The 144,179-nt window shown below is 44.7% G+C and overlaps 2 protein-coding genes across 4 annotated transcripts; one reads left to right on the top strand and one right to left on the bottom strand.

The window, feature by feature from the left end:
* Window positions 1-52,741: 52,741 nt before the first annotated feature.
* SYS1 (SYS1 golgi trafficking protein) lies at window positions 52,742-64,269 on the bottom strand. 2 transcript variants are annotated; one of them, XM_044292250.1, is made up of 4 exons: window positions 64,132-64,269; window positions 57,866-57,914; window positions 57,453-57,589; window positions 52,742-53,512 (listed from the first exon to the last, which is right to left on the bottom strand). In XM_044292250.1, exon 4 carries the CDS (start codon window positions 53,461-53,463, stop codon window positions 52,987-52,989), a length of 477 nt encoding a protein of 158 aa, XP_044148185.1. In that variant the 5' UTR covers window positions 53,464-53,512; window positions 57,453-57,589; window positions 57,866-57,914; window positions 64,132-64,269; the 3' UTR covers window positions 52,742-52,986. The 2 variants fall into 2 exon arrangements, with proteins under 2 accessions (XP_044148185.1, XP_044148184.1); XM_044292249.1 differs by lacking the exon at window positions 57,453-57,589.
* A 297-nt stretch (window positions 64,270-64,566) lies between these two features.
* On the top strand, window positions 64,567-140,321 carry AFTPH (aftiphilin). 2 transcript variants are annotated; one of them, XM_044292247.1, is made up of 10 exons: window positions 64,567-64,772; window positions 94,860-96,577; window positions 101,520-101,668; window positions 105,760-105,895; window positions 107,187-107,243; window positions 109,087-109,209; window positions 112,855-112,915; window positions 117,847-117,930; window positions 128,970-129,093; window positions 137,531-140,321. In XM_044292247.1, exons 2-10 carry the CDS (start codon window positions 94,895-94,897, stop codon window positions 137,673-137,675), a joined length of 2,562 nt encoding a protein of 853 aa, XP_044148182.1. In that variant the 5' UTR covers window positions 64,567-64,772; window positions 94,860-94,894; the 3' UTR covers window positions 137,676-140,321. The 2 variants fall into 2 exon arrangements, with proteins under 2 accessions (XP_044148182.1, XP_044148183.1); XM_044292248.1 differs by lacking the exon at window positions 117,847-117,930 and having other exon boundaries at window positions 64,569-64,772.
* Window positions 140,322-144,179: the final 3,858 nt, after the last annotated feature.

The following is a 144,179-nucleotide window of genomic DNA, read 5'->3' as shown; positions in this document are numbered from 1 at the left end:
AATCAAGGTTGAAACCGGATTCATGCTTGAGACGGTTTTGGCGGTTTATAATGTCGCGGAAGGTGTACAGGAAACAAGAAAACACAAAATGAATATACGACTGACTGGATCCAAAACTAAGGAACAAAAAGGGAGAGCCCTGCATCAGACCTGGCTCTCTCCCTTACTGCTCAGCCTATGCGAAAATCCCAATGGTAGATGATCGCATATCCTCGTACCTTGACTGTATAACACCTGAACACCCTATAATAGTGAGGGGACACGACCACCGGCTCCCTACACTAGATACGGAGGGAGTCAGGGTCACCTGGGATCCAGCAAACAGAAAAACACAAATGAATAAACAAAACTTATCTTGTAGAAGACTCAGAAGTAGGATCAGCATGCACACACTCCAGGAAGTAATATAAACCGCAAACTGATGCACTATGGGGAGGGATTTAAAGGGATGCAATCAGTGCAACTACATGACAGCTGAGAGAGGCTAACGAGATGAGAAAATGAAAGCAAAACAAAGGAACCTCAAGGAGGAGGTTCTGAAAGGCATCTTTCAGAGCTTCTCAGATGTCTGGTGGTGACAACACCCCACAAATGACCCCATTTTGGAAAGAAGACACCCCAAGGTATTCGCTGAGGGGCATATTGAGTCCATGAAAGATTGAACTTTTTGTCACAAGTTAGCGGAAAAGGGAAACTTTGTGAGAACTCGCCATGCCCCTCACGGAATACCTTGGGGTGTCTTCTTTCCAAAATGGTGTCACATGTGGGGTATTTATACTGCCCTGGCATTTTAGGGGCCCTAAAGCGCGAGAAGAAGTCTGGAATCCAAATGCCTAAAAATGCCCTCCTAAAAGGTACTCATTGGAATTTGGGCCCCTTTGCGCACCTAGGCTGCAAAAGAGTGTCACACATGTGGTATCGCCGTACTTAGGAGAAGTAGGGCAATGTGGTTTGGGGTGTATTTTCAAATATACCCATGCTGGGTGAGAGAAATATCTCTGCAAGTTGACAACTTTGTATAAAAAAATGTAAAAAGTTGTCTTTTACAGAGATATTTCTCTCACCCAGCATGGGTATATGTAAAAATACACCACAAAACACATTGCCCTTTTTCTGAGTACGGCGATACCATATGTGTGACACTTTTTTGCAGCCAAGGTGCGCAAAGGGGCACAAATTCCAATGAGTACTTTTAGGATTTCACAGGGCATTTTTACGCATTTGGATTCGAAACTACTTCTCATGCTTTAGGGCCCCTAAAGTGCCAGGGCAGTATAAATACCCCACAAGTGACCCCATTTTAGAAAGAAGACACCCCAAGGTATTCCGTGAGGGGTATGGTGAGTTCATGTAAAATTTTATTTTTTGTCACAAGTTAGTGGAATATGAGACTTTGTAAGAAAAAATTAATAAAAAATTCCGCTAACTTGTGCCAAAAAATAAAAACTTCCATGAACTCACTATGCGAATACCTTATGGCAGTGTTTCCCAACCAGTGTGCCTCCAGCTGTTGCAAAACTACAACTCCCAGCATGCCCGCACAGCCAAAGGCTGTCCAGGAGTGCTGGGAGTTGTAGTTTTGCAACAGCTGGAGGCACACTGGTTGGGAAACACTGCCTTAGGGTGTCTACTTTCCGAAATAGGGTCATTTGTGGGGTGTTTCTACTGTCTGGGCATTGTACCTCAGGAAACATGACAGGTGCTCAGGAAGTCAAAGTGCGTAAATTAATTTTTTTGCACCATAGTTTGTAAAAGCTATAACTTTTACCCAAACCAATAAATATACACTTATTGCATTTTTTTTTTTATCAAAGACATGTAAAACACTACATTTAGAGAAAAATGTATATAGAAATGTAGTTTTATTTGAAAAATTTTACAACAGAAAGTGAAAAATATCATTTTTTGCAAAAATTTCGGTCATTTTTGATTAATATAAAAAAATCTAAAAATGTCAGCAGCAATGAAATACCACCAAATGAAAGCTCTATTAGTGAGAAGAAAAGGAGGTGAAATCCTTTTAGATTTAAACAGATATGTAGAAAAATCGTGCGGCTTTCACCAAGAATGTGAAGTAGTATTTATTTATTCCACGGATAAAAATATGACAGGCATTGGGCGGACCAAACACTTGTGGCGACTACCTTTTCGCGCTGCAGCGCTTCCTCGGGCCATTCTTGCGTCACCTCTTATGCGCCGAGTCAACTAGGCGGGATTAACGAATACCGCCGTGGGTGAGTCAGATATCTATAATCCATGCAAATTACAAAACAAGATATATTACAAAAAATAAATAAACAAAAGCATAGCAATTACAATGTTTACAAGAACGCGCTCATATCATTTTATCATTCAGGCCTAAAGGGCCCATTGCTCCTGAGCATATAATCCAGCTAGCTGGATAAGCGGTGTCGATCACCTCCTTGTGGGGGATTTTGGACAATTTCAATACCTGCAAAGCTCAATGCCTTGCTATCTCCATTATGAATTGACCTTACATGTTCTATGAGTCTAGGGCACCCCTTTCCTGTCACTATGGAATTGACATGTTCTCTAAACCTGTCACACAAGCATCTAATAGTTTTACCTATGTAAAAGTGGCCACAATTACATTGTATGAGACTACAAACTTACTTTTACATGTGATTAGAGAATATACTATGCTGTGACCCTCCAAAAGTCAACACATCCCATTGGGGGTTAAACCTGCAGTAGGAGCAATACCCACATCTACGATTCCCTTTTGGGGTCCAATTCCCTAATCATATGCTAATTTTTGTCTCAGTGAAACGACTCCTCACTAGCCTGTCTCTCAGAGTATGGCTTCTGAAAGCTATCAATGGTTTGGTGCCCTTGATCCCCCTAAGATTTTTACCATCTGCCTCCAGTATACTCCAGTTATATGATTTGACCACAATTTTGAAAAAAACACACTGATACAGTTATCAGTTAATTTGATGATAACACAATATAGTCAATGAATGTAAATTGGAGATATTGATATGAATCCACATATAGATATGCCTATAAATACACCGGTAGTTAAAGCACATGAGAGGACCATATAAGGATTTCAAAATTCAGATTTCAAGACTGAACGTATATAGTAGACTAGTGAACAGGCAGAGATGAAAGATCATGAAATCTCTCCCTGTGTAATATCATCACATACTGATTAAGGCCTGTGGATAGCACTTAATTATGCCCGGTACATAGAAACTCTGAATACATGTATTTAAGCCGGTAACCATAGATTGAAAAAAAATAAAAATGGCTCAAGATATGTCAGAGCTCAAAATATTTATAAGAATAAAGCCCAATACATGTATGTAATGTAATAAAGCCACCTAGCCCCTCCACCTCCGGTTAGTAAGGTATACAGATAGACATTGCCCGAGGTGCGGGAAGATACCAAGATGATCATAAACAAAGGAAAATCAATAGTGGTCCCAATGCTCTCTCTAATTAGGCAGAGAGAGGCCAAACAAGTTATAAGAGCTTCCAAAGCACAGGCAGAAGAGAAATTAGCTCAGTCAGGGAAAAATGGCGATAAGGCATTCTTCAGATACATAAATGAAAAAAGGAAACTAAAACAAGGAATTACAAAATTAAAAACTAAAGAAGGAAGGTATATGGAAGAAGATAAAGAACTAGCTGACTGCCTCAATAAAAACTTCTGTTCAGTTTTTAGAAAGGAAAATGAAGGAAAAGGACCTCAGTTAGGAAAGAAGACTAATTAATCTTTTGATGCATGTGTCTTTACAGAGGAAGAGGTTCTAAGTCAGCTGTCTAAAATTATTACAAATAAGTCACAGGGGCCTGATGGGATACACCCAAAGCTAATAAAAGAGCTTAGCGGTGAACTAGGTAACAGGAGTCGTCCCAGAAGATTGGAAATTAGCAAATGTTGTGCCCATTCACAAGAAAGGTAGTAGGGAGGAAATCGGGCAACTATAGGCCAGTAAGCCTGACATCAATAGTGGGGAAATTAATGGAAACCATACTTAAGGAGAGGATTGTGGAACATCTAAAATCCCATGGATTGAAAGATGAAAAACAGTATGGGTTTACTTCAGGGAGATCATGTCAAACTAATCTTATTGATTTTTTTGATTGGGTGACTAAAACAATAGATGGCGGAGGTGCAGTAGACATCGCTTATCTAGACTTTAGTAAGGCTTTTGATACTGTCCCACATAGAAGGCTTATCAATAAATTGCAGTCTTTGGGCTTGGATTCCCAATTGTTGAATGGATTAGGCAGTGGCTGAGGGACAGACAACAGAGGGTTGTAGTCAATGGAGTATATTCAGACCATGGTCTTGTTACCAGTGGGGTACCTCAGGGATATGTTCTGGGACCCATATTGTTTAATATCTTTATCAGCGAAATTGCAGAAGGCCTCAATGGTAAGGTGTGTCTTTTTGCTGATGACACAAAGATTTGTAACAGGGTTGATGTTCCTGGAGGGATACACCAAATGGAAAAGGATTTAGGAAAACTAGAGGAATGGTCAAAAATCTGGCAACTAAAATTTTATGTTGATAAGTGCAAGATAATGCACCTGGGGCGTAAAAACCCAAGAGCAGAATATAAAATCTGTGATACAGTCCTAACCTCAGTATCTGAGGAAAGGGATTTAGGGGTCATTATTTCAGAAGACTTAAAGGTAGGCAGACAATGTCATCGAGCAGCAGGAAATGCTAGCAGAATGCTTGGGTGTATAGGGAGAGGCATTACCAGTAGAAAGAGGGAGGTGCTCATGCCGCTCTACAGAGCACTAGTGAGACCTCATTTGGAGTATTGTGCGAAGTACTAGAGACCATATCTCCAGGAGGATATTGATACTTTAGTAGCTCCTCTCTGAACTCTCTACAAACTAGTACATGGATTGCAGGATAAAACTTACCAGGAAAGATTAAAGGACCTTAACATGAATAGCTTGGAAGAAAGACGAGACAGAGGGGATAGAAACTTTTAAATACATAAAGGGAATCAACAAGGTAAAAGAGGAGAGAATATGTAAAAGAAGAAAAACTGCTACAAGAGGACATAGTTTTAAATTAGAGGGGCAAAGGTTTACAAGTAAAATCAGGAAGTATTACTTTACTGAGAGAGTAGTGGATGCATGGAATAGCCTTCCTGCAGAAGTGGTAGCTGCAAACACAGTGAAGGAGTTTAAGCATGCATGGGATAGGCATAAGGCCATCCTTCATATAAGATAGGGCCAGGGGCTATTCATAGTATCCAGTATATTGGGCAGACTAGATGGGCCAAATGGTTCTTATCTGCCGACACATTCTACAGGGAGTGCAGAATTATTAGGCAAGTTGTATTTTTGAGGATTAATTTTATTATTGAACAACAACCATGTTCTCAATGAACCCAAAAAATTTATTAATATCAAAGCTGAATATTTTTGGAAGTAGTTTTTAGTTTGTTTTTAGTTTTAGCTATTTTAGGGGGATATCTGTGTGTGCAGGTGACTATTACTGTACCTAATTATTAGGCAACTTAACAAAAAACAAATATATACCCATTTCAATTATTTATTTTTACCAGTGAAACCAATATAACATCTCAACATTCACAAATATACATTTCTGACATTCAAAAACAAAACAAAAACAAATCAGTGACCAATATAGCCACCTTTCTTTGCACGGACACTCAAAAGTCTGCCATCCATGGATTCTGTCAGTGTTTTGATCTGTTCACCATCAACATTGCGTGCAGCAGCAACCACAGCCTCCCAGACACTGTTCAGAGAGGTGTACTGTTTTCCCTCCTTGTAAATCTCACATTTGATGATGGACCACAGGTTCTCAATGGGGTTCAGATCAGGTGAACAAGGAGGCCATGTCATTAGATTTTCTTCTTTTATACCCTTTCTTGCCAGCCACGTTGTGGAGTACTTGGACACGTGTGATGGAGCATTGTCCTGCATGAAAATCATGTTTTTCTTACCTTGCAGACTTCTTCCTGTACCACTGCTTGAAGAAGGTGTCTTCCAGAAACTGGCAGTAGGACTGGGAGTTGAGCTTGACTCCATCCTCAACCCAAAAAGGCCCCACAAGCTCATCTTTGATGATACCAGCCCAAACCAGTACTCCACCTCCACCTTGCTGGCGTCTGAGTCGGACTGGAGCTCTCTGCCCTTTACCAATCCAGCCATCTGGCCCATCAAGACTCACTCTCATTTCATCAGTCCATAAAACCTTAGAAAAATCAGTCTTGAGATATTTCTTGGCCCAGTCTTGACGTTTCAGCTTGTGTGTCTTGTTCAGTGGTGGTCGTCTTTCAGCCTTTCTTACCTTGGCCATGTCTCTGAGTATTGCACACCTTACACTCCAGTGATGTTGCAGCTCTGAAATATGGCCAAACTGGTGGCAAGTGGCATCTTGGCAGCTGCACGCTTGACTTTTCTCAGTTCATGGGCAGTTATTTTGCGCCTTGGTTTTTCCACACGCTTCTTGCGACCCTGTTGACTATTTTGAATGAAACGCTTGATTGTTCGATGATCACGCTTCAGAAGCTTTGCAATTTTAAGAGTGCTGCATCCCTCTGCAAGATATCTCACTATTTTTGACTTTTCTGAGCCTGTCAAGTCCTTCTTTTGACCCATTTTGCCAAAGGAAAGGAAGTTGCCTAATAATTATGCACACCTGATATAGGGTGTTGATGTCATTAGACCACACCCCTTCTCATTACAGAGATGCACATCACCTAATATGCTTAATTGGTAGTAGGCTTTCGAGCCTATACAGCTTGGAGTAAGACCACATGCATAAAGAGGATGATGTGGTCAAAATACTCATTTGCCTAATAATTCTGCACGTAGTGTATGTTTCTCACGTGAATAATGACTGATAAATTGCCATGGCGATCACGATGTGTTCCGTCTCGATGTAGATGCTCGAGTGAATTGATAACTGTATCAGTGTGTTTTTTTTGTTAATTGTTGTCAAATCACACGTAGATAGCACCAATAAGGTCTCAGATCTTTACAATCAGATGTACTACCTTTTTTTATAGCAGTTTTGTGTGGACCAATTTATATCTATCACGTTTTTCTTTGCCCCATCTTTCCCCTGATGAACCAAGGATTGGGGAAACGCGTTGGGATTTTGTAGGGCAATTAAAGGGTTAGACGTGGCAGGCACGTGACCACAGGCCACCCACCTGTGGATTGAGGTATTAGTTAGGGATAGAGTAGGGTATACTCTCCCCAACGTTATTGAACCTGCCATTCCCCCTATATGTTTTTGTATGTCATTGGTGGTGGTTTGGTCTATGTTTTTCTAATATGTTGTATAGCGATATGAAGTGATTTTCTATTCATAGTAAATAAAAGTTAAGTTTTAATTCCTAGCCTTCTGCAAGACATTTGAAGTATACTGATACATGGAGAAGGCTTTATTCCTTGTCTCCTCTTTCCAAAATCCAAATCCAAAGGATAACCTTCTCAGCCTAATAAATTGGACATATGGCACAGACCTTTTAACGCTGTGGGGATGGTAACTGGAGTAGTGGAGAAGCGAGTTGGTGGCGGTGGGCTTACGATAGCCCCCCGTCACCAACCTGTGCCCCCTCTCCATCACCAATACATCTAGAAACTCCACCCTGAGGCCTCCAAACTGATGAGTGAATCTCATGTTCATCTTGTTACCTGTATTCAGATAGTCTACAAAGTCCGTGAACTGATGTTCAGAACCGGACCAAAAAATAAACACATCATCTACAAATCTCAGGTACAGTCGAATACAGGAAACAAAAGGATTATCGACAGAGTAAATTAACTTGTCCTCAAACCTAGCCAAAAACATATTTGCAAAAGTACATGCGACTGGTGTACCCATGGTTATACCAAACTTTTGCCTGTACCACCAGTTTCCGAATCTGAAGGCATTGTTTTTCAGGACCACGTCCAGGGCTTCCTTTATAAAGTCCCTAAATACTTCACTTTTTTTCAGTGCACATAAGCACCTCATTTATTGCCTCAATGCCTTCATCTTGGGAAATTCTGGTGTAAAGGCTTTCTACATCCAGTGATACCAGATGGAATCCCTCCTGCCACTTGAAGGATCTCAGCGCCAGGAGTAGATCCCCCGCATCCTTAAGATAAGAAGGTATATATTTTAGGACAGGCCTGAGCAGCCAGTCAACATATTTGGATAGTGGTTCAGTCACTGACCCAACCCCCGAGAGAATAGGTCTCCCAGGAAGGTGGGTCAGGGACTTGTGGATCTTCGGTAAGAAATACCACGAGGGCCTGAAAGGAAACAATGGCAACAACTTTTCTGCTTTGCTTTTGGACAACATATTACACTCTACGTATTTATGCAGCTTCTCAAGCAAGACTGAATTCTCGCAGTAGGATCACTTATCAAAACCTCGTAAACAGAACTGTCACCCAATTGCCTCTCTGCCTCCATTACATAATAATCTCTGGTCATCAAGACCACATTCCCCCCTTGTCTGCCAGTTTCACTATTATATCATCACGGTATTGTAGCCATTTTAAAGCCTTTTCTTCCCCTCTATCGATGTTCTTATGTATTTTTGGATACATTTGGGCCTTTATTCCCTCCAGCATTTTATTGTAAAAAATGTCAATGCTACTCCCGGTGGGCAAGGGGGGACAATAAGTGGACCCGACCCCTTCCACAAACTCAGTTGTGGGTACAATTGGAGGAGCTTTTGATAACTCAAAGCCTGTCATCAATTCCAAACATGATGCTTCTGTCTCATTAAACCCTGCTGATGTACTAAAACCCAAGGGGCCTATGCTATCTGGAACTTCACACTCTTTTCTTTCCCTTCTATCTGCATTTGTTTCTGGTATATTATTAAAGAGTCTATTAAGGCCTCATGCACACGACCGTTGTTGGGTTCCGTTCCGCAAAATTGGGTTCCGTTGTTCCGTGATCTGTTTCCGTTTTTGTTTCCGTGCGTCTTCCTTTATTTTTAGAGGATCACCAGACATGAAGGAAAGTAAAAAAAAGTCTAAGTCAAGTTTGCCATGCAAATGATAGAAAAAAAAACTGACACGGACGCGCGGACGAGAATGACAATCTTGTGTGCCTCCGCGTTTTTTCACGGTCTTATTGACTTAAATAGGTCCGCGAACCGTTTTCCGTGAAAAAAATAGGACAGGTTATATTTTTGGGACGGACTGAAACCAAGGATCACGGACGCGGATGACAAACGGTGCATTAGACGAGTTTTCAACGGACCCATTGAAAATCATGAAAAACGGAACAACAGACACGGAATGAAACAACGGTCATGTGCATGAGGCCTAAGATTGAGTTTTTTGACTACTTTGAACAGATCTACCTCAAAGGTAACTGGGTCGAACTGTTCCACCAGGCTGTAGTTTAGTCCCTTCTCAAGGACTTTTACACAATCCGGTGGCAGTTCGTGCCCAGTTAGATTCACTAAAATAACATGTTCCCCCTGCTCCTCATCTTCCTCTACTATCGTCTCCAAGAAACCTGCTTTCTTTTGTAGCTTTGTTTTGTACTTATTTTCTTTTTTTCCTCTACACCTTCTGATGTTTCTCCTAAAGGGGCTTTTTGACCACTCAAAGCAGTCTCTGCTGCGGTCCAGCTAGTAGAGGGATCATCCAAGATTCTAAAGTCCGAATCCGTAGTCCAATAGTCACTCCGCGTCTTCGCTTCTTTGTTTTTTACTGTTCTGGTCGAACACATAGTCTTGTTTATCTCTCAAAAATTTGTCTTTCTTTTTCTCTTTTATATCTGCCTGAGTGACTATTAATTTCTTATCTGTCCTTTTATTGAAGGCCTGTAACTGGTTCTCTGAGAGTCTTGTTTGTAACTCCACCTTAGCCCGGGACAATTCCTCTTTAGTTTTTTCATATTTTTTCTCATTCCTTTTCAATACTGTTTCAAGAATCCGGGTAGAGAACTCTAAGTGCAGTGAATGCCATTCCGCTGTAAATTCGGCACCTTCTATATCTTCTTAAATCCTTAACCCCCTCGGGACACGGTTGCTTTCTTTATATGATCTTAAGGAGCTGACCGTCCAAAATAAACGGACCTCTTTTTCCGCCAGCTGTATAACTTTTGTGGTTAGGGAATTGGACCCCAAAAGGGAATCGTAGATGTGGGCATTGCTCCTACTGCAGGTTTAACCCCCAATGGGATGTGTTAACCTTTGGAGGGTTACAGCATAGAGTCAATTCTCTAATCACATGTAAAAGTAAGTTTGTAGTCCATCTCATACAATGTAATTGCGGCCGCTTTTACATAGGTAAAACTATTAGATGCTTGTGTGACAGGTATAGGGAACATGTCAATTCCATAGTGACAGGAAAGGGGTGCCCTAGACTCATAGAACATGTAAGGTCAATTCATAATGGAGATAGCAAGGCATTGAGCTTTGCAGGTATTGAAATTGTCCAAAATCCCCCACAAGAAGGTGATCGACACTGCTTATTATGGAGAAAAGAAGCTAGCTGGATTATACGGTCAGGAGCAATGGGCCCTTTAGGCATGAATGATAAAAACAATATGAGCGTGTTCTTGTAAACAATGTAATTGTTATGCTTTTGGTTTTTATTTATTTTTGGTTATATTGCTTGTTTTGTAATTTGCATGGATTATAGATATCCGACTCACCTACGTCGGTATTCGTTAATCCCGCCTAGTTGACCCGGCGCATAAGAGGTGACGCACGAGCGTCATCGTGTTAGTGACCTGAGGAAGCTCTGCGGCGCGAAATGGCCGTCGCCACAAGTGTTTGCCTGCAGTGTGTGGTCCGCCCAATATCTGTCATATTTTTATCCGTGGAATAAAGAAATACTACTTCACCTTCTTGGTGAGTGCCGCCTGATTTTTCTACATATCTGTTTATATCTAAAAAAAAATAAGACTGTCTAAAACAGCATTTTTAGACTAAAAACAGGCGCAGACTCTAGAGTAAATGTGCCCCTTCATGTTAAAATCCAACAAGCCCGATCCTTCTTTACAGCAACATCTGCCATCGAATGGCCCCCTACACATAATATCATCAGCCAGTTTCTTCTAATGTGTGTGGGTTTGATAATTTTGTATTTTGCAAACATGTTGAATAGATTCAGAACGTAACAGGTCTGTGGACTTTTAATTGTCAATGTTATCTCCTGTAAACCTAGGACACGTCACGATGATCGATGAAAGGAAGGGACAGAAGCAATGAAATTGAGAGCTGTACCTCTTCACTTTTGTTCGTTTTGGTCCATACAAAGTCTGTGGTTTACAGGGGTGGACTGAGAACTTAAAGTGGCCCCATTTTGTAGGCAGGTCCAAATTAACAGAAGGGTCAACACAAGTAGGCAGAGTCAACAATACCATAGTGCAAAATACTATCCTAGCAGAACCAAATAACACAGTGTAGCACAATATACTGCCCCAAAAGCTGGCACTCTGTGGTGTCCATCAATGGCTACCATCTTCTGTCCTCCTCCTCCAGTTGTCTATGGAGCAGGGGGCTTAGCAGGTGAGGTGCGGACCACAGCAGTTGAATTCAGGAGGGCATGTGCGGTCGCTGGCTGGGTACATGAGTACAGCGTTAATTTCCCCTGAGATCTCATTATGTACCTGGTCAGCATTGGCCCACTGCGAAATTTCCCTGTAGGGTCTATGGCCAATCCACCCCTGGTGGTCTGTACACTAGTAACCTTCTCTTTCCCATAAGAGCCAAAAAGGCAGGAAAAGCTGAAGGAGCACATGCATTAAGCTAGCACTTCTGACCTTTTGTTCCAGAGTTTGGGACCTCCTCACCATGGGTTTGGTTAGAGACAACAACATGAAGTACTACATACAGGATGGAAACAAACCAGAGGGATTGGTTTTCATCGTGAAAATGGGCCAGGAGAGTCTAAATTGAAGAAATATTCGGCAACTACATGAGCAGATCTGTTAAAAACCACAGTAATGCTGGAAAACCCATTAAAGGCTTCAAAACTAAAAGAACACCTGTCAGCAGGACCAATCCTGTTAAATCAGGTATACTGCTTGCTAGGGTTGATCTTGATATTTAACTTGTGAAATTTGTTTGCGTTGTTCCTGAGAAAAATACCATTGAGAGCTTCAGTGGTCATAAATGGTAATGTGAGATGCACCAAGGAACTGCTTTTCACAAGACATGTACCATTTCAACCTGCAGGATCAACCCTACCAAGCAGTATGCTTTTTTTTTTTTTAAAAGGTTGATTTTGCTGACAGCTGCTCTTTAATTGTTTGTTGGCACATTTTTCATCATGGGTCTGTTTGTGCTGCTCAGAAGCTATAAACAAAAACAGTCGTCTTGTCCTTTAATTACAGTAATCTTCTATTCTCTGCTTCTCACTTTTACAATCTACCCAAATGCTGGTGCCAGGATTATCCATTGTTTTTGTGATTCAGTGTCTTCTCATGCTCTTCAATTAATCCTAGGATAATCTTCTACTCTTCTGCAAATCCACCCAATACTTTGCTAGTACAAAACATTCTTCCCCAGTTTCTAATTATAAACATGGATGTATTCTTTGCCTGTTGTGGGGGAACCTCTTCTCAAATATAAGGTGTGTGTCTGATTTTACTACCTACAGTCGTGGCCAAAAGTTTTGAGAATTACATAAATATTGGAAATTGGAAAAGTTGCTGCTTAAGTTTTTATAATAGCAAATTGCATATACTCCAGAATGTTATGAAGAGTGATCAGATGAATTGCATAGTCCTTCTTTGCCATGAAAATTAACTTAATCCCCAAAAAACCTTTCCACTTCATTTCATTGCTGTCATTAAAGGACCTGCTGAGATCATTTCAGTAATCGTCTTGTTAACTCAGGTGAGAATGTTGACGAGCACAAGGCTGGAGATCATTATGTCAGGCTGATTGGGTTAAAATGCCAGACTTGACCTGTTAAAAGGAGGGTGATGCTTGAAATCATTGTTCTTCCATTGTTAACCATGGTGACCTGCAAAGAAACGCGTGCAGCCATCATTGCGTTGCATAAAAATGGCTTCACAGGAAAGGATATTGTGGCTACTAAGATTGCACCTCAATCAACAATTTATAGGATCATCAAGAACTTCAAGGAAAGAGGTTCAATTCTTGTTAACCGCCTCCGGACCGCCTAACGCAGGATTGCGTTCCGGAGGCGGTCGATTAATTTCTCCTTCACGATTCGGCGCGTCATCTCGCGAGACGCAAGATTGCGCGCATAGCCGGCCCGCGCATGCGCATTGCGGGCCGGCAAAAGTTAAAGGAGGAGTTCGTCACCAGCCTGCCAGCCAATGATCATCACTGGCAGGCTGGTGATTTTCAAAAAATCGAATCACAAGCCAGTTAACACATTATATTTATAAATATAATGTGTTAAATGGCTTCTGTGCTCCGCTGCTGGTCCTTTTCATCGGTTGGTCCCAGCAGAGGAGCACAGATCACTGTAAGTACACAAGACACAACACATTCATTTAGCCCCAGATCACCCCCCATCACTCCAATTAACCCCTTGATCACCCCTGTCAATCACTGGTGAAAGGGAAAAAAGTGTAAACTGTCACCTTTTTTTTTACCAGTATTGACGGTTAGGTTTTAGGATAGTTTAGGCTCCTTTGGTAGGTAGTTAGCATCGGTTAGCACCCAGCCCACCGCACTGCAGTCACTGATTCGCTGATTAGCGTATCGCTAATCAGCATTGGTACTTTTATAGTATCTGTAAGTGATCAGAACTGATCACAGTCAGATCTATAATAGTATTAGTGTCACCTTAGTTCGCCCTCCACCCAAAACGCAGTGTTTGCCCGATCAGGCCTGATCGGTCGCCCAAACGTGCGTTCACCCACGCCTGCCCCGCCACAATGACCAAAATATTTTTTTTTTAATCACTGCACAAACACTTTACAAGCGCTGCGGCGATAAAAAAAAAAATCAGTCGGCTTCCGGTACTTCGCTAGCCTCCCATTTGTAAGACAGGCTTGCTTTTTTTCTTGGGTAGTCTCAGGGAATACCCCCTAAATTTAGTTGACCAAATAGCAAGTAAGGGGTATTCTTCTGAAGAGGCCTACAGACTTCTGACCCAGTCGGATGAGGAATGGGAACCCTCATCTGATGAATCCAGCGGGTCAGAATACGAACCTGTAGAAATCAGTGGCAGTCTGACAAAAGTTCGGACGATGAGGTTGAGATCCCTGATAGCACCAGGCGTACCCGGCCCCGTGTTGCTAGACTACAGGTTGTGCAGGATCTGCTTCAAGGGCAGCAGAGTGGGGCTGGCGCTGTCGGATTATGTGGTGTGGCATACACCAGCAGCGCAGCCTATCCTGGACCTAGTACCAGCACTGCCGTAGAACATGGTGAAGTGGCGAGCACCAGAAGGGCAGTTGTAGCTGGTACGGTGGCACATGCATTAGTTCCCCCGTCGCAGCCACCGCACAGACAGGCCTGTAAAGCCCCTAGAGTCCCTGAGGTGCTGGCAAACCCTGATTGGCAGCCCCCAACTTCAGCCGCACCAGTAGTTCCCCCTTTCACCGCCCAGTCTGGAGTTCGGGTTGAGACAGCTCAGATCGGATCGACACTGTTTTTTTTTTTTTAGCTGTTCTTGACTGCGGAGCTCTTGGACTTAGTCGTGGCAAAAACAAATCGGTATGCCACTCAATTTATAGCTGCCAACCCGGGAAGATTTTATGCCCAGTCTTTCCAGTGGAAACCCGTCCAAGTTTCCGAATTTAAAACTTTTCTGGGCCTTCTCAACATGGGCCTGACAAAAAAGCATGAATTGCGGTCATATTGGTCCATGAACCCAATTCATCACATGCCCATGTTCTCTGCTGCCGTGTCCAGGAAACGATTTGAGACCATCCTGCGTTTCCTGCACTTTAGTGACAACAGCACCTCACGTCCCATAGGCCACCCAGCTTTTGACCGGCTCCACAAAATTCGGCCCCTCATAGACCACCTTAACACCAAATTTGCAGATTTGTTTACCCCTGAGCAAAACATCTGCATAGACGAGTCCCTAATACATTTTACTGGGCGCCTTGGCTTCAAACAATACATCCCAAGCAAGCGCGCACGGTATGGGGTCAAATTATATAAGCTCTGTGAAAGGGCCACAGGCTATACGCACAAATTTCGAGTCTATGAGGGTAAAGATCAGACCCTGGAGCCGGTCGGTTGCCCTGACTACCTGGGGAGCAGTGGGAAGACAGTCTGGGACTTGGTGTCACCCTTATTTGGCAAGGGGTACCATCTTTATGTGGACAATTTCTACACAAGTGTGCCCCTCTTCAGGCATTTGTTTATAGAACAGATTGGCTGCTGTGGCACCGCGCGACCTAGTCGCCGGGGCTTTCCCCAGCGGCTCGTTACCACCCGTCTTGCAAGGGGGGAGAGGGCTGCCTGGTGTAACGAAGAACTGCTCGCGGTGAAATGGAGAGACAAGCGTGACGTTTACATGCTCTCCTCCATTCACGCAGACACGACAATACAAATTAAACGAGCAACCAGTGTAATTGAAAAGCCCCTCTCGGTCCACGACTATAATTTGCTCATGGGAGGGGTGGACTTCAATGACAGATGTTGGCTCCTTATTTAGTGTCCCGCCGCACCAGACGCTGGTATAAGAAGGTGTCTGTATATTTAATTCAATTGGCTATGTACAATAGTTTTGTTCTCTACAGTAAGGCTGGGAGAACAGGATCCTTCCTCAAATTTCAGGAAGAGATCATCGAGAACCTCCTGTATCCAGGAGGTTCCATGGCCCCATCCACCAGTGTAGTGAGCCATCTATACGAGCGACATTTCCCCAATGTCGTTGCTGGTACCTCAACCCAAGCGCCACCCCGAAAAAGATGCCGTGTCTGTAGCAGGAGTGGATTAAGGCGTGACACTCGCTATTTCTGTCCTGACTGCCCTGACCACCCTGCCCTATGCTTAGGGGAGTGTTTCCAGAAGTACCACACACAGGTACAATAATAGCATAGGGATTGCGTAACACAGTACAGGCACACAGGGCTCTTAGGGCCCTTTCACTCACAGCTGCTGCAAACCTCTCCTTTCACCTGGGACAAAGTGCATAATGTACTTCGCCACATCTCTTGGCGAATTGCGCTTTGCACATTGTCCCATGGGGAAGGAGAGGTTTGTCCTATAAAAGTTTAAAAAAATTAAAATAAATAAATCACCTGTAAGCAAAAAAGTTAATGTTCTGTTCCAAAAGTTCTATAAAGTTTATAAAAGTTAATGTTCTGTTCAAATGTTATATAAAGTTAATGTTAATAAATTTATTGCGTTGCGGCCTGTTTTTTTTTTTGTTTAGTTTTTTTTACCTTCTAGGTGGACAAACCGATGAACCAGCTGCAGCACTGATGTGCATTCTGACAGAAGCATTGCGCTGCTGTCAGATTACACAAAAGTTGGTGTATGCGGCGCTGCAAGACGAGATTTCTCCTCTGCAGTAAAAAAGATACGTCTGCCGAGGCTTATGAGCTGAGGGGCTGTGTTCATATGCTTTGGCAAATACTTTGTATATAAAAAAAAATAAAAAAAAATCCTGGCAATGATTTATTCATCCACATCGATTAATGTGAATGGAGAAATCGGGTTTGCCAGGGCATACGAGCTGAGTGAGTTTGGATGTTGGGCAGAGCTCCTATGTCCTGGCAGACGCCTTTCCCCTCCTTTTTTTTTTTGGCAAAGATTTTTTCATCCACATTGATCGATGCGAATGAAATCTGTGCCATTCATTTTTTCTTTCAGCCCAGAGGCTGAACGGAAAAAAAAAATCTCATTACCCGTATGCTCAGTATAAGGAGAATAGCAGAAACTCCTAATACTGGCCTTACATGTAATGATTGTGGAGACCCTCAAATGCCAGGGCAGTACAAACACCCCACAAATGACCCCATTTTGGAAAGAAGACACCCCAAGGTATTCGCTGAGGGGCATATTGAGTCCATGAAAGATTGAACTTTTTGTCCCAAGTTAGCGGAAAGGGAGACTTTGTGAGAAAAAAAAAAAAAGGAATCAATTTCCGCTAACTTGGGCCCCCCCCCCAAAAAAAGAGGAACTCGCCATGCCCCTCACGGAATACCTTGGGGTGTCTTCTTTCCAAAATGGGGTCACTTGTGGGGTATTTATACTGCCCTGCCATTTTAGGGGCTCTAATGCGTGAGAAGTAGTTTGAAATCCAAACGTGTAAAAAATGCCCTGTGAAATCCTAAAGGTGCTCTTTAGAATTTGGGCCCCTTTGCGCACCTAGGCTGCAAAAAAGTGTCACACATGTGGTATCGCCGTACTCAGGAGAAGTTGGGAAATGTGTTTTGTGGTGTCTTTTTACATATACCCATGCTGAGTGAGAGAAATATCTCTGTCAAATGACAACTTTGTATAAAAAAATGGGAAAAGTTTTTTTTAGTAGTCTTTTAGAGAGATATTTCTCTCACCCAGCATGGGTATATGTAAAAAGACACCCAAAAACACATTGCCCTACTTCTCCTGAGTACGGCGATACCACATGTGTGACACTTTTTTGCAGCCTAGGTGCGCAAAGGGGCCCAAATTCTAAAGAGCACCTTTAGGATTTCACAGGGCATTTTTTACACGTTTGGATTTCAAACTACTTCTCACGCATTAGAGCCCCTAAAATGGCAGGGCAGTATAAATACCCCACAAGTGACCCCATTTTGGAAAGAAGACACCCCAAGGTATTTCGTGAGGGGCATGGCGAGTTCATGTAAAATTTTATTTTTTGTCACAAGTTAGTGGAATATGAGACTTTGTAAGAAACAAAATAATAAAAAATCATTTTCAGCTAACTTGTGCCAAAAATTTAAAACTTCCATGAACTCACTATGCCCATCAGTGAATACCTTAGGGTGTCTACTTTCTGAAACGGGGTCATTTGTGGGGTGTTTCTACTGTCTGGGCATTGTAGAACCTCAGGAAACATGACAGGTGCTCAGAAAGTCAGAGTTGCTTTAAAATGCGGAAATTCACATTTTTGTACCATAGTTTGGAAACGCTATAACTTTTGCGCAAACCAATAAATATACACTTTATATAGAAATGTAGTTTTATTAGAAAAATTTTACAACTGAAAGTGAAAAATGTCTTTTTTTTGCAAAAAATTCGGTAAATTTAGATTAATAACAAAAAAAGTTAAAATGTCAGCAGCAATGAAATACCACCAAATGAAAGCTGTATTAGTGAGAAGAAAAGGAGGTAAAATTCATTTGGGTGGTAAGTTGTATGACCGAGCAATAAACCGTGAAAGTAGTGTAGTGCAGAATTGTAAAAAGTGGTCTGGTCATCAAGGGAGTTTAAGCTAGGGGAGCTGAGGTGGTTAAGAAGGCTTCAGGGCATCCAAGAAAGTCCAGCAAGTGCCAGGATCGTCTCCTAAAGAGGATTCAGCTGCGGGATCGGAGTGCCACCAGTGCAGAGCTTGCTCAGGAATGGCAGCAGGCAGGTGTGAGCGCATCTGCACGCACAGTGAGGCGAAGACTTTTGGAAGATGGCCTGGTGTCAAGAAGGGCAGCAAAGAAGCCACTTCTCTCCCAAAAAAAACATCAGGAACAGATTGATCTTCTGCAGAAAGTATGGTGAATGGACTGCTGAGGACTGGGGCAAAGTCATATTCTCCGATGAAGCCTCTTTCCGATTGTATCAGGAAAAAGGCTTGTCCGGAGAAGAAAAGGTGAGCGCTACCATCAGTCCTGTGTCATGCCAACAGTAAAGCATCCTGAGACCATTCATGTGTGGGGTTGCTTCTCATCCAGGGGAGTGGGCTCACTCAAAATTTTGCCCAAAAACACATCCATGAATAAAGAATGGTACCAAAACACCCTCCAACAGCAACTTCTTCCAACAATCCAACAACAGTTTGGTGCAGAACAATGCATTTTCCAGCACGATGGAGCACCGTGCCATAAGGCAAAAGTGATAACTAAGTGGCTCGGGGACCAAAACTTTGACATTTTGGGTCCATGGCCTGGAAACTCCCCAGATCTTAATCCCATTGAGAACTTGTGCTCAATCCTCAAGAGGCGGGTGGACAAACAAAAACCCACTAATTCTGACAAACTCCAAGAAGTGATTATGAAAGAATGGGTTGCTATCAGTCAGGAATTGGCCCAGAAGTTGATTGAGAGCATGCCTAGTCGAATTGCAGAGGTCCTGAAAAACAAGGGCCAACACTGCAAATACTGACTCTTTGCATAAATGTCATGTAATTGTCGATAAAAGCCTTTGAAACGTATGAAGTGCGTGTAATTATATTTCACTACATCACAGAAACAACTGAAACAAAGATCTAAAAGCAGTTTAGCAGCAAACTTTGTGAAAACTAAATTTGTGTCATTCTCAAAACTTTTGGCCACGACTGTACATATAACGTATCACCAAACACTTGGGCTAAATGGCTGCAGTAGTTGGGACAGTCAGCTTAAAGGGGTTGTCTGCCTTAGACAACCAATTGGAATATGAAGGTAATTGGGGGGACCCCACTCTGAACCTTCCTCTGTTATCCAGAGAGGAGAACTGCTACAAAGACCGTCTCTCTTTCTGGAGGAGCCATTGTCTCTGTACATGGCATGGTTGGACTGTGTAATGCTGCATTACTGGCCACTCCCCCCCCCATCAATAATAGATGATCAAAAAGAGGTTGGCATAGTGATCAGGAGGAGGTCCCCCACCATTACCACATCATGGTAGGACCAGTCATGTGAAAGAGGGTTGGATCTTAAAGTGGCCCTGGAAAACATATGATAGTGGCCTCATGTTGTAGGCGGATTAAAATTGATAGAAGGTTGGGCAACAAAAGTAGACAGGGCAAGCATAAGTAGGCAGCGACAACGGAAGTAGATGGGGCCAGCCATACCACAGTGCAGCACAAAATACTGCCCCCCACTGCAGTATTCAACTGTATCATTGTCCTGAGGATAGCGATACAGTTAAATTCAGAGAGACACCTGGGACTTGTGGTCAGGTGCAAAAGTGCCGGATACTCCTACATTAATTAATGCTGAGAGCATCAGATCATTATGTACCTGGCTAGCAGCCATTAATAGGGCTTGGGCCACACACACTGGGCATCTGCCCACCGAGAAATTTTACTGTAGGGTCGATAGCCAGTCCGCTCCCTTTCATAATCTAAAGCTGCCCATTGATATCAGAATATTGTTAATGGGTTCTACCAACAGTTTTTTATGTATGGCGGCTACCCAACTTTCCTCGTGGCCAATTTTGTAGGAAACAAGGATTGGGCATCTTGTATTCAAACCTTTATCTTGCCGGCAGATAAGAAGACTTTTCTGGTGTTAGACTATACATGAATTTGTGGCTTGAGACCCTATTAGACTGAATGATATTAAGGTCTTTTATCGGGAACATAGCTGGCTTAACACAGTAAGGATAACCAGTTAGATTCTGTTTCAGTGGGTTAATAATATTTCTGTATTCGGCTAATTCAAAAACATATGGGATATTTTTTATTGGAAATATCCAATATTTATTGTGTTCATTGCCCAGGATTACATATTGAAATTAAATGGTATTGCAGCATTTAGATATTGATGACCTTTCAGTTGTGTAGTGGCTGTGTTGGGTACTGGATGTCGGACTACTACCAATCTGTTACTGATGACCTGTTCAGAAGATAGGTCATCAATATCTAAAAGCTAAAATACACCTTTAAAGTGGTTTTCCAGTAATAATTACATTTTACGTAATGCCTCCAGCCTGCCTCCTGAAAAAGAAGATTCATACTTGCTCCACACTACTCAGGTCCTCCACTGCCTTCATCTTCCGGTCCCCGTTGTTTACATTGGGTGGGGCATGGGCATGGTCACATGCACCACTCCAGCCACTCTTCGGCAGTGATGTGGTCATAAGCAGCACCATGAACCGTCACCTTGAGCATGTGTAGTGCTGTGATCTCACTGATCTCACCTTACAACAATTTACTTTTTAGGGTTGGGGGGGGGGGGGGGTGTTCATTATGTTAGCTTGTTCATAGATACCTAAACTACTGTAGCTCCCCTTCTTGAACATGAGCGGAAATACACAGCAAAAATCCATTTTGTGAACGTGCCCTTACTGGACAGAAGAAAATTAAAGGGGTATTCTTAATATTTTAAAGCGCATCTGAGTTTTCAAAACAAAGTTTGTATAACGGCTGTGCTTCTTTGTGCAGTCATATCTGTGTTATGATTGTACAAAGTGTTTTTTGGTCTTCCCTAAAGACTCTGAGTCATATTATTCCCTGTTTCATATGTACAGCTAGATGCATTTCTCTCATAAGCAGGGGTTGCTTCTGCCAGTACTGTATGCAGTGACCTGACTTCCCTTACTTCCCACTATAGGGAGCTCAGAAAGCTGAAAAGGATGGATGAGTCACACAGAAAGGCAGGAGGCTCCTGTGATGTTCAGAAGTTGTGTAGAAGCAGCTCTTTTATCAGGCTCACAATCTCAGCTAGCTCTGACACCCCCAACTTCCTCTTGGCTGACTCCTCAGTCTCTGTTACAGATCTTGCCTGGCAACAGGCAGTGGACTGTTAATTAGGTGGGAGAGAGACCCTAGTGGCTATGACTTTATAGCTTTTTTCAGGTGGATGCAGGCAGATTTTTTTAAATAAAAATTATTTAGAAATTTGCTAATTACACCATTCTCTATTAGGCTACTTTCACACTGGCGTTTTGGCTTTCCGTTTGTGAGATCCGTTCAGGGCTCTCACAAGCGGTCCAAAATGGATCAGTTTTGCCCTTAATGCATTCTGAATGGATAAGGATCCGCTTAGACTGCATCAGTTTGCCTCCGTTCCGTCTCCATTCCGCTCTAGAGGCGGACACCAAAACGCTGCTTGCAGCATTTTGGTGTCCGCCTGACGATGCGGAGGCAAACGGATCCGACCTGACACACAATGTAAGTCAATGGGGACGAATCCGTTTTCACTGACACAATCTGGCACAATAGAAAACTGATCCGTCCCCCATTGACTTTCAATGGAGTTCATGACGGATCCGTTTTGGCTATGTTACAGATAATACAAACGGATCCGTTCTGAATGGATGCAGACAGTTGTATTATCTGAACGGAAGCGTTTGTGCAGATCCATGACGGATCCGCACCAAACGCGAGTGTGAAAGTAGCCTTAAATGAAATAAAATTGTGTGAAAGTATAGTGACTGTTTGTTATTCCTAGTGATGAGCGAAGTGAGCTTCGGATGTTCCATCTGAAGTCACTTCGTTCAAAACTTTGGATTAATACTGTACGGAGCTTCGTCTCTGTACAGTATTAAAATGTATAGGCTCCGATAAGCCGAAGTTAGTTATTTGCAAAGTCGCGTGTGACTTCGTTGAATAACTTCGGTAGTTGATTTTCACATTGGAAAACCACTTTAAAACTAGGAACCGAACTTAGTTATAACATACGAAACTCACTTCACTCATCACTAGTTATTCCCTATTCACAGGATTGGGGAGAACTATTAGTTTGGTGGTGGTTGTACCGCTGGGACCCCAACTAATTATAAGAACCTGTACCCCACATGGCACCTTGTAATTAATGGAACAGCAGATCGGGCATGCGCACTGCCACCCCATTCATCTCTATGGGACCGCCAGATATAGCCGAATACAATAATCTGCTATTACCGGCAGGTCCCATAGAGATGAATGGAGTGATAGTGTGCATGCCCGACCTGCTGTTCCATTCATTATTAGGGGCCCCTGTGGCTAGGGAATCATTTAAAATCAAAATACCCCTTTCAGTCATGGAGATGGCATCATGTGATTACTGATTTTGACTGGATTGTTCCATAAGTATAGTCCAGATGTTTTTTTTCAAGTGTACAAATCTATGACAGTAATGAGCAGACACAGCCATAATACAGCAGTGAGATACTCTGTAGCTGACAGTACAATACACCATAGTATATAAAAGATAACACTTAAGTAGTGATTATATCAGGTGGAGCCAGATTATGTGCCTAATGCTCAATTAAAGAATTAGTGAGGAGCTTTTGGTTTTGCTTTTACACGCCTACCATTTCAAGTAAACACGATACAACTCCCAAGCAACCCAGTCCGTAAAATACCGCAAATCACAGGGTGTGATGACAGGGTGCATAGCTGACACATGAGTCTTATCAAAAGTTGTCTGCACGCTGGGTTTTCTGAACTAAAAATACTATTGTGCCTCATTCACACGGCCGTTCCGTTTTTTGCGGTCCGCAAACCGCGGATCCGCAAAAAACGGAAGCCGCCCGTGTGCCTTCCGCAGTTCGCGGAACGGGCGGCCCATTGTAGAAATGCCTATTCTTGTCCGCAAAACGGACAAGAATAGGACATGTTCTATTTATTTTTGCAGTTTTTCAGGGCCATGGAACGGAGCAACGGATGGGGACAGCACACGGAGTGCTGTCCATATCTTTTGCGGCTCCATTGAAGTGAATGAGTCCTCATCCGAGCCGCCAAAATGGTGGCTCGGATGCAGACCCAAACAACGGCTGTGTGCATGAGGCCTTACACTGACAGATCGGCCAGGCGATTGTGGGGAGGGAAGCGTTCCCTCCAGTTAATTGCCTGCTCACTAGAGGAGGAGACTACTGCCATTACCTGCATCAATCTCCTCCTCACTACAGGAATGAGTGATTGCGAATGCATCGCTCGTCCCTATACTGTCTCATTGTTCGCCGGCAGAAGAGTATTTTTAAATGTGTTAAACATTCAGTATAACACTGCCAGATGATTGCTAATAGAGCCTCAAGGCTGGTCAGACAGGAGCACATCATTGGGCATTTAGCTCAACATTGCATGGTGCCTGGCTCCCCGACAAACCCAGAGCCCAGCAATATGAACTGCATCAATTAAGCTGGTGAATTTGAATACAAGGAAACCTGAGGTCGGTGTCCCCTGTGGACCGCTAGTCAGTCGGGGACACCTCTATCTGGAATAAGTCCCAGATGATCAGATGCACTCTCAAGAAAACTCCTACATGTTCTGTTCCTCAGAAGATTAGTGAATGGGAATAAGCTTGTATAGGACCAACTATAGTAAGAAAAGTCCAGACCAGAGGCAGGACATGAAGAGTGCACTGTGTTTTATGTATTGTGTGCACTTCCCCTTTAAGTGGTGTTTTCCCTTCCCTGGTGATGGAAGGGTTAACTCCCTTTCTGTGTGTGTGAGACACTGGGTGTGTCTGTGTGGGTGTGGCCACTTAGGCCTATAAAGCCTCTGTGTTTGGCATGTCTCAGTGGGTTGCTTCAGCCATGCTTAGCTGGACCAGCCTCCTGTGCATTCCATCTGCCAGTGGGGGCCACCCTTGTGGTCATAAACAAACTAACTGTGACTCAAGTTTATGTTGATGTCCATTTGATGTTTTCCTTTGTTATGTTATGCACCTATGGATCTGGCTTCCTGTGTGTTTGTGTGTGTGCAGTGTCCATTTGTGTTTGGGTGTGGACACTTGCTGTCTTGCACGGGATCCAGTCTGAGTGTCTGTGGCAGGTAGGTGTGAAAGTGCTTTCCTGCCTCCTGCCATATCCATAGGCTGTTTTATGTTTCTTTCCCTGCAGCTTGGCCAGTGAGACTCCTGTTCATTTGTGTCCAGAAAGAACAGGTCATCTTACCCTGCTCCTTGTTCCAGGGCAATCCTGAGGGCTAGTAGGGACCCCAAGGCATCTGGTGTATGAGTCCTCCCACCTTCAGGGTTGACTCATATGGATAGGAGTCAGGGTCAGTTTAGGGACGCGATAGGAGGTGACCTGCTCCCTAATACTGTCGTCCTGGTCAAGCAGCGCGTAATATCTTCTGGCATCGCACGGCTGAGGATTTTCCCCATCCTCAGCCGTGACACCTGGCCTTAGACCCTACAGGGAAGTTTCCTGGAGGGCTAATGCTCATGACCACCAGCCGGGTACATAACGATCAGATGCTCTCAGCATTAATGATAGGAGCATCAGGTACTTATGCATCTGGCTGGTGTCCACAAGTGTCCTCCTGAATTCAACTGTTGAATACTGTGGTGAGGTCAGCAGTATTTTGTGCTGCACTGTGGTATTTGGTTCTGCTGGGGCGGTATTCTATGATGCACTATGGTATTGCTGGCCCCACCTACTTTTCTTGTCCCCGCCTGCATGTGTTCTCATTGCCTACTTGTGTTGCCTGCCTTCTGTAAATTTGGCCCCACCTACAACATAGACAACTTTTAGTTTTTTTCCAGGACCACTTTAAGTTCCCAGTCTGCCCCTGAAGGAGTGATTGCTAAAACCACCGTCTTGGACACCAACAGTCCTGCCCCAGGCACCTTTAGTTATAGAGGAGAGTAGCTGATTAAAATGTATTAAAAACTGCACATGTAGGTAATCTGAGTGCAGGGGCATTGGCTATCCCTACTGAACCTCAAGGGAGGGGTTTATGAGCCTTTACCCTTGAGCACCAAGACAACTTGTCTTGTCCCTGGTCCAGAGCGTGGCATGTTCTACATAGTCTTCTGCTTTCTCTAAAGCTGCAGTTACTTCTTTGATGTTTTGAAAGGCTTTGCCATCACCCCTAATTTCTTGAAGTGGGTGCCACTCCTATACTACCACCCATAGACTTGGAGACATTTATCCTGGGGAGACACTAAGCAGAGTTGCCTGCTCTCCTCCTTGCTTGCTGACGATCTATATCTGGGGATTTGACCTCATTGGTTTCAAGATCAACTATCAGGTGTGTAGGTATATGGATGATGTTCTCTTCTTGCACAATCCTAATACTTCACTCCGGGAAGCTCAATATATTTCAGACTTTTGACATTTCTCAAGGATTACAGATAACGTGGCTTGTAGCCGTGGATGATGTGGCAGCAGAATTGTGTCCCCATCCCTTGTGCAATGAGCTCACAAACTTACTTCCTCTGGGACTTCTGTAGATAGAAATATAGACCAATTCTACTACAGGAGGTGCTAAAATAGGTATAAGCTTCTCTATGAATGTCACTACTAGGGATGAGAGAACCGACTTCGGATGAAACATCCGAAGTCGATTCGCATAAAACTTTGTTTCAATACAGTATAGAGCGAGCGCTCCGTACAGTATTAAAATGTATTGGCTCTGCTGAGCCAAAGTTATTACTTTGCTGGGATTAGGTGACCAAAAAACAGAGATTCAAGCATTTTTTCCTCCCGTAATGGCGTTCACTGTGCAGGATAAATACTTTTATATCTTTAGAGTTTAGACATTTGCGGGCACAGCGATGCCGATTATTTTTATTTTATATTGTTTATTTATCTTTATATACAAAATTGGAAAAGATGGGTTATTTTAATTAAATTTTTTTTAAAACTTTCTAACTTTTTTTCTTTAATAATGTTTATCCCCCTAGGGGACTTGAACATGAGCTCATTTAATTGCTTATACTATAGACTGCAGTAGTTTACTATTGCAGCCTTTGGGTATTTTGCTGTAATAGGCAGTTTACAATGGCAGACCTGAAAGACATAACCAGGCCCCAGGCTTCCATAGCAACTGATCAGCACCTCACAAGTTAGCCACAGAGGGGAGGGAGTTGGGGGTGATCAGAGGTCAAAGCTAGCCCGCTCCCTCTGACTAACCACTCAGATGCTGTGGTCGCTACTGATTGCTGCATCTGAGGAGTTAAATGATTGGGATCTGAGTTCTCTCCAATCTCAGTCACTGTGGACAGGTATTACACAGCCGTCATCCCCCTTGCATGGAGCGGTCTCATCTCCTGAGCCTTCCATCATTCCATCAAATGTCCTCTCCTCAAAACTCTAAAGCCTAATTCACACGTCTGTGGAACATGGTCTGTGAGATACCGGACTGGCATCCTGCTTAGTGCAGGAGCGCACGGCGTCATTGGTAGCTATGATGCCATGTGCTTCGTCTCGCCGCTGCTGTACAGTAATACAGGTTCATCTTGTGCATCGAAACAGCTTTGACCCCTGGAGACATGGACTCCATGAAACCTCTGAAGGTGTCCTGTGGTATCTGGCACCAAGATGTTAGCAGCAGATCCTTTAGACCACTTTCAGACGCGCGAGTGTCACGCTCCGGACTCGCAGTGCAGCACCCTTCCATCATAATGCTGTCAGTGTTATACAATATATTTCAGAACTGTAAGGGTTACATAGCATCATAAATCAATATAATACTATGCGACCCCTGGCAGTGCTGGAAGTTCAGTACGGGAGCTGCTCTGCGAGTCCGGAACGTAACACTCGCTCGTCTGAGAGCGGCTTATAGAGGCATTCTAGTATACAAATCTTGGCTCCTATTAAAAATAGATGGTACCAAGTAAAAATCGGGAATGTATTTTTCTCTCTAGTTGCAATAATTGATATAAAAACTGTTTAAAGGGACACTGACAGGCAAATTCAGCATATTGTGTTATATATCTGACATTACAGGTCTTATACAGTCTATTAAAAGCATGTAAGTATCCCCCCTGTCCACCTTCTAAATACCGAAATATAAAGTTTTATAACCTGCCTGTCTCCTCCCCAATCTGCCCAAGGGGCGGCGTTTCATCTGAAAATGCGCCCAGCCAGCTGCTCCCAACTGCCGTTCTGTAGCCCCGCCCAGCTCATCAATATTCACTTCGCTGGGCGGGGCTACAATTCTCCGCACTATCATTAACCCCTTTGGAGATGTGAGTGAGCAGCGCTCTGAAGCGCTGCTTTGAACAGTGCCTGGGGCATGCGCATGAGGCAGAGGCTGCAGCTGCCTCTGGGAACGCAGGCAGGGTGTGTACAGCAGGCGCGATCTAACCACGGCGGGGCGCAGGCGCAGAGAATTAGACGGACGCTGCCAAGAGGATTCTATCAACCATACGCAGGATCGTGACTGGGGAGAGTTGTAGCCCCGCCCAGCGAAGTGAATATTGATGAGCTGGGCGGGGCTACAGAACGGCAGTTGGGAGCAGCTGGCTGGGCGCATTTTCAGATGAAACGCCGCCCCTTGGGCAGATTGGTGAGGAGACAGGCAAGTTATAAAACTTTATATTTCGGTATTTAGAAGGTGGACAGGGGGGATACTTACATGCTTTTAATAGACTGTATAAGACCTGTAATGTCAGATATATAACACAATATGCTGAATTTGCCTGTCAGTGTCCCTTTAATGTTACTGTGTCTTTATACCATTACAGCTGTGTTGCTGCACTGTGTGTTGTGTGAATATTGAGCGGTTATAATGAGCTTAGTGTAAATAATGTTTACTTTGTGTGTTAGTTTTTGTTCTACTATGTGCTGGCTGATGGTGGATTCCCTCTTGGCTTCTTCTCCATGGGGAATAATGACAGGGAGTCACAGCCCCGGGTGCTATGTCTGGAGCTGAGTGGGGATTTGCAGAGTCCAGACCTCAGCAAGCAAAGCTGTCCCATGTGAGAATGCAGAGGTAGTGGTGCGCGCATTCCCATCGGCAGGGGCGTAGCTGGAGGGGAAGCGGCTGCTTTGGGACCCAAACTCAGAAGGGGCCCATCCAGGAGGAGGACTAAAAGATTTTGTCAGGGCCCCCCCCAACAGTATTATACAATGACATTATATACAGAGACACTGTAGAAAACGGACGGAGCGGCTGCTAGGCCTGGTCTAAGAGAGCAATCTTTAGCAGGAATATGGCTTGCACTGGAGAAGGGGGTTGCGAAGAAGTTGCTAGGAATGGGGAGGAGGGGGTTAAAAAATTTGGTGTGGGGCCCAGTCATTTCTAGTTACGCCACTGTCCATCAGCATATACTTGGGACCTACACCTCTCCAAAACAGGGCCCTGTCTTGCGGACGTTGTGGCCACGGTTCTTGCCCCTTTTGATGCAACCCATTATCTTATTGGCCTTGGCAGCAGCTGCCTGACACTGGTTTTTGCAGCTTAGTTTGCTGTTTATTAAAATCCTTAGATCCTATTCAATGTCAGTGTTACCGAGTGTTTTACCATTTAGTATGTACTGGTGACTTGCATTATTCCTTCCCATGTGCATAACTTTACATTTGTCAGTGTTAAACCTCATCTGCCACTTATCTGCCCAAGCCTCCAGTCTATCCAGATCGCTCTGTAGCAGTATACTGTCCTCATCAGTGTTAATTACTTTACACAGTTTAGTGTCATCTGCGAAAATTGATACTTTACTATGCAAGCATTCTACAAGATCATTAATAAATATATTGAAGAGAATAGAGCCCAATACTGACCCCTGAGGTACCCCACTACTGACCCAATTTGAGTGTGTACCGTTAATAATGTTGGAGGACACCGGAGAACCCTGGAGGAAACCCACACACAACTTGGGGAGACTCTATGCAGATGTTGTCCTTGGTTGAATTCAAACCTAGGACCCCAGCACTGCAAGGCACCAGTGCTAACCACTGAGCCAAGTACACATGCACAGCCACTACGGGTGGAGAGGTGGCCGGGCATGCAGAGCTCTGTTCTTGTAATACATGTGGGTCCCAAAGGTGGGACCTCCACCTATCAGACATTTATGGCATATCCTGTGGGGCTTATGTGTCTTAAATATGACCACCTCAGGCACAAAATGAATAGGGACATCTACAATTACATGGGGCACAATCACAACGCCCTTCGTTGGGCTGGCAAGAAGTGAGGGCTTACACACCAGACAGCAATGCCCTGTGTAAATGTCACATATTGTGCTGCTATTAACAAAGAGTTTTCCCCTGTTGACTTTGAGGATCATCCTGATGTTCAGATTGTTGGGAATGACTTTTTGTTACCTATTCTCAATCAGTGTCTAGAAAAGTCATTCCATGTAGAGGGCCTATTAGTGGTAATGAATGGTGTGTAACTGTGCACGTTGTCATCTATTCTTCTGTTGATTCATGTAAAAAAGAAACCATCATTTAATGCAACCCTTCAGTTCAAGAACAAAATTACCATTAACTGAGGAATGAACAGAACTCTTACCTTTTCATCTTTTTAGTTGCAGATACGCCAGTTCTCAGACTCCTCTTCTGCCGTCCAAGATGGCCGCACATCTTCTCAGACTACCTGGCGCACACTGTACATTTAGTACCCAAGACACTTCCTGCTTCCCTCGGATTGGCCAGCACTGTTCATGTGAGCAGTGCTGGCCAATCCAAGAGCAGGGCTGGACAAACAGGAAGTGCCCTGTGCTACTAAATGAACATTGAGCTCCAGGTAGCCTGAGAAGACGTGCCGCCATCTTCGATGGCAGAAAAGGAGCCCAGGAGTCTGCGGATCTGCAGATGAAAAGGAGGGCACCATGTAAGTTTTCTGTTCATTCTCCTGTTAATCTTAATGTTTTAAACTGAACTGGAGGGTTGCTTTAAAGTTGTTAAATAATAAAACTATAAAAATAATAAAACTCTCGAAGGTTTTGTGAATACTATTAAGCCTTATGATCGCCTCTGTTCACATCTGCATTGGGTTTCCCTTTGTAACAGAAGCCACAGCGCTGTGTCGGACCTGTTGCACAGTGTACACCCACAGCGCCCAATGAGCACCACTGGAATATGGTGGGGTCACCGGGGTTCAACCGTTTGACGAGAAAACCAGCCGAGACGAGAAAACCAGCCTGCATGCACAGAATCAGCAGTGGGAGCTGGTGTGAACAATTTGCTGTCCCCAATGCACAGGCAACGTCCGGGCGGTGGCCGGGATGGATCGGGACCCATTCAACTTGAATGGGTCCGTGATCTCTCCGCACCGCAAAAAAACAGAACAAGTTCTATTTTTTAGGGGTGCGGAGGCACGGTCAGAAACTCTGTAGTGCTTCCGTGGGGTTACGATCCGTGCTTCCATTCCGCATCTCCGTGATTGCGGACCCATTCAAGTGAACGGGTCCGCATCTGTGATGCGGAGTGCACATGGGCCGGTGCCCGTGTATTTCTGACCCGCCGTATTCAGGCCGCAATACGGCCACGGGCACACAACGTTCGTGTGCAAGAGGACAAATATTTACACTTTATTAAGCAGTGCAAATGAGCAAATATTGATCAGGGCGTGCAAACATGTATTCTCCCACTACCATAACAAACAAAATGTGAGCTGCAAATCTCCCAGGAACCTCCCCGCTCTACTCAGATCAGTTCTGATGTTTTAATTATAGCTTTTTTTTTTCTAAAATATTAAAACTGACACAAAAATGTATTATTGCAATGGGTCCCCTCTTTTGTGATGACCGTTTTCATATATAACATATATAGGTTTGAGAGAACAGGGCGACTATGGTGATGGTTTCTGTTAGCGACTGCATTTTGTATTTGTATTTTTTATTATTAGTATTATTTTTACTTATACTTTAATTTATTTTTGGCACATAATATGTCCCCCAGGAGGTCATTAAAAAACCTCTGGAGGGCACTGACTTTTTTTTTTTTACTTTTTCTTTCAGTTTCCAACGTAACTGGAGCATCCACAGGAGCCCCAGTTACAGGAGAAAACAGCCCCCTGTGGGGGCATGACACACAGGCAGAGCTGATCAGTCTCCTTAGACCCTGCAGCTCTGCTCCTGCCCCTGCTCCAGACACTAAACCAGGCTCTCGTTCAGCGCTCTCCTGCTGGCACAGGAGAGGGCAGAAACGGTAATAAACCGCTCCTGTCTTCTCCTCAGGGTCCCTGCTGTGTCTGTCAGCCAGGACCCGACCTGCTCCTGCTAGATTCCAGGAGCAGGAGCTTAAGGCTGGGTTCACACTTGAGCGTTGCGCAAACGCGCGTTTTACGCGCGTTTTTGACGCGCATTTTTATGCGCGTTTTTGTAATAGTAAACACGCGTTTGTGTGATTCACTACAGTGTCCTATGGCCACAAACGCCCCAAAAGTCGCTCATGTACTTTTTGGAGCGTCGGGCGTTTTACAGCGCGATCGTACGCGCTGTAAAACGCCCAAGTGTGAACCATTCCCATAGGGAATCATTGGTTTCTCCTTGTTGAGCGTTTTACAGCGCGTAGGAACGCGCTGTAAAACGCTCAGGTGTGAACCCAGCCTTAATCCCAGACCTGGGATTAACGCTGCCTGCATGTGTATATACATGCTATCTGCATGGGGCATGTGCAGATAGGACGTACAGTCCTGTTTAAAAGTTTAAAAAATCATATTTAGCATGGCTGGATCTTAACAAGGTTCCAAGTAGAGCTTTAACATGCAACAAGAAGAAATGGGAGTGAGACAAAAAAAAATTGAGCATTCAATTTAATGAAAATAACGAATAAACTGAAACAGGCTCTTTTTCAGCTGATCAAAAGTTTAGGACCACACCTCCAAAAAACTAAAAATAAACCCCCCCAAAACAGAAATCCAACTTCCAAACATGAGCTCCGCCGTTATTGTTTATCACTTCAAAAATTTGCTTCAAAAAGCACCCCAGACCATTATGGCTCCCCCTCCACTGTGGCGCGTAGAAAACATCTCAGGTGGGATCTGCTTGTCATGGCAGTAACGTTGGAAACCATCAGGACCTTTAAGGTTAAATTTTTTTCTCATCAGAGAATAAAACTTTCTTCCACCTTTGAATGTCCCATGTTTGGTGCTCTCTTGCAAAGTCCAAACGAGCAGTTCTGTGGCGTTCAAGGAGACGAGGTCTTTGAAGACGTTTTTTGTTCCATAACCTTCAGGATCATTTAAATTCCAAATAACTGTCTTACTGCGTTCCACCTCAGCAGCTATGGCGCGCTGTGAGAGACCCTGCTTATGCAGTTCAACAACCCGACCACGTTTAAAAAGGGATGAAGCCGCTGCCAGGAGTCCGCGGCGCATCAGGCTGAGCCCTAGTGCGCAAGCGCAGGATCTGGCAGAGGGACGGGTGGATTGAGGAGGCGGCGCTGAGGTGAGGAAGGCGGCGCTGGGCAGCAGACGGCGAGGGGTGCAGGCGGGCATCCTGGATTAACGTAAAACCCCTTGGGCACCTTAGGTAGGTGAGTGACAGCTTATAAAAACCTGTTTTTTGGGCTAATAGAGCCACAAGCAGGTTTAATAAGGGCAGTTTAGGATTCATGTGATTAGCACCGACATGGCCATATGTTTAGCTTATAGGGCACAAATCTGATGACAGAATCTTTTTAACCAAGCATAATGCCCAGTAGGGTTTATCCTGCTAAGTAAAACAATACCTGTCTTATGATATTCCATTGCACTGTTCCTAGGGAAAATGTATATTTTATAAAAAAAAGTTATTTACGTCTTCAGAGCTCCTCACCCCTCTCATACAACCACTCTCTCCATCCCTTTGAGGGACAGGTATCTTGCCTGCCCTGTAATCTCATGCCTGTACCGTAGTTTCCCCTATCAGCGCATGTGCAGTGCATTTGCTTCTGGCTCCTCAGCAGATAACTACTGCGCAAGCGTTCAGAGTGGGTAGGTGAGATTACAGGGCAGGCAAAATGCCTGTCCCTGTCAATCAAGGCGATGGGGAACTGGCTGTAAGGCTGGAGAAGCTCTGGTACTGCGAGGGGTTCTTCAGAATGGAGCAAGGAATAATTTTACTCAGCAGGGTTAACCCTATCAGGCATTATGCATTTTTTAAAAGGGCTGATCCTGCTGAGAGATGCTCTTTATGGACACTGGCCCAGATTTACTAAACCTGTAAATGGCATAAACTTAGGCTATCCAGAGCTGCACCACATTTATCACAGGGGCTCAGGCTGGATATTAAATGTAGTGAAGTAATAGGCCCTTTTCACTGACACTATACCAACTATTGGTTGGCTTACTTTGTGACAGAATTTTATGCCAGAATTGTGGTGCAATTTTGGCGCATCTTAAAGCATGCCCCTTTATATTAGGCCTCGCTCTGTATAAAAACCCTGGTTGTGCCAAATTGCACCAAAATGGTGCCACTCCTCAGACAGATTTTAGGGACAGACACATTAGTAAATCTGTATATCTGCTATGCATAGGATTTGAGAAATAGAAATAAAACCAGTAATGAGAATTGTCTAGAATTGTTACTTTAAATGGGTTATCCAAGACCTATAATGCCCCCTATATGCCCGGGCCCCTCACAGAGGTTGTACTTACCTTCCTCCCCCACATTGCTCCTGATGCTGGCACGGCCACCACTCCCCGTCGTTCGGATAGAAGGCTGCAACGGGAATGAGCCTGAACGTCACTGAACCCGGGCTGTTCTGGATGTGAGTGCGTAGGCGCGGGGATCTCATAGCTAAACCGGAATGTCTAGCGCTGTCAATCTAAAGGCATGGGGGCATGGTCAACAGGTGAGGGGCCTCATTATTAAGCAACGGTGCCATTGCTGAAGCAGTGCTCGGATGGCATAGGCCTGCCTTCAAGTGCTTGAATACTTCATTTGCATATTTATAAAAAAAAAAAAAATTCTCTACCACCAGAACAACTACAGAAGAAAGAAAGATATCGTTTATGTCAGCGTCATCAACCTTACCAGGCTATATGCCTGGTGGGTTAGAGTTGATCTGGGTGACCAAGACACTTTAATGACTAACTTTTTCATTTTTGCCTCTTTGCATTTCAGAGACCATATGTCACAGTGTGGAGTGGGGGAACTCCACACGGAACACTAATGGCCTGGATACCGGGATAAGGGAGTCGGGAACCTCCTAATGCATTCCTAAACCTCGCCCTGACTCCTAACCATATGAGCGGATCCAGATGATAGGAGGGCTCATACACAGGAACCTCAGACCCCGAGTCGCCCTGATGATCCTTGAGATGAAGGTCAACTTTAGACGACCTGTCCCACAACACGGATGAACAGGAGTCTCCACAGGCCTAGCAGCATAGCTAGGGGAAGACATTGTACAGCAACTGGATCGGCAGGTAAGAACCCAGTGATACAACAACACACCAGAACAACAAGAACTTACCTGCCGCAGCAACAGGGTGGAACACCAACACCAATAACTACCTGGACCCCCATGCGGACAGGATGTATGGCGGCACCAGGCAGAGCTGCTCACTGACTTGTAGTTTTCCCTCCGGGGAACCCAGTAAGCCTCTCACCGAAGGCACAGACACGGGAAATGTCTAGCAACCATGCTGGACTGCAAACACCAAACAGACCAGTCATGGAACACCAAACTTGACATAACACACCCTGAACATAAACCACACCTAACAAAAAAAACTGGTGAGAATGGGTAAAGGACATAGAAACAAGGGGAAGAAATAGGAGAGACATTGATGTTTAACTAAGTGGCCCTCACACTGGACAGATGGAATATCCAGACAGGAGTAAAGCTCCATCACCAACCAAGGCAGGAAACCACTGACCTCAAGCTCACAGCACCAGAATAAGTAGAGCCATGAGGCCACACCCAGTACACACCTAGATCTACACCTTAACCCCACACACACCAGACTGAGAAGGAACAGAGTTAAAGGGAGCAGTGCCCAAACATGCATAACAACACGTTGCCCCAGGCAACTGCATGCACGGCAGACGTGTCACGGCGAACTACAACAACAGAGACACAGCCGTGACACTATAAAATTTTTATTTTATTACTGACGTGGCACTCTGAGGCCTTGTTTTATGTTTGAGAAATGTTTTTATTTTTTGGCGTTGTCCGAGGGGGCATATAAATTACGGTGTAACTTATATAATATTTTTTGCTGCGGTAATATAGAAAGCAAAAAAAAGTGTAATTTATTTTTTTAAATATTTTTTTTAGGCCGTTTATGCTTCACACAAAATTACCTGATAATTACATTTTCCTGGTTATTACTGTCATGTGGATATCTGATATGTGCATTTTTTTATTTTCATTTAATGTGCCCACAATAAATGTATATTACACTAAATAATGGAGAATTTTTTTCAGGGATCGGGGGGATTGTGATTTTTTTTACACCATTTGATTATTATTATTATTATTTTTTATTCCATTATGTGATTACTATATTATCCCTTTATTTCATATTTATAATGTACTAGCATAAGGACCCGGCTTCGCACGGGTATATTTCATCTACGGATGTAGCAGGGTTAACACACATGCTTTATGAGACATGTTATCTAAACTAAATGCAACTAAATGCGTTAAGCAATTGCTTTTCAATGGCTTTTGTTTCAAGATAACGCGATGAGTTAAGAAATTTGAGTTAAGAGTGTGTGTGTTACCCCTGCTACATCTGTATTTCATTTTATGTTTCTGTGTGTCGTAAAAAGATATTGACCGGTTTTCCCCACAACAGTGACCTCTACAGTACCCGGCCCTTTAACAATGACCTCCACAGTGCCCGCCCCTTTAACATTGACCTCCACAGTGCCCACCCATTTAACATTGACCTCCACAGTGGCCACCCCTTTAACATCAACCCCCACAGTGGCTGTCCCTTTAACAGTGCCATCCACAGTGCCCAACCCTTTAACAGCGATCGCCCCTTTAGCATTGACCACCCCTTTAACAGTGGCCTTCATAGTTGCCGCCCCTTTAACAGTGACCTTCACAGTGCCAGCCCCTTTAACAGTGACTTGCACTGTGCCCGCCCCTTTAAAAGTGACTTTCACAGTGACTGCCACTTTAACAGTGACTTTTACAGTGACCACTTCTTTAACAGTGACCGCCCCTTTAACAGTGACCTCCCCTTTAACAGTGACTTTCACATTGACCGCCCCTTTAACAGTGACTTTTACAGTGACCGCCCCTTTAACAGTGACTTTCACAGTGACCGCCCCTTTAACAGTGACTTTTAAAGTGACCGCCCCTTTAACAGTGACTTTCACAGTGACCGCCCCTTTAACAGTGACTTTCACAGTGACCGCCCCTTTAACAGTGACTTTCACAGTGACCTCCCCTTTAACAGTGACTTTCACATTGACCGCCCCTTTAACAGTGACTTTCACAGTGACCGCCCCTTTAACAGTGACTTTCACAGTGATCGCCCCTTAACAGTGACTTTTACAGTGACCGCCCGTTTAAGCAGTAAAGAAAAATGGCTGGGTTGTTATGGAAACCTGGAGTAAAACTGTCTTTATGGCAGTTTTGTAGGCTTGTATTGGCTAATGTGGGTCATTTTTGGGGAATTTCTCAGAAACGGTACGTCCTAGAGAGCTGAGACCCGGTCTAAAACCTTCCCGGGCACCTGATGTACCTGTGTGCCAAATTTGGTGAAGATTGGTCCAGTCTTTTGGTCGCGCATAAAGAACGTCTTATATATATATAAGAGATTAGTATACCCCTGTATGGTAATTTATTATGCTCTGTGTCAGTATGACACAGGCTGCTGTTATGGCAACCCTAGTCCTACATAAATCCTCAGGGTTGGCCACAATGACTCCCCCAGTCTCCAATTGGGTCACTGGGAAACACGGTGACCCGATTGCTGGGGGAAGTCCCCTTTGATCATGCTGCGGTATGGACTGCGGCTTGAGTAAAGGGTTAACAGCTACCTCTGAACCTGTCTGTGAAGCAGCCTGCGCTAAGATCCCTGACTGTCAATAAGAGGCCGTTATTAGCTCATGAGCACACTGGCGGTCTTTAACCCCCTCAATTGCAGCAATACCACATGATGTTTCTGCAGACAGGGCCGATCTTGCCATAGACCCTCCAGAGAAATTTCCCTGTGGGCCAAAACCCAGGGGGGAGCCCGAGCTCTGATGCTCTCAACATTAATTAATGCTAGGAGCATCTGGTACTTATGCACCTGGCTGACAGCCACAGGTACCCCCCTACATTCCACTGTATCGCCATCCTCAGGACGGTAATACAGTCGAATACTGCAGCGGGGGGGAATGTATTGTGTGCTGCGTTATGGTATTTCGGGCTGGTGGGGTGGAATTTTTTGCACTTGACCCTGTCTTCGATAAAAACCCCTTATCATAATATGATTGCTGCAACATTGCTTACGAGGACGCAGTGATTTAACCTGGGCCCCAGGGCAAACTCTGTAAGAGGACCCCTTCCCCCACATACCATGTGCTTTGGGGTCTTCTTATGACGTGGCAGAGGAGTTTTTGGCCCCCCTCAGGTTCCTGGGCCTGGTAGCGACTACGATTTCTGCACCTCCTATAGCTATGCTCCTGCCTGGACAGAAATGTCTTTAATACAGCTATTGGATGTCACAGTAGAGTGCTGCCACCTACAGTAATCATGGAGCACTACACACAGACTGTCACCATAATGTTCTCACTAGTGTAAAAAGGCAAGCTGTCCTCCAACAACATTGCAGCGCTACATACAAACTGAACTGAAAACCTGAAAGTAAAGATATAACTGCATTCCTCCTTCATTACCATGCATATACTTGAAATATGGGGAGCTGCGCGACAGGGTCCACACAATGGAGAATTGGTGGTCACTGGTTATTTTCCTTTTAAACAAAATTAAGAAGTATGTCCAGAATTAGAAGAGAATGGCTGCTTTCTGCCAAAATCAGCACCACATCTGTTCTCACTCAGATTGTTTATGGCAGGCATACTGAACCTGCGTCCCTCCAGCTGTTGCAAAACTACAACTCCCAGCATGCCCAAACAGCCTACAGCTATCAGCCTACAGCAGGGCATTGTGGGAGTTGTAGTTTTACAACAGCTGGAGGGCCCGCAGGATGAGCATGCCTGGTTTATGGCATTGCTTAAGCTCAGACCCATTCACTTTAATGGAGCCTAGAGGTAGTACCATAGAGCTGAATGGAGCAGCAGAGCGTATGCGTGATAGTCATTCCATTCACTCTGGGGACTCTGGCACCTAATTTTTGTGATTGTGTGGGTCCCATCCTGGGACGGATTGGGAACTTAAAGTGGCCCTTGAAAAAAAAAATCCTAAATGTGGCTCCATGTTGTAGGGAGGTCCAAATTGACAGAAGGCGGGGCAGCACAAATAGGCGGGGCCAGTAATATCATAGTACAAAATACCATCCCATCAGAGCCATATACCACTGTGCAGTACAATACACTGTCCCATTTTCTGTCCTCCTCCACTTCTCTCAGATTAAGATATGGAGCCAGGGGCTTAAGTGGTCGCAATGATCACACGTGATTCTGCACTGGTGTTTTTTAGTTCACTGAGTTGACACCATAGGCACTGTTTGTGGTTTTTATGGCGTTTTTTTTTCTAAACAACTCTTTTAAACCTCATTTTTATGGCATTTTTCCCCTGCAGAGGAGCTGATGTGAAAACAGCAGGAAAAAAAAAAAAACGCTTAAACCTCCAACATGCTGCGTAAAAAATAAAAATAAAGATCGATACCCAAAAAATGCCACCTATCGTAATTAACAAAAGTGGCAGTAGCACTAAACACTCACTGACAAAAAAATAAAATAAAGTGAGGTTGCTGATTTTTTTGGGCAGTTTTTTAAGCAAAAAACAGGATTGGATTGAAAAAAGTGGAGAAGTCTCTGCCCTCAGTACTTTCTCTCCTGTTATAATCAATCTACACCTGATTTGGGCTTCAAAAGCTACATCAAAAAGTCTGCACCCGTGGCAGCACCCTGAAAGGATAAGTTTATTGGAGAAAACTGTACGACGGAATGGAGGCACTAGTTCCTTGTTTGGCCGCCTCTAGCCTGGATATAAGATGAGATATGGTTGGACATGGAGGAATACAGGTTCTGTATGGTATCCTGTGGCACATCTGCCCACCGATGTTACAGCTGGACCCATGCTTGATTGGCCATAAATCTGGTGACTGGGCAGACCAAGGAAGTGTTGTAATCTGGTGGACAGAGTCCTGGGAAACCATTGCTGTGTCTGGAAGAGCATTATCTATGACGGAATGCAATACCTTTTGAAAGATGCCAGCTGGAAGCCCTGCCATGAGAGGAACACTAACGAAAGTGATGGTGGCTGGCTGTCAATAACAGGACATGTAATGGGCGCTGTGACACCAAATCTCCTTCTGCTAAGTGCCTGGAACAGACAGACAGAGGACAGTAATAAAGGTGGCATCTGTGTCTAGATGATAGACAACTAAACCGTGGGAGCTGCTCGTTCTCTTCGGTGGATCCTTTCTACTAGTGGTCTGTCTGGGTGTTCCAGAGCATGTTCGCCATGTGTGCGTGTCCTCATGCAACCACCACTTCCTAACAGGCAGGTCAGAACAGCCTAGATGGCGGGCAATTCATTAAAACGACCATCCTGCTTCTCTTGTGTAAAGTGCTCTCCTGTGGCAAGACCCAGTGCAGAACCACACCTGTAATCATTTACATATCTGCCTGAGACATAACTGCATGCTACATTTTGCAGCAATCCGGCATTTTCATCTGGATGCGTTATTTTTATTTGTCAATGAGTGTATTTTCCATAGACCAGAGATGCTCAAACTGCAGCCTACCAGCTGTTGCAAAACTACAACTCCCAGCATACTCTAATATCTGGAAGTCCAATAACGCCACTAAAGACCTGTGTGTGAACCCACCCTAAGTAAAGGAATCAGAGTTGGACTGGGAACTTAAAGTATCCCCGTAGTGTAAGCAGGTCTAAATTGACAGAAGGCTGGCAACACAAGTAGGCGGGGCCAGCAATAACACTGTGCAGCACAAGATACCGCCCCCGCAGAACCAAATACCGCAGTACAGCACAAAATACTGCCACCCTACACCACAGTATGAAACTGTATCATTGTCCTGAGGAGATCAATATACTTGAATTCAGGAGGGCACCTACGGCTGTCAGCCAGGTGTGTAAGTAGCTTCTTCTACATGAATTAATGCTGAGAGCTTCAGATGTTTATGTACCCGGCTGGCGGCTTGAGCGGCGCTCTGGGAATTGGTCCACCGGGAAATTTTCCTGTACGGTCTAGGGCCAATCCGCCCATGAAAGGAATAAAAAAAAAAGTCAGTGTGACAATCCTGTGGGAGTGATGATCGCACCTCTTCTTTCTAGAATAATCTGAATATTACAGTAACTGCTCTGACTGGCAAAGCGTGAGTCACTTCATAACACATCAGTCAGCCGAGAAACCATGCCGACATGTTCTGTGTAAAGGTACAACTCCGTGACTCATGGCATTTCTTTAGATCAGTGGGTTGTCCTATTCTGTCTATTTAAAAGGAAAGGTTCACTTTGCAACCAATTTTTTTGCATTGTGTTATTGCAGTTAAAATGAAAACTAAAGCAACCTTTTTATTTTTCTGTTCCCATAGCTTTATGAGGGCTTATTGTTTGCGGGACAAGTTGTACTTTATAATGCCACCATTTTATATGGCATACAATGTAGTGAGAAAAAAAATTCAAAATGGGTGGAATTGAAGAATAAAAAAAATAAAAAAAAGTAATACCTCCACCGTTTCACAGGTATAGTTCCCATGGAGTTTCCTTTGCGGCAAAACGGACCTGTGCTCTTCAGTCTCTGGGTCAGTACGATTACAAGGATACCGCATATGTATAGTTTTTATATGTCTAAATAGTGTAAAAATAAATGTAAACTGAAAAAAAAAATTTTTTTATTTTACATCACCATATTCTGACCCCCATAACTTTTTTTTTTAAGTTATATCTTCTGAGCTGTTTGGAGGGCTCCTTTTTTGCAGGACAATCTGTAGTTTTTATTGATACCATTTTGGAGTGTGGGTGACTTTTTGATCACATTTTTTGTATAAGAGAAGCAATGAAAAGAAAATGGCAAATTGGCCATTTTGGCCCTTTTTCTGTTACGCCATATTGGAAAAATATTTTTATATTTTAATAGTATGGGTGTTTTCAGATGCGGTGATGCCCATAATGTATTTATTTTTTTATTATACAGAAAGGGGAGCTATTTAAACCTTTATATTTTTTATATATATTTTTTTTTTTTACTTTATGATTTTGAATATCATATTTGAGCCTACAAAATAATTTTTAATTTTTTTTGGTATTCTGAACAATCATGGGTCTTTTAAGCCTCATGCACATGTCTGTAAAACACAGACTGTGTGATACCGGCCTGGATTTCTTCTGAGTGCAGGAGCGCACGGCATCATTTGTTGCTATGACGCCGTGCGCTTCCTGCTGCCGCCACAGTACGGTATTACACTGGTATGGATTACCATGACGCCGTGCGCTCCTGCACTCAGAAGAAATCCAGGCCGGTATCACATGGTCCGTGTTTCACGGACGTGTGCATGAGGCTTTAGATCCATTATTTGTACAGAATTGCCTTTTTCTTATATTGGCACTCCGTCATAATAGAAGTCTATGCTGGCCATAGACTTCTATTATGACGGAATGCAATACCGAATGCCTTAGGCTGAGTTCACACGGGCGAGATTTCCGCGCGGGTACAATGCGGGAGGTGAACGCATTGCACCCGCACTGAACCACATTTCAATGGGTCTGTGTACATGAGCGTTGTTTTTCACGCATCAGTTCTGCGTTGCGTGAAAAATCACAGCATGTTCTATATTCTGCGTTTTTCACGCAGCCCTGGCCCCATAGAAGTGAATGGGGCTGCGTGAAAAATGCATTGCATCCGCAAGCAAGTGCGATGCGTTTTTCACTGATGGTTGCTAGGAGATGTTGTTTGTAAACCTTCAGTTTTTTACCACGCGCGTGAAAAACGCATCAAACCGCATTGCACTCGCGCAGAAAAAACTGAACGCAATCGGAGACAAAACTGACTGAACTTGCTTGCAAAATGGTGCGAGTTTCACTGAACGCACCCTGAACGCATCCGGACCTAATCCGTCACGCCCGCGTGAACTCAGCCTTAGGCCTCGTTCACACTTCAGTGTTTGGTCAGTGATTTCCATCAGTGATTTGTGAGCCAAAACTAGGTGCAACTCTAAACACAGAACAGGAGCAGATCTTTCCCTTCTACCTCATGTCTGTGGAGGCTCCACGTCTGGTTTTGGCTCACAAATCACTGATGGAAATCACTGACCAAACACTGAAGTGTGAACGAGGCCTTATAGGCTTCCGTGGTGCATGCAGTCATAGAATTCCGTTATGGTCTGTGGTAGCGGAATCCATAATGGGATTCTTCAATAACTCGAATCTTGTACGCCGAACTTGAAAACACAAGTTTTCTCAACACTAGTCCCTTCCACTCCAGGCCTGCACACTGGGGGGTGTTCGTCAATTTTCTAGTCCCAGGTTTGTTTACTTTTAGCCAAACTGCAGCCACATGCACCACTGCAGGCAATGACTGGCCTCAGCAGTCATACGTCTCCAAGTGTCACATGACCAATACAGGGATTTGATGAGCACCATTCCACAGGCCATATTAATCTGCAGCATGCCCGAATTTGTTCTTGTGATTTTTGCTGTAAAATTAAATGGGTAAGTATCACATATTACGCATGGAGATTCTGTATGCCTCCCCATAGAAGCCCTATTACACATCTGGTGAACATGGCGCTGTGTGAATGAGGTACTAGGGTAATATGGGATATCTCCACGGCGTACACATCCAATACCACTAACCAGAGATGTGGAGCTCGCCTCCTAGAGGGTTTTTCCAATGCACAGCAAAGGAACAAATAGTCAAAAGGAGAGACGTCATTCGCCAGTTTAAGCATTTTATGTATAGACTGGTCCCCGTTTTTTTTTTTTTTTTTTTGAAGAGGACCTTTCAGCAGTTTAGCCCTAGTCTAATTATAGTCTTACCTTATAGGGTGGCCCCCACTGATGCCATGGCACTTTTTTTTTTTCTAAAGACTGAACCCCCCCCCCCCCCCCCCCCTTTCGTCCGCTGTTGGCACCATTGATTTTGGCGCCTTATATTATGAGCCGACTCGGTTATACTAGGCGGAGACTCGCAGTTTCACTGGGGGCGGTTCTCTTCTGCATGGCTGTGAGCGCATCCAATCAGAGCACACCACTCTTAGCCTGGGAGAATGAGCTCCTCCCTCGCAAAAAAAAAAAAAAAAAAGTGCCATGGCACCAGTGGGGGCCATCCTATAAGGTAAGACCATAATTAGACTAGGGATAAACTGATGAAGGGGCCTCTTTAAATATTTTTTATACTTTTGAAGTTGCTTTAAATAAAGCATGCAGAAAATAACGAGGACAAAATTTTCACTCTTTCTTGCTTCGTCTCATTTATTAAATGACATTGTGCGTTACTGAAATACCAGACAGGGCATGGTGACGATCTGAGCCTTCTCACACAACACGCCAGAAGAATAGAAATAAACCACAAGAAAAGCGGCTGACGTTCACGGCTGGAGGGCGAAACGATGGAAGCTGAAGCATAAAGTCTGTATGGGTCTCCTGGTCACCAAACGTAGAAATAAGACGCCTGTAAACTCTCCTCTCAGTTATGAAATTGTATTAGATGAACCTCCAACCTCAGTACAATTGTCAATCACAGTAACAACGAAAAGGATTTCTTCGTGCCCACTTAAACAGGTTGTCCCATGAAAAATATTCTACATTTTTCAAACCAGCACCTGGATCTGAATACTTTTGCAATTGTATGTAATTAAAAATGTAGTATAGCCACGGAGTTATTCAATAAAATAGCTGTATAGCGCCACCTGCTGTTAGCTCATTTCTAATGTCTCCATCCTGCTCACTGAGATGGAAGCACATGCTCAGTTCTATCCTTCAAGAAAGGACACACAAAATTTTATTGCGAATATCGGCACTATCCCGGTCCGACAGGAGCGTGCATACAGCGTTCGGGACTGCCCAATACTACGTCCTCCGTCTTCTGTATATAGAAGATAGGAGACGGAGGACACCTAGCAACGCTGTTTTAGCCGCACCACTGAAATGCCTGGGGGAGGAAAGGACATGCTGCAATTACTAGGTAATTCAATACCTATACAAAAGTATTAACTAGGGAACTAAGGTAAACTTACTCAGACCAATCCAATTACATTAAAAAAAAAAAAAAAAAACCCTTTAAGCCAACATCCCACACCTGGCCTTAAATCAATTAGATGGCTCGCAGTCAGATCTGTATATTAACCCCCAACAGTCACAGTAACATTGGAAAAATCCTCCTTAAAAATGTCACTTTTTATTGTAGATTTTGAATTTATGTCTGAAGTAAATATAATTGGTGCACAACTCAGGTGACTGAAGGGCATTTAACCCTCTTAGTGACATCACTAATTTAGCCTTTTTATTTTTTATTGATGAGCTATCCTCAGGATAGGTCACTAATATCAAATCAATGTGGGTGCTGGCAGTTGGCTGGTGGAAGAAAAAGCAGCGCTCATACAAGTGCTGCCTTCTCTTTTCTGTTTACCTGCTCGCCACTAACATTGCAGCGGTAAGCAGTGTAATTAGAGCTCCGCTATGTCCTTATTCACTTGAACAGGAAGGAGCCAGCGGTAGTGACGGCGAGCAGATTAACAGTAAAGAGAAGGCAACACTCATGTGCTGCTTTCTCTCCTAACCGCTGATTGGTGGGGGGTATAGGTTGGGAGTGAAGCCAGCTTTTACTTTCAGCTGCTGTCACTCTCTACCCGATTTCTAACGGTTATATTTAGCTGGTAATTGTATATCGATGAAGATGAGATAATGTTGTGATTCTGGTCTTGTTTTAAAGCTTAGATTGCCATCTACATTTCAAACAAGACCAGTCCTAAGATATGAAGGCTTAAAGTAGCCCTTCCCAACTCACCCTGCTGCCCAAGCTCTTTAAATTGTTAGCGGTTAAAAGGGATATTCTCATCTCAAAGTGATGGCCATCGCGAAGATATGTCATCACCTTGGTATCTCGCTAGGACTGTATTTGGGTTCTTTGGCATCCACCATGTGGGATAACAACTTTATTCTGTGGGTAAGTATGATTACAGCAATACCCTATTTCTATAAGCTAATTTTTATGTTTTTACTAGTAAAAGAAAAATCCTTTGTCATCACATTCTGAGAGCCATAACTTTATTTTTTCATTGATAGAGCTATAGGGTTGCTTTTTTTGCAGAATGAGTTTCATTGCACCATTTTGGGGTACATAAAAGTTTTCTTTTGGAGACCAGGTAAACAAAACAAAAAAAACAGCAATCCTAGCATTTTTTTTTTACATTGCTCACCTTTCAGGTTAAATAACATTATAATTTTATAGTTCATGTGACCAGATATAATAAACCACCTTTCCTGGGGAAAAATGTAATGCAATGTCCAGGAAGCGGAGCTTCGCAGCCCCATCCCTCTACATGACAGCTGTACCGGTTTGTTACAGTTGTCACTCAGAGGAGGGGTTGTGAAGCAGCTTAATGCAGAGGGTACCTCACAGTGAAGCCCCGCCTCCTGGGCACTTGCAGGACCCGAATCCATCAGAAAACTTCCTATTAACACTACTCCTGATAATGAAAGAAAACATATTTGTCCTGCAATCCCCAACCCTAACTAATGCCGTCAGCAGTTTTAGACGGTTAGACTTCCTTTAAAAATTTTATTAACTATATATATATATATATATATATATATATACAGACGTGGACAAAATTGTTGGTACCCTTTGGTCAATGAAAGAAAAAGTCACAATGGTCACAGAAATAACTTTAATCTGACAAAAGTAATAATAAATTAAAATTCTATAAATGTTAACCAATGAAAGTCAGACATTGTTTTTCAACCATGCTTCAACAGAATTATGTAAAAAAATAAACTCATGAAACAGGCATGGACAAAAATGATGGTACCCCTAGAAAACACAGAACATAATGTGACCAAAGGGACATGTTAATTCAAGGTGTGTCCACTAATTAGCATCACAGGTGTCTACAACCTTGTAATCAGCCATTGGGCCTATATATATGGCTCCAGGTAATCACTGTGTTGTTTGGTGATATGGTGTGTACCACACTCGACATGGACCAGAGGAAGCAAAGGAAAGAGCTGTCTCAAGAGATCAGAAAGAAAATTATAGACAAGCATGTTAAAGGTAAAGGCTATAAGACCATCTCCAAGCAACTAGATGTTCCTGTGAGTACAGTTGCACATATTATTCATAAGTTTAAGATCCATGGGACTGTAGCCAACCTCCCTGGACGTGGCCGCAGGAGGAAAATTGATGACAAATCTAAGAGACGGATAATCCGAATGGTAACAAAAGAGCCTAGAAAGACTTCTAAAGAGATTCAAGGTGAACTTCATGCTCAAGGAACATCAGTGTCAGATCGCACCATCCGTCGTTGTTTGAGCCAAAGTGGACTACATGGGAGACGACCAAGGAGGACACCATTGTTGAAAACGAATCATAAAAAAGCAAGACTGGAATATGCCAAACTACATGTTGACAAGCCACAAAGCTTCTGGGAGAATGTCCTGTGGACAGATGAGACAAAAATCGAAGTTTTTGCCAAGGCACATCAGCTGTATGTTCACAGACGAAAAAATGAAGCATATCAAGAAAAGAACACTGTCCCTACTGTGAAACATGGAGGAGGCTCTGTTATGTTCTGGGGCTGCTTTGCTGCGTCTGGCACAGGGTGTCTTGAATCTGTGCAGGGTACAATGAAATCTCAAGACTATCAAGGAATTCTAGAGAGAAATGTACTAGCCAGTGTCAGAAAGCTTGGTCTCAGTCGCAGGTCATGGGTCTTGCAACAGGACAATGACCCAAAACACACCGCTAAAAACACCCAAGAATGGCTAAGAGGAAAAAATTGGACTATTCTAAAGTGGCCTTCTATGAGCCCTGACCTCAATCCTATTGAGCATCTTTGGAAGGAGCTGAAACATGCAGTCTGGAAAAGGCACCCTTCAAACCGGACACAACTGGAGCAGTTTGCTCATGAGGAGTGGGCCAAAATACCTGCTGAGAGGTGCAGATGTCTCATTGACAGTTACAGGAAGCGTTTGATTGCAGTGATTGCCTCAAAAGGTTGCGCAACAAAATATTAAGTTAGGGGTACAATCATTTTTGTCCATGCCTGTTTCATGAGTTTATTTTTTTACATAATTCTGTTGAAGCATGGTTGAAAAACAATGTCTGACTTTCATTGGTTAACATTTATAGAATTTTAATTTATTATTACTTTTGTCAGATTAAAGTTATTTCTGTGACCATTGTGACTTTTTCTTTCATTGACCAAAGGGTACCAACAATTTTGTCCACGTCTGTATATATAAGAATTGTGCTTAATAGATTTTATAATGCCTTTTGTTAGGTGCTAAAAGAGCATTTCTGACCAGGACTAATCCGGTTCTTTAAAATGGATCCATAGGCTAGGCTATCAAAGTAAGATCAGTGAGGGCCGACTCTGAACAAACAGAGGCACCCGCTGCATCCCCTTACTTTTAGCAGCGACTGTGCCCGGTGTTGCAGCTCCGTACTGTTCACTGGCATGGGACCAAGGTCTATTAAACTGCAATACAATATCAACAGTAAACTCACATGCACACAGCAATGTATTTTTCATAGATTTTGCTTTTTTTGCTATGATTCTGTAATGAAGCGAAATTTGCGTGTGTTACATGGATATTATGTAGCTGATTTGTATGAAATCTGCAATGAAAATTTGCACAACAGATTGACATGCTGTGAATTTCAATATCCACACCACAGATTATTTTATGTGCAAAAAAAAAAAGTTCCACGTCATGTAGATAAGATTTTTAAAATCCCATCTACTTACCTGGTACTGTATAAGGCTTTATTCAGACATTGGTCAATCACCTACGTGGGCTCTCTGTGTTCTCCATGTACCCACTGATTTTAATTTACCACACTCTGGGGTTAAAACATTGAAGCATGTCCTATTTTTGTCTGTCCATTATAGTCTACGAGTTTGTGAAAAAAAAAAAAACGGTATCCGTGTTTCACAGATTATTGGTAGGAGATGCTCTTGAAATTAATTTTCAGCTGAGCAGCGTCTGTGGAATAAGACACATGGAGGGCAAAAAAATAAAAAATGGACAAAACATGGATCCTTGTCACTGATATCACGGATACGGATGTGGCATAACACTGCAGTGGGGCTTTCACTGTTCCCTAAACAGTCGATTTGTCTAATTAAAAGGAACCTTTCACCGGGATTTTGGGTATAGAGCTGAGGACATGGGTTGCTAGATGGCCACTAGCACATCCGCAATATCCAGTCCCCATAGCTCTGTGTGCTATTGAGTAAAAAACAACAACAAAAAAAAAAAAACACGATTTGGTACATATGCAAATTAACATAAGAGTCATATCTTGTGTGACCAGAAAAGTCATATTTTCAAGCTCTGACTCATCTCAGGTTAATTTGCATATCTATCAAATAGTTTTTTTTTACACAATAAAAGCACACAGAGCTATGGGGACTGGATATTACAGATGTGCTAGCGGTGATCTAGCAACCCATGTCCTCAGCTCTATACCCAAAATCCAGGTGACAGGTTCCCTTTAAGGCCTCATGTACATGGCCATACAGCATTTTGCCATCCACAAAATGAAGATACCAGCCGTGTGCGTTCCGCATTTTGCAGAACAGAAAGTCTGTCCCTCAATAGACCAGCCCTATCCTTGTCCATGATGCGGACAAGGATAGGAAATGTCCTATTTTTTTATTTATTTTTGGTGGGATGCAGCACGGACAGCACACAGAGTGCTGTCCACATGTATTGCGGCGCCGTTGAGCTATAGGAGTCCTCATGCGAGCTGCTAAATAATGTGACTCAGATGCAGACCCAAAGAACGTTTGTGTGCGTGAGGCCTAAAGCAATGACAGATCTCGAGTACCGTCTAACCAGCCAGTCACTGACAACACATATGGAAGTTGTGATACTGGTCATCACCCAGTTTACACACAGGCAGATATATGGTCAGTAGTTCACAGCAATAATACCCACAGTACTTTCCAATGTTATCGGGTTCGCCCAAGTACCATCAGTAGTAAGAGAAAGACCAACTGGCAGTGTTGGCAGCTTTATGGTTTTGGGAAGTTACACATTTTGGAGGTCTTATATTCTAAAGATTAATGTAAAGTAGTCACATTGCTAGGATACTTGAACACTAAGCCCACAGAAGATACGTCATTCAATGTGTGAAAACCTACATTTTCTAGCGCCTGCCCTAGAATAAAATTAGACCTTCACCGAGTTTGCTTGAGGAGAACCATTGAAAACAAAACAAATAAAAAACCAACATGCTTCTAGTTTGCTGTGTCTTGGGGCATCACCATGCCAGACCTGAGCTACATTTCTTATCCTTGAATAAAAACTAGAGCTCAACGTTAAAGAGGTTGTCCAGTTTCATAAGGAAACCAGACAACTCAGGGGAAAAAGAATAGATGATTACTTACCTGACAGATCTTGAGCTGAGATTCTCCTGGCAGGGCTCAGTTTTCCGAGCTGCAGCAGTGATGTCATGTTAACAACATGTAACCGCTGCAGCCAATCACTGGCCTCTTCAGTGCACCACTGAGACCATCGATTGACTATAGCGGTCACAAGTCGTGAACCTGACGTCACTGCTGCACAGGCTAAATAATCATCTATTCTTTATTACAGCCCCTGATTTGTCTGGTTTCTTCTTGAAACTGGAGAACTGGCTGTCAGGCTTATTTTAAAGTTCCCCACATGACTGTAAATGCTATAAAATAACCATATACTCACTGGATTCATCTCCACCATTATCTGTGCTGCTTCAGTCCTCCTTGTGGTGCATGGTCATGTGATCATTGCAGCCAATCACTGGCCTCAGCATTCTTGTGCCATATGGCTCTACACCTTGCATACAAACACCAGGAGGAGAACCAGAGCTGCTATTTGACAGCATTCACTGGCATGGGGCAAATTTTGAAATCACTTGCACAACCCCTTTAAAAGTAATTGTTCATCTTTGTGGAGCTTTTCTACAGACCCACGGTGGTAATTACCTGATCCCTGCCGCTGAGCTCCGGCCCTGCAGGTCCCAGGTCTCCCAGCGTCAACATCCGGTTTGACTACTGGTCACGTGACAGCTGAAGCCAATGACTAGTCATAGCCGTGACACGCATGAGTCATGTGACCCATTGACGTGAAGTGAAGTGACTGGCTGACGCGGTCACTTGACGCGGCATCAAACCAAATGTTGATATGGGGAGACCAGTAACCTGCAGAGCCAGCGGGGCAGAGATTAAACTGGAACCCAGTAGTAAGGATTGTGTAAGAATGATGAAGTGGGTCATGCCATGGTCTGTAGAAAAGCTCCACAAAGATGAACAATCCCTTTAATACATTTTCCTGCACTTTTAGAGCAATTTGCAGGTGACAATGTACCACAGTGCAGCCCTTGGTTTCAAGGGGGTTCTCCGATTTTACAATGAGTTTTTTATTTCCAGAGTACCCCTACTATATATTTTTTGGCCCATATACCAGTTTTTCATGTGATCACCTCCCTTTCCTGCTCTCAGAATCACTGCATTCTGCTAGGAGGTTTACAAGCAGAACTTCCTGTTTTTATCAGCTTCCTGCTGGGTTTTCTAACCAAACCCAGCATGCTTTGCTCTGTAATGCTTCTCAGGACTTGATATGCTGTTCTCTTTTCAGTAGTCACACTCCCCACGCCTCTCTTCTATATATTAGCTACATGGAGAAAATCTGAGTTTGTTTAAAAAATACTACAGGAAGGTTTTCATTTAAATATCTTGCCAGGATGGGGGGGGGGGGGGGGGGGGAGTAAAAATAAATAAATTATATATATATATATATATATATATATATATATAATTGAAACTAGAGAACTCCTCTATTCATGATTTGCTACAGGCAAATCCAACTTTTCAAAGACTAAAGCAGATCCTGATTTCTGCAGCGGTGGCCATAAGGCCAGACACATGAGCGGGTTCAATGTGATACACTCGCAGCTGGCATCAGTGGGAGGTCTCGTTCTGATCTCCCTTCCACTGACAGGAGCGCACAGCATTAGGCCTCATGCACACGACCGTATTTTCAGTTCAGATCGGATGAGGACCCATTCATTTACATTCCGCGGCCCGGCAAAAAAAAATAAAAAAAAAAATAGAACATGTCCTATTCTTGTCCGTTTTGCAGACAAGATTATGCATTTCTATAAGGCCGGACATTCCGATCTGCAAAATGCGGAGTGCAGAAGGTCCATATCCATGATTTGCGGGTCCGTAATTTGCAGCCCTCAAAAACTGATACGATCGTGTGCAAAGTTAAAGTAAGTGGTTGCCAAGAACCAACATAAGTCATTGCAGACTGGGCCCGGAAAAGAGTCCCGGCCACCTGAGAAGAGTCCTGGTTATTCATGACTTCCTGCTCTCCTGCCCACCTACTGATGGCTGACAGTCTTCTACCTAGTTTTCTCCCTTTCTCTCTAGGAGACTTGCCAATAATCAGCAGAAATTATGAATAACCATGACTCTTCTCAAGTAGATTTGACTTTTTTCAAGGCCTGTGCTGTAATGATTATGATGCTGGTTCTCAGCAACCTCTTACTTTTAGCTCATGAATGACACACCGCTGAGATCAGTGCGTCTGTCACCATTTTATGTTGCCCTCAGTGAGATCAGCATAAAGTTGATGACAGGTTCCCTTTAATCTGCATGCAGATGGGGTACGAACATGGTAGAATCTATGCCTAAACCCTCATCAAGCCCTGGACAAAGCCCAAGTCATAGGAACAGTGTATAACCACCCTCATATTGTGTCTTCTCTTCTTGTGACACCAACTAACAAAGGACAGGGCAAGACCTCTTTAGAGAAGGGAAAACCAATGGGCCTACATATATCCCACCTCCTTTACAACCCTGTCTTCTGCCCTCCCCTTGTTGAAATAGAACCATACTAAGAATGTCAATGTCAATTACGCTCTTGTGTACTATACCAGAATAGTATCTATACCATGTTCTTTTTATTGGCATCTCTATCCATTTGCTTTTTTCTTTGCCCGCCACTTGCAAATGGACCTTTTTGAGAAAATAATGATGCGGAAAAACTTTCATTCTCTTCCAAAAAACTTCCTGCAAGTTTAAGATGACAAAGAATCTACAAGAAGGTCAAGGTGGACGTAATTATTACCAATCCGTAAAAACAACCAAAACCTTGAGTGTGTAATGCAAGTGCTGAAAGGTTACACAGACATACTCGCTCACAGCTTGTATACTCCATGATCTCGTCATTCCGTAGCTTAAATTCTAGAAGTCGTTTTAACCAAACTCCAGTAACCATTAGCGGATCTAACAGTGTGGAGGATAAATACTGAAGTATAAGAAACAGGAGAGGTATGCTGGGTAAAAACAGTTTACACATTAGACTTGGGTGCAGAGTTGAGGGGGATCTCGTTGAGTTCAGTCCGCAGACACAGATACTCGCCAGTCACTGCCATTAGGCCAATGCATACAAACATCAGTAGCCACCAGGTGATTGTGCTAGGGAAGTGAGCGTTATATATCCAACATCCCACCATATGAAACAGATGGACCGTCACAGTGAAATCCAGGCACTGCTTTCCCCTGCGGATAAAGTGGAGAAGTCCCAAGGCGCAGGTTAAAGAGTTTAAGATGAAAGCCATCATGGAGATCCTCCCGTGTACAGAAGAAAATCCCAGGAGTTCACAATTAAATAACTGGTCGAGAGAAGGACTGTAGTGAATCAAGGCGTCCAGCAATGCGATCCAGAGGCCCAGGCAGCCGTAGTAGATGAACTGCATTAATGCTATCTGAGAAATGATCAGGACGGGATCCCACACGTAGCTTCGGAACTGTCCGGCCATTCTCATGGTACTGGCTTCAGCTACGACACGGATGCGGACCTCAGAAAAATTATTGCTGAATAGGATAGAAAGAAGCATCAGATCGTGTAAAAAACAATATATTTATTGGATAAGGCCTTGTGCAAATGACCGTATCTATTTTACATATACTGTCCGTGCGCTGACTGCATTTGTTTTTTTGTTTTGCCGACTTATCAACTTTCACGGGTCCATGGTCCACTTTTTGCAGACATGTTCGATCTTTTTTGAGGACCGGATCTGTGTGCTTTCCAAATCCACATGTCAGTTGCACAAAGAGATAGAACATGTCCTATACTTGGCAGCAATAGGCAAACCATGGCCACATTGAAGTCAATGGGTCCACACAAAAAAAATACAGATGCAGCAGACAATATGTATTTTGCAGTCCGCAAAAAGTGTGGAGCTGGATTAAAAGTAAATGAATGGAAGACACATGAAGAAAGGATAACGAGACACAGAGGAGCTGTGCTTTTGGTATGCCATGCGCTCACCTCTTCAAACCCCAGCCAATCCAGTGCAGTTTATAGGCTGCCAGCAACGGCGTGCTGTGCTGGAACATTAATTAGCTCTGCAGTGATGTCAGTAACTATGGCACATGACTGCTGAGGCCACCGAAATGCTGCAGCTCTCGCATGCTGGTAAATCGTGTCATCACTGGTAGCCTGTAAACAAAAACCAGCAGGACTGCCTTTAGGCCTGACCTGGACTGCACTGATTTCTGTTATTAAAAGGGTAACGGTTATATTTTTTTTTTATTTGCTAGTTTATTACAGCTAGGCATGCATACCTGAGTTAGTCTGTCAATGATTGCCAAAAGATCTGTAATTACCTTATATAACAGCTTTCATTATTGTCCTCTGTCCCTTTCCACTGCTCCCTTAAAAGACAGTTGCTATGGCTTGTCTGTCTCCAGCTAAGAAGACAGAGGGGCGATCCTTCACACTGCATGCCTGCATTAGGCTTCAGAGTGAGGAGGCGTGTCTCTCAGTAATCCAATCTGATTGGCTGGCAGGGAGCTGCTGGCTACAGCAAGTGTGTATGGGAAGTGAGGGAAAGCAGTTTTGGCCTCAGAGAACTGGCACAGGAGCCATCTTGAGAAGGTCCTCATATTGTAAATGTTTAAACAGCCGTAACTAAGGGAAAAACTCAAGGAAAACAGTGGTATGTGAAGAAACTAAAGATTGCTTTATTCATAATGCTGCTGCAGCAGTAACATATGTTAAAATAGATTTTTTGATGAAAACATGTTACCCTTTAAGACCACTTGCTGCTTTCCTTTCTTATTTCAAACTCTGACAACTTATTTCATTTTCAGTTTAATATACATATAGCATTTTTAAAGAGAGTCAGCATGAACTCAGGCATATTGAACGATGGGGTTTATCATGCTGAGAAAAATGAATAGTTGCCAGAATGCATCTTTGATTCACTGCGCAGGCACCAAGTTACTGAGCCGATTTAGCGTTTGCACAAATGGATCTTCTGCTGCTTCACAAACATTACAATTTTAATAGTTTGGGGATTTGGGAAGCACCAATACCTATGATCTATATTTTTTATGTGGGGAAAAAGGTTTTTTTTTTAAATATATTTATACACTCCTCAATGTTGAAATTGCAACACCAAGACGGACAAGCCATAAGGTTATACAAATCGAGGAAGTAGCAGGTGGTGTTAAGATCTGCAGATGATCAAACTTTCAAGCACCTAGCTCCAATCTGTGGCATGTGAGAGGAGCATAAAAAGCTGGATTAAAAGTAAAACATTTTAAGCCACATGAAACCTCAAAAATTAAAGCAAGTCGTACGGGGTAATTGTGCGATGCCTCCTGTTCGGCAATGTGCCAGTTATCGCCACATGTCCCATACTGAGAGGGACAGAATCCTTGAACTGAGAGACCTTGGTTTAGCACTCCAGCAGACAGCTACACGCCAAGGCAAAGATGTCAGCACTGGTCCACACTGCATGTCCCAGTGATTGGTAGAACAAGACGCGCACAGAGGCGAACCCCTGCACAACGGATCGTCTGATTAGAAGAATGACGTGTAGGGATCCATACTGTACTGCAAGTGAAATGGGACGTCACATCCCAAGCCTAGGGCAGCAACAGGGTCTACCCCAATCATCAGAATGCATCTGCATGACACTAGGCTAGGAGCCAGATGTCCAGCTACAGGTGTTCCACTGACCTCAAAGACTATCAAGATGGCAATGGAGTCCCGCTTTTGTCTCAGACACAATGATAGCCAGAGATTGGTCTGGAGATCACAAGGGCAACGGCATTAAGAGGCCTTCATTCACAAAGGAACATCACACCGATGCTACTACCAGGATTATGGTGTGAAGTGTCATAATGTTTGCCGGAGAGTCCTTTAGCCTTCATTTCAGGTACAATAACAGTTTGGCGTTACATTGATTTGGTCGTGGAACCAGTGGTACGGCCATTTCTTCCGTGTTCCAGGAGTCGTTTTTTTAACAGGGCAATGCCAGGCTGCATGTTGCTTGTGCTACTGTGAGCAGCCTGTGTGGCCAAAAAGTGCTAACATGAAATGCGGCTTCTCTGGAATTGTCTCCCATCCAGCACATATGGAACGTCATAGGTCAGCAATTGCAAAGGGAGCAGCCAGCAGTGAATCTTGATGATTTCCATACCCAACTGCATTCAGCATGGCAGAACATACCTCAGACAACCATTAAATGGATGTTGTCCTCAGTGCATGTGGGAGAACGAATCCAGTGGCAGGGTTCAGGTGAGCATCATCTCCACACTGGGTTGGCAGGTCTGGCCCACTCTTTTACTGTTGGTGTGCCCAACTGCATTTGGGGTGGCAAAACATTCCTCAGACAATCATTAAAGGGGTTATACGACAGTCATACCCTTTAATAACCTCACTGATAGCATGCCAAAATGTGTAATTGAGTGTACTCCTGCCTATTGCACTCATACTCAATATTGAACAAATTCAGATGATTTCCGTAATTACGAGACTTTCCTTCTTAGTGCTGCAATTTCAATGTTGAGGAGTGTAAATTTTTAAAAACATTTTTATTTTATTTTAAGTCCTAGGGGACTGTAACATGATATTGTCTGATCAAATCTCCCATAGACTGCAATTAATTAACATTGCAGTCTATGAGAGAATAGCTATGTCCCTATGGAGCCCTGCTGCATCTCTCTGTGGTAGGCCTTGGAACCCGTCGAAGGCCCAAGGCTGCCACAGCAACTGAGCGGCTCCCTCGATCGTTTGGGCCCTGTGAGCACAGCGCCACGGGGCAAAGCTCTCAAATGCAGTGTTCACAATTCACCGCGGCATCTGAGGGGTTAAGTGTCCGCCGACATGGACATTGGAGCTTTTGAGTGGGTTCCAGTTTAGCACTCTTCCTTAGTGGGTTAAAGGGGTTATATCTCATTTCACTATAATGGCATGCATCATGTAAACAAAGTAAGGGTGAGTTCACATCAGTTTTTTTATTTTTCATTCTTCTGATCTACCAGAAGAGCAGAAAAAACGGATCTTGTATAAAAAATAAAAAAAATAAAAAATTATTATGATCTTGTGCATCATTCATGCACATTTAGCATCCGTATGAGCCATTTCCGTCAAGGACCTGTTCTTTTAGACAGACAAAAGAACTGCACCCCTAAGGGGGTTTTCTGACACTTTTTTTTTTTTTTTTTTTTTTTTTTTTAAGATGAGCCATCGTCTGGACAGGTCATCAGTATCAGATTAGTCGAAAATCAGTGACCCCTTTAGTGTATTTTTAACATTTCACTTTGTTTTCGTGGCAATGTATTGTTTAATAAGGAAAGAATAAAAGTTATATTTTAAATGATAAGACCAGAAACAGGAATTTATAGTCGCCGACTATTGAAAAACCAATTTTGACCTCCTGGGTACAGAGGGTCATCTGAAATATTTATACCCTTTAGTACAAAGCACTTACTAACGTAATTGTTTATATTCCCTCCTTACCGCAATCCAGCAGCGGTGGCCGTGCTTGCACACTATAGGAAAATAGTCAGCCTCTCCGGTGGACAGGACAGTGGGAGCCTACATAGGCACACATGAGTAGCAGCTCCCATCCTGACCTGCAGCGGTGGTCGTAACTCCTGGAATGTGATGGAAAAATGGATCCAACCAGCAAAGGAAGCAACATGGACAATAAAAATACACGATTAAGTGCATTGTGGCAACTTTCGCTACATGATAAATGCCATTTGCTGAAGTGAGACGACACCCTTTAAGGAAACCAGCTGTGCATGGAAACTTATTATATAAGCCAGGGGCTGTACCCTAAGTGTGTATTTACATGCAGTACTGTCAATGACACAGCATCTCAGGAGATAGACTTTACACTGTAGTAAATGAAAGGAGAGGTTTCTCACCTGGTATTAACTTCCTCTTGCTAAAGAAACTGGAAGATATGTAAGAGGCCTAAAAACAAAACAAAAATAATGAACCATAAAAAGACAAAAAATAATAATAAAATTACCTACAATCACTGAATAGTGAAAAGGCATATTTCTTTGCAACATACTTTTAAATGTTTAAATGTAAAGATCTGTTTGCTGTCAGCTTGTTTACACCCATCCAGATGCTGAAACTCATAGAAACCTCCTACGACTGAGTTTGATACAATTGTAGCCACTCGAGTTAATCTGTGAGACTCACTCATTCCCTGTTATAGTAACAGTCTGCTACAATGTGTCACTGCAGGTAAAGCATCTCCGCCTACAGTGCAGCCTGTTTACTTCAAAGTATTATCTACACAGGACACAACTGCAGCAAACCCCTAGATGTGATAAATCTTAGGTCTGTATAAGTTTTCCTATTGGATTACACTTACCGGTAATCGGTTTTACTTGAACCTATGAAAGCACCTCTGGAGAGACCACCTGCTTCTCCTCAGGACAGGAACCAGAACCGCCTTTTAAAAGAGCGATCATCCCCTCTATCTCCAAGAACTAAGAATGATAACATCTTAACCACCTAATATATACACACACACACACATCTCTATACAAATTTTACAAAATTGCTGTCATAGGTTCAAAGAAAACCGATTACCGGTAAGTGTAATCCAATATTTCTTCATCACCCATGAAAGCACCCCAGGAGAATAGGCAAGAATTTGTCTACGGTGGGACCACAGCCTGAAGTACCTTACGACTACATTAGAAGGTAACTGTAGTCTATAGTGCCTAAACATATGTGGGGAGCTCCAGGTAGCTGCCTGACAAATCTGCTCTATAGAGGCAGAAGCACTCTCTGCCCAAGATCTCACTTAGGCCTCTTTCACACTACCGTATGGCTATTTCAGTGTTTTGCGGTCCGTTTTTCACGGATCCGTTGTTCCGTTTTTTGTTTCTATTTCGGTTCCGTTTTTCCGTTCGGCATATACAGTAATTACATTAAACAAATTGGGCTAGGCATAACATTTACAATAGATGGTTCCGCCAAAAAATGGAACTGATACAGGAGACATACGGATGCATTTCACACAGGGCTACAGGAAGGACGGGCCTACGTTTTTTGTTCCGTCCTTCCTGTAGGAAATCTAATACTAGCGGGATGTCAGGAGCTTCTAGCACATCCACGGGTTTCTTGGCGAATACAAAAAAGTGTCTCCAAACCCTAAGGTAGATCTCAGAAGTGACCTCCTGACTGGCCAAGAGAGTGCCAACTACATCCTCGGAGAGAGCTCTTTTCTTTAAAATCTCCCCCCAGGCAGTCAGGTGCAGAATCTGGACGCTGGGACAGAAGCTCCTGAGACTCTGGAAGCATCCATGGTGCCGCCATCGACATCTGGCGGAGCCAGGAAAACCACACTCAAAATTGAGCTATAACTATTACCGTGGCCTCCTCCTCTCTGATTATCTTGAGGACTCTTGGTAGCATTTTTAGTGGGGGAAAGGCATACAGAAGGCCCTACCTCCAAGATTGAGCCAGCGCATCCACAGATCTCGGATGCTCCACCGGAGAAAGGGAAAAGAAGACTTCTACCTTCCTGTTTGTCCTGGTGGCAAAGAGATCTATCTCTGGAGTACTCCATAATGCTGCCACCTGATTGAAAACCTCCTGATCTAAGGACCACTATCCCTGGAATAGTTGAGGATGACTAAGGAAGTCCGCTTTCACTTTGTCCGAACCCCTCAGATATACTGCAGAAAGAGATCATAGAGAAACTTCTGCTAGGCTGAAAATCTAATGGGAGAGACATTAGGCCCTGAGCTCTTGTACCTCCCTGCCGGTTGATATAGGCCACTGCTGTTGCGTTGTCCGAATAGACCCTTACATTCCTGCCTCTGATGGTCAGGAGACTCTGTACTAAGGCTATTCTGACTGCACCCAATTCCCTGAAATTGTGCGAATGGGACAGAGATTTGCTGTCCCAAATCTCCTGCAATAGCAGGGACCCCACATGGGCTCCCCAACCGGATGGGCTTGCATCTGTGGTTAAGGGGAGAACTGCCTCCCTGGTACAAGGAACTCTCTCTAGATTTTTTAGATCCATTAACCACTCTAAGGAATCTAAGGTCTGGGAGGATAGCGATATCTCTCCGAGTCCAGAGAGGGGAGACTTCTGTCCCAATCTCGCAGGATCTGAAGCTGAAGAAGCCCTGAATGGTACTGGGCCCATTTCACCCCTGGAATAGTAGCTGTCATGAGACCCAGTACTGACATGGTCTCTCTTATAGTGACTGATGCAGACGAGAGAAACAGCTGAACTCTTGATCTGATAAGTAAAGATTTTTGCAGAGGTAGCAGCAGGCACTTCTGGGAACTGGAGTCCAAAATCATTCCTAGGAAACTGCATCCCTCGCTTGGGCATAAGCTGGATTTTTCTAGGTTTATCTAGCAGAAAATCATCTAGGTAAGGTATAATGATGATCTACTTCTCCATGACGTCGGCCATCATTTCCGAAACGATCTTTTTGAAAAAATCCCGGAGCTTGAGCAAGGCCGATGGGTAATGCTCAGAATTGAAGATGCAGAGTCTCCCTTTCTAACCGAACTGCTACCCTCAGGAACCTCTGGTGGCTGGGATGAATGGGGACATGATAGTACGCATCCCTCAGGTCTACTGTGCTCATAAAGCAAAACGGGAAGAGATTGTTCACTGCTGACTTGATGGTCTCCATACGAAATCTCTTGTACTGCAAAAATTGGTTCAAACACTTCAAGTTTATTATAGTCCGAAATTAGCCATTTTTTTTTTTTTTTTTTTTTTTACCAGAAAAGGAGTTAAATAAAACCACACTGTAAATTCCTGTTCTGGGACTCTTACCAGCACCCTTTTTTCTATCAGGGAAAAATTTCTGCAACAATGGCAGATTGTTTTGCGGGATCTGAACGGTAATCTGTAATTACAAATGCCTCGACTGGGAAAACTCAGAAATTTTCATTTTAGGCCCTCCCCCATCACAGAACGTATCCAAGGGCTGTTAGAGATCTTCTGCCACCGAGGTGCAAAAAGAAACAGACTACCTCGGACAGGTGCTCTGGCGTCATTGGGACTGCTTTTTTGTGGTGTTTGACCTGGAAAAAAGAAATCCCTTACTTTTCTTATTTGGACCTGCAAATTGTTTTGCCCCTAAAGCTCCCCTTATTAAATCTTGGACAGAAAGACTTCCTGGGTGCCTGATTAACAGAGGGCAAGCCCTTCTTTCTCCCTGAGGTTTTGTCTAGTAAGTCATCCAGGACGGGCCCAAACAAAAACCCTCTTTGACAAGGGATAGAACAAAGTTTTGCCTTGGAGCCAGCGTCCCCATTCCAGCTTTTCAACCAAATAGCCTGCCGGGCAGAGTTGGATAAGTCGGAAGCCCTAGTGGAAAATCTTAAGGTATTCGCAGAAGCGTCAGCTAAGAAACCCAAGACATTACTTATAACAGGGAAGGGAGACAATAACTGCTCCCTACGAGTACCCCCTTTAATGTGAGACTAACTCCCCCATCCACACTTTCAGTGATCTGGCAACAGATGTAGCGGCAATAGAAGGTTTAAAAGCCGCCACAGAGGCTTCCCAATTTTTTTTTTATATAAACCTCTGCTCTCCTATCCATCAGGTCCTTGAGCGAACCCATGTCCTCAAAGAGAAGTGCAGCTTTTTTGGACATTTTTGCTACTGGGGCATCAAGCTTTGGGGCCCTATCCCAGGGGGCAGACAACTCCTCTTCAAACAGATACTTCCGCTTCACCGAAGAAGGGACGAAAAACTGCCTATCCGGCCTTTTCCATTCTCTGGCAATCACATCTTGAATGTTCTTATGCACAAACACATTCCTCTTCTTGGGAGCTAACCCTTCAAACAGAGTCCAACCCCATAGTCGCCCGAAACGCCTTTACTAGGGAGTTAGTAGCGGCCTCATCCTCAGAAGACTTGTCTGTTGATCCCCACTCTCCTTCTTCCAGACCAGAAAGTATCTCACTATCACTGGAGGGTTTTGGAGCAGCTGTGGAAGTACTGGGGCGGTGATTTCTCAGACCGCTAACCGACTCCCTGACCTCTTCATCTGTTTTATGCTGCCCATAAAAGATGGAGCTTCCTCTTCCATTAATCTGCTGATACTCCCCTGACATAGGGGTTTTGCTCAGGCAGAAGTAGGCTTCTTCTTACATACACTAGATCCCTTCTCCTTTAGGCCTCATGCACACGACCGTTGTTCTGGTCCGCATCCGAGCCGCAGTTTTGGCGGCTCGGATGCGGACTCATTCACTTCAATAGGGCCACAAAAGATGCAGACCGCACTCCGTGTGCTGTCCGAATTCGTTGCTCCGTTCCGTGACCCCGCAAAAAAAAAAAATATATATAACATGCCCTATTCTTGTCCGTTTTGCTGACAAGAATAGGCATTTCTACAATGGGCCGAATGTTCCATTCCGCAAATTGCGGAAGGCACACGGGCGGCTTCCGTGTTTGGCGGATTAGCAATTTGCGGACCGCAAAAAAACGGAACAGTCGTGTGCATGAGGCCTTACTCTGGAAGTCTTCCTAGAAGACTCCTTTGAAACCTAGGCAACAGAAAATGACCTCATTAGCATTAAGATAAATAATATATGCTGGGGTATAACCTCTCTTACCCCACTGTGGCACCGATGTATCATTGGTGGGATCAGCACGTGCAGCCTGCTCCATGTTTCATACAGCAAACAGCGTGAATGGAGGAACTGCCACGTTTCTTCACCCAGCATGACAGTGAGCCGGCTGGGCTTTTCTCCTCGGCGCGCGCTAGCCAGCATCCCTCCCCTTTCGGTCCTCAGCGTTCGCTTCCTCCCACTGCCGCAACGCGGAAGTACATGCAGATCATCGCGCGGGCCGGTGGCCGAACATGCGAACACGGCCGCAGAGGTTCACAGGAGCCCAGGAGGGCCAAGACCCTCCCAGGAACCAGGAAGGGCTAAGGACAGAGAAGGGAGCCCAGACTTCTGCAGCGGCTCCAAGAGGAAACTAACGCTGCACGGTGTAACCCTCCACACACTATTTTATAGCCGGGGCCCCTGCAGCTCTTTTCTTGATATCCAGCAGATCCGATTCTCTCCTGCCCCTTAGGATAGGAAACAGAACTGGAGATAGAGGGGATGATCCTTTCTTTAAAAGGCGGTTCTGGTTCCTGTCCTGAGGAGGTGGTCTCTCCAGGGGTGCTGTCATAGGTGAAAAAGAAAAATGCCATCCTCGGACAGCAAACAGATCTTGAAACAGTGAGAATATCTGAACCTTTCATTATACAAGATGTAAGATGTTTTACCAGTATATACATGTATGAAACATTTATACCAGGGCTGCGGAGTTGCGCCTAGGTCGCATGACCGATCACCGTGACATAACATGGCCCTCAAACAGCTGATCGGCAGGGCTGCCAAAAGTCGGACCCCTCCACCCTCCTGAGGATAGGTCATCAATATCGAATTCCTAGATAATCCCCTATAAAGAACTGTGTTGCTATGGCCCTCATCGGTCATTTTTTAACAATATAATCTTTACAAAGCCTTCAACTGCAAACACTGCCCCAAAATCACTTCAGCATCCATCGGATGACGGTGTTCTGCACTTCATACTTTGGGTGACAGACTGACAAAATCTGCTGAAGTGATTTTGGGGCAGTGTTTGCATTTGAAGGCTTTGTAAAGATTATATTGTAAAAAAATGACCGATGAGGGCCATAGCAACACAGGCCAGCTCGTACTTCGGATGACGGTGTTCTGAACTTCATACTTTGGGTGACAGACTGGCAAAACCTGCAAACACTGATGCTTCACGGATGAACCACGGACTATTGTGTCACGGATGTCACCACGGAGACAGATGTGTAAGAGACATCTAACGCGACACTGCAGGAGACAGAACAATCCACATTAAAGGGGAACTCATGACTCCCCACTAATCAAACTTGTCTCTTTTGCTAGTCCTGGAGAAGCTCTCCATGTCCTGACAGGTAAAGAAGAGATGCAGTGTAAAGCATGGGTGGCAGCACAGCAGCCTTAGTGTCTCAGACATTCCTACACAATTTCGGAACCTTTTCACTAAAGCAGATTTTAAAAAAAAAGGGGGAGAGAATTGGGAAATGCACTCAAGTCGCAGCTCTCTAGCGCTAGCAGTCACTTCCGCGTACACTGCAGCCAGGCCGAGAAGCCAGAGCCGGCCGTCCCTCACCGCATTGTCTCCGCACACAGCTGACGCTCCCCACTTCAACAACTCCGGCCTCCTCCTCCGTCTCCAGCCATCACACCGGCCGCACAAACGCGTCACTTCCGCTCTAGCCTCCAGCTACAGCTCCGTGCCGGATATGACGTCACCCAGTACACATCACACAGTTCCGGTGATTACGCAACCCACTCCAAAAGCCATGAACGTCACGTGACACAAACTTCTCTCTCCAGGACAACGCAACACTAATTCTCGGCCCGCCCCTACACTCGTGACTCTAGTCCAGCCACCGGAAGTTGACGTCACGCCGCCAAAGGAATTGACGACAAGCTGGCAAAGGGAGCCTGACAGCTTCGACGCTTCCGCCCTTCTCTGCTCTTCCACTTCCGTCTTTTCCTGCGCAGCGGTTCGGCTTCTCCGCCTCTTACAGCTGAACGCGGTGGATGACGGGAAGGCGGATCCGGGAGTGGGAGGAGTTGGGAGCTGTGAGGTGTTGTTGCCGCTTCCTGGGTTCGGGATTACCTGGCGAGTGGAGCTGCGGGAATCTCTGCGGTGACCGGCCGTACAAGTGGCGGAGAGCACGGGCTATACCGGGCACCGACATGAGTGACCCCTCCGAGCTGTGCGGCCCGGGAGAAGGGGACAAGGTGAGATGAGCTGCGGTGACACCTTGGACACACCATGACAGCACCTGACAACTTCCTCCAGCGTTACCGCTGCGGCTTTTACCTGGGAGGAGTATGCCCACGTAGTCCTTGCAGAGGCTTCCGTATGTGGTCCCTGTTAAACTACTTACCTGCTGTAGAACTGGGCGATGAGAGGGAAGTACAGGGTTAAAGGGCTCCTTCACAGTTAGTAAACCTGCCCCTTTTTCAAGAGCAGCGCCGCGCCTGTCCACAGGTGGCATGTGGTATTACAGCGCATCCTCTCTCCTGTCAGTGGAGATGAGCTGCAGTACCGGTCACTGACCAGGGACAGGGGAGGCGCTGTTTTACTAATCCTGGACAGCCCCTTTAATTTAGGATGTGTTTGTTCACTGCCTCGTTATTTTTCTGTCTGCCATATTGCAGTGGGCAGGCCCCTTCCCAAGCATAATATGTCCGGCCGCTGGGAAATCGGGGTCGTTTGTGGCACTCTTTATTGCTGGCATGTTATGGGGACCCCACATATGACCCCCATGCCAGACCCACTAACTCCACAGCAGAGAGGTGGCGGCACACGTGTGGCCACGCGGCGCCATAGTGAGCTCATCATGGAGGGTGATGATAATCTTATGCAGGCGAGGCCCTGACATTACGCAGTACCCGGGCAGATGATGGCTGGCGGAGCCAGGGGCCACAGGGTGAGATGTGCGGCACTGTCAGGTGTAAAGTCACTCTGAAGGCGGTTTTATCTGAGGTTTTCTATATGTTGATGGGGCTGGTGTCTGACAACAGGTGCGACGTTCTGCAGAACAGCAGGCGACACTTCTCGCGTTCTGCAGGTCGGTTTCACGCGCTGTTGGTTCCTGCAGCGTAGCCCTGCGCTTTATAAATCTGTAGTCAAACCGCACATGGAGTACTGGGTGTAAGGGCTCATGCACACCACCATATGTATTTTGCGGTCCAGAAAATACAAATCCGTTGTAACAATGCCTGTCCTTGTCCGCAAAACGGACAAGAATAGGAAAAGTTCTTTTTTTTTTTTTTTCTTTTTTTTTTTACTTGCGAACATATGGAAACGGGATGCACACTGAGCCATTTCTGTTTTTTTGCGGACCCATTGAAGTGAATGTTTCAGCATACGGGCTGCAAAAAACTCGGAATGGCCACGGAATGAAAATACGGTTGTGTGAATGAGCCCTAATTCTGGGCTCCTGTGCACAAGGCAGACATAGCAGAGCTGGAGAGGGTCCAGAGGAGGGCAACTAAGTAATAACTGGAATGGGGGGACTACAGATGCCAGAAAGATTATCAAAATTAGGGTTATTACAAGACCCTTTGTTTTATTTGGGAGTGACGGCGGCCCTCAGCAAAGTTACTAACATTTATGCCTGGAAACGTGTACATTTTGGTGAAAAAATGACTCCAGTCAGGGTCATGGACTAGACCACATACAATGCCTCAGGCCAACCAACCTACATGACCCTTTCTCTGGTAATACACTTGTATTTGTTATCTCAGTAGCGCCTCTTTACAGTACAGGGCGGTACTACATGTTCTGTACTGCCCTCTGCCAGGATGAGCTGCTCCTTTGGTGGTCAGGTGCGGACGGCTCCATTTTATTTTCCGGTACGCTGTGCTATACAGGGTCCTGAAGAAGCTCCTGCCCTCACCATAGAAGGTGATTTCCACTCCTGATGGTCACGTGGAAGGACTCGCTTTATCTGTAGTAGTTATCTGCTTATTTTTCTTATCTTGGGAAGACATGTTGGGGCTTTGGAACCAATTTCCAGTTTTCCATAGTTGTGCACTCAGGTTACAATGGTTTTAACATACAATAGTCGTCCTGGATCCCATTAATAATACTGTAACTTGAGGACCAGTGTATTAAAGGAATTCCGACAGCTAGTTTGAGCCTATAGAGCTGCGGACATGCGCTGCTAGATCGCCCCTATCACGTCCACAATATACGTTCCCCATAACTGTGAGTGCTTTTATTCAGTCATATATATGTAAATGAGGCAAGTAAGGAGCCCAAGGGGCTGTACTAACGTTTCAGGAGCCCAGCCACGCCGACGCTGAAGGCGCCCAGCACCGTCCGCATCCTCCGAATCTCCTCCTTGCTCCACTGATGTCACATAGTTGAAGCGCCGATGGCGGATCTCAATAGCGAAATTGAAAACTCTAATGTGAAAGTAGCCTTAAGCCTCATTCACACGTTCGTGTCCGTGCTCAAATCCGTGAGCAGGTGCTCAGTGATGCATCCGTGAAGGATCTGTGTGTCAGTTTTTTGCTGTCTGTGTTGCATCCGTGTTTCACTGACACTGAACAGCTGAAAAATAATTTTCAAAGCATCTCTTAATGATCCGTGAAACACAAATGGCATCCGCGGTTTTCACAGACCCATAGACTATAATAGGCGTGACGGATCAGTGAACAACGGACAAAATAGAGCATGCATCCGTGCTAAAAACACGGATCCACGGACCATGCTAAAACACTCATGTGTGAATACACACATTAAAATGAATGGGGACGTGTGCTGTCCGTGAAACGCTGACGTGTGAATGAGGCTTTAGGGCTCTTTCACACCTGCGTTCTTTTCTTCCGGCATAGAGTTCCGTCGTCGGGGCTCTATGCCGGAAGAATCCTGATCAGTTTTATCCTAATGCATTCTGAATGGAGAGAAATCCGTTCAGGATGCATCAGGATGTCTTCAGTTCCGGAACGGAACGTTTTTTGGCCGGAGAAAATACCGCAGCATGCTGCGCTTTTTGCTTCGGCCAAAAATCCTGAACACTTGCCGCAAGGCCGGATCCGGAATTATTGCCCATTGAAAGGCATTGATCCGGATCCGGCCTTAAGCTAAACGTCGTTTTGGCGCATTGCTGGATCCAACCTTTAGCTTTTTCTGAATGGTTACCATGGCTGCCGGGACGCTAAAGTCCTGGCAGCCATGGTAAAGTGTAGTGGGGAGCGGGGGAGCAGTATACTTACCGTCCGTGCGGCTCCCGGGGCGCTTCAGAGTGACGTCAGGGCGCCCCAGGCGCATGGATCACGTGATCGCTTGGCACGTCATCCATGCGCATGGGGCGCTCTGACGTCATTCTGGAGTGCCCCGGGAGCCGCACGGACTGTAAGTATACCGCTCCCCGCTCCTACTATGGCAACAAGGACTTTAATAGCGTCCTGGCTGCCATAGTAACACTGAAAGCATTTTGAAGACTGATCCGTCTTCAAATGCTTTCAGTACACTTGCGTTTTTCCGGATCCGGCGTGTAATTCCGGCAAGTGGAGTACATGGGGAAAATTGGCTTTTACCTCATTGGGATTTTTTGCCCTCCAAGTTTGTAGGATAACAGACTGAACTGGATGGATTCCTTTTTTTTTTTTTTCCCAACCTTACAAACTAGGTGATGCCAGGAATTCCCATCACTCCGCAGAACCAACCCTAGATGGCAGTGATGTAAGTGGTGTGGTTATTGTGGGCACCCTGCTGCCATAGGAAACTAGAACCCGAAGACTGTCAGCTCAGTCGTCAAGCTTCATAATTACTGAGTTGTTCAGTTGGAGAAGGTGTATTTTAGGTCTCATGCGCACAAACTTACTTAATTTTTTTATTTTTTTTGTGGCCTGTATTCGGAACCATTTACTTCACTGGGGCTAATTCACGGACAAGAATAGGAGCATCTTTCGCAGCCCCATTGAAGTGAATGGGGTCCGCATCGGAGCTGCAAAAACTGCTGCTCGGATGCGGACCAAAACAACGGTCATGTGCATGAGGCCTTATTCACACGTCAGTTTTCGGTCAGTGATTTTGAGCCAAAACCAGGTGCGGCTCTAAACACAGAACAGGTGCAGATCTTTCCCTTCTACCTTATGTCTTTTTTAGCTCCAATCCTGGTTTTGGCTCACAGTCACTGATGGAAATCACGGACGTGTGAAAAAGGTAATACAGAAATGAGGACCGAGACTCTGAAGAAACAGGAACTATTATCGGAGTCCCGCCGGGGCCAATAACACAGCTGGGCTCATTTATCATGCTAGTCTGTTTTATTAGGCCTTGTTCACATTTCAGTGTCTGTGAAAAACTCTGTGCGTGTTTTATCTGTGAAGATGTCCATGTGTCTTTTTTTTGCCCTCCCTGTGCCATCCATATTCTACAGACACTGCACCTATTAGTGGTCAGTGAGAAAAACGGACCAACCACAGACGCCTCACCGATGCTATCTGTGTTTTTTCATGGACCGCTAGACCAGTGTTTCCCAACCAGGGTGCCTCCAGCTGTTGCAAAACTACAACTCCCAGCATGCCCGGACAGCCTTTGGTTGTGCGGGCATGCTGGGAGTTGTAGTTTTGCAACAGCTGGAGGCACATTGGTTGGGAAACAATGCGCTAGACTATCATGGCCAAAGTAGTGCACATCTCAGATTTTTCATTTTTTTTTCTTTTTCATTGACTAACGGTCAGTACAAAAATACTGATGTGTGAACAGACGCATTAATATTAATGTGTACGTGTGCTGCAAACGGACAACACACGTCAGTGAGAAACCGAAATGTAAACGAGGCCTTAGGGCTCATTCACACAACCGTAAGTCGTCCATGCCTGTATTGCAGACTGTGAATGGCGGGTCCGCAATATACGGGAATCGGCCGTGTGAATTCCGTTGACTTGAATGGGTCCGCAAGATGCAAAGCAGAGACACGGATCTGAAGCCCCCGGAAGCACTCGGAAGTGTGCTATCTTTTGGCGTAAATTATGGGTCCGCGCCGCAATACCAGATTCACGCGGCCAGTGGCCGTCCATTGCGTCCTACAGCATGCATCTTTGTATTCGTCAGGGCGCAGGTGGATCATGTGCAATTACACTACTTGTTGGTCGGATGACTAATTAGGTGCAAAAGTGCATTGAAAAAGTTGTATATTGGATATAAAAAGTCAGTTTCTGAAAAGGTGCATGTCTACCTGTTGATGGGACTATTAAGCCACCCCTTGGAGTGGACTAAAAATTTGAATATTTTCCATTTCGTCCACCATGACGGCTACACATGAGATTGACCCCTTGACCTCTGTAGGTGCAGTGTTTTTTTTTTATTAAGGAACGGGGGTTGCCTTCCTTCCTTCACCTCTGCCCTCCTGCAGCGGCTGCTAAATACAGGAGTTGATTCTCGTCCCTGAAAGCGGGGGGGCCTGTTTTCACTCCTTACCGCATGGTCTTCCTTCCCTTGAGTGAGGAAGCAGACCGGAGAAAGAGAGCGGGACGCTGCACGCTGATCGGGAGGCGTGAGCCGCAGTTAGTGCTCAGTTCCTGGGATTGCTGGAGGGGGCGGAGCCAGGGAGTACGTGGGGAGCGCGGGCGCGTGCTTGTGACGTCGGACACCGCTCTTGGAGTGGAAGAGCAGGCGATTCGGTCCATTACTGTCTTCACTGATTCCTGCTCCTGGAAGAAGCTACAGCATCTCAGCTCCTGAAGCCCCTGGAAGCCACATGGAAAGTGCAGACCCACCTTCGGCTGCTCCTGCGGTGAGTTCCCCTGAGGGACAAAATCTGCATTTGTCTTCATGCTTTTCTGGTGTAAAATTCTGATACCTGGTTGCTCTTCTTTTTATAGGGAGTGAGAGAATGTAAAGTTAAATACAAATACGCAAGAATTGCAACTTGAAACGCCAAAAACAACTCTATCATAAATATCTCGCATGGAGTTATTCGTATCAACACCTATATAGCTCAAAGAGCAGCCACACAAAGAGTAATTCTAATTAAATATTCTTTATTGGATATCCAACACACAAGATGGTATATCAATTAAAAAAAACATATAGAAAGCAGTGCATACTGAGAACAGAACAGTGTTACAATAATTGTATAAAAACAGAGTAGGCTCCAAACCGCTAAGGGACTAGTATCCCCCCATACACAATAAAGCAGTATCAGCTAGGTGGGGCACATATGGCAATAAAGGCATCCAGAACATATGTAGACACTCCAGACATCTAAAGGAGTGTGAGTCTGAATGCCACCCACATCAAGCGGAGACTGCACAGGGGAAGGGGGGGAAAAAAACACTGTTTAAAGTGCAAATGCAGAGAAAATCCTACTGACCCTGGTCTGGAACCGACCTACTGACCTAGGGCGGCGGTTCCAGACCAGGGTCAGTAGGATTTTCTCTGCATTTGCACTTTAAACAGTGTTTTTTTCCCCCCCTTCCCCTGTGCAGTCTCCGCTTGATGTGGGTGGCATTCAGACTCACACTCCTTTAGATGTCTGGAGTGTCTACATATGTTCTGGATGCCTTTATTGCCATATGTGCCCCACCTAGCTGATACTGCTTTATTGTGTATGGGGGGATACTAGTCCCTTAGCGGTTTGGAGCCTACTCTGTTTTTATACAATTATTGTAACACTGTTGTGTTCTCAGTATGCACTGCTTTCTATATGTTTTTTTTTTATTGATATACCAAGAATTGCAACTTGTATAAAAAAAAAAACTCCCTGAAAATTATAAAAAGAAACTTTGCAAACCTTGCATTAGTGAGCTTCTAAAGGAAGAGCAACCATCTATCCTTATGGAGGTTAAATCTATGGTTCAAAATTAAATGACATCCTCCCTTACACCAGTTTTTCCTACGCCTCCAGCCAAAAAAATCCAGGTTATCTGTTCCATCCTCCTCTGACGCAGAGGACGTGGACAAGGAGGCTTCCACCTCTAGACATAGTATTGTCAGAGGGGGAAATTGCTGAAGACGAAAAGAAATACTACTTTTCCTCTGAGGAAATGGAGGAATTACTAAGGGCAGTAAGGGCTACCAGGGGTATGGAAAATATCCAGAAACCCCGGTCAGTACAGGTTGAGATGTTTGGTGGACTACGTAAAACAAGATCTAAAGTATTTCCCATTAACAAAAACATTAAGGCTATGATCCTTGATGAATGGACAGATCCAGAAAGAAGGTTGGGAGTCTCTAAGGAGTTTAAATAGGCTGTTATTTGACCCGTCTTTAACGAGACCCCAAAGATTGACATTCAAGTGGCAAAAGTTGTTAATAACTTCCCTGTCATTCAAGGATTCGTCACAGTTATGGGTCCCATGGAACGAAAGGCAGATGCCCTTTTGAGGAAACGCTGGGAGGCCTCCATGTTTGGGGTGAAGAAAAACATAGCGGCAACTTCTGTGGCTAGAGCCATGTATTTTTGGCTCTACAAATTAGAAAAACATATAAAAAATAAACTCCTAGAGAAGAAATCTTAAACTTCATCCCCCTTCTTAGGTCTGCCACAGCATTCCTGGCTGATGCTTCTGCAGAATCGGTCAGATTCGCTGCTAAAGATGCAGCTCTGTCGAATTCAGCCAGACGAGCACTATGGATGTAATCCTGGGGAGGTGACAGGACCTCCAAGACAAAATTGTGCTCAATTGCCTTTTCAGGAGAATACGTGTTTGGCCCTGTACTAGATGCAATCTTAGAGAAGGCGGCCGACAAAAAGAAAGGGTTCCCAGAGTAGAATAAGAGGAAACCTTTTAGTCCTTTAGTTCAGTCTAAATCCTACAAGGGAAAGGGCAAAACGGGATGTTGGGGAAATGTGGCAAAGGTAGAAGGTTTCCCCTTAATCCCCAAAACAAACAAAATGAAAAACAATGATGCCAGTGAAGGAGGAAGGTTGAGGACATTTCTGGCTCAGTGAGAAGCAGTAACTCAAATCCCTGGGCTTTATACATCGTGAAAAATGGCTACAAGATAGAATTTTCCTCAATCCCTCCAAGAAGATTTCAAATCGCGTCCCACAGTCAGAACATTTTACCAAAAAAATCGCGAGTAGTGATGAAAGTACCCGAATCGGAAATAGGATAGGGCTTCTATTCAAAACTATTCCTAGTCCAAAAACCTGACTGCTCTTTCAGTACTATTACAAACCTAAAAGGTCTAATCAAATCAATAACTTACAGGAAATTCAAAATGGAATCAATTTTGTCAATCATCCCCCTAATCAAGAAGGGAGCCTATATGACATCCGTCAATCTAAAAGATGCCTACTACCACGTTCCCATCCATGCAAAATATCTCAGATTTGCACTAAAAAACGAAGTGGGCATAATAAATCATTTTCAATTCTTCGCTCTACAATTTGGTATTTAGTCAGCCCTAAGGGTCTTCACAAAGTTGGTAGTAGAGATGATATATCCCCTCAGACAAGAAGGGCTACAAATTTTTCCTTACTTAGACAATTTCCTTATAGTAAGGAACTCAAAATTGGAAACGACCAGACAGATCAAATATGTGTTACAAAAGGTCTCAAAATTGGGCTGGTTGATAAAGGTAAAAAAATCTTGCCTATTCCAGTCATCAAAAAGGAAGTTCTTAGGGCTCTTTCACACGAGCGAATGCCGTGCGTGACATCTGCTCCCTGAAAGACGGCCAAGCCCCGATGCGGACAGCAGAAGCATGGAGCATGAACATGATTGATAATGCTCCGTGCCTCTCTGTGATCTTTTTACTACGAAATCACAGTGACAACTTTATTTCACTGTGATTTTGTAGTAAAGAGATCACAGAGAGGCACAGAGCATTATCAGTCATGTTACTGCTCCGTGCTTCTGCTGTCCGCATCGGGTCTTGGCACTCTTTCACGGAGCGGATGTCACGCACAGCATCCGCTCGTGTGAAACAGCCCTTAGGGGTAATGCTAGATTCAATATCCCTATCATTATCCCTCCCACAGGAAAAGATGGAGTCTTTCAGGGAGAAAATAAAGAACTTCCAGGCTCAGAAACGGTTCTCTATCAGAGGGGTCATGAGCATCCTGAGACTGAGGACCTCATGCATTACAGCAGTAGCATGGTGTCAGGCTCACACCAGAGTAACACAATCCTGGATTCTAGGAAAATGGAACAAAAAGCAGTCCTCCCTAGACAAGAAGATAAGCATCCCTTACCATGTAAAGTCAGAGTTAAACTGGTGGAAGGAAAGGGAAAATTTATCAAAAGGAGTAGCCTGGCTGACAGTGCCAGAAATACAGATCATGACCGATGCAAGCGGTTATGGACGGGGAGCAAAAGTGGCCTCCTCAAGTGGTCAGATAAAGTAAGTAACAGATCCTCAAACTACAGAGAGCTACGAGTGGTCTGGGAAACCCTAAAAGTATCTCAAGTAATGTTACGTAAAAAACATCTAAAAATATTTTTGGACAGTACCACGACTGTCGCCTATTTAAAACATCAAGGGGGCACAAGATCTCCAAGCTTGAAACTACTAGCGAAAAAATATCTTTTTGGACAGAAAGGAACGTCCTTTCCATTACAGAAGTCCATCTCAAGGGATCAGAGAAGATAGAGGCAGATTACCTGAGCAGAAGAACATTACACCCGGGGGAATGGTCATTAAACCAAGGAATCTTTCATAAGATTCCCGAAAAATTGGGCTTGCCGCAAATAGACCTGTTCGCCTCAAAGACAAATGCAAAAGTAAGGTGCTTCTGTTTAAATCCTAGGGAAAAGTCGGGGGCAGTAGACGCCCCCCGACTGCAAGCAGTAGCCCCCCCCCCCTACCGTTTAATCTGTTAGTTCTCATGTGTAGCCGTCATGGTGGATGAAATGGGAAAACTGTAATTAAAGCTTACTGGTAATTCTGTTTCCCTGAATCCACCATGACGGCTTGTATATTCCCTCCCTTAATTGTTCTAATACGGAGTATGAAGTAATACTCGCTAAAAATAAAATATTTTGTAAACACTAATGGGTGAGAGTGGGTGGGGGCTTTTAAACTTTGTGTGTTCCTGCCCCTACAGAGGTCAAGGGGTTAATCTCATGTGTAGCAGTCATGGTGGATTCAAGGAAACAGAATTACCGGTAAGTCTAATTACGGTTTTTGCATCTAATTTATTTTGAAAAAAATGCGCACTTACATAAATAGGCCAAAAAAATCCTCACAAAAAGCCATGAGAATTAGTCTAAGGCCTCTCTCATGCAACAGTATGTATTTTGCGATCTTCAAAAAATATGGATGAGGTCCATGTAGGGCTGCAGCAAACTATTATTTTAGCAATCGAGTATTCTAATAAGAAAACATGAATTAATAGACTGTTTTCCTTTATAAAAACTCATCAGACCCCCTGCCATCAGTCCTTCTTTCTCCCTGTGCGATCAGCCCAAGTGCATCAGTTCCCCCTAGTGCCATTAGCTCTGTTCCCCCAGTGCCATCAGCCCCTCCATGCCATTGCCATGTCCCACACTCCCCCAGTGCCTCCATGCCATCCATTGCCATGTGATGTCCCCCACTGCTATCAGATCAGCCCCTCCATGTCATGCCCTCCAATCCCCCAGTGCCTCCATGCCATCCATTGCCATGTGATGTCCCCCACTGCTATCAGATCAGCCCCTCCATGTCATGCCCTCCAATCCCCCAGTGCTTCCATGCCATCCATTGCCAATTTCCATGTCCCCCAGTGCTATCAGATCAGCCCCTCCATGCCACGTCCCCCTCCCCCAGTGCCTCCATGCCATGCGTTGCTATGTCCCCCTCCCCCACTGCCTCCATGCCATCCGTTTGCCATGTCCCCCTCCCCCACTGCCTCCATGCCATCCGTTTGCCATGTCCCCCTCCCCCACTGCCTCCATGCCATCCGTTTGCCATGTCCCCCTCCCCCACTGCCTCCATGCCATCCGTTTGCCATGTCCCCCTCCCCCACTGCCTCCATGCCATCCGTTTGCCACGTCCCCCTCCCCCACTGCCTCCATGCCATCCGTTTGCCACGTCCCCCTCCCCCACTGCCTCCATGCCATCCGTTTGCCATGTCCCCCTCCCCCACTGCCTCCATGCCATCCGTTTGCCACGTCCCCCTCCCCCACTGCCTCCATGCCATCCGTTGCCATGTCCCCCTCCCCCAGTGCCTCCATGCCATCCACCATGTCCCCCAGTGTCATCCGATATCATCAGCCCCTCCATGCCATTGCCATCCATGTCCCATAGCGCCATCAACCCATGCCACCTTCAATCACAGGTGCCCCCGCCAGATTCCAGCCCCTGCTAGTGCTAACTTTATACTTACCTTTCCTGGCAGTGCGCTGACATGGAGTCTGCAGGAGATGGACTGCGTCTTCTTAACAGCATGCACTGGGGGGGACCTGATGTCACACACAGCGTCAGCCAGCTCGCTGACTGTGTGCACGCAAGGCCCTGCAGCGCGGTGCCGACGGGAGGCCACGGAGCGGTGAGTGAAAGGCTTCACTTCACTCCTGCTCCGTGGTCACATGGTTTAAACAAATCGCATCAAGGATTTTTTTTCATCGATTGCATGGATGAATCATTGCAGCTTTAGGTCCATGTGACGTCTGTGTTGCATCCGTTTATTTTTTTATTGCGTATCCATTGTAACACGCCTATCCTTGTCCTCAAAAATGGACAAGAATAGCACATTCAACGTTGTACTGTCTGCATTTTTTGCGGACCCGTTGAAATTAATGGGTCCACATCTTATCTGCAAAAAATACAAAAACGGATGCGCACCAAAGCTACGATCCTGTGAATGCACCCTAAAACTGAGAATTATCACACGAGGTGCAAATTTCTCCAAAACAGACACTTTGATTAGTAGATGTGCCTAAAAAAAATAGTCTAAAATAGGAAAAATTAGACTAAGGCCTCATGCACACGACCGTTGTGTGCATCCGTGGACGTTGTGCCGTTTTCCGTTTTTTTTCGCTGACCCATTGACTTTCAATGGGTCCGTGGAAAAATCGGAAAATGCACCGTTTTGCAGCCGAGGCCGTGATCCGTGTATCCTGTCCGTCAAAAAAATAAGACCTGTCCTATTTTTTTGACGGACAACGGTTCACGGACCCATTCAAGTCAATGGGTTCGTGAAAGAACACGGATGCACACAAGATTGGCATCCGTGTCCGTGATCCGTGGCCGTAGGTTGCTTTCATACAGACGGATCCGAAGATCCGTCTGCATAAAAGCTTTTTCAGATCTAAGTTTTCACTTCGTGAAAACTCATATCCGACAGTATATTCTAACACAGAGGCGTTCCCATGGTGATGGGGACGCTTCTAGTTAGAATACACTACAAACTTTGTACAAGACTGCCCCCTGCTGCCTGGCAGCACCCGATCTCTTACAGGGGGCCGTGATCAGCACAATTAACTCCTCAGGTGCCGCACCTGAAGGGGTTAATTGTACTATCATATCCCCCTGTAAGAGATCAGGGCTGCCAGGCAGCAGGGGGCAGACCCCCCCCCCCCCCTCCCCAGTTTGAATATCGTTGGTGGCACAGTGTGCGCCCCCCATCGGGCCCCCCTTTCTCCCTTTAGTGTAATAAATCGTTGGTGGCACAGTGTGCGCCCCCCATCGGGCCCCCTCTTCCTCCCTCTATTGTTATAAATCGTTGGTGGCACAGTGTGCGCCCCCCATCGGGCCCCCCCTTCCTCCCTCTATTGTTATAAATCGTTGGTGGCACAGTGTGCGCCCCCCATCGGCCCCCCTCCCTCTATAGCAGTAAGAACATTGGTGGCACTGGTAAGTGACAGTTCTTTAGCAATGCGCCGCACAGACCTTTCACTTACCAGTAGGTGGAGCTCCCGGCCGGACACAGACATCGCAGCAGCAAGCAGGTAACTATGAGTCTTCTACTATTGTACTAGTGCTAAGTAACCATGGCAACCAGGACTGCAGTAGCGTCCTGGTTGCCATGGTTACCGATCGGAGCCCCAGCGATTAAACTGGGACTCCGATCGGCACTCCGCTGCCACCAATGATCGGGGGGGGGGGGGGGGGATGGGAGGCCGCACACTGCCACCAATGTTGTTACTGCTATAGAGGGAGGGGGGCCGATGGGGGGGTGCACACTGTGCCACCAACGATTTATTACACTAGAGGGAGGAAGGGGGGCCCGATGGGGGGCGCACACTGTGCCACCAACGATTTATTACACTAGAGGGAGGACGGGGGGCCCGATGGGGGGCGCACACTGTGCCACCAACGATATTCAAACTGGGGAGGGGGGGTCCTGCCCCCTGCTGCCTGGCAGCCCTGATCTCTTACAGGGGGATATGATAGTACAATTAACCCCTTCAGGTGCGGCACCTGAGGAGTTAATTGTGCTGATCACGGCCCCCTGTAAGAGATCGGGTGCTGCCAGGCAGCAGGGGGCAGTCTTGTACAAAGTTTGTAGTGTATTCTAACTAGAAGCGTCCCCATCACCATGGGAACGCCTCTGTGTTAGAATATACTGTCGGATCTGAGTTTCACGAAGTAGCTCATATCCGACAGTATATTCTAACATAGAGGCGTTCCCATGCTGATGGGGACGCTTCAAGTTAAAATATACCATCGGATTGGAGAAAACTCCAATCCGATGGTATAAAAGAACTCCAGACTTTACATTGAAAGTCAATGGGGACGGATCCGTTTGAAATGGCACCATATTGTGTCAACATCAAACGGATCCGTCCCCATTGACTTGCATTGTAATTCAGGACGGATCCGTTTGGCTCCGCACGGCCAGGCGGACACCAAAACGACTTTTTTCATGTCCGTGGATCCTCCAAAAATCAAGGAAGACCCACGGACGAAAAAACGGTCACGGATCACGGACCTACGGACCCCGTTTTTGCGGACCGTGAAAATAAACTGTCGTGTGCATGAGGCCTAAGGCCTCATGCACATGACCGTTGTGTGTTTTGCGGTCCACAAATTGCAGATCCGCAAAACACGGATGGTTCCGCAATTTGCGGAATGGCATGGACAGCCATTGAAACAACTGCCTATTCTTGTCCGCAAAATGGACAAGAATAGGACAGGTTATATTATTTTTGCGGACCACGGAACGGAGCAACGGATGCGGACAGCACACGGAGTGCTGTCTGCATCTTTTGCGGCCCCATTGAAGTGAATGGGTCGGCATCCAAAAACTGCGGCTCTGATGTGGACCAAAACAAGGGCTGTGTGCATGAGGCCTAGAACTAGGGCAAAACTCTATAATGACCCCATGGTGTTCCTTAAGGGCATCATCCCTTTAAAAGGTTTAAACAATTGCAGAGTACATGCATTGCTTCATAAATTCATTTATACTGTAAAAAAACATTTCCCAAACTTGGGTTCGGTTCCAAGTGGTACTTTGGAACCGAACCAGAGTTCGGGAAATGTTTTTTTTTACAGTACAAATAAATTTATTAAGTTATTACCTGAAGTGTCGCGAGATTTTTTTTTGAAATATAATTTTTTTATTTTCTCCCACAATCCAAAAAGTAACAGATTGACATCATATCACATTGTACATGAAGATGACTTTGACATAGAAAATACATGCTCGGCACGTTACATCATTTGGAAAGTTAAAACAAAACCACCCAATATAAAACACAATTCCCCCCTCCCCCCCTTCCCAGCATCAGCTTAAACACCATACCTGGCTACACATAATTACATACGTATCTGGTAACACCTATGTCACTTTCAATATTCCCAGTCTATCCTTGAGGTCCTCCAACAAATACCACTCCGTCATCTTGAAGGGGGACATAATCCGGTTATATTCACCTTGATCAATATGACCCAGTATAAATTTGCGCCATGTTAGATATAATTTTTTCCCTCTAACCTCTTTTTGTTGTGTCGCTTCCAACCATTCTAGATGGAATATACGTCTGAGACACGTGACGACCATAGATATCGAGGGAGTCTGAGATTGAAGCCACAAGCTTAACAAGCATTTTTTTGCCCCTAGCACAATTTTATGCTCCATTGGCAATAGAGACGACGTTGTGTAACTATCGGACTGGTCATCTTTGTGGTATTGGACATGCAAGATCACCACTACAGGAGTAATCTCCGTCTCACTCCTACCACACTTTTTTAGTAAATCAGAGACTTCATCCCAATATGATCTCAATCTCGGACAGCTCCATAGTCCATGGTATAAATGTGTTCTAGGGGAATCACATTTTGGACATGCCACTATTCTGTCTAGTTTTAAACCTGCCCTTGGAACATCAAAACCATATATTGCGCGATGCAGAATTTTGAAGTGAGTCTCGCGCCAGTTTCCATCCGGAACAGCCTGATGTAGCGTCCCTATGCCTGTCCAAACCAACTGGTGCACATCCTTAACCTCCAATAATATTCCCCACTTCCGAAACATGTTCTTGGAGTCAACTCTCTCCCATCTATTTCTCAGGGATTGATAAAGAAGTGAGATTGTCGGTCTAACCTTTTGCCGTAAAAGACTGTCAAAATCATTTGTCCTCCATTCTTTTGTTAGATCCCTGCATAGTCCTTTGCCATATGACATAAGTTGCATGTACGGCAAGAATGTCAGACCCTGCAATCCCCACCTCCCCCTCAACTCCTCCTGTGTCCTCCACCGAGGTTCTGTCTCATGAAATACGTCACCCATCGTTCTTATCCCTTTGCTTAACCACATTGCTATACCTTTGCTATTCCTTCCTGGCTCAAAACTAGGGTTGGCTGCTATTGGGAGATGCTTAGATATTCGATAGGGCAAACCATACATCTTCCTCAGTATTTTCCATACTACAATAGTATCCCTTAACAGCAATGACATTTTAATTGATCTCGGCAAGTTAGGGATACTGGTGTGCAATAACGCCATCAGGTCCCAAGGTTTTGCTAACTTTCTCCAGACTGAGATTTGTATAATAAGAGGTCTGATTTGCCCAATCCAATATGTACCTGCTGTTACATGCTATATTATAACCCCTGACGTCCGGGAAGTTGATTCCCCCCACCTCCCTTCTCAGTTTCAATTTGTCCAGAGCCACTCTCGGCTTTTTGCCTTGCCATATAAACCGCACAAATCTGCTTTCCAAGAGTTTGACATCAGCATGTCTTAGCAGTAATGGAATAGTCTGCATTGGATATAACAGCCTAGCGACTCCCATCATCTTCACCAAGCAGCACCTCCCCATCAGGGAGAGAGGTAGGCCCTGCCATCTATCCAGGTCGGCCCCTATACGGGACAGTAATGGTGGAAAATTTAATTGATGTAGAGAGTGCGGGTCCCTCCCTATTTTCACCCCTAGATATGTTATGCTGGATTTGGCTATGCTAATTCCTTGATCTCTTTTTACTTTTTGTAAGATGTCATTCATGGGCACCAAAGGCAAGAGTTCACATTTTGAAATATTCACCCTGTACCCAGAATAACTTCCAAAAGCCTCCAAAGCCTCGAAAATAACTGGGATATGTACTCCCGGTCTAGCCAGAAATAATACCACATCATCGGCAAAGAGCGCCGCCTTCACTTGTTTGGTTCCCACCTCAACCCCTGTATACAGATCCGAAGAGCAAAGAAGCCGTGATAAGGGCTCAAGTGCTAGGTTGAAGAGCAGGGGTGAAAGCGGGCACCCCTGTCTTGTACCCTTTTCCAGTTTAAAAGGTTTGGAGAGGTAGCCCTGGGTATATACCCGCGCTCTTGGGTTACTGTACAAATTTGCAATAAACGTCCTAAAAGCCCCCTTGAATCCCAATCTGTCCAGTACCGCCTCCAGCCATGCCCACCGTACATTATCAAAAGCTTTTTCTGCGTCCAAGGTGAGCATGGCTGGACGTTCCCCTGGACGAGGGTCATGTCTAACTCTATCCAACACTGCTAAAACCGTCCGAATATTCTTGACCGCTGAGCGGCCCTGGACAAATCCCACCTGTTCAGCACCTATTAAAGACGGTAAAAAAGAGGCTAACCTGTCAGCAATAATTTTAGATAGGATCTTTGTGTCTACGTGTATTAGGGATATAGGCCTATATGAACTAGGCATAAGTGGGTCTTTCCCTGGTTTAGGTAGAAGCTTAATATAGGATACATTGTCCTTATCTGGATGGGACTTGCCCTTCAATACGTCATTATAAAGCTGTAGCATTATTGGGGAAACCTGCGAGATTAGCACCTTATAATATTCTCCCGTGAAGCCATCAGGCCCTGGAGCTTTTGCGTTCTTCAGCCCTTTAATGACCAGCTGGAGTTCCTCCATAGTCACATCCGCATTTAATTTCATAAGCTGTTCAGATGTCACCGTGGGCAACTCCACCTTATCTAAGAGAGTATCAACTAACGACATTGAAGAGTGATCCTTATATAAGGCCTTATAATATTGACCTACTATCTTGCTAATGCCCGCCGGGTCAATGACTATCTTCCCTTCCCCATCTTTCAAACTAAATATATATTGGGGCTCTCTCCGGCCTTTTGCTAGGTTGGCCAGCAAACGACCCGCTTTATTACCAAAACGATATAATTTAGCTTCAAACTGGGTTTGTCTGAGAGATTCTTTATGCTTTTCACTAGCTTCAAAAGCCTGACGTGCTTCAACCCATTTTACCTTATTATCCGCTGTGGGCATTTCTGTGAATTGCCTGTACATTTGTCTGACTCTATTACTGGCTCTTTCCAATGACTGCTGACAAGCTTTCTTCCTACCAAAAATGTAACTCATAATGCGCCCCCTCAAAACTGCCTTTGATGTCTGCCAAAAAAGTTCCGGGTTGTCTATGTGGACCTGATTATCCTCCCTATATTCTTCCCACCAGCCAATTAACTTATTCTGAAAGTCCTCATTTCCCACTAGCCCCGAGGGGAACCTCCACAGGTAATCTGATCCCTTCGGAAAAGTGTCCCTCAAGATCAGGGACACCGGAGCATGATCTGACACCATAATATCCCCCACCTCAGCATGTTCTACCAACCCCGCTAGTGAGCCCTGGACAAAGATGTAGTCAATGCGGGACCAAGAATCCTGAGCGTGAGAGTAAAAGGAATACTCCCTGTCATCAGGATGTAGCTGCCTCCAGGGATCTATCAGACCCACTGACTCTGTCAGCTGCCCCAAGACCGCGTCATGGGCCACCGTAGTTCTGCCCCCTTTCGCCTCAGTCTTTCTATCCTCCTGCCCCATCATCACTGAGTTGAAGTCACCTCCTACTATCAGGTTTGAGGTCTTGTCCAACAGTAACCTACTTTCCAGCGCCCTGAAAAATTGTGAGTTATTGGCATTCGGTCCATATACATTGAAAACAGTGTATTCCATATTTTGGACCCGTATCGACACCTTTACCCACCTCCCGTTGTCATCCGCTACTGAACTCAGCAAAGTGAAGTTGAAAGCTTTGTTGAACAAGATCAGGACCCCCGCTTTCCGCTCTGAGGAGGAGGACCCTATCACCTGGCCCACCCATAATTTTTGCATCCTGCCAAAATCCCCTGCTGGTAAATGAGTTTCTTGAAGTAATGCTATATCAGGTTTTAATTTTTTAAGATGGCGGAGAATCATCCATCTCTTCTGCGGAGAGCGGAGGCCCTTAACATTCCAACTAACGATCTTCATAATCTAGGATAATGACTAGAATGATGACTGGAGAAACATATCCCATTACCCAGATACTTCCAGGACAAGCGCCAGCTGATGCACAGAAATAAACATGAACATTATCACATACAATACTGTAAACTACCCCCCTCCCTCCCCTACCCCGGTTAGGCAAAACCCCTAGAACCAAGTTGTCCCTGTGACACATATTACCCAACTAACAACCTCCTCCCTTATTACCGACTTCCCTTTTTTCTAGGCTGCAGTACTCAACCACCCGTCCCCCATACTTTACACTATTCTAACCGCAGTGCTCTTTTCTTTTCTTTAAAACATATAACCATGCAATCTCACAGGCTGAATTTTAGACATCACTGCTATGCGCAACCACACTCCCGCTGCGCATGTTAAACCATGTCCACTTTCCATTGCTGGTAGAAAAACGACTCAGAACAAAACTAAACATAGCTACCAATAATGTCCACTTCATCTTGACCAAGAGTCCCTTCTTCTGGAAGAACGAGACCCTCTCTTATCAACTGGAACCATCTCCCAGTCTCGTCCCCGTCTGTCTGCGAGAGGCGAGCGTCTCCACTCCGGGCTTCTTGTCCTCTCCCCCCTCCGCTGTTGCTGTCCTGGCGACCTTCCTCTGCGTCTTGGCTCACCCTCCATGCTGTTATTCCGCAAGAACTCCTCCGCCGCCACAGGATCTTGATAGGTTTTGACCTCGCCATCCGCAGTTGAGATCTTCAAAATCGCCGGATACAATAACTGGAACCGTATTTGTTGCTTATACAGTTCCGAGCAAACAGCGCTGAAGTCACGCCTCCTTTTTGCCACCATTGCAGAGTAGTCAGCAAACATTAGCAAGGTATGTCCTCTGACCTTCAGTGGCCCTTTGCGAGCCCGAAAAGCTCTTAGGATGGCTTCCTTGTCGTTATAGTCTAGGAACCGCATAATAACTTGCCGCGGCCTAGACTGGAGGTTCTGCGAAACATTGCGGTCTTGCGACTGAAAGTCCACCGCAGGGCCTACTCTGTGGACCCGCTCCACAATGCGTCTCCCGGTCAGGTTCAGCGCTTGAGGTATTTCTACCTCGCAGATCTTTCAAGGCAGGCTGCTTCACACTTTCTGGCAGGCCCACTATTCTTAAATTATTCCGCCTGGACCTATTTTCCAGGTCCTCCAGGCGGTCTTTCAGCACGATGTTCTGCTTATAAAGATCTTGGGCTTCATGGGTACATCTGGTCACATCATCCTCCATCGCCGAGACCCTTTGCTCCAACTCCTCTATGCTTGCCTCATGCCTTGCCACCGTGGAATGCAGTTCATGTAGAGACGGTGTGAGTGTCTTGGCAAGAGTCTCTTTTATATCTGGGGCCAGGTATCGGGCCACTTCGATAGCTAGCGTCTTGTAATCAATATTACTTAGATCCCCTGCAGGCTTGCCGCCGCTTTCCACCACCTCTGTGGCCTCTTGGATCGCAATCGGGGAGTGAGGGCGGGAATCCGCCATCTTGCCCTGCGCAGCACTTGCGGTCATTTTCGTCCCGCTCACCACTTGTCGTCTGCCGCTCCTCAGCAAGTATCGGTCCATGGACCGCCGGCCGACACTCAGTGGGAACCCCCAGGTGACTTTCAGGGTCCCTTTTCGTCCACTAAGTCGGAGCGCAGGAGGATTTATAGGGGCAGGTGCCGGAGCTCACTCACTCCGCGTCCTGCATCCCAGCGCCGGAACCGGAAGTCGAAAAACGTGTCGTGAGATTTTGCGAAGCAATAACTTCAGCTCATCGGAGCCAATACATTCTAATACTGTACGGAGCTCCTGCTCCGTACAGTATTGGAACAAAGTTTTATGCAAATCTATTTCGGATGTTTTATCCAAAGTCGATTCGCTCATCACTAGTCATAGCCTCTGGAAATGTGTATAATGTGATGGAAATTAATGAATCCAGCCAGTAAAGGAAGCAATATGGACAATCACAATACATTAGTAAGTGCCTTGTATTAACTTCCTCTACATGATAAATGGCATTTGCTGAAGTAGGACAACCCCTTTAAGGTGGCCATACACATGAGATTAAAATGGGCTGGAATGGCAGATTTTGCCCGTTCCGGCTGTTTGAAAAATTAGCGAGAACAAGTGTTCGCGATCGCCGACAGCCAACTCTTGTCTGCCGGAATGCAATCCGCCGTGCTGGAAACCTTCGGCTGTTCATCTGCCGAAACTGCATGTTGATGGCATGATTTGCTGAATTCAACCAGTCACTTGCCATTGTGCTCAAGCACTAGGGCAGGGATCAGCAACCTTCGGCACTCCAGCTGCTGTGAAACTACAACTCCCAGCATGCAAACATGCTCTGCTGTTCTTCTAACTCCCACAGAAACGAATGGAGCACTCTGGGAGTTGTAGTTTCAGAACAGCTGGAGTGCCGGAGGTTGCTGATCCCTGCACCAAGGGGTCTGTTTTTATTAAGAACTGACCCCCTGGTCAAGCAGTTTAGTTGGTGGGATTGTTCGTATGAACGATCCATTATCTCAGGTGTATGGCCGGCTTTATATTTGCACTGAACTGCTCCCTAAGATCTGATCATAGGGTGGTGTCGGGACAGGCCGCTCCATGTTACAGTATGGACACTTCTGTAGTTCCCTCTGAGCGTATCCTTCATATGATCAGTCTGTCAATATAGAACCAGTCGTTCTATAGATCAGATCCTAGGACCGGATATTAGGAAGTCTAAGCAGTATTTGGGGCGATTTATATGAAAAGAACCTATAATGCTCATTTTCTTGTTTGTTCCTGTAGTGCTATATCCTGGTGTCAGTCGGTTCTCGTATCTCTGTACTTGGTAAATTTGCTTAGTTTACCTAATTGTGGGGTTCTCATTACAATTTTACCAGGTTGCTCTGTAAGGTAATCAGCAGGGACACGTGGCAGGGTCTCGTGGTGGATATTCCTCCATAGAAGACTGCAGAGGATACACTGTAATCTACGTCGCAGAAAAGCTAAATATTTCTCGTTCTCCTGGAATGCCTCGCTCCTGGTGTCGCTCCACATTGTGCCTCTCTGGCAGGGAGTTGCTTTTGGCTTCCAGGGAGGGGTGCGAGGAGCAGGTGGCACCTGATCCTTCCTCCTGAAATATTCAGCAGACTTGTAATTTTCCAGAGCGAGGCACTGGAAAGTAAATACAAGAACCCGATCGGTGACATTCCATGTAGCTATGGCTTTTGTCCGTAGATTGCATTTATTTCACCCCCCATGGGATCCATAGGTGTTTTCTAGGCTGCTCCATAGGGACTGTTTACATGGTGGCGGCTTGGTATCATAGCCTCCATATAACGCCTCAGCCAGGCTTTCCTCAGGAAAGCAGTGCAGATCCCGAACCGGTGGACTGACATAAGCTCATCCGCAATGGAGACGTCACAATGCCCTCAGGAAACGTAATATTAATGTGTTTTTTCATATAAAAGGATATGACCTTAGTTTACTGCACTTTGTGTTCTACCATAGAGGCATGCAGAGAGGTATCTCCAAGGAAGAGAACCATCTCACCAGCGCCACCTATTGGAAGGGACTCCCATGAGTCAAGATCCAACTTTCCAACAAGCCTTGGGATTTGACGAGGGAATATAGCCAGATATCCATCTGTAGACAGTTGGTTCGGGGTGCTTGCCCCTCATGAGTACGGAGTAGGATTCTGGCTGACTCAGTGTGACTCCTTGGAAGCTCCTTAATGAGACCAGTCCTGTACGGACACTTACTGGAAGTGCTCCATGGGAAAAGAATATGCAAAGAGGTATCTCCCAAGGAAGAGTCCCATCTCGCTAGTATGAAATCCCAAGGCTCGTTGGAAAGTTGGATCTTGACTCATAGAGAGTCACTTCCAATAGGTGGCGCTGATGAGATGCAGGTAACATTTTTCTTTTTGTCCAGCCGACAACCGGCATTTGTGCCGGATCTGCTTGACGGAGATGTGAGCGAGACCTAATTGAGCTCCATATCTATCAAGATACCTTGCCAATGAAGGGTGAGATTTCCTGCAAAACCTCATCTAATCTGCACCAAACGCACATAAATCCTTGCAGAAATTTGCGCAGATCTTATGTGCATTCACTTGCGCCCATGTGAGAGTGGCCTTAAAGGGGTTGTCCAGCCTTTAATATTGACAACCTATTGTCAGGATAGGTCATCAATATCTGATCGGCGGGGGGTCCAACACACAGGATCCTAGCCGATCAGCTCTCTGTGCAAGCACCTGATGATCGGTCATCAGTAGTGTTGAGCAAAATAGCAATTTGCAAGTTCGGGTTTGGATCATCTAAGAATTCTGTGATGGAATCTGTTACCATATGGAATTCTATGACGCCATGCCCCCGGGAAGCCTTTAAGAGGCATTCCGTCATAATAGAAGTCATGGAATTCCGTTATTGTCTGTGGTAACAGAATCCAACACAGAATTCTTAGATAACCCGAACGCTGAACTTGCAAATCGCAGTGTCGCTGAACATTAGTCATCAGTATCAATGGCTGGCGAGTAGTGCAGCACTAGAGTCAGGGTAAATTGGCCTTCCTTGTCATATCAGGGATTTTTCTTGGGAGAGCGATGAGGATGTAGATGTACAAAAAGACATCAAACTATTGATTTGTGCTTAAAGCCAAGATTAGGCCACGGAAACCAAAGGAGCGGATCTGGTCTTCTGACCCACCGCTGCCCTTTATTTCTGCAGCCTGGCACGTCCTCTCGGGAGATTGCTTGTGTAAACAGTCATTGAATTGGCCTTGTAGCTGCCTGGTAGTTCTCAAGCTTTCCTGGTCAGGCCTCCACATACACACACTTTTTCAAGTCCCATAGAAAATCCTGTAAAGGGGTTGTCTCACTTCAGCAAATGGCATTTATCATATAGAGAAGGTTAATACAGGCCACTTACTAATGTATTGTGATTGTCCATATTGCCTCCTTTGCTGGCTGGGTGCATTTTTCCTTCACATTATACACTGCTCGTTTCCATGGTTATGACCACCCTACAATCAATCAAGGGTGGTCGTGCTTGCACAGTATAGGAAAAAGCACTAGCCTGCGTGCACTCCCATGGTCCCGGCCACCAGAGAGGCTGATGCTTTTTCCTATAGTGTATAAGCACACCACCACTGATGGATTGCAGGGTGGTCATAACCATGGAAACGAGCACTATATAATGTGATAAAAAAAATGCATCCAGCCAGCAAAGGAGGCAATATGGACAATCACAATACATTAGTAAGTGGCTTGTATTAACCTTCTCTATATGATAAATGCCCCTTGCTGACGTGAGAGGCCTAACACAAAACGGCACCAAAACTGTTGGGTGTAAAACCAGGGGTTATAAGAGCACAACTCTATTGCTTGTATCACCAGGGGCTTCAGTATTCCTTTGTGAGCTGAAATGATGGGAGTTGTAGTTCAGCTGCGGTGTACTTTTTAGTTTCTGTATGCAGGACGGAGATGTCTCCTGCTCGTTTAGGTAGGGAAGAGCTGGAAGGCCGATAAAAAATGCAGAGTGGATTATATTACAGCGGTGTAACCAGGCACCCAGAAGTCTCCTCTGACGTGATGGAAAATCCCCTTTTATTGTGTCTGGACATAAATGAGATGATGTATGAACGCTGCGCACATGGCCATCACCCAGCCTCCTGCTTCTCTCCTCTTACTTTCACACGCAGGACGATGACAAGCTTAAAGGGCTTCTGCACTTCCTCTGGATAGATCATCAGCATCTGATCGGCGGGGGTCCAACATGAAACAGCTGATCGGCGGGGGTCCCTCCGATCAGATGCCATTCAAGTGAATGGGGCTGAGCCAGCCACTATACAATGTACAGCGCTGTGCTTGATGGGCGGTGAGAAGGCCGAGGCGCTCACAGAAGTGCCGCTGCCTTCTTAAAACAGCTGAACCCAGGTGTCAGACCCCACCGATTAACACTGGCAGCACTGATTGGATATTGTCAGACTATATACCCCTAACTGGTAACATCCCTCTGGACCTTCATTGCAAACTGCTGGTAATTCATCCATAACTTCTAGCAGGAATAATAAAGGAATGGCACAACATGGAGCCATAAGAATAGATGCTCCAGAATTGTAATTACACGGGGAATGCATGTAGTTAGTAGAGGTGACAGCTCCTTTTAAAATTAACATAAAAATAACCTCCTAGTATAGTTACCTTTGTCCTGTCCTGCGTCACGGCTGGCTGCCGATGCGTGTTTTTTTTTTTTGTTTTTTTTCAAAGCAACCTGGTGAGGTTACTCAATGTCAGGAGACTGAATGCATGTATGCTTATTCTCATTAATCCAGTTCTTTATGACGTTATTCATCTAATGCTCTACTGAGAATCAAGGGACAGTTGCCGCCTGATGATTTCCACCGAGTACATGGAGGGGAGCGGACGCGGGGCTGCACGCTGTAGAGCGCTGTCTAGCTGCTGCACTTCTGCCCCTGATCCTAATGGTGGGAGTGGGGCTCAGTCGCCTCTGACAGGCTGTGAAGTCTCTGTGCTTTCCTACCCTGCAATCAATGTGAAATCCATTGGAAGGAAGACGAGGCGGCAGTTATATAACAGAGCTGATCAGTCCTCGGTGCTTTTCCTACTGCTGTGGACAGAAGGCTCAAAAATGAGGTGAAGCCTCCACCATCAGACGTGAACTGATTTGCTGCTGACGCGTTTGCTGACAGTCTATGGCACTTGTGAGAAGAAGTTATATAACCTGGTATTTGTTTTTCCATCACACCTGGAGAGGCCGCAGGAGGGGAGGAAAGCCTCGCCTCGCCATTATTTATAGCGTATTACCACTTGCCATTTGTCCAGATGTATGGTCTCCTGTATAATCTCCGGTCTAGGTGGTATCTCTGAGGCTGAAATGAATGGAAACCCTAAGGCCGGGAAACGCGCTGCGTGTGGGATCGTTATTTGGGCCTGAATTCTGCTTCTTTGACAAGACCTCACAACATTATAATATAATGCTATGTGTCCCTGCCCGACACCGACTGTAATGAATTGTACTCCGATAGGTCTCCAGTATCTGATCGGTGAGGCTCACCAAGCACAGCGGCGTACACTGTATAGCGGATGTGCTTGGTATCGCGCTCAGCCCCATTCACTTGATAAATGTGTCATCACCGGCCTAGTAAAGGCTGTGAAAATGCTGCCGCACTCGCAGGAGCGCCGCTGCCTTCTCAAACAGCCGATAGGCGGGGTACCAGGGGTTGGACCCCCACCAATAAGATACTGATGACCAATCCAGAGGATAGGTCATAAGTAAGAAAATCTCGGAAAACCACTTTAATGCCATCAATACAAATAATTACAGCCGATGTCGGGCAGGGACACACAGTATTATAAATCATTATAATGCTCTGAGGTCCTGTCACGGGAGCTGAGATCAGGCTGGAAAATAACGCTCCCACGTGCAGTGTTGTGCATTTTCATAAGTGTACTATGTATCTGATGATACTATATTCAATATGGATGATCATTGCCTTTAACAGCAGCCTAAGGGTAGGATTTTTTTTGGAGAAGGTTTTGAGACGGATTTCCTTTTAGGTTTTTCAGCCAAAGCAAGAAGTGGATCCAGCCAGAAGGAAAAGTGTAATTTCTGCTCGTTTTGAATCCACTTCTGGCTTTGGCTGAAAAACCTATAGGAAAATCTGCTTGAAAACCTCCTTATGCCTCATGCACACGGCTGTTGTGCGGCCTTTCCGTGCATTGGGGGTCTGTCCGCATCGCAAAAAAATATGACACGTCATATTTATTTGCGGTGTGGAACAACGGCAAAGAAACACCACGGAGGCACTCCATAGTACTTCTGGTGTTCCGTTCTGTGACTCCATTCAGCATCTCCGGAATTGCGGACCCATTCAAGTGAATGGGTCCGCATCCGTGATGCGGGGTGCACACGGCCGGCGGCCGTGCATTGCCGACCCGCTGTGTGCATAAGGCCTTAGTAGCATAGTACATAAGGCCGAAAAAGACATTTGTCCATCCAGTTCAACCTGTCATCCTGCAAGTTGATCCAGAGGAAGGCAAAAAAGAAACTGTGAGGTAGAAGCCAATTTTCTCTACTTAGAGGGCAAATTTGGGTTTCTGGTTCACAGAGTATACGTTTGGGATGATGGGTTTCTTCTATGTAGTTGTCCCTTTTTCTGTACTAATTCATTTAGGTATAAGAAGTGTTTGACATGGCATATCCTCTGTCCCTGCTGATACCCATTCATTTGGATGGCATTCGTTTAGCACTGTATTTCCCTTGCAGCGATTATGTGATGGGCCCCCCCATAAAGGCTTAGACCAGACCCTTCTCTATGGACTCTTCCTTTCAGTTGACTTGCATTTTCTGAGCAAACCTGTTCTTTGGCCAGTGTTAGGCATCAGTATGCCAGAAAATCATGCACAAATGTACTGTGTATAACATGCCACGTCCCTAGCCTTTGGTTGTACAGAGTTGTTCTTCTGACATTTAACAGTGTTCTTCTGACCTCACAGTGGCCAGACCCAGGGTTGTAATCACACTTGCCTGGTCCCCGCCACTGGGTTATGGCTTCACTGCTGGCGCTTCAGCTCCCGTCTCTCTTGGCATCAACATCCTGCCTTAAAGAAGTTTTCCAGAATTTTCCGGAAATAAATGAAGCTGAAGGGAGGAAATGCCATAAAATAAAAAAGAACCCATACTCGCTTGATAAATCCCCTGCCACTCCTTCAGTCCCCGCTGGTCATTATAAATTTTCCTGCAGCAGCCATATGTTAAACACCCATGTGGCCACTGCGGATATGTACATCTAACAAATGGCTCAGACAAGATGTGAACAGAGCCTTAGAGCCTGGATTACGCCAGGCAATTGTCGGGCCAATCTGGCAGTGTAATACTGCCGCGGATTACCCGCTGAACGAGCGAACGCTTGTTCATCAGACAATCCAAATCTTTTGACAGGTTTAAAAATTGTTTGCATGCGGCAGATCAAGATGTCTATTACCTCTGCTGCCGGCAATCAACTGGACAGCATGGGGACGAGCGATGGCATATTGATCACTTTTCCCCATGCTGCAGAGGAGATCGCCGCTTATTAACGATGATCTGGCTGTGTAATAATGCTACCGATGAATGAGCATACACTCGTACATTGGGCAATTGTGTTTATTTTTTTTATTTATTTTTTAAGCACGCTTAAGAATCATTGTTTGCAGGCAGCAGATTTAGCTGCCGGCCAACCACTATACCGCATGGGGACGAGTCATGGCATAACGATGGCTCCTCCTCCTGCTGCGGAGGCGATCGCTGCATGTAATAGCAGCAGTCTCCTCCGCTAGTGAGCAGGCGATTGCTGGGTAGTAGCGCTTCCCTCCCGACAATTGTCTGCACAATCAGGCTGTGTAATACAGCCTTAAAGGGATATTCCCATCACATACAATAATAGGGGCATATCGCTAGGATATGCCCACATTGTCTGATAGGTGTGGGTCCCACCTCTGGGACTTGCATATACAAGGAGAATGGAGCGGTGAAAGCTGTGGCTGGAGGACCCCACACATAAGGCCCCTGCTCCCATTTATTTCTATGGGGCAGATGGAGATGGCCGCGGCAGCCCTATTGAAATAGAGGGCGGCTGGGCATGTGCAGTGTGCCCTCCATTGGTTCCCCCGCTCCGTTCTCGTAGTAGGTGTGGATCCCAGAGGTGGGACACGCACCTAACAGACAAATGGGGGCATATCCTAGCGATATCTTCGCATTGTATGTGATGGCAAAACCCCTTTAAGCCTCTGCTGTCATATAGATCAGGGATCGTCAACCTGCGGCACTCCAGCTGTTGTGAAACTACAACTCCCAGCATGCTCCATTCAATTCTATGAGAGTTCTGAGAACAGCCAAGCAAGTGTGCATGCTGGTAGTGGTAGTTTCACCACAGATGGAGTGCTGCAGGTTGACTATCCCTGATATCGATTTTTCCTTTGTACACGTATGGCTAGCTCATAGTGACATAGTAGTTCTGCCGTCTCTGGACCGTTCGCCGGGTGACACTATCATTTCCACCAATCCTCCATTGTCCAGTAGATGCTGCGTGCTGGGCCGCGCTGTCTGTCAGGTTGGTTATGTCTGTGCAGCCTCTTTGTAATGTCTCTGGCACAGGGAACACTGTCTGCAGAGCTGCATAATCCACGTCTTCTGTTCAGATGGAGCTTTATTTGTTGCGGTGATTGCCCGGTGGTGGCTGAAGTCTGAATCCAGAAACATTCAATCTCCTGCACAGCGTGCGCTCTGCCTACTTAGGTGTCCAGGCCGGGTCCAGGCAGTTTTCTGCTACAACTGTTTCTGGCTTTTACATGATTTTCATAGTAGTCCCCCATGGTAAAGTGAAAAATTATCAATTATAGGGCTTTTTTTTCCCTTCCATCTGATGTGGCTTTTGTGCATTAAATGTGTACCCCTTGGCTGCTGGCGTTCCCAGTCTTGTAGGTTATGGTGCTTGTACTTGTGGTGCTGGAGCGGGAGGACCTTTTGTAATCCTCCAGTAGTGTAGGCCTCAGGTTTGGAAATGTGTATAGTGAGTATACTTGGTACCTCACAATGTGTAACATGCATCTGAGATCATACATGTGGACAGGTGATAAGTGAATATTGGCAGGGCAACCACTTTAAGGCTACACGTATTCAACCGTATTCTTTTGCGGCCCACAAACTGTGGATCCGCAAAACAGATGCCTTCCGTGTGGATTCTGCATTTTTCTCAGTTTCATTAAAAGAAACGGCCATTCTGGTCGGCAACCCGGACAAGAATAGTTTATGTTCTGTAATTTGCAGGGGCAGGCAGATGGTCCAAACCCATGGAACTCAATAGATATGTGTCCGATCCTCAAAAAAAAAATGCATATCCAAAATAGTTGTGTGCAAGAGGCCTGAGCAGAGATGTTACATAGAAAGCGGTTCCTGGTAGTTCTTGTTTAAATTGAGTATGTCCTATTGTTCTTGACTAGGGATGAGCAAATTTAATATTTTGAAGTTCAGGTTGTGGTATAATCTAAATTGCGTTATGGATTCCGTTACCACGGACTATAACGCAATTCTATGAGGGAATGCCGTTAGAGGCATTCCTTTATTCGTTCCATCATAATAGAAGTCTATAGCCTGCGTAACGGATCCGTTCTGTTTCCGTTATGCAGGAGTGAACTCCTGCATAACGGAAACGGGACAGATCTGTTACGCAGGCTATAGACTTCTATAGCCTGGTGCTGGGTATAACCTGGTGTATGACATATTACCTGCTCTGAGTTAGGGAAAAAAGTGCACAGTATGCCAGTCTTGATATCGGTGCTCTTTCTACTACTTGTTCTCTCGTCTGACGTCCCACTTCTTTCTCTGTTTAACCAATGCAATGGAAAACTGGCAGACGTCTTATCTATCCTGATCGAGCTACAATTCCTGCTACACATAGATCCTTTTGTGACTAAAGGTAGAATAAACTGGAGTCTCTTATGTTTGGTCAGGGAGAAGCTGGTGCTTGCTATGATCGGTTGTATTTTTTCAGTTTTTGCCCAGTGAACCCTACTATGCATTGCCACCAAAATAGTGCTTTTTTTTTTTTTTTGCATTTCTTATTGGTTTAGTCCATGATTATTACTTCTAGCCGTTTTCATCAGTTCTTGGCAAACAAATAATTTTGGTAAAATGGACATATGCTCTTTTATTTTTATTTTTTTTACTTTTATGTACCGTATATATTAATTTATCAATTTTGTCTTATTTTAGGTGTAATTTTTCTCCTGTAACCAAGACTTTCCACCATGGAACCTGAAATTATTCGAATGTATTCCTCATCCCCACCTCCTCTCGACAGTGTTGCAGATGATGACGACGATGACGGGTTTGGAGAATTTGGAGGCTTTTCTGACGTCAACAGCTCTGGAATTGGGTTTGCCAACTTTGACACAGTCAGTTATCCGAAGACTAGAGAGGACTTTATACCATCGAAACATTTCTTACCGATACACGATTTCTCGGATAACGTAAATGACTTCTCTAGCCTTACCTCCATCACAGCCAATGAGAACATCTCTGAGATTGGTATTTCGAAGAAGGGACCTTGTTCTGTGTTTGAGACTAACATCAACCATGACACCACCCAATTCAACGTTGCTGCACTTGATAATAAAGGGAGCTCAGGGGAGAACGCAAAATATATAAACTCAGAGACCCAACTTACTTGTAATGATAATGATCATTTTATAAGTAGAAGTCAGGAACAAATAGCTAGTACATGCAATGGTGAGAAAATAAACAGCCTGGAAAATCTCACGAATGGGTTTGCAGTGGCAGATAGCGACAACCCTCAGGGATTACAAGATCTTGACCGAATGGGACATTCAAAAGGATTTAAGTCAACCAGTTCTCAAAGTACAGATTTAAGTATAGACTTTTCACCACCGAGCCCCAGAGATGCGTTTGCTGACTTTGCTACATTTTCAAGCAAGGACCATGTAGACATAGATGAGGTACATTTGGAACCATCGAAAGGTTCACATGAAGGACAGGCTCAAAGTATTAACCTTAGCACTGAATCAAGTAGATTTGAACATGGCGGTGTCTCAGCTGCCATGGAAGAACTAAAAGACCCATTTCCTCGAGAAGAAATTGAAGAGCCTGATACATTAACATTAAGCAGTGTTCTTCCTCCTGAAACAAAGTCAGATATGACAGAATCCGAAATTTCTGATAGTATGCATTCACTGGATACCAAAAATAGTAGAAAAGAGGAAGAACAGACTATTAATACAATAGATCCTCCTCATAATGAGTCTCTGGAAACATCAAAAGATGTTAGAAAGATAGAACTTGATTCCGATATTGAAAGTGGACATGACGTGAATGTTCCTCACGAGCCAGAGTTTGATGCTTTTGGAGATGTTGATGCTGCTCTTCCTGTGACAGACAGTGTCACGTTGGATAAAAAACATGTTCATGAACCTTTAGAACTGCCCTCGAATGTGATGGAGGGAAATGAGAATGACTTTGGTAGTTTTGAGGATACAACTTTATCTTTCCAGGAGGACCAGGCGGTGCCTTCAGAAAAGTTGTCTTCTGAAGACAAGACATCTCAACAGTGGGCTTCTGAGGAACCAGATGAGTTTAGGGAGTTTGGAAGCTTTGTATCTTTGGCGAAAAAAGAGGAGTCGAGTGTTACACAGGACTCAGATGACTTTGCTGATTTCAGTACGGCAGGTAGTATTCTGCAGCCTTCAGACTGGAATGCATTTGAGGATGATCAGAAGGGAAGTGCTGCTTCTTGGGCTGCCTTTGGAGATCCGGAGATAGAGCATTCTACAGAGTCTGATGATTGGCAGTCATTTAGGACAGACATTCCCTCTAGCACTAATGAGCAGGTTGTAGACACACAAAGCATCGACCTCCCGGCAGTTCAGGAACCTGAAACAATGCTTGCTTGTGAAGATTCAACAATTGCCTTTCAGGTAATGATTGCAGCTTTGCATCTCTTCCTTATAACTTTACCAAAGCACGCATGATAACAATTGACATGGTAACTTTGCTGTTAGGGCCCACTTACATCCGAGGATCAGGATGAATGTTCACATGAATGCTTGTTGTTGATCATTGGCCTTTATGAATTTACCACCCGACCACCAATCGTAAACAAGGATGTGCTGTCCACAAAAAGTGAATCTGCATGGGAATGAACGATCGAAGTAGTGATTGTTCATCCCCCTAACGAAGGGATGATTGCTGCGTCTAAATGCAGCCCTCCTGTGGCACATTGACTTCATATGTTGGTAGGACATCTCCTCGTGTGAACAGGGTGGGTGCAGCCGACGTGAACAAACGATTGCACAAATGGTTCTAAAGGGCCCTTTACACGGCCTGATTTTCAGAAAGATTATCGCTACATAGCATTCATACGAACACTCGTTAGAGATAATCTCTAACTCTCGTTCATGAGGTAGTAAGATTGTTCGTTCGGACACCTAAATCATTGTTTGCCGGCAGCAGATCGTTGTGTCTAAACAGCCTCTGCTGCCAGCAAACAATGATTCTGTATGGGGACGGGCGATGGCATTGGCGATCACTGCTCGTCATACTGTGGTGGATATCGCTGCATGTAAATTCAGCAGTCTCTTTCGCTAACGAGCAGGCGATTGTCAGGAAAGAATTGGGCCATGTAAAGGGGACTTAAAGGGATTCTGTCACCCGAAATGAGCCCTATAAGCTAAACATATGGCGATGTCCCTTGTAAAACACAGAATCCTAAAGTGAGTTTATCTAATGCCCCTGTGGCTCTATATTCATAAAAAAGACGTTTGTATCACCTGCCAATCACTTCAAAATGTGTCCAAGGGGACGTCTCATGCTGAAAGGGGCCCAGCTGCAGCCATGTCGTTTATGTGCCCAGCCTCCTCAAGTGAAATCGCCACCCTCCCTTTTATTATATCCGCCTAACTCAGTTCGTGTCCGCCTCTGTAACCCCCCGCTCGCTTCATCCAGATCCCGCGCGTGCGCACTAGGTATATCCTGGTGCGGACTACTGGCAGCGGCCTCGTATAGCGAAGTGCGCATGCGCCGGCCGGCGCACTTCACTCGGACCTCCACTGACTGCCCTATTACAGCCCATCCCAGCCATCCAACCTAGTTCGCACACGCGGGATCTGGATGAAGCGAGCAGTGGTTAGAGGCAGTGATGATTTGAGGTAGGCGGATCGCATGAAAGGGAGGACGGCTATTTCACTACAGAGGGCGGCACTGGGCACCTAAACGACATGGCTGCAGCCGGGCACCATTCACCAGGAGACGTCCCCTTGGACACATTTTGAAGTGATTGACAGGTGATATAAACGTCTTTTTTATGAATATAGTCACAGGGGCATTAGATAAACTCACTTTAGGATTCTGTGTTTTACAAGGGACATCGCCATATGTTTAGCTTATAGGGCTCATTTCTGATGACAGAATCCCTTTTAACCTGTCCCAATGAGCAGCTGCATGGTTAATCTCTCACTACTCAATTGCCCATGTAAAAGGTCTTTGAACAATTGTGTTGGCAATTGCTGCTCAATACTGGCATGAATCACACGGCCGTTCATTTACATTATTGTTGGCAGCACACCACGGTTTACAAGGGGAAATGTGCTGCCGGCAAATCTGCATTTTTATAGCCGCTCGAAAAAATCTGATCGGCCAACAAACCGGCATTTCCTTGCTGGTCGGCTGATATTGTTTGCTTCTCAAGCCGTTTTAATACAAAAAGGAGCTGGAGGATAGTCTGACTGCTCATTACAGCTATATACAAGGCTCCCTCAGGTTAGAAACAGGCTGGTGAGCAAGCTGACCCTCCCGTAGCTGCAGCTGGGGATTCCAGTAGTAACATAGCTGGAAAAAGATTCAGGAAAAGAGCTGAAAGGTAAAGAAATGCAGTTATTCTGGATGGCGGTCATTTTTATGTGGCACTTATTTGCCATAGGCTGTAGAACCTAGTGAAGTGTAGTAGATGATCTAAATCTAAAGCGGAACCTTGTATTTCTGCAGAGGATCAGCAGACTGATCAGCCCCCATGTCATCAATGGATCTGCAACGTTTCTGTGTGGACTCTGCATTGTAAAACCCACTGGTCATTCATTATTTCACACAGATATTCACTTGAATTGCTGGCGGAATAGTTTGTTGAGATTTAGGTGCAAAATCCTGACCGAATGCTGAATATGTAAACATGGTCTAAATGAGCATGTCGATTAACTTTGACCACTTTATTCAGCATTCTTTGAATTTTCTTCAGACAGCTCTGAGCCATCTTTATTTATTTGCTTCATTAATGCAAAATTAAGCAAATCTTAAAAGAAATACTTATTTCCTACTGTTTGGCTTCTCCAGAGTGTAAGCCCTTTACCTAGTGGTTGGTGCTGCTGAATGACCTGAATCTATCAGCACCGCTCCTGTTACTGACATCTCCCTCTGCCCTTCCCCAGCCTTTTCTCAGTGTTTGAGAAAGCAGCAGGGAGGGGGACAAGGTTATACATGCCACATGCGTGTGTAGAAAGGATCCACGGAGAGCAGCTCACACAGGATAGTGAGGAGAGCACACGCAAGGCTGTTTGCAGGGGAAGAGGGAAGCATCCTGGACACACAGATCCTGCATATATTACACAGTCGCATGAGAAAAGTCTGAAACTAGGAACAAATTACAAACTGAATATCAAGTGCTCTGAAAAATAATGAAGGAATGAAGATTGCAGACTGAAACCTAGAGTAACCACTAAGACCATTTTTCCATGTCAGTGGTATCTGTAGCCTTTACATAATGAAAAGATTGAAAAACGAAAACAGGCACCAAGTGTCTAATTCCTCAGAAGTGCAGCTTTATGCATGCCGGTATTAGAGGTCCTGCTGACCAAATGGCCCCCACTTATTAGGAGAGATACTTTCCTAGAATATTAAAGGAGTGTTCTTACTTCATAATGCTATGGCATTTCTTTAGGATGCTATACCATTATTATCGGTGGGGGTCCGATCCCACGAATGAGGGGAGCCTGTTGACTAAAGCTGCAAGAAATGATTATTTCCCCCCGATTAGATTTACATGGTTTTCAAGTCATTATGTCTAATTGTTAATGCAATGGAGATGAGTTTTGACTAAACCACCATGTACAGATGCCCCAATGACCAGCATTATTTAGTAAAAGAACTTGCGTATTATCCAAAATGAGTCCGAGAGATGAACCTATGGCGTTATTGGGCACATGGACATTGCACGGATAAAGACGAGGACAGTGCACCTTGCTTCATTGTGCGAGCGAGCACCCAACACCATCGAACTCATATCTCGGAGTCATCTCTGGTTATATATACTGAAATGGATGGCTGTGACAGGGGGGCTTCTTTAGAAAGGTAAACCCCCAGGTGCATGGTGGTGGTTTAGTGACCACAGACTGGTTCCCTTTAAGCCTTGCATCCTCAGCTGATAACCAGACGATCGTGGAGCGGGCCTACAGGGGATGGACAACTGGTTTCTCTACTCTTGATGTCTGGATAATGCAGACTGTCTAGTCTGTTCTTTTTGTTTTTTGCATTTTTTTGGGGGGGGGGGGGGGGGGGGGGAATTTATTTTTAGGTTAGTGTCCCCTTAAGAGGAGACATGAGGTTAGGTAATGAATGGAGGAGCTGCTTTCTGATTGTTTTCTAGCTCACATTTCAGTTTAGCAGTGTATACTCCCCAGTGAGCGACATCTTTTAGATGGAGCATAGTAAATTCAATTAGAGCGCAGCTTCCTTCCCTGTAGACATAATCGTGGTTTATGTCCAGCCGCCTTAACATGCCGGCGCAGCCGCTGTGCCTGTAATGCTATCCTTTTTTTGGATGACGAGAATCCATACTGAATTATTAATAAATGTGTAATGTGCAGGCCAGCAGCCCCCTACATTAGTGACACGTCTGTATAGAGATAAATGTGTGATCACTGAGGGTACGACTGCTGGCACCATCCGTGATCATGGCAACAACTGTTTTTGAGCTCATTGTTTTAATGGGGGGGGGGGGGGGTATATGTAGTGTCAGTAGTCAGCTGTCTGTCAGCCCTATAGGAGGGAATGGAACAGGGGTTACTGCCTTCACACAGACGGATTGGGGACCACTGTTCTCATGACCAGTGGGGGTCCCAGCAGTTGGACCCCCATCAGCCTTACTTTTGTCACCTGTGTGCTTAGATGATAAACATTGTTTATGGGAAAACCTCTTTCATTTTTTTTTTTATATTTTTTTTCTCATTTAAAAGAAGTCAATACATTCTGAGGGTGTCTGTCAGCAGTTCTGACACGCCCAAAACTGCTGCCTGCACTAAATGGGTGACGAGGAAATCAGATGAGCCGTTCCTGGGGTGCTGTTTAGACTGAGGCTGCACACTGACATGAAAATCGCATGGTGTCGAAGTGCAACACACGGAAAGCCGCGACTGCAACGCGACGATAGTCACGCAACACAAGTTGCAGGCAAGTCACAGAAATATTTCTGGTCATGTCAATGTGTAGCCCCAGCCTACTATTTGCAGCATAGCCCTGAAACTTATAACATGGCACGCAACAGTCCCCAGGTGTCCCTCAAGTACTTGAAGTGTGTAGCATGTTCCAATAGATGTGTACGGTTACGTTTTGGTTTTTTTTACACCTAGAAGTCAGTGGGTTGAAATTAAAAAGGCCCGTTCTGTGTCTGCTTAGTTTTATCATTTGTATCTCTCTCCAACATTACAAAAGCAGCACACGTATAGCTAACCCTTTAACAAAAAAAAGCAACAAATATGGATATAAAATGGACTCTATTTGATTGATATATTTATACCCAAGTGTGATTGAACCCTGGCTTTGTACTTTATATGCATAATGGTGTGATTTTTTTTATTTTTTTTCCTCCTGTAGAATCCATTACTGAGTCGTCTAGAAAGAGTCATCCTCGCCTGCTTCCCTCCTCCTCCTGTTGCTGAAATCGATGAGAAGATTTCACCTCTAGATCTTCTGTTATGCACAGAGCAGCAGGAGGAGACCTCAAAGTCCAGGTCTTCTGCCAGGTATGATCAGGAGAGCCCTGCCGTACTGTCCGCCTAACATGAGATGATGAAACTTCTAAAGGCAGGTTTACACTGAGACCCGTTTTCCTAAGAGTGCTCATTCCCAATAATCTGCCCGTTTCATCGGGTGCAACATTCGTTCACGTGGACACCTAACTTATAGTTTTTGGGCAGCAGATCGCACCGTGTGAACAGCGATCTGGTGCCCAGAAACAATGCAGCCGTATGAGGACGAGAGATTGCAGCCCCTCCCCTGCTATCAGCCCATTGGTGGCAGCGGCACAGGGGGGAGTGACTGCCTCCTTCTCCCCTGTGCTGTTGAGAAGAACATGGCACGCGCTGAGAGCAGCACGTGCCATGTCAGTTTGTGGTTTGTGAAAGCGGCACAGCAGCGGCGGGTCTTGACGCCATTTAGCAATTCTAAGTCCCAATTGCGACCATTTTGGTCGCCATCTGGAGCCCTGCCCCTGATCTTCCCGTCCACGGCTCCGGAAAAAGATAGAACATGTCCTATGCTTGTCTGCAATTGCGGACAAGAATAGACAGTTCTTTGGGGGTACCGGACGGGTGTATTGTGGATCCGCAATACACTACGGACGTGTGAATGGACCCTTATGCAGTTTAAACAAAAGGCTCCACTCCCTGGTGGAACGTAGCCAGCGCATGCTCTCCATAGTTGTCACAGTGTATGTGGTGTTCATCTGCTCTCACCCCAGACCTTGAAGAAGCCTGTTCCCAGGTCCGCAGTGAGTCAGAATCCCAAAACGACCTTGAGAAAATATGTAGACAAAGCTCGCCCACAAAATGGAACTGAAATGATCAGAAACTGCATCTTCACACTTTATCCCCCTGTACACATGCAGCTTATGTACATTGGGAAGTGGATAGGTCTTAATTTTTTTGTAACGCAAACCCCAGGAATTGCCACAGCTAAATCACTTTGATATGCAAAGGGGACCCCTAACAGGACTTGGGGTACATGTACATATAGAGCTCATGGGTTCACTTTTTTTTATCGCAGTTTTGCCACAATTGCAGTCATATTTGTTTTTATTCATTCACAATTCTAGAAAAAAATTACTAGATCTTTTTTTTTTGCTTTAAACCATAGCCACATTTGTACCAAAAGCATGACAGAAGCGCCTATGTGCGCCAGATAAGGTCTTAGCCACTGTGTGTGCGCTAGACGGCAGTGGTATACTGGCGGTGTGTGGCTGTGTTAGGGGGCCGCCATACTAAGAGTTTATGTTTGATTTTTTTTTTTTTTTAGTTTGTAAAAAGTGGCATGAAATTAATATTATTTTATTTTTGAGTGGCATATTTTTATTTACATTTCACTTTCTTTTAGCCTTTTCTTCCCCTATAGAAGGTCTGTGAAAGAATGCCTGAAAAAAGGCCACGCCCAGAGAATGCTGTCACAAATTGCCAAGGGACTAAAAAAAAGTCTGGGAATTTAAAACACAACTAAAAAGGCACCGGGGCACACTTATTAAGACCATGGTTTTACACGTCAGTCTTAGGCTACTTTCACACTTGCGTTCGTCGGTCCGCTCGTGAGCTCCGTTTGAAGGAGCTCACGAGCGGACCCGAACGCCTCCGTCCAGCCCTGATGCAGTCTGAATGGAACGGATCCGCTCAGACTGCATCAGTCTGGCGGCGTTCAGCCTCCGCTCCGCTCGCCTCCGCACGGCCAGGCGGACAGCTGAACGCTGCTTGCAGCGTTCAGCTGTCCGCCTGGCTGTGCGGAGGCGTGCGGATCCGTTCAGACTTACAATGTAAGTCAATGGGAACGGATCCGCTTGAAGATGACACCATATGGCTCAATCTTCAAGCGGATCCGTCCCCTATTGACTTTACATTGAAAGTCTGAACGGATCCGCTCAGGCTACTTTCAGACTTAGAAATTTTTCTAAGTTATTAATGCAGACGGATCCGTACTGAACGGAGCCTCAGTCTGCATTAATATGATCGGATCCGTTCAGAACGGATCCGATCAAGCGCAAGTGTGAAAGTAGCCTTAAAAAGCCCTTGCGCTGGCGGTGGATCGCCAAAGTTATGAAGAGGCGCCCGGCCTCTACATAACTTTGGCGCATCCACCGCCGATTCTAAATCTAAGACCGCTTCCTTGCAACGCCCCCTTTTTTTTTTTAGACCTGGCGTGAGCGGGGAAGAAGTGACAGATTCTGCTGCAACATGGTGTGCGACAGAATATGCACTAGATATACGCCACAAAGGTGGTGCGTAGCTGTTCGTAAATGACCCCCACAGTGTTGGCATTTCATAAGTTCCTATTAATCAACATGTAACTTCCGGCCATGGCTTTTTTTTTTTTTTGCTCAAAATAAAGGTGGAAAGATACTTGCAAGGTTTTTATACAAAACAATCTTTAATTTGGCTTGTAAGACCAGCTTCACATATATCCGGCAGTCCAGTTCAGTTCCCCTTCAGAGAGGTGCAGAAAAGGGCAGAAAGCCAGAACTGATCCCATAGTTTTTTAGGGGATCGTTCATATTAATCCAGCACATCCCTGATGGCGTTGGATAGCGACGGACAGAAAAAGTCTACAGTTTTTTCCTTGTAGTGCTGCACATATGGAGTCCAGATCATCGTTTTTTAGTTTTCTACTGGCCACCATTCCCTGCTGTCAGAGCTCAATGTGGCACTGGCATACACAGTCCACACTGCTGTGCCATGCTGACATAATGGAGAGGACTCCTGGGCACATGCACAGTCCACACTGCTGTGCCATGCTGACATAATGGAGAGGACTCCTGGGCACATGCACAGTCCACACTGCTGTGCCATGCTGACATAATGGAGAGGACTCCTGGGCACATACACAGTCCACACTGCTGTGCCATGCTGACATAATGGAGAGGACTCCTGGGCACATGCACAGTCCACACTGCTGTGCCATGCTGACATAATGGAGAGGACTCCTGGGCACATACACAGTCCACACTGCTGTGCCATGCTGACATAATGGAGAGGACTCCTGGGCACATGCACAGTCCACACTGCTGTGCCATGCTGACATAATGGAGAGGACTCCTGGGCACATGCACAGCAGCCCTGGCAATGTATTTAAGCGAACTATAAATGCTGACAGAAGAGGAATGGGGGGGGGGGGGAAATAAAAAATAGTGATCTGGACTCTTTAGGCTACTTTATGCTGTTTTTACCAGTCCCATTCTCTGCATATTTGCCAGATAGCGGCCGGATCTCGGCCAGACCACATTATAGTCAATAGTGTCCGGTGAGAAGGCGGTAGTATCCGGCAGCGCAGGTGTAAAACTAGCCTTATTTGCGCTACTACGCATATATTACGGAAGATAATAGTCCAGGATCGTGGTGACAGATTATACTTTTAAATCCTCCCACAAAAAGCAGGCGCTCCCAAGGCGAAGGTGAAATAAAGTTATGGCCCTTGGAAAGTGAGAAGGAAAAAAATCTAACTCATTTATGATCTGATATATACCAGCAGATTGCGGCGCTAAGGTTATTAGCACCTCAATCTGCAACTTTTCCCCCACTCAAGCCAGGTCTAAAAAAGGGGACGGGGCACAGAAGCCAGGCCCGTCTCATTTATCATTTTCTACTCCTGTATTAGGTGTAGAAAATGTTCTAAATCTATGCCAGCAAGGGACCTGGCGGTGATGTAGAGGCCGGCGCCTCTACATAACTTTGGCAGATCCACGCCCAGTGCAGGGGTTAAGACCGGCATCTAAAACGTGGTCTTAATAAATTACCCACTTTGTTTGCAAAATTCGACTTGTCCTGAAGGAGATATTGTCCGAAGCTCTGCAGTATTCGGAGTACAGTCCCTAATCAGAACCCGTGGGCCTCCTGTAAAGAGCTCTTGTAGTAGATGATGCAGGATTGTCAGGCTGTTTTCGATGCAATGTGTCACTTTCTGCTTTTGCGCTTGTCACTCTGCTGCAGTGATCTACCGCGTCAATGTTTTCTATTAAAGGGATTTTGCACGAAGCGAGCGTTCCCCGCTTGTAAGAGTCATTCGCAGCAGATGTGCCATTGTCCTGCTGTCTACAGTGCGAGCAGTGGGAGCTCTCTAACGCCTTCGTCTTCCACAGCTTACACACAGAAGTGCTGGACATATGGAGCGAGCTGCAGGATATTCATGATGCCTACGGACTGAAGCACCAGTGGGGAGGATCTCACAGCAACAAAAAGCTCCTGCGCTCCCTAGGAATCGACACAAGGAACATAGTATGTTAGTTGTTCTGTCCCCGCTATTGTCTGAACAAAGGCCCTGCAGGGAAGGAGCAAGCCGCTTGAGTGAACCTTCTAACTAGCAGCTCCTCGGCGGACATCATGTGCTTAGAAACAGCGTCTTGGGTCAGCAATTCTTAACCCCATTGTCACTGCCAAAGCGTCCGGCAAACACTGTTCTGCCCATCCTTTGTCTGACGATTTGGCTTTCTATCATTTATATTTTCTAATGAAAGGCAAAGTGAAAAAAATAAAATAAAATGGGGTAGAGTAAAAGCATGTCTAGTATGATAAATTTAAAGGGAACCTGTTACCTGGATTTTGTGTATAGAGCTGAGGACATGGGTTGCTAGATGGCCGCTAGCACATACGCAATACCCAGTCCCCATAGCTCTGTGTGCTTTTATTGTGTAAAAAAACGATTTGATACATATGCAAATGAACCTGAGATGAGTCCTGTATGTGAGATGAGTCAGGGACAGGACTCATCTCAGGGTAATTTGCATATGTATCAAATCGTTTTTTTTTTTCACAATAAAAGCACACAGAGCTATGGGGACTGGATATTGCGGATGTGCTAGTGGCCATCTAGCAACCCATGTCCTCAGCTCTATACCCAAAATCCTGGTGACAGGTTCCCTTTAACACTAACAAATACCCCCCCATATGCTGGGCCCCTCACACTAATTCTACTTACCTGGCTCCCCGTGCCACTCCTGGTCTCTGTGCCGCCGCTGCTGCTTCTCCCTGCGCACGGATGAAAACATCTGGTGTCGGGGGAAAGCAGCCAATGGCAGGCGGCGACGAGCCTCCCTAGCATCGCGGGTCACCGCCTGCCATTGGCTGCTTTCCCCCGACACTGGATGTTTTCATCCGTGCACGGGGAGAAGCAGCAGCGGCGGTACGGAGACCAGGAGTGGCGCGGGGAGCCAGGTAAGTAGAATTAGTGGGAGTGGCCCAGCATATGGGGGGGGGGGGGGTTGGGGGGCATTTGTTAGTGTCGGATCACCCTTTTTAGTATGTTATATACTATTTTTTGTGTTTTCAAGAGGTATTTCGGTTTCAGCAAATAAAACGTATCCTGAAATTCAGATTTCCAATATAATTCCAGGAAGTAAACAATAACTATTCCTATTGAATGGCAGCAAGCAGAGATCTTAAAAAAAAAAAATCCCATGCAGTAATTGAAGCAGAAAGTAGAACGCACGCTGTATACCGTAATACCCCTTTACCTGCTCTTTGCTGCCCCGCGGATGACGTCTTGTACTGATTGTCTCACTGTTTGCAGCTCTTTACAGGCAATAAGAAGCAGCCTGTTATCGTTCCCATGTATGCAGCGGGTCTGGTAAGCCGTGTATTCTTTTATAGCTTAGATTTATACAGATTGCTAGCCAATGATTATTGCTGGTTTCTTTTTTTTGATCTTTGGGTTTCCTTATACAGACTCTTGTTTACCCCCAACTTTCCAGAGCCAGTGTCGTCTATGAGCTGCATACAAAAGCCCCTATGTGCATTCACCCCAGCACGGTTTCTGCTCATTACAGGCAATGCAATGTTGAGCCTTTGTCTGATTAGATGGAATTCACTCTGGTAAAATCACTGCATGTACAAGATGTACCCAGCGGGTAATTGTGAGCCTTCAGAATAGTTCTGATGATGCCAGGCTTGGAATTGGCTGTAGTTGCAGTTCACCCGATCGAGGCCAGAATGGGGCTTCTGTATGTGTTATACCCTTTTCCTTTAGATTCATAGGCTGGTGTATTTAAGGGGTTCTTCAGGATTTTCTTATTGATGTCCTAACCTCAGGATAGGTAGTCAACATGAGATTGGCGGGGGCCTGACCACTGTCACCCCCACTAATCGGCTGTTTGAGGGAGCCACGGTGCGCTTACCAATTACTGCTCCATCCATTGCACAGCGGCTGTGCTAGGCATCGATGAACACGAGGATAGGCCATCAACATGAAAATCGGGGAAAACCCCTTTAACAATGCTGTCCTATACAGAGGCATCCAGTAAAAAAATGTACTGCGTGCTATCCGTATTCGTCTGTGCATGACATGTTGTCAGTTAGAAGAAGATTGCTCCCGATTAGTGGGGGTGACAGGAGTCAGACCCCCGCCGATCTCAGTGATTTTACCCAACTGAGAGGATTATCAGCTGCCCTTCACCAGTCTTTCATGAAATTGGTGAGAAAATGTTAGGTTCTCCTCAGGATAGGTCATCAATATCAGATCGGCGGGGGTTCAACACCCTGGCACCCCTGCCAATCGGCTGTATGGGGAGATGGCGCTGTGCACGTGCTGTCTCCCTTCTCTCTTCCTGTTATACACTGTATGTCTATGAGACAGCAGCAGAGGATAGGAAGAAAGAAGGGAGACGGCACGTGCCGTCTCCCCATACAGCTGATTGGCGGGGATGCTGGGTGTTGGACCCCCACCAATATGATATTGATGACCTATCCTGAGGATAAATCATCAATATGAAAATGTCTGGAGAACCCCTTTAAAAAAATATAAATTGAATCAGCGATGTGTAAGGATTTAACCCCCATCCCATCGTGTCTGGTCCCTGCTGATCTGCACTTTCTGATCCGAGCTTGGCTTGCCAGAAATGGTGAGAGAGGCCCAGTCAGTGGCCTTAGCGGTGGTTTCTGAGCAGCCCTTTCTTGGCATTTCCAGTGCGTCGAGCAGCTGTGACCTGAACAGTGCCGTTATGGCAGCAGCAGGGGGTCAGTGATGGGGAGTATGGCTGATTTTTATTTTTATTTTTGAACCTATCTAATCTATATTATTTTTTTAAGCTAATTTTTTTTAATGTGAGCTAAAATGTATTTGGAAATTATTCCCAACCAATAACATGAATCCAAATTGTTCTGTGCACGCACTACAGCAAAATGACGATCAGGTTATAAGTTATATAAACACATAATAAGGTACAATATTCGACGGCAGCTCCATGCAGCGTCTGTATATGAGGTTACTCTCAATTGCATCTGTTTTGCAGGAATCTGCTTGGGTGTAGCACAAGTTTTTTTCAGCCTGTGTGGTTTATCCAGTGGATGGCCACAAGAGGGCGCCTGACGTCTTGTTTTTACGAAGAACTGTGGTATTCGATGTTATTTTACCATCTCATCGATGCTTTATGTAATTGTTATTTTTTTTTCTTTACCCATTGGTGATAATGTAGGGTATGCTGGAGCCGACCAAGGAACCTCTCAAGCCTTTATCTGCTGCAGAAAAGATAGCATCAATAGCGCAGTCGTCTCCTGTTCCTCCAGATGAGAGTATTTGTTCTTCTGACCAGTTACAGGTACGTGCGTGTCCAATTTTTTGCCATCAAGCCAGACATCAGTGGAATTTGCAATTGTTATTTTGCTGTATTATTACCATTAAAGTGCATTTCCAACCGTTAACTATTGATGATCTATCCTGAGGATGGGTCACCAGTATCTGATCAGTGGAGGTCGGACTCTTGCCCCCAGCCCATCAACTGTTGGACGGGGCTGCAGTGCTATGGTGAGTCCTGTGGTCAGTGTCATGGCCTTTCTGCAGCTAGGTCCCCTTCCGGTGAATGGGGCTTAGCTGCAATACCAAGCATAGGCGCTATGCAATGTATGCAACTGCACTTGGTATACTGTGCTTATCGGCAGGGGTGCTGGGAGTCAGATCACCACTGATCAGATATTGACGACCTATACGGAGGATGGGTCATCAATATTTAACTTCCAGAAAATGCCTATAGAACATAGGTATCCCAGCGATCGGCCCCCCCACCGATGAGAAGAATGAGCAGATGCTCCATGCAGCTCTGTGGGACTGCTAAAGATAAGTGGAGTACAGCACTTTGCTATCTGCGGCAGTCCTGACCGCCGCTCATTCTAGTCATCGTCTGCTGCAATGTAGCTTTTGATATCTGATGCAGATTTTCTGAAAAATTCATGGCAGATGTTCCAAATCCATTCTGTGTGATCATGGCCTTGAAAGTCTATCCATAGGAATCTATTAAGTTGCTTAAAAATAAATGAAGTCAAACAAAATGCTTTTTATTAGATTTTTTTTTCTAGCTATAATTGTGTTGTGTTTTTTGCTTTTCTATATTAATATTTAAACTATTTTACATATGGCTTTCAATGGACTTTGTTGTGATTATTCTATGGAAAAAACTGTCTAGTTACTTACATTGTCATTGTAGCCTTAGTGTTAATCGTATCATACAAAAACAACCATGTAAAATATTCTACTGGGAAGCTCAACCTTGTCATAGCTGGTCTTAAAGGGGTTGTCTCACTTCAGTAAGTGGCATTTATCATGTAGAGAAAGTTAATACAAGCCACTTACTGATATATTGTTATCATCCATGTTGCTTCCTTTGCTGGCTGGATTCATTTTTCTATCACATTATACACTACTCGTTTCCATGGTTACGTCCACCCTGCGATCCATCAGCAGTGTCCGTGCTTGCACAATATAGGAAAAAGCACCAGCCTATGTGCGCTCCCATGGTCCCGGTCACCAGAGTGGCTGATTCTTTTTCATATAGTGTGCAAGCACGACCACCACTGCTGGATTGCAGGATGGTCTGTAACCATGGAAACGTCCAGTGTATAATGTGATGGAAAAATAAATCCAGCCAGCAAAGGAAGCAATATGGACAATCACAATAAAATAGTAAGTGGCTTATATTACCTTTCTCTACATGATAAATGCAACTTACTGAAGTGAGACAACCCCTTTAAAGAGGACCTGTCACCAGAAAATGCAGTGCAGTCTTCAGCCAGCGTGTTATAGATCAATCTGCTCGGCTCCTCCTGCTCTATATTTTTGCGGAAAATTCTGTTAAAGTAGCACTCTCTCAAAAAACTTTTCTTTTTTTACCTGTTATAAAGGTGCATGATGTAAACTGTAGTGAATGTAATCTTCTCATTAGTGACTGTATTTGTGAGCTATCCTCTCCCTTCTGATCCTCAGCTGTGTCATGTGACCAACTTTCTGATCTCCATCAAGTCAGTTACTTTTCTATTCGTTCCTATGAGACAGACATTGAGGCTCCCATAGGAATATATAGAGAAACTGATTTCCTATCCACATATAAGATGCTGTGTTGGAAAGTCTGATTGCTGGTCATATGACACAGCTGAGGATCAGAAGGGAGGGGATAGACAATGGTAAGCAGATTACATTCTGTACCTTTCTAGCGGGTCATAGAATGCAATTTTTTGCGGGAGTTTTTTTAAACTTGTCATTTATACATTTGAATCTCTTCTCTTTATGACTTGATAGCATTTTATGTGTAAGTGTGTATACAGACATAGCTATCAATCAACTCCCCGTGAAAAATAAATCCGAAATAGAGATCTGAATGTATAAATTACAGGTTTTACTGAATCTTTTTCCATAAAACAATATATCAATCTGCTCAGCTTCTCCTGCTATAACATGCTGCCTGCAGATTGCACTGCATTTCTGGGGGACAGGTCCTCTTTAAATTCCATCTCTACTACAGAAAACTCCAGTATGGATTTACAAAAAATGATTACAATAGACGATAATTTGCACAAAGAAGTGGAAACAAGGAAACCTCTGGATCCCTGATATTAAACTGAAGCTCAGCATTTGTCTTGCATCCATTGCTCAGATGGTTCTCTTTATAAGCTATATACTTGTCATAGATATGGTCCCCCACTCATGATCCCGAGTGCCTCAAAACTATATATCAGATGTCAGCAATCTCGTGAAACAGCAACTCCCAACATGCGGCAATGACTTCTATGTGAATTCCAAGAACAACTGGGAGTTGTAGTTCCACAGCCGTTGAGTGCTAGAGAGTGCCGACCCGTGCTATAAATTATTACAATCGCACATTTTTTAAAGAATGGTCACACTGCAACCTCTTCACCCCTGATTGCTGAGGGTTACGGCAGCCAGAACCCCCTGGTGATCAAGGTATTGTCCCGTGAGACCACCCCTTCAGCAGAGCAAGCGCAGAGACGCACTCATTGCATTGGTCTCGCCTCCTGCCCCATTCAGGTCCCGTTAGGTTTCTACTCTGATGACATCATCTGCAGGAGAATTGATGAGGACTTTATTAGTTAGGGAAGTCATGCTTGTATCGCAGTTGATTCAGGTGACAGATATAAAGTGGGAAATAGTTGATAATGCAGAGTTTAAAGGGGTTATCCGAGTTATTTTTTTGTTCTTTCTATGTTCCTAACTAAGCAAATGTAACAGCTCTCCAATTCACTCACTTTATCTCCAGTGGCTGCTTTCTCAGATTTCAATGAGGGTCACATGACCTGTGATGTCAGCTTCTCTCCCTGCTCTGATAAAGGTCGTTTACAAGCCTGTAAACAAGACGTCACTGTGCTGGCCACGCCACCCTTCACTGCCGTCTACTCTCTGCTAGGATTCTTAACCCCTTCAGCTGCACAGCAGTGAGGAGACAATGCTGGGCACTGGAGTTGATATACTAGCTAGAGCATTGCACAAGAAGGTAGGGGGAAGATCCTGTGTGTATTAGCAGTGTCATTATACAGGTGGGACATGTAGTCCTACACATACAACATTACAACATGCTGCAGAGTCTCCCAGCAGGCAGACATGTCACTCAGGGCAGCTCTTGTATTCACTCCCTTAGCAGTGTCATTATACAGCTGGGACTTGTAGTCCTACACATACAACATGCTGCAGAGTCTCCCAGCAGGCAGACATGTCACTCAGGGCAGCTCTTGTATGCACTCCCTTAGCAGAGCAGGGGGAGGGGCAGAGATTGTTTTTATTGCATGTAAACAAAGGGCCAGAAAATAACCAGGGAAATGAGGAAAAAAAATATATATTTTTTTTTTGCATAAAACTTGCTTAGCTCAGTTATATATCAGATTTTCAGTGCTATATAATTTTTTTTCATAACTCGGACAACCCCTTTAACTGGTTAATCTGTATGTTCTTTCTTCTGCAGGAATCCCTCCCACCTGTCCAGTTTGACTGGAGTAGCAGCGGCCTTACCAACCCCTTAGATGGTACGTCTCTCCGTAGAGCATCTAGGAACAGAGTTAGACATAAGAAAGCTTCAGAGTCCGCGCAGTCTTCTCTCTGCTGACCTTCCCCCTGTCTTATAGTGTGTTCTTAGGAAATTCAGGCTTTCTATCTTCAGCCATTAGATGAATGTGTTATACAATGGCAGATTGTCATTGTAAGGAGTGCTACATTTTAGGCAGATTAGTGCCCAGTAGGGATGAGGTAACCCGGCCTTCTAGGGTTCGGCGTTCGAGTACTGAAGGAATTCCGTTATAACGGAATTCGTCGACGGAATGCAAACCGGAAGTCTTTAAGAGGCATTCCGTTTTGATCCGTCATAATAGAGGTCTATGGCCAAGCATAACGGATCCGTTAAGCTTGGCCTTAGACTTCAATTATGATGGATCAAAACGGAATGCCTCTTAAAGATTTCTGTTTTGAATTCCTTCAGCACCCGTACACCGAACCTGAAAATGTCGGGTTTGCTCATCCCTAGTGCCCATCATATGCCATGTGTAGCGCTCAGCTTCTATTCTAATGTCCTCAGATCCGGTGTTATGTGGTCATTTATTTAATGTATTTATTTATTAACTTATTGCCAGTTGAAGAACAAGGTATGTTCAGTTTGCTGCTCTTTCTTGATATCATTTTTACTGTATTCTTAAACGTTTCCTATATTCTCAGTCTCTTTTCTAGCCTCTTCCTCACGCTTACCAGTATTATTATTTTTTTTTGCCTTTGTAGTCCTTTTTGCTGTCAGTTATTTGCACAATCGACAGCTGAGGGGTGGACCTCATAGACACCATTGTAAATAAGCCATAACCTAATGGTCCCCCATACACACAGATGTACGTCAGCCGAGCAGAACGCCCGACCAACGAGTATGTATGGAGATATCCTATCTCCACCCTGACGGCAGATATTGAATGGGGGAGAGAGACTGGGCGTGTTGGATTTCAGCATGCTCAATCCTTTGTCCTCATATTTTGCTCTCTCCCTTGAGAATACATGCATTCTTGCAGCCGGGCGTGCATGTTTATGGGCTAGTCGGGCGGAATACCTGCTAGCTAAATGAGCGTTTTGGCTGAGATGAATAACCACCTCTAGCTATAACCCTGATTTCACACCTGAGCGTTTCTCAAACGCGCGTTTTACGCGCGTTTTTGTCGCGCATTTTTATGCACGTTTTTTTGTAATAGTAAATGCGCGTTTGACGCGCGTTTGTGTGATTGACTGCAGTGTCCTATGGCCACAAACGCGCGTCAAAACGCCCCAAAGAAGCTCAAGTACTTGTTTGAGCGTCGGGCGTTTTACAGCGTGTTCGTACGCGCTGTAAAACGCCCAGGTGTGAACCATTCCCATAGGGAAGCATTGGTTTTCATGTCTTGAGCGTTTTACAGCGCGTTTGAACGCGCTGTAAAACGCTCAGGTGTGAACTTAGGGTAAAAGTCCCTGCCTAAGGCTTCATGCACACACCGCCGTGGCCATATTGTGAGACTGTAGGGGTTGCTAAAACCTGTCCTGTTAGTACAGATGGCTGTAATAGAGGATTGTCCCTTATGACTTCCACCCTATTAGCCATAGCAGACTGATAGACCCAGCTCATGTGCATTACACAGTTGCCCCATAGATTGAAGAGGGTGCTCTATAATGCCTTATCCAATATAGTCAATCCCTTTAAACTACCAAGTAGAGGGCACACAGCAAATCGATCTGCAAGGCTGCAAAGTTACTAGAGATGAGACAATCCGCTTCCTAGCCTCAAAACGTAGAACTGGCAGACCGAACCTCAAACTCTGATGCCATTTATCCAAATTAGGTTCTAGAAATCCTGGTAATGGCAGATTATTTCACTCATTTAGTCGTATTGGACATTCACCATATATGAATAAAAAATAGTCATACCCTGGCCTACTTGCTGACCTGTTTCTAGGATGGAACAGTTGTCTTTCTTGCAGAAAGTGAGAAATAATTGAAAAAAATCTGTGCTTAAAGGCAATGTGTCACCAGCAATCTTCGTATCAAACTGTTTGCATAGGCACATAGCTGCGGTCACACCTCCGTTAAGGAGATTCAGCTGTCGGCCAGACAATAAACCTTCCATGCAACGTTTTTAGTTTTTTTCCTGGCCGAAACCCGGCATTTATGCCAGAAAACAGCTGGATCACCGCCGGATCTCATTACAGTCACTGGGGATCTGACGGTAACGTAGAGAATCTGGCAGCCCCGGATCCTGCGAGGCTGCTCTGTGCTGGAATAGCCGCCGGATCTCCTAGCAGAGATTGAAATGAGACCTAAAACGCTGTTTTTCTTTTGTTGATCTGAGGCTCCATTCCCTAGTTATCATATGTTTTCTTAATATGCAGATTACGTGTTTGGTGCATTGAGGGCGTCACCATTGCTCTTGTTGCACCCAAGCTCCACTTCTTTCTGTGGCCTGCTTTTTCCTGGCTACTTTGACAGGTCCAGGCAGTGCAAAGCAGCAAAGGCGGGGCTGGCCACGGAAAGGGGTGAAGCTTGGGTGCAACAAGAGCAGTGGTGACGCCCTCATTGCACTAAAGGCTTAAGTTGCAAGTTCTTGTCTTGCTCATTCTTCTCTTTCATCTTGTAGTTTCCTTTCTTTCTTTTAGTACTGTACATGATCATTTAATCTGCTTTTCGTGTTTTAAAGGGAAACATTCCAGGTTATTTTCACAATTATTTGAATCTCGAATCTTGCGGATTTTTGTCACATACCATTTTATTTTATTTTTTAATGAAGTTATTATTTATTTGTTATTATTTTCACAAGAAAAACGTAGGCGCGCAGGGCTTTATCTAGTGTTTCCCTTTCATTATACATTTCATTACCTGTTTTAGCACAGTTTGCCCATAGTCGATGCTGCACACTTAGGCTCCATTCAGACGTCCGTAGAATGTGTCCGCATTTATTCTCTATGGGGCAGGAATGGATGTGGACAGCACGGTGTGCTGTCCGCATCCGTATTTCCGGAGCACGGCCCCGAACTTCCGATCTGCGGCTCCGGAAAAAAATAGAACGTGTCCTTTTCTTGTCCGCAATAGCGGACAAGAATAGGCAGTTCTATGGGGGTGCCGGCCGGGTGTATTGCGGATCCGCAATACACTACGGACGTGTGAATGGACCATTAGTGACATGGAGACAGAGTTGTTTTCTAGACTACAATGGTCAGTCTGGAGCCTCACTGTGCAGATTTTGGTAGAAGCTGATTTAGGAACTGTCCGTAGAACAGTTTTTGGAAAGAGGGCTTCTTCTTAATAACATTTATCCCCTATGCATGGGATAGGTGTTAAATATTTGATCACTGGGACCCCCACAAATCACTGGAATGGGGATCCCAAGTCCTCTGTTCCTTCCTCTGACTGTAGTGATGAGAAGTTTGAAGAAACAGCCAAGCTCTGCACTTGGTTGATTCGGTGGAATGGTGTGGACGGGTAGATGCTCGACCATCTCTCCATTCACAACCCCTCATCATTGCGGTTGTGTTGTCCAGGATGCTAGTGGTGCAGCCTCACTACGCCCAGTCATAGTGGCCCTGGAGAGAATAAGAAGACAATCGGTCTAGCAAGAAGAAATTCAATCTTTGAGAAAAAAGTTTTTGAAGGTAGTTAACGCCATTAATGCATTAACCCCTTAAGGCTTTACTTTTTTCTTTAAACCTAAAGGCCCCTTTACACTGCCTGATGTAGCAAGTGATTGTCGGGATGGAAGCATTTATTTCCAGCATTTGCTTGCTTGTCAGTGGAGGAGATCGCTGCATTTACATGCAGCAATCCCCTCCACATTATAGGGAGCAGTAATCACTAATGCCATCGCTCGTCCACATACAGAATCATTGTTAGCTGGCAGCAAAGGCTTTTTAGACGACACGTTCTGCTGCCGGAACACTATGCTTTAGGTGTTTGCACCAACAGTCCTATTACTCGATGAACAAGCGGTCACGTGCTTTGCATCTGCACAGCACTTTATATCACCCACACTATGATGTGTACAAAATGTCACTGCTGCAGCCAGTCCTGATCATTAGCCTGCTGAGGACAGTGATTGGCTGCGGCGGTCATGTGCTGTCCACCTACACAGCACTGCACATCACCAACACTGTGATCTGCAGGTGTACAAAATGTCACCGCTTCAGCCAGTCCTGAGCATTAGCCCGTTGAGGACAGTAATTGGCTGCAGTGGTCACTTTTCTTTTTATATATACCAGCATGTCTCCTCTGCAGTCTGTAAACAAGCAGCGGGGTTAAAGATGAAAAGTTTGCTTCCATTGGTAAAGGCAAATTTAGCTACATCCTTGAAGGGTTAATAACATGAGCCAATGTCGTAATCGTAATTTTGTGATATATTGTCAAAATGTGGCACACCAGCCATGGTGTACATAGCCACATCCTTGCCCAGAGGACAAACCCTGCCTCCTCCTCCGTTTTGGTAACTACTAGAACTTCTTGTACTCAACCTACTGTATATAGGAATAGTGCAGTACACTACACTTGATGACCTCGCATTCTCTTATAAGTTAATTGGTTAACATTTGATGTATGTATCAGCGAGGCTAGTGAATCAGACATCATCCTCCACATGGCGTGTGTACACGTTGGGCGTTGTGCAGATACTCTGGGCTGTTTCCCTTTAAGCACTTGGATTGTGTGTCTTTCTTACTTGACTATGCTTATCAGAAAGCTAACCCTAAAGCACTTATTACCTGCTGGAGAGCTGTGGACCATAGATTTTGGCACCCTCCTCAGCGGCTTTTGTCAATAACCATGTAAGATGTTGGTCTTTTCTCCTTTTATATGATAGTGACAATATGCATGTTTAAGTGTGTGTGTCTTACCCCCTTTTTACACACAAACTCCTTCCCCTTGGCTTACCTTCTTTACGGCTGAATACCCAACACGGTCAATGACTTTCAAGCTAGTGGAGGGTCTACTCTTCTGAATCTTGATTTCTTTGGACCCGTGGATGACAGTGGCTTTAACAGCACCACCACTATCCCAGGTCAGCTGAGTGTCAAAATGATTGCCTTAGAAAAGCATGAGCACTTCACTGTGACTTTCCTACAAACAAGAAACCCCCGTCTTGGTTTTCTCCCTCGTGTGTAATTCTCATCGGTGTATGTCGCAAGCTCCTTAAAGGGGTTGTACGAGGATTAGAAGAACACGGCCTCCTTCTTCCATGAAGAGTGCCGCCCCTGTCCATCTGTGGTATTGCAGATGAGCAGCATTCATGTCGGTGAACCTGCAGCTCTCCAGTTGTTGTAAAACTACAACTCCCACCATGCCCTGCTGTAGGCTGAAAGCTGTAGGCAGTCTAGGGATGCTAGGAGTTGTAGTTTTTCAACAGCTGGAGAGCCTGAGGTTGGCCATCCCTGGGTTAGTTGATCTGCAATTCCAGATGCAACCTTAAGACAGGTGTGGTGCTGTATCTGGAAGAATGCAGCCACATTTTCTAATCCTGGACAATTCCTTTAACAAAATATTGCAGAGCCCTATTGTTACTGGGGTGGGGTGGGGGGGGGGGGTCTTTAGAAAGCAGAGTATTGTCTTGTGAGTACAAATAAGATTGATTTTTAACACTGAGGTTTGGAAAGTATATTTGAGCATTATACTATGTAGTCCACCTGTCCTATGTGATATTGTCTATACTTCACAATAAAGTCATACAAACAATATATCCCAGTCGGTATATTGTTTTTTTGTTTTTTTTATTGCTATCGGACAGTAACTGGTTTTGCATGCTCCTGAACTATTATAAATTATCCTTTTATTCCCCTCCCTCCCCTCTCCTTTAAAGGCTATGGACACCTTTGGAGGCAATTTTGGTTTATGATTGCATTTTACTGATTTTTGGCTAAAAATCATATGTTCAATTGGCCTTTATTAAAAATATTGAGCCATTCTGTCAAAAAAAGTTAACTGTTTTTCTTGGTGTGTGTCTGGTACATTCATCTAATAAATCTCATCTCTAAATTTTACTTAGAGGTCATAAACACTTATTTAAGCCACATTCTTACCAATAAGATGAGAACTGAGCTATAATGAGTGTTTATAATGCCAGAGAGCAGAGATAAGGAGCCCGTCAGCTCCCCAACTGACGGGAAAGGCAGAAAATCCACAGGCTGCTTCTAGAGCATCTCAGCTCTGTACAAAAAGATATTTTGAATGAAGGCCAATTACAAAAATTATTTTAGCTCAAAATGAGTACAATGCAATAATTAAAAACAATTGCCCCCAAAGGTGTACAGTACATAGCCTTTAAGGGGTTTTCCAGGACTTGGCAATTGCAGCAGTTCATTTCAGTACAGGAAGTGCTTTCTTATCTACATCCTGTTGTAAAAAAACGGCCCTGAGCCGAGAAGTTATGGAAAAGCATTAGGGATACACTCCATGGGACGATTTATCAGAATTGTCAAGCAGAGAATCGGGCCTTGATGTGCATATGAACCAATCAGTGCAGCTTTCATTTTTGCACACACCCAAAAAAATAATTTTGTGGTCCAGAATAGGACACGTGCTGTCATTTGTAAAACATGTCCTATTCTGGTCCGCAAAATGCAGACCACGGAACCATTGAAGTAAATGGGTCTTCAAAAAGATATTGATGGATTCATATTCTGCGGACTGCGAAGTATATGGCCATGCACATGTAGCCTGACTTCAAGCAGGAGGTCAATTTAGACATTTTCTGCACTTTACCAAATAAAATGAAGCTCTGCAAATTTTGAAGCCTGGAGCTCCCTTTTAAGAAAGCCCAAAAAATCATTGATAATGCCATTTTGTTTGAAGGTGTGTGTGTGTTTTATAATTGTGACTGTGTGTGATGCAATGTCTTTGTATCAGTCACATTTACATGACATCTCAGCCTCCACATAGTAACCTAGCCAGTATCTTTTACACGAGCGATACGGATTGTGCCAGGATCTGTTCAGGGAAAAACGGATGGTTTTGTACGGAAGTTTAATCAGGTTGCATTTTTTTAATTCCATCCGGATTGTATGTATTTTTCACGCACGTGAAGAATAACAATCTACATCTAGTAACCGTCAGTGAAAAACGCATTGCCTCCAGACACCTTCCGTTTTGTTTTTTTACGCAAGCACCATTCACTACTATGGACCCAGAGCTGCGTGAAAAACGCACAATATAGAACATTGTGCGATTTTCTCCTAAGCGCAGAAACGATGCGTGAAAAATGACCCATTGAAATAAATACTAACCTATTCAGTCCGGACGCTATGCGTTCATTACACGTATCGGGCCCGAACGGAAAACTCGCTTGTGTGAAAGAACCCTAACCCAACAAGGATTAGTCATCCCCTCCGTGCCATTCTAAACTCTTCTTATCTGCCCAAAGCAGCTACCATTCAGAGCAATGCGTGCACGCCGTCATCTCCGTGCTTGGGTCCATGGAGTATGAATGTATATGATTAGCATTGCTTAGCCTTTCCGCATCTTTTCATGTGTATAATTGTGAGTGCTTCTCGTCCCGCAGTCTTATCACTTGATGTGACAGGTGAAATACCAGAAGATCTGTATTACAGTCCGGTCTTAGATGTGTGATTAAAGTGTAGATCTTCTTCCTGTGTACTGCGGTGTTACCGAGGGCTGAAGCCTGTAATATCCATTACTTGGTACACGCTAAAGAGGCTTCTCTAATCGCAGACAAGGCCTTTAATAAAAATGGATTTTGCCAGGGGGATTTGTCTCCGACTGCTCATTTCCACTTCAGGGGAAATTTAGTATTCAATACGGACATGTAAAATGTCAGGTTATTACAACTGAACAGAGGTGGGTCCTGGGCAGGGAACCCCCATATGACAGCCTCTTTTACAAACTGAACTCACAGATGGGGGTCCTGAGCAGGGAACGGCCATATGACAGCCTCTTTTACAAACTGAACTCACAATGGTGGGTCCTGGGCAGGGAACGCCCATATGACAGCCTCTTTTACAAACTGAACGCACAGATGGGGGTCCTGAGCAGGGAACGCCCATATGACAGCCTCTTTTACAAACTGAACTCACAATGGTGGGTCCTGGGCAGGGAACGCCCATATGACAGCCTCTTTTACAAACTGAACGCACAGATGGGGGTCCTGAGCAGGGAACGCCCATATGACAGCCTCTTTTACAAACTGAACGCACAGATGGGGGTCCTGGGCAGGGAACCCCCATATGACAGCCTCTTTTACAAACTGAACGCACAGATGGGGGTCCTGGGCAGGGAACGCCCATATGACAGCCTCTTTTACAAACTGAATTCACAATGGTGGGTCCTGAGCAGGGAACGCCCATATGACAACCTCTTTTGGAGTGCTTATCCCATGAGTAATGAAAATCACACATTTATCACGTAGCACATGACAATCTATTTCTAACAAAGCAAGAACCAGCCCTGTCCAGAGATCTTCCCATTCATAGCTTCAATTGCTCTGCTAGATTATCTTTGGCCTGGTAGCTTGTGGGGGGGGGGGGATTTCTGCAGGGCTGTCACTTTTACAGCTCAGGGGGGCGTGTCCTTTCTAATACTGCTATCTCCCTGTATCTGTCACAGCTTCTAACAGTAGATATAATGGAGGTAGAATAATGGAATTGAGCACGTGGGACCACCTTAGCGATGTTACTGAGGTGGACAAAAACAATTATGAAAAGAAAAAACAGCAGGTGGCGCTATGCAGAGGTTTTATTGAGCAACTCAGTGGCTATTGTAAATTTTCAATTACATGCAATTAGAAAAGTATTCAGATCCAAGTTCTGATATGAAAAATGTATAATATTTTTGGTGGGACAATCTAAATGAATAGGTGGCTATTGCGCTTTAGCATTCCTACCCCCCGCTGTGTATGGGAGTACAGACTTCCCTGCGGCCGCACTGAGCGCTGTACAGGCCATAGCATTGCTGCTTTCCTAAAGCCTGGCATATATTGGCTATGTCAGGCTTAGAGCGGGCACAGATAGGAGGAGCGATATCTTATGCTCCTGCTCTGCTAATAGCCTCATTGGTACAGGCTATTAACAGAGCGGCGCAGGGCAGGAGCACACATATAAGACATCACTCCTCTTCTTGGGCCAGCTCTACTAAAGCCTGACATAGCCCCTCTATGCCAGGCTTTAGGAGAGCAGTGCTGGTACAGGCAGGACTAGCTGCTCCAGCCTATACAGCACCCAGTGCCAGGGTTGCCAACCAGAATTTTTCTTTTTTTCTGAACAATTTATCCCAGAACCATGAACAGCCAATTTTTTTACCATAATGAATGATAAAGATGAACTAATCCATGTCTGTAGCTCAATATACTGATAAGAACTCATTGCCAGCATTTACTGTGAGCTGTAAAATGATGATGATTACCACTAAAATCGACAATGACAATTGACGATGGAAAAAAGTTGCCTATTTTTACAGACTGTCCAGAAATGTTGGGATGGTTGGCAACCCTGCTCAGTGCGTCCTCGGGGAAGCCGTACTCCCATACACAGCAATATGCAGGAGTACAGCGTAATAGGCACCTGAACATTAGGCGCCTATTTAGCTGGGAAAACGGTAAAAATAAAGTATATTACAAACATTAATTATATGGCATTTGCAATAGCTGTTAATAAAGTATAGGTTTAGGTTACCCTAAATGCTTTGTTTTTCTGATACAGAGCTCCAAATCCCCTGTAGAGATATGGATTTAAAAGATAATACGCCGGTTACCTGCACCCATCACTAGAGGGCGCCTAGAGACTAAGGGGTTCATTTATTAAACAGAAATGCGCCTATATTAGGCGTATTTCTAGCGCAGATTGCAGGGCAAAGGTCCTTTGCCCTGCAATCTGCGGATTTTCCCCACTCAGGTAGGTCTAAAAAAGATGGTGCGCTGTGGAAGGGGACAGGCCGTTAGGCCCATTTTATTTATCATTTTCTTAGGCATAGAAAATGGTCTAAATGTAAGACCACAAGGAAGCTGGCCCCTCTACATAACTGGATCCACCGCCAGCGCAGCTGCTTAAGTCTTAATAAATGTGCCCCTAACTGCATGTTTGCACCTTATACAACTCGGCAATAAGACGGTATTGCAGGTATTGCAGTCACACTGGCAGATGTTCTGCCGGTAACGAGTGCTGATGGACACTTTATTAAGTTGGTTAATGGTCACCTAGCTCCATTTATGGTCCATTCACACATCCGCAACTGTTTTGCATCTGCAAAACACGGACACCGGCCATGTGCGTTCCGCATTTTGTGGACCGCACATGGCCGGCACTATAATAGAAATTCCTTTTTTTGTCCGTGGCTGCGGACAACAATAGGACATGTTATATTTTTTGTGGGGCTGCGGAGCGGAAGTGCGCATGCGGGACAGCACACTGTGAAAATGAATGGGTTCGCACCCATCTTGCTGACGTGTGAATGGACCCTTACATGAAGCAGTGACTCGCTGTACGTGAATCATTAATGTTCATACACATACTGTTACATTGCTATCAGCCGATCTCTTTAGTAGTTGCATGAAATATGCGTTCAGCTGACAAACAAGCGTTTGCGCGTTTGTCAGCTGATCAGCACGCGTTTACATGGGCCAGTTACTGGGAATGCCGCAGCGGTGACCCTTGTGAATGGACTTTACAGGTGTTTATCAGGACTCTAATACTCTTAGAATAAGTCATCAATATAAGATGGGCGGGGGTCCGACTCCCAGCACCCTCATCAACCTGCTGTGGGCGAGCAATGGGACCTTTCTAGGCCTGTGACCTCATGCTTATCGGTCACATGACCTTTCTGCAGCTCAGTCCCATTCACGTGAGTGCGGTCCCACGCACAGCCACTTCTCCATGTACTGTTCTCTGCCTTGTACACAAACCAACTGTTCAGCAGTCAGCCCCCCACTAATTTGGTATTGGTGACCTGTCCCAAGAATAATTCATCGATTTTATTTAAAGGGGCATTTCCATCTCTGACATATATAGCCAATGGACTGGATATGTCACCAATGACGGATAGATGAAGTGTCTCACCTGAGGGACCTGCACCTATCTTAAGAATAGGGCCCTGTCTCCTCGCTGCCGTGACAGGAGAGGTGGCTGCGCATGAGCGACTTTCTCCATTCACATCTGTGGGGGTTACACGAAAAGCTGAGCACTCTTGCTCCCTCTCTTGGTGACTATAGGACTAAGGCTTCTATTTATTTATTTACTTATTTATTTATTATTATTTTAGGTGGAAATGCCCTTTAATATTGGAATCATTGATAAAACAATACATTTATATATAGGTTAAATACAATATTCTATCTGCATCATTGTATTACATGAATGTAGTGATGGGGGAGCTGTAATATCAGACAAGAGGGATGCTCTTTTTGGAAGAGAGCAGCCATGTTTTTCTTTCTTACACATCCCTTTGAACAAGACCCTCAACCATAAACTTTGATGCTGTATTAATAAAAATCCATAGAGGGAGATTTATCTAAACTGGTGCAAAGGGAAAATTGGCATATTTGTCCATAGCAACCATTCAGATTCAACCTTACATTATTCAGAACTCCTTTGGAAAATGAAAAGATCAATCTGATTGGATGCTGTAGGCAACTAAGTTTTCCTTTTACACCAGTTTTGGTAAGGGTACTTTCACACTTGCAGTTTTCTTTTCCGCCATAGAGTTTTGTCCTAGGGGCTCTATACCGGAAAAGAACTGATCAGGCATATCCCCATGCATTGTGAATGGAGAGCATTCCGTTCAGGATGCATCAGGATGTCTTCAGTTCAGTCTTTTTGACTGATCAGGACAGAGATAATACTGCAGCATGCTACGGTTGACACTAAGACGGATCTGGCATTTCAATGCATTTGTAAGACTGATTACGATCCTGATCAGTTTTACAATTCCCATAGTCTACAAATAACGTATTTGGCATGTGACAGGATAATGCATGGGGTTCACAGGGTTCCCTAAAATGTAGTTTTCAGTTCTCAGCAAAGCTAATGTTTGGTCTCTTCCAGGATTGCCTTCCTGCTCCTCTCACGTTACTAACAAATTCACTAATTATACACTTTTTAACTCTTCAGGGACTTTGTCACATTTAAATATCTAAAAAAACAAACAAAAGAAAACCAAAATCTTCAATCTTAGCGGTCTTTTCAGAAATCCTGCCCCTGAAAGATGAGATATCGTCTCATCTACTTCCTGTGGTTTTCAAACTAACCCTTCAGCACACAACTTGTTTCTGGGAAAGTCATGGAGCTTGCTGAACATTTGGGAGTGGTTTTGCCCGTTTTGTGTAGTGACCATGCTTCGGAACTCGCAGGTTGACCGACACTAAAGCCTGACCAAGCCACTCACTTGGTCTTTAACTGACTGCAGTTAATCAGATCAGATTTAACACAGTACAAAAATGAATTGTAATCCTTCCGCTTTGGTCTTTAAGATATCACAAGGACATATACATTAAAATACACATATGCATACACAATAAGTATAGTTCTGGTCAGCTTGTTCTGGAAGTTCCCAGGCATGTGAAAGTAGCTGGTGGTGCAGTGGTGGCTGTCAAATTGAGTCGCATCAAGTAACGTGGATTATATATATATATATATATATATATATATATATATATATATATATAGTACAGTACAGACCAAAAGTTTGGACACACCTTCTCATTCAAAGAGTTTTCTTTATTGCAGATTCACACTGAAGGCATCAAAAATATGAATTAACACATGTGGAATTATATACATAACAAAAAAGTGTGAAACAACTGAAAATATGTCATATTCTAGGTTCTTCAAAGTAGCCACCTTTTGCTTTGATTACTGCTTTGCACACTCTTGGCATTCTCTTGATGAGCTTCAAGAGGTAGTCACCTGAAATGGTCTTGAAGGAGTTCCCAGAGATGCTTAGCACTTGTTGGCCCTTTTGCCTTCACTCTGCGGTCCAGCTCACCCCAAACCATCTCGATTGGGTTCCGGTCCGGTGACTGTGGAGGCCAGGTCATCTGGCGCAGCACCCCATCACTCTCCTTCATGGTCAAATAGCCCTTACACAGCCTGGAGGTGTGTTTGGGGTCATTGTCCTGTTGAAAAATAAATGATGGTCCAACTAAACGCAAACCGGATGGAATAGCATGCCGCTGCAAGATGCTGTGGTAGCCATGCTGGCTCAGTATGCCTTCAATTTTGAATAAATCCCCAACAGTGTCACCAGCAAAACACCCCCACACCATCACACCTCCTCCTCCGTGCTTCACGGTGGGAACCAGGCATGTAGAGTCCATCCGTTCACCTTTTCTGTGTCGCACAAAGACGCGGTGGTTGGAACCAAAGATGTCAAATTTGGACTCATCAGACCAAAGCACAGATTTCCACTGGTCTAATGTCCATTCCTTGTGTTCTTTAGCCCAAACAAGTCTCTTCTGCTTGTTGCCTGTCCTTCGCAGTGGTTTCCTAGCAGATATTCTACCGTGAAGGCCTAATTCACACAGTCTCCTCTTAACAGTTGTTCTAGAGATGTGTCTGCTGCTAGAACTCTGTGTGGCATTGACCTGGTCTCTAATCTGAGCTGCTGTTAACCTGCGATTTCTGAGGCTGGTCACTCGGATGAACTTATCCTCCGCAGCAGAGGTCACTCTTGGTCTTCCTTTCCTGGGGCGGTCCGCATGTGAGCCAGTTTCTTTGTAGCGCATGATGGTTTTTGTGACTGCACTTGGGGACACTTTCAAAGTTTTCCCAATTTTTCGGACTGACTGACCTTCATTTCTAAAAGTAATCATGGCCACTCGTTTTTCTTTACTTAGAATTTGTATTATGGCAAGAAAAAAGCAGCTAACAGTCTATTCAGTAGGACTATCAGCTGTGTATCCACCTGACTTCTCCACAACGCAACTGATGGTCCCAACCCCATTTATAAGGCAATAAATCCCACTTATTAAACCTGACAGGGCACACCTGTGACGTGAAAACCATTTCAGGTGACTACCTCTTGAAACTCATCAAGAGAATGCCAAGAGTGTGCAAAGCAGTAATCAAAGCAAAAGGTGGCTACTTTGAAGAACCTAGAATATGACATATTTTCAGTTGTTTCACACTTTTTTTGTTATGTATATAATTCCACATGTGTTAATTCATAGTTTTGATGCCTTCAGTGTGAATCTACAATTTTCATAGTCATGAAAATAAAGAAAACTCTTGGAATGAGAAGGTGTGTCCAAACTTTTGGTCTGTACTGTATATGTATAATATATATATATATATATATATATATATATTATATATAAATCTCTCTCCGTGTTTAGTTGGGATTTGGTGGTATTACAGGTGAACTGTTTAATTTCTTCTTCTCCTCAACTTAATCATCTAGGAACAAGAAGAATGGAGAGTTTTTCTAGGCATGTAGTGCTCCACAAGGGTAGACCTCCATTCCATTGTTTGGCACCTCTGTGGTTGCCTTAAAGGGATTGTCCAGCTTTTTGCTTTTTAAATCTGCCCCAAGTCATTGGGACCCATGGGGAAATCCATAAGCACCTGGTCCCTGGCTCCTTGGCTCTCTTCGCTGGGCCTTAAGTCTCTTTCTGACATCTTACAGCAGGGACAGGATCATGTTCCCCAATGAAGCCAGTGACTGGCCTCAGCAGTAACATGTCCAAGCAGCATGTTGCTACTGGATCACGTGTTGCTTGGGGATGCGTCACCGCTGAGGCCAGTCACTGGCTGCAGTGGTGCACATGACCCCGCCTGTGCAGGAAGGTGAAGGAGATAGGACAGGAGCTGAAACGGAGCAGCGAGGAGCAGGTAACCATGGATTTCTTCACAAGTCTAGATGACTGGGGGCAGCAAAAAAATTAAAATAAATGGGTAACCTCTTTAAGAACAGACATAGTTAAGGTGTATTTAAAGTGCATGTTCAGCACTTTACAAGTTTGTCTGGTATTAGAGAAGTTTCCTTTCTAGTCTATCCAATAAAGGAAAGAGACAGAGCAGCAGAGTTCTAATTTATAACCCTTTCATCTTAACCCCCATTATCCAGAGCCACAGCGTTATAACACATGGGCGACCCTGGCTTGTCCAAGTATAACATGCTCGGTGTGTAATCCTACATAAGGAAGGTGATCTTCACAGACTTCTAAAGCAGACCTGCAGAGATCAGCAGATTGCTGGACCAGCCTCGAAATGAAGTGGATGTCTTCATGAGACACTTCTTTGATGCATCTTGAAGGGGTTATCCCATTGCAAACGCCTTTCCCCTGTCCACAGTATAGGGGATAAATTGAATGTCATATTTTTATTGCATGTAAAAACCAAAAAAAAAAAAAAAGTACAAAAGCCCAAAGGTGAAATTGCTGTTTTTCTGTTTGCCACTCCCTTTGACAATAAATGCAAAACATTATAAGCAACCCATAAGAATGCCCTTGAGAAGTACAACTTGGCCCATGCCAGCGCACAGCCCTTCACACGGCTACACCAATGGAAATTTAAGCTGTTGCTCTTAAAATGTGAAAATGAAAAAAAAAAATTTGCTTAATCCTAATCATGTGGTATTAAGGGGTTAATAAACGGCTTTCTCCACAACCTTTGTGTGTTCCGTCCTCTTCTGAAGAAGCGTGTTCTGTTGATTTGTCGATGTCCCTATCGCTTCAGCGAGCTTGTGTAGTGCCTAGTCGTAGATTTCTAGCAGAGTGGTTTAGTGCGTCACACTACTTGAAGTATCTGAGAGCGGCCATTACTTATTTATAGGCCCGTGTCAGCAGATGTACGGCCGTCTGAAGACCTCTTCAGCCATGATTTCTTTTCGTCCTCCTTCCTTTCTTGTACCATACACATATACAGTATGTCGTACATATGTATCAGTTTACGGCATAGAGGTATAAGGGACAGCATTGCTTCCGTTATCACAGTACAACCTTCATGAATAGATCCAGTATCTGCCACTGAATCCTGATACCATCGGCGCTCGGATACTTAAAGGAGTGTGAGGACTGTGCCGTGTTTTTTGTGATCGGTTGAGCTGACTAGTCTCCGTCTCTGCTGACTTCTTCCATCACTGATTATCATTTTATACTGAAAGGTGTGGATCCCGAGCTGTACGCACTGACGACGGCGAAGGTGGAGTGCTCCAGTGCCAGCAGCAAGGCGACTGATGCATTTGCAAGACTGATGTCCACAGCAGAAACCACAAGCACATCGGCAAGGTAAACAGTTGGACCTCTTAGATATCTGCAGGTCCTGGAGGGCACAGAATCGCAGTATGTCAGTTTAAGGGTCCATTCAGACGTCCGTAAGTGTTTTGCGGTCCGCGTGCTTTCAGCATTATGCAGACCGCACATGGCCGTCCCTATGATAGCAATGCCTATTCTGGTCCACGATTGCAGACGAGAGTAGGACGTGCTCTATCTTTTTTGCAGGGCCATGGGCCGGAACTACGGATGCGGACAGCATACTGTGTGCTGTCCGCACCTTTTGCAGCCCCATTGAAATTAATGAGTCCGCACCCGTTCCGCAAAATTGCGGAACGCAAGTGGAGCCAGAAATACGGACGTGTGAATGGACTACTTTGAAATGATCATTTTATTTTTTTTCACGTTCCGCATTCTGTTCCAGTTCATTTCCATAACATATAATAGTTAGAGTCATAGAGTTAAGTGACAAAATTATGGATGCCTGCAGTCACCACTAGGGGGTGCGTACTGTATACAGATTGAAGGGCAATTAAAAAACTGATGACTTATCCTCAGGCTAGGCTACCAGTATCTGATCAGTGGGATCTGACTCTCGGCATCCGCGCTGATTGGCTGTTGGAAGGTGCTGTGGCGAGTACTGCAGCCTCTTCCTAGGCCAGTGTCATGTCCACCGGTCACATGGCAGCTCAGTCCCATTCAATAGAATGGATCTCTGCTGCAATACCAAACACAAACCACTATGCTGTGTACAGTGCTGTGCTTGGTCCACTATGAAGAGGCCACAGCGCTTGTCCGAGCCCCATGGCCTCATCAAACAGCTAATCATAGGGGTTCTGGGGTCGGACCCCCCACTGATCTGATATTGATTACCTATCCCGAGAATACCTCGTCTGTATTTAACTCCCAGAAAACCCCTTTAATATTACTTCTATTGAATGAATTATAATAAACTAGTTCCCCCAAGTACTCTCTGTGGACTGCCATTTTATCACAAAAGGATGCTCAAAGTTCAAGGGATTTTTTGAGACTTTTATATTGATGACCTATCCTCAGGATAGGTCATCAGTATCTGATCGGTGGGGGTCCGACAACTGGGACACCCGCCGATCAGCTGTTTGAGAAGACCCTAAGCTTCTTGCAGCTTAGCCTAGGTCATGTGATGTCACTTTCATTGATCACATGGCCTAGGCACATCTCAGCCCCGTTGAAATGAATAGGGCTGAGTTGCAATACCAAGCACAGCCACTATACAATGTACGGCGCTGTGCTTGGTAAGTTGAAAGGAGGCTGTCGCACTGCTGTGAGCATCGGTTCCTTCTCAAACAGCTGATCGGCAGGGGTCCTGGGTGTCGGGCCCCCGCCGATTACATATTGATAGCTTATCAGTATAAAAGTATTGGAAAACCCTTTTAAAGAACATCAACAATTTCCTAAGTATTGTAATACAGACTATAAATGGAGGCAGTAAGCTACTGATTTACTTTGATATTAACCACTCGGATGCAGTTCTATGAGCATTTTTCTCGTAGACGCTTCCTGCGCTCAGTGCGTTGCCGTTGTGGATCGGCATCAGTTCTAACCTTGTTGCGGGTCTCTATGGTAACCGAGAAAGAGTGACTTCTACAGCTGGCATCCAGCATGCCAGGTTTATGCGTCTAGACAGGGAGCCTGCTGACCCCAGCATTTGCTGCACCAGCACTCGCGTTCTTACATATGCTAATTGTGACTTTGCCGTGAAGCCCGGGACCGTCCTATGGGAATTATATTGTAGTCTGTTTGATCACATGTTAACAAAGGCAGAAAGGAGGAAGGAGACGTGTTGAGGGCACACACGGGTAGACGTGTCCTCCTGCTACATCCAGACATCTGCATTACATCTAACATTTAGCTGCCTGTATCGGTGGATTCCTTCTCTATATACTGGGTACTCATCATTTGTGTCTTGTCTTTTTGCTTTATTCTTTTTGCATGTGGCAGAAGTAATGAATTAATCATTTGAAATATTATGAGTTAATTATCCATTGTGGTTCTTTTTGCTCTTAATAAATCGGAGCATTAGGTAATAATCTATAGAGAATTACTTGTATCGCGCTCTTTATGGGTGGCATCGATTTTAGGCATAGAGAAGAGCAGGGAATTTAAAGTGTAGCTATTATTTGTCTCTATTTCTGATCTGAATAGGTCCAAAATTTAGTGCAGATTAATGTCATAATATGTCCTTGGGGGTGTTTTTTTTATATATATTTTTTTTTTATCTATATCTTCAGATTCCTTAAAGGGGTTTTCTGGGATTTAAATTTTGATGACCTATCCTTAGGTCATCAGTATTAGATTGGCAGGGGTCACCTCCCGGCACCCCAGTCGATCAGCTGGTTGAAGAAAAGGCGCGCTCCGTGCGAGCGCAGCCATCCCTTCATTTTTTACCTGCTTACTGACGACATCGCAGCAGTGAGCAGTGTAATAACAAGCCGTCCCATTCACTTCTATGGGACAGCTCTATAGTATACACTTGAATAGGAAGGAGATGTTCCATAGAAGTGAATGGGATGGCTTGTAATTACACCTGCTCACCGCTACGATGTTGACTGCGAGCAATGAATAATGAAGGGAAGGATGCGAGCGCGGCCTTCTCTTCAACCAGCTGATCGATGGGGGTTCTGGGTGTTGGACCCCTACCGATCTGATATTGATGACCTATCCTGAGTATAGGTCAACAATGTTAAAATCCCAGAAAACCCCATTAATTCTCTACATAGTTAAAGGGAACATGTCAGTATGAAAATGCAGTGTAAGCTACAAGCAGCATGTTATAGAGCAGGAGGAGCTGAGCAGATTGATATAGAGTTTGTGGGAAAAGATTCAGTAAAACCTGTAGTTTATACATCTAAATTCCTGCCCATTCTGGGGGGCATCCTATCAGTGATTGACAGCCTTCCACCTGACTGTGTATACAGAGAGAGCTGTCAATCACTGATAGGATCGCCTCCTGGACTTCCAAGCCCAGAATGAGTAGGAATTTAGATGTGTAAAATACAAGTTTTACTGAACTTTTTTCCTTATAACTATATATTAGTCTGCTCAGCTCCTCCTGCTCTATAACCTGCTGTCAGCACCTCTGTCGCGTTGAACCTGGTGTTAGGTTCCCTTTTAAAGGAGTTTCTGATCTTGACTATTCTTTCTTAGAAAGATCCAGTTTCTAGCAATCATTGGGGAAAGTTGTAGCCTCTTATTTCTCTCCAGTAGCCACCGATTTTATGTATTCACACACGTCTTTACAGGGCATATGCTGTAGAAAATAATGTCATTCTACCTCATGCACTACTAGAGGAAACTGAGTAATATATAAAAAATGTAGTGCTCATGGAAGCTGTATAAATCTGTTTTCAGTAAGCCTCCATTAGTGCTGGCTGCAGACCGCCATCGTTTTATCAAAATGTCTGCTGATGAATATTCATTTTGGGCTCTGCCCTCGTAGAATAAAGGGAGTCTTAAAAGAGGCGGTCTGAGAAAATTAAAAATCCCTACAATCTCTTAAAGTGGCTTTCCAGGTCTTCTATATTGATGACCTCTCCTCAAGATAGCGGGGTCCACCTCCTGGAGCCCCCGCCAATGTTGGGAGAGGCTGCTGTGCTCATGTGTGCGCCGTGGCCGTCACTGCAGCTTACCAATCACAGTGCTGTCCAGTGAATAACGTCTGTGCTCCGTATTAAACGATGAACGTTGCGTTACAGGCCTAAGAAGAGGGCCGTGACACTTGCCGAAGTGCCGCAGTCTCTTCAAAGAGCTGAAAGCGGGAGTGCCGGGAGTCGGACCCTCACCGATACGATATTAATGACCTATCCAGAGGACAAGCAATCAATATCAAAGACAGTGATTGGCTGCCGCAGTCAAGTGCCGTATCTAGTCACATCGCTACTGCTATTTGAAAATAAACAGCAGGGGGAGTACTGGAGGAGCACCGCAGAGAATGCATTTTAAGACAGGGGTTTTGTGAGATTTTTAATGATCTTGGACAACCCCTTTTAACTGTAATACTACATGAGTACTACTGCTGATGATGGAGTTCAGATAACTACTTTATGTTCCTACTCCACTGCAAAGCTCCACTATTGAGAGGACTCATGAGTTCATTCTCACAAGGTCCTCCCCATTACATCTGTGAGGCCCATCAGTCCTATCAATGTACATTCTTTGACCCCCCCCCCCAAAAAAGTAACACACCAAGGAGTTGTTGGAATTGAATGAAACTTTGTGTGTGAATGTAATCATGAGATATGTGAGGGATTACAATATTACAGCAAAAGGAGAAATTAATTGGGGAAAACTGTACAATGTAAGGAGGCTCTAGGACCCTGTAGGACCACCTCTAGCATGGATATAAGATGAGATATGGTTGGACATGGAGGCATACAGGTGCTGTATGGTGTCCTGCGGCACATTTGCCCACAGATGTTACAGCTGGACCTGTAGGTCCTGCACACTCCTAGGTCACTGAAGCTGGCGTCCCAGCTGGACCTATAAGTCCTCGATTGGAGATCTGGTGACCGGGCAGCCAAGGAAGTGTTGTAATCTGGTGGAGACATTCCTGGCAAACCCTTGCTCTGAGTGGGTGAGCATTTATCCTGCTGATAGATGCCAGTTGGAAGCCCTGCCATGACACTGGCATTTCTATCTGAGTGCGTTAGTTTTATTGAGTGTATTACAGCGGAGATTTGTGGCAGCAGAGTATAAACCTAAAGTAGTGATCTGAACTCTGTGTCAGCAGTACCAAATCATGTACAGCAGGGGGCGGAAGTATACACATAAGATATAATAGTGTTCTGGAGTCCATGTTGACATCACTACTTTTGTGGTACTGCAGTTAATAGTGCTTAAAGGGGTTTTCTGAGATTTTTATACCACTTTCTCTACATGATAAATGCTATTTGCTGAAGTGAGACAACCCCTTTAACCGCCTCCAGACCGCCTAACGCAGATGTGCGGTCCGGAGGCGGCAGCCCTGCGCTCAACGACGCATATAGAGGACTCAGGTAGCTCAGTACAGTCGCACCAAACACCACACTACACTACACCCCCCCCCCCCGTCACTTATTAACCCCTTATAAACCCCTGATCACCCCATATAAACTCCCTGATCACCCCCCTGTCAGGCTCCGTTCAGACGTCCGTATGATTTTTACGGATACATGGATCGGATCCGCAAAACACATGCAGACGTCTGAATGGAGCCTTACAGGGGGGGTGATCAATGACAGGCGGGTGATCACCCATATACACTCCCTGATCACCCCCTGTCATTGATCACCCCCCTGTCATTGATCACCCCCCTGTAAGGCTCCATTCAGACGTCCGTATGATTTTTACGGATCCATGGATACATGGATCGGATCCGCAAAACACATGCGGACGTCTGAATGGAGCCTTACAGGGGGGTGATCAATGACAGGCGGGTGATCACCCATATACACTCCCTGATCACCCCCTGTCATTGATCACCCCCCTGTAAGGCTCCATTCAGACGTCCGCATGATTTTTACGGATCCATGGATACATGGATCGGATCCGCAAAACACATGGAGCCTTACAGGGGGTGATCAATGACAGGCGGGTGATCACCCATATACACTCCCTGATCACCCCCTGTCATTGATCACCCGCCTGTCATTTATCACCCCCCTGTAAGGCTCCATTCAGACGTCCGCATGTGTTTTGGTATCCATGGATCCGTAAAAATCATGCGGACGTCTGAATGGAGCCTTACAGGGGGGTGATCAATGACAGGCGGGTGATCACCCATATACACTCCCTGATCACCCCCTGTCATTGATCACCCACCTGTCATTGATCACCCCCCTGTAAGGCTCCATTCAGACGTCCGCATGTGTTTTGCGGATCCGATCCATGTATCCATGGATCCGTAAAAATCATGCGGACGTCTGAATGGAGCCTTACAGGGGGGGTGATCAGTGACAGGGGGGTGATCACCCTGATCAACTTGCGACAAAAAAAAAAAATTCTAGGAACTCGCCGTGCCCCTCACGGAATACCTTGGGGTGTCTTCTTTCCAAAATGGGGTCACTTGTGGCGTAGTTATACTGCCCTGGCAATTTAGGGGCCCAAATGTGTGAGAAGTACCTTGCAATCAAAATGTGTAAAAAATGGCCTGCGAAATCCGAAAGGTGCACTTTGGAATATGTGCCCCTTTGCCCACCTTGGCTGCAAAAAAGTGTGACACATCTGGTATCGCCGTACTCAGGAGAAGTTGGGGAATGTGTTTTGGGGTGTCATTTTACATATACCCATGCTGGGTGAGAGAAATATCTTGGTCAAATGCCAACATTGTATAAAAAAATTGGAAAAGTTGTCTTTTGCCAAGATATTTCTCTCACCCAGCATGGGTATATGTAAAATAACACCCCAAAACACATTCCCCAACTTCTCCTGAGTACGGCGATACCAGATGTGTGACACTTTTTTGCTGCCAAGGTGGGCAAAGGGGCACATATTCCAAAGTGCACCTTTCGGATTTCACCGGTCATTTTTTACACATTTTGATTGCAAAGTTCTTCTCACACATTTGGGCCCCTAAATTGCCAGGGCAGTATAACTACCCCACAAGTGACCCCATTTTGGAAAGAAGACACCCCAAGGCATTCCGTGAGTGGCATGGCGAGTTCCTAGAATTTTTTATTTTTTGTCGCAAGTTAGTGGAATATGAGACTTTGTAAGAAAAAAATAAAAATAAAAAATCATCATCATTTTCCGCTAACTTGTGACAAAAAATAAAAAGTTCTATGAACTCACTATGCCCATCAGCGAATACCTTAGGGTGTCTACTTTCCGAAATGGGGTCATTTGTGGGGGTTTTCTACTGTCTGGGCATTGTAGAACCTCAGGAAACATGACAGGTGCTCAGAAAGTCAGAGCTGTTTCAAAAAGCGGAAATTCACATTTTTGTACCATAGTTTGTAAACGCTATAACTTTTACCCAAACCATTTTTTTTTTTTGCCCAAACATTTTTTTTTTATCAAAGACATGTAGAACTATAAATTTAGCGAAAAATTTATATATGGATGTCGTTTTTTTTGCAAAATTTTACAGCTGAAAGTGAAAAATGTCATTTTTTTGCAAAAAAATCGTTACATTTCAATTAATAACAAAAAAAGTAAAAATGTCAGCAGCAATAAAATACCACCAAATAAAAGCTCTATTAGTGAGAAGAAAAGGAGGTAAAATTCATTTGGGTGGTAAGTTGCATGACCGAGCGATAAACGGTGAAAGGAGTGTAGTGCCGAAGTGTAAAAAGTGCTCTGGTCATGAAGGGGGTTTCAGCTAGTGGGGCTGAAGTGGTTAAAGTGTATCGGTCACCAATTATTGGGATGCAATCAGTATCAGTTCAAGATACAAACTCCTTAAAGGGGTTTTCCGACATTTTTATACTGATGACCTATCCTTACTGATCTGATCAGTGGGTGTCCAACACCCGTGACCCATTTTGATCAGCTGTTTGACAAGGCACCGGCGCTCCTGTGAGCACTGCGGCCTTCTCACAGCTCACCAAGCACAGCGCTGTACATTGTGCTTTGTATCTCGCTCTGCGTCTTTGCAGTGAATGTGCACAATGCGAAGCACAGGCGCTGTACAATGTACGGCGCCATGCTCGGTAAGCTGCGAGACGACCAGGGCGCTCACATGAGCGTTCTCAAACAGCTGATCTACATGGGGCCCCGGGTGTCAGATCTCCACCGATCAGATACTGATGACCCATCCTAAAGATAGGTCATCAGTATAAAAATGTCGGAAAACCCCTTTAAGGGGTTTGTATCTTGAACTGATACCCAATAATTGGTGATCGATACACTTTAAAGGGGATGTCTCACTTCAGCAAATAGCATTTATCATGTAGAGAAGGTTAATACAAGGCACTTAGTAATGTATTGTGATTGTCCATATTGCCTCCTTTGCTGGCTTGATTGATTTTTTTTCCATCACATTATACGCTGCTTGTTTCCATGGTTACGACCACCCTGCAATCCATCAGTGGTGGCCGTGCTTGCACACTGTAGGAAAAATCACCAGCCTATATGTGGTCTTGCGGTCCCAGCCGACGCTTTTTCCTATAGTGGGGAAGCACGGCCACCGCTGCTGGATTGCAGGGTGGTCATAATCATGGAAACAAGCAATGTATAATGTGATGGAAAAATGAATCAGGCCAGCAAAGGAGGAAATATGGACAATCACAATACATTAGTAAGTGGTGTGTATTAACCATGTCTACATGATAAATGCTATTTGCTGAAGTGAGACGACCCCTTTAAATCTGCGGCAGTATGAAGTGGAGAAGGGGATTTAAAGCTCAGCAATGTTGCCTCTTTGGGATGTTTTTGTTCTTTAGCTCTTTGTTTGGTTTGGTATAACTCGGGTTGTGTTTTATCACTTTCCTCACAGGAAACCTAGAAGGGACGAGAACCTCAGTGAAGAGGCCGCGAAGGTCATCGCCAGCCTCCCTGACCTATCCTTCATGCATGCTAAGGTGTTGATGTTCCCAGTCTCTTTAACACCTCTAACAAGTTGTCAAGATAAGGTTGACTGATGACACAAAAACTAAGGAGAAAAAAAAAAATATCAAAGAATCCAAAATGCATTGGATGTTTTATATCCAAACTTTTTGAAGAGGACGAACGTGTTCTTGCTTTTTTTTTTTTTTTTTTTTTTTTTTTTTTATAAAATCACTTGGGCTGATTTGTCGGTAAGCAGCACTATAAAGGGTATATACACTCTGATGTATATTTCAACACTGAATACTTCATTTATATGAAAAATCTTCAAATTAGTTTGTATATAAAGGCAAGAGGAAATGTTTTTTCTTTTCTTTGATGTGCTGGGTACATACACTGGTGGATCCTTTCTTACAAAAAAATCAAAAACAGACAAAAGTGAACATGCAAAACCTTCACTGCCTGTGAGCCTGTCGTGGTGACTTTTTTGTTTTCTTCCGCTCCCGGTTGTATTGAAGTTGTTGTATTGTTACATCTCAATGTTCAGTGTTGTTTCTTTTGTGTGTTAACTTAACTTGAAGTAAGATGGAGCTGAATCTGGCTTTAGGAGCATTAAACCCTGTAGGTCTTTTAGGTGTCCTCTTCTGTAAAGACATTAGGCAGGGTTCACATCTGCGGCATGCTGATCCGGCACATATGCCAGGCATCAGCTGGACCAAAGATCGTTGCTTGCAACGGATTTTGCCCAGCCAAAACCCAGTCCATGGGGATCCAGCAGTACACAGTTGTGTCCGGCAGTGCCTGACATGGCTCACCATGGCAGCCTGATCCTTATCCAGATCAGATTCCAGAACTGTTGCCTTACAAAGTCTTCTCCCTGGTTTACTAATTAGTTTGGTTTCTGGGTAAGCTGGGTGACGACCAGTACGGCTGCCATTATTGGTCCCACTGAGGCTATCCCAGACCCCTGAATGGAAAACGTGCCTGGTTTATATAGTGATGCTACCAAATCGTTCTATAACAAGGCAGGTTTTCTTAGATTTTCTCTGATAGGACGGTCCTACACCTTATATAGTTCTCATTAGGACCATTGATATGGAGATGTGAATGGAGCCAAGGAGGCCATGCCTCCATCACATAAAATGGGCATGGCCTTACCGGTTTGACTCTGGTCTATCGCACACTCACACTGGATGAACTAAGTAATACAGCTCGAGTACACGTACAATACAGATGACCATGCGTACATGATGATGTACTGCTTCATAGGGCACAGAGAGCGGCACATTGTCCCAAAGATCCACATTTACAACAATGCTGCCCTCCCAATCCATAGAATAGATGTCAGCACTGAAGTTCTCCAGAAGTGGGTATATCCCCTGATATGTTTTAGGAAGGTTTCACACAGCGGTTTTAGCAAAAACTCTTTTTTTTTTTTTTTCTTTTTTTTGTCTTCCCAACAGGCATACACCATTGCCAGATGAGATGACTGTGAGGCAATAGAAACTTTCGAAACGCACTACAAGTATTTTTCTTGTTTTTTGGGGCATTTTTTTGAGTACCTGCATTTTAATCAAAAAGTAAAAAAGCGAAAAAAAAATTGTCGAAAATGTGCGACAACAAATTATTTTTTTTATTCAAATATTTTTGACGTGCTTCTTTAATGCGTTTTACCAGTCCTGCAGAAAAGCCTATGGTAAAACACGATGTTTAACACACCTACGGATTATGTCAGCGCTATATAAGTGCGTAAAATAAATAATAATAATAATAATAAAAAAAAACTGTATTTTTGGCCCACTTCCATTCTCCTTTTTTTTTTTGTGATGGCCACAAAAAATGTGGACAGCTCACAAATATCATCCATGTGCTGACTGCATCAGTGCGGCCGTTCCGCAAGTTATAGAACATGTCCTATTCTTGCCCATTTGCAGACAAGAATAGGCATTTCTACAATAGGGCCTATGGCCTATTCATATTTAGCGGATCCGCCATTTACGGCACAAAAATCACATATACGTCTGTGCACGAGGACGGAGTCCGCAAAACTCGGATCTGCAAAAAAAAAAAGCTGATGGCATCTGGTACAATACAAAGTCAGTGGATCCGCAAAAAACTGAGGAAATGCGCTAAGCAGCACTTTTTGATGGCGAATATACATACCTATTTTGGGTGGACTTAGCAGAGGAGGACACCTCAAGGACTTTATTTCACAGGGGATCTTTTTGGTGGTGATGCTCTTTCATCCTTTTCCTGCCAGATGCATTTTTGGCATAAAGTTTGAAATGTTTGCCAGGACAGGGTTTTACTACGACACAAAACCATCCATTTATAAGCATCCATCTGTCTGTCCTGCTCCGTTTTGTTTGTGTGTTTAAAAATACGATTGCAGATTTCTGGGGCATAATCGGCTTGATTTGGGTTAAGAAGGACCAAACTAATATGAATGTGTTGATGATTACTGTTCTTATTTAGTTTTATTTGTGTCTGTTGTTGTACCACTATCCTTCTGATTTGCACAGTGTAAAAATAAAAAAAGGCATAATCATAGGTTGCTATGGTTTAGGCTGTACATACATTGAAGACTTTGGGATGTAAATTTATGGGAAATTCCTATGGAAAAAAACAAAAACAAATTTGATCTGTAGCAGCAAGGTCCAAGTGCATGCCCAAGTTCTTTTGAAATGTAAGCGTGTACATTTTCTTTTAACTTACACAGAAATAAAAAAAAAAAATTTAAATTGTTGTCTTTTACTTGTAACAAAATGTCCAGCTCACCATGTATCCTTTATCCTTCGTGCACGGAACGAACCAGGTAAGTTCTCAAGATATATAAAGCAGAAAAAAAGTTCCAGCACTATTGAAGATTCTGTTGCTTTGTCTTTATTTTCGGTAACAAATTACATCATGTGGACACCACCTCAAATCCCCCCCCCGCACATTGACTCGTTTTGAACTATACAGTTCTTAGTTGCTACGACTAAGAACGGTATAGTTCGAAACGCGTCAATGTGCGGGGGGGTGAAATGGTGTCCACATGATGTAATTGGTTACTTAAAATAAAGACAAAGCAACAGAATCTTCAATAGTGCTGGAACTTTTTTCTGCTGTCTTTTACTTGGTCAGTAGAATACATGTTCGGGACACTTTCCATGATGCAAAAAATTCAAAAAGCACCATAGAGTAAATCTACGTGCCACTCAGCGCCCCCCTATAAGCTAGTTGCCTTTATCCAGTTTTTCTGAACCACAGGTTCGGTATGCTTCCTGGACTGGAAAGTAGTTCATGCTACTAAAAAAATCTGGGGTGTTCTGGGTTACATTAGGTTATCCCCTATTCACAGTTTATGGGATAACTTATTAGATTGGTGGAGATCCCACTGCTGGTACCCCCACCGATTACAAGGACGGGGGCCCCCTGAAAAGAATGGAGCAGCCGGCCGGGCATGCACATGGCCACTTTATTCACTTCTAATGTGAGTTCCAGAGAGAGCCTAGTACATCGCTCCAGAATCTCTATGGAAATGAATGGAGCAGCAGTACGCATGCCTGACCAGCTACTCTATTCATTGCAAGGCCCCAGTTCTTGTGATTGGTGGGGGTCCCAGCGATAGGACTCCCACCGATCTAATAGTTGTCCCCTATTTTGTCAATAAAGGATAACTTAATCCAATCAGAATACCCCTTTAAGTAGGCAAACTGATTTTAGTATGGTTAAAGATGCTAGTCCATTTTAGCTGGATTATACCCTGACCAGACAGAACAGCCCGTAGGTCCTCCTCCAAAACGGCTCTGACCTGTTGAGGTGTGGACTGTACATTTATGGAATATTCATGGAACGTTCAAATTACAAGTTCTGTAAGTAGCAGGTTTTCCAGCACATCCCACAGAGGATCGATTAAACTGAGATGCGGGGTATTAAGCCTCATTCACACGTCCGTGTTCGGTCAGTGATTTCCATCAGTGATTGTGAGCCAAAACCTGGATTGAGCCTCCACAGAGATAAGGTATGAAGGAAAGATCTGCACCTGTTCTGTGTTTAGAGCCGCACCTGATTTTGGCTCAAAATCACTGATGGAAATCACTGACCGAACACTGACTGTGTGAATGAGGCCTTAGGCCTCTTTCACAAGGGCGTTGCAGATGACGTGCGGGAAAAGATGTGGGTGCGTTGCGGGAAAATGCACGATTTTTCCCTGCGAGTGCAAAGCATTTTAATGCGTTTTGCACGCGCATGATAAAAAATCGGCATGTGGTACCCAGACCAAAACCCGGACTTCTTCACTGAAGTTTGGGTTAGGTATTCTGTAGATTTTATTATTTTCCCTTATAACATGGTTATAAGGGAATATAATAGCATTCTTAATACAGCATGCTAAGTAAATGAGGGATAGTGGAGTTAAAAAAAATTATAATTAAACTCCCCTCAGCCACTTGTTCGTACTGCCCGGCTTCTCTTTCATCTTCTTTGGTGACCTGGGAGGAAAAGGACCTTTGGTGACGTCACTGCGCTCATCACATGGTCCATATCCATGGTGATGGATCATGTGATGAGTGCAGTGACGTCACCAAAGGTCCTTTTCCTCCCAGGTCACCAAAGAAGATGAAAGAAGAGAAGCCGGGCAGTACGAACAAGTGGCTGAGGGGAGTTTAATTATAATTTTTTTTAACTCCTCTATCCCTCATTTACTTAGCATTCTGTATTAAGAATGCTATTATCCCCCTATAACCATGTTATAAGGGAAAATAATAAAGATCGGGTCCCCATCCCGATCGTCACCTAGCAACCATGCGTGAAAATCGCACCTCATCCGCACTTGCTTGCGGATGCTTGTGATGTTCACGCAGCCCCATTCACTTCTATGGGGCCTGTGTTGCGTGTAAAATGCACAATAAAGAGCATGCTGCGATTTTCACGCAACGCACAAGTGATGAGTGAAAATCACCGCTCATGTTCAGAGCCCCATAGAAATGAATGGGTCCGGATTCAGTGCGGGTGCAATGCGTTCACTTCACACATTGCACCCGCGCGGAAAACTCGCCCGTGTGAAAGAGACCTTAGGAGGCAAAGTCGCCACTTTGTTTATAAAGCCATTACTAAGGATTTTTTGCTAAAATTTCAGTGTGGCAAGGCACAGTATACTACTGAAAAAGGTTTTGTTGCTTTACAACCTGGAATTAAAATGAAATTTAATGTCGAATCTATGTAATGAACCTGACAAACTAGTCCAAATTGTTGAATGAGGGAGGCGGAAGGGGAAATGCTCTTTCAGCCCCTGGTGATTTTTTTTGTCTCTAGGCCAGATACCAGATGAGATACGGTTGGACATAGAGGCATACAGGTTCTGTATGATGTCCTGGGGGCACTGTTTGCCCGCAGATGTGGCTAGCTCGGCCACAAGGGTTACTGAAGATGGTGTCCCAGCTGGTCCTATAACTGCTCGACTGGCTCTGTAATCTGGTGGAGACATTACTTGGAAACCATTGCTCTGTGTGTGGATGAGCATTATCCTGCTGAAAGATGCCATGAGAGGCAACACATATGCTGAGCTGTTAGTGTCCCTATATCACTTCTAGGGGTGACAGACTGTGGCATGTGATGGCTCCCCAGATCTCCACACCAGCAGCTGGGGCATTGTGTCACTCCACAGCAAAGGCAGGATTGAAGCGCTCACCACCAGGCCTCCATACTGAAACCCAACAGTCAAGGTATCCCAAATAGAACCTGGACTCATGGCTAAAGAAAATACGGTTCAAGTCCATAGAAGTCCAGGTTTCCCATTCATGACTCCACTGCAAGCAACACCACCTAGACCACAGCGGCGTAGACAGTGTGAAATTTGTAGAAACAACTGTCCTGCTTCTCTCAGTATGCTCTCTCTGTCTGTCAACTGGATAAAATATCTTTGAGTGCGTCTTAGACCTCTTTCACACGGGCGTGTGCGCCCCGTTGTCGTATTGCGGACCTGCAATACACGGGTGCCGTTCCGTAGGCATTCCGGAGATGCGGAATGGTGCGGAACGGAACCCTACCCTGAGGGTATGTCTGAAGTTATTCCGTGTTGTTAACATGAAGATTGCTTTTACAGCCAGTAGGGGGCACTGCTTGTTTTATTCATGACAGATGTGCTTACAAATTCCACAGAATGAATCTCAATGGAAAAAAATAGAAAGCAGTCCTAATGATTTCTCATTGGAGCCTATTAATATTATGTTTTTAGCAAAATGTTAAATTGTATGATTATGTAGAGGCAGCACCATCATTATTTGTGGAAGTCATGATCGTGGGGCACAAGTGTTCTTCATGTTCATATTCCTTCCAGTATTTTTTTTTCCTTTACTTTATTGTACATTTCTTTCATTTTGTTATATATCTCCCCTGACATCATGGCTAACTAGAAGTTGTAAAACACCAGTAGCCACATAGTTAACCTATTGAAGAATAAACTTAAAGGGAATCTCGAGATTTGAGATGTAAAGCTTAGTTACAATGAGAACCATATGTGCCCACATTTCTTATTAGACGTTGTGCATGAATTGGGTCACCTCCAGCAGGTGTTGGCTGTGGCTTCACGGACATTTTGGGTTGTTTATATCCAG

The sequence above is a fragment of the Bufo gargarizans genome, chromosome 4 (assembly GCF_014858855.1).
Source record: "Bufo gargarizans isolate SCDJY-AF-19 chromosome 4, ASM1485885v1, whole genome shotgun sequence".
Lineage (NCBI taxonomy): Eukaryota > Metazoa > Chordata > Amphibia > Anura > Bufonidae > Bufo > Bufo gargarizans.
This window is presented reverse-complemented; position numbering and strand designations above follow the sequence as displayed.

Bases quoted from the DNA above. Each gene is read 5' to 3' on its own strand.
- SYS1 (XM_044292250.1), bottom strand. From the start codon at position 53,463: ATGAGAATGGCCGGACAGTTCCGAAGCTACGTGTGGGATCCCGTCCTG.
- AFTPH (XM_044292247.1), top strand. From the start codon at position 94,895: ATGGAACCTGAAATTATTCGAATGTATTCCTCATCCCCACCTCCTCTC. The intron at 105,896-107,186 runs GTATGTTAGTTG...CACTGTTTGCAG, and splicing joins GAATCGACACAAGGAACATA to CTCTTTACAGGCAATAAGAA. The intron at 117,931-128,969 runs GTCAGCTGAGTG...TTATACTGAAAG, and splicing joins CAGCACCACCACTATCCCAG to GTGTGGATCCCGAGCTGTAC.